At 35.4% G+C, this 121,896-nt stretch overlaps 2 protein-coding genes across 8 annotated transcripts; one reads left to right on the top strand and one right to left on the bottom strand.

Annotated features, from left to right (window-relative positions):
- Positions 1-24,035: 24,035 nt before the first annotated feature.
- Positions 24,036-121,413, bottom strand: LOC149775408 (cytospin-A-like). Of its 6 annotated transcripts, none has more exons than XR_016416573.1 (7): positions 121,303-121,413; positions 50,521-53,411; positions 41,746-41,875; positions 39,343-39,459; positions 37,167-37,226; positions 29,318-35,038; positions 24,036-29,191 (listed from the first exon to the last, which is right to left on the bottom strand). XR_016416573.1 is itself a non-coding variant. In XM_089944068.1 (6 exons), the coding sequence occupies exons 2-6, from the start codon at positions 53,379-53,381 to the stop codon at positions 34,940-34,942; spliced, it is 3,267 nt and encodes a 1,088-aa protein (XP_089800194.1). In that variant the 5' UTR covers positions 53,382-53,411; positions 121,303-121,413; the 3' UTR covers positions 24,036-34,939. The 6 variants fall into 6 exon arrangements, 4 of the variants coding, with proteins under 4 accessions (XP_089800194.1, XP_089800197.1, XP_089800198.1 ...); XR_016416574.1 differs by having other exon boundaries at positions 24,036-29,085; positions 29,156-35,038; XM_089944068.1 differs by having other exon boundaries at positions 24,036-35,038.
- Positions 86,481-94,867, top strand: LOC149775409 (uncharacterized). 2 transcript variants are annotated; one of them, XR_016416453.1, is made up of 2 exons: positions 86,481-94,339; positions 94,742-94,867. XR_016416453.1 is itself a non-coding variant. In XM_089943061.1 (2 exons), the coding sequence occupies exon 2, from the start codon at positions 87,664-87,666 to the stop codon at positions 94,012-94,014; it is 6,351 nt and encodes a 2,116-aa protein (XP_089799187.1). In that variant the 5' UTR covers positions 86,484-86,584; positions 86,987-87,663; the 3' UTR covers positions 94,015-94,720. The 2 variants fall into 2 exon arrangements, 1 of the variants encoding a protein (XP_089799187.1); XM_089943061.1 differs by lacking the exon at positions 94,742-94,867 and having other exon boundaries at positions 86,484-86,584; positions 86,987-94,720.
- Positions 121,414-121,896: the final 483 nt, after the last annotated feature.

The following is a 121,896-nucleotide window of genomic DNA, read 5'->3' on the forward strand; positions in this document are numbered from 1 at the left end:
ACTTTAACTTGTATTAAAAAAATATAATTTTTTGTGATTACTGATTTCCTTATAAATGAAATAATTTAATTCATTATGATGTTAGAAATCCAAATTTAAATTATTTTTTTAAATGTTGTAATAAATTGCATATATTTTTTTAAACACAAGTCCTATTACCACAAATCTCAAGCTTCACTACAGTGTCCATTGAAAATAATAGTGGAATGTAAAAATGTGTGTATTTACTAAAAGCAATTTATTGTTTAAAAGACTTTTTTAAAGATATTAGGAGGATATTAATGCCTGGCAGGAACAACTGGCATTATAACGATGGCAATTATTGTAGAAAATGCCAATTTTGCCCAAGTTTGAAAAGGTATCAAGCAAAGGGTTTAGTCTAAAAATGTTCTGTACATATTGCAAAAAAGCCCTTTTGGCTGACCATAACTCAGTAGCTGCAAGAAATACTGGTAATTGTGTAAAATGTATGCAGATACATTGCAGATAGATTTGTCTAGCCAATCTTGATTTTTCTTGACTGAAGGCCTTGGTCCTTTGTCAGAAATTAAACCTACTAATGGATTCTAATGTGGTCAAACAAGGCGGTCTTTAGGACACTCTCTAGAGCCTCACTGAATCATTATTTGTTAAGAACCACTTTCTAGTCACTCCAGCTTTAAATTAAAAGGTAGAATCAGTGAAATTCATGCCTTGTCTCATGAATTGAACTATCTGCAGTTCCACAGTGATGGGTTGGTTTCTCTTGTCGTTGTCATGGTTTCATTGCTAAGATCAGGCTCCAGTTTATTCGAAATCAGTCTTTTGTCTTGAAACTGCCATCTTTTTGAGACCTCTATCTTTTTGAAACTGCTGTCTCTTTGAAACCTGTATCTTTTTGAAACTGCTATCTTCTTGAGACCTCTATCTTTTTGAAACCACTATCTTTTTGAGACCTCTATCTTTTTTAAACCGCTATCTTTTTTAGATGCTTCATAATTATTCTTACTGCTCAAAGAAGCAAGGGACAATGTTTGTGCTCTTCGGTCCTGGATCCATTGGAATAAACACTCGGCTTGAAATTAAATCAGGACCAGAGTAATTTCTTGCACAAATTGGCTTAAAAGGTTAGGCAGTTTCCACCAGTATATTATTAAAGATATATTACCCCCGACCATCATTTATGAAGCTAATAGAGTCTGATACAGTATTATCCAGCTTCTTTCTGGGAGACCTCTCATTCCAGATTTGAACTAGTGGGACCCAGATCAGCATCACAAAAATGTACCTTCTCAGATCACTCAGCAGCTCAATAACAGGAGCAAACAACTCAAGACTGTGACCATTTATTGATCTATGGTATCTGTAACCTAATTCTCACATAACACTCTTAGTATCTGTACAATCCATCTGCCTCTTACCTATTCCCATAACATATTATAATCAGGTAACGTATTTGAAGAAGAAATCAGTTTTATATTTAGTTTAATATGTTCTGGATAATACATACCTGATCATAATATAGGCACTCTCTCCCATGCTATCACATGCTTGGAAGAGTATGCACTTCCTCTCTGGTAGTAACTGTCAAATGATGGGATTTGGTACCAGTCCATACGATCACATGCTTGGAAGAGTATGCACTTCCTCTCTGGTAGTAACTGTCAAATGATGGGATTTGGTACCAGTCCATGCTATCACATGCTTGGAAGAGTATGCACTTCCTCTCTGGTAGTAACTGTCAAATGATGGGATTTGGTACCAGTCCATGCTATCACATGCTTGGAAGAGTATGCACTTCCACTCTGGTAGTAACTGTCAAATGATGGGATTTGGTACCAGTCCATGTTATCACATGCTTGGAAGAGTATGCACTTCCTCTCTGGTAGTAACTGTCAAATGATGGGATTTGGTACCAGTCCATGCTATCACATGCTTGGAAGAGTATGTACTTTCACTCCGGTAGTAACTGTCAGATGATGGGATTTGGTACCAGTCCATGCTATCACATGCTTGGAAGAGTATGCACTTCCTCTCCAGTAGTAACTGTAAAATGATGGGATTTGGTACCAATCCATGTTATCACATGCTTGGAAGAGTATGCACTTCCTCTCTGGTAGTAACTGTCAGATGATGGGATTTGGTACCAGTCCATCTATTGAATTGGAAATCACTTGAGTCTGTTTTCCATATTGGTAAGTAGACTTTGTTTTAGCAGTTTTATTGTTAAAACTAGCCGAAAGACATGGCTACCATCTGTTTTTTAAAACTGGGAATGGCTGCATTTACACATTAGTGGATATTTTAACATATTATGACAGGGTAAGCATTATCAAAATATCTGGCTCTGAATATGTATGACTTCTCATAGTCTTTTCAAATCCTGGTTTTATGTGAAAAGAAAAGCCAAATCACTTGAATCCGTTTTGTTATTATAAAGCTTTATAAATGTTAATTAAATCTCCTTGTTATTGAAAGTTAATTTATGTATATTTTCAAAGACAGAACCATAGCTTTACAATTAATAATGTGAAAATCACAATTATAAAAATCATGTAGATGACCTGCCTTATGTATCAATGCTTGCAAATGGGCTGTGCCTTATGATTTTCATAACACTAAACTTTTACAAATTTGAACTGCATCCATTTGTAAGTGCTTTTTTAATTTTAATCATTATTTCTTTGAAAATTATGTATAAAAATAAGCAACAAGTCTGTTATTGATATTTACATAGATATTAGTACTGAGAAACAAAATATCAGAATATAAAGACTAAACATTTACGGCAGTTTTAATGGAAATTTATTTTTTTAATGCCTTGTGTTTTTGTTCATCATTTTATGATGACACCTTTACAAAATATCCTTCAGATTAAATGTACCATATATACACGTGTATAAGTTGGGTCCAGCTGCTAACAGTATAGACACTGATCTGTCATTTTGCAGTTGGACTCGATGTATAAGCAGGTATATATGGTACTTTTTTTGGATATATAAATTTCAATGAATCTACAAGGGTTACATGCTGTTAAGGATCATAATGTTTTAGCTTTTATTCTTCTATATTAAATCTATTCTTTGAATAAAATTTAAAATTGTAATGACAAAAAAAGAGCTAAAATAAGTCTTCTGTTAAAAAATGTATACTTGAAATATCATTACTGAGGTAGATTGCTAAGAAATTGGTAAACTTATTTAATCTTTTATCCAGTACCTCTATTTCCATTCAGATAACGTCATAGATTACTAGAACAGAGAGAGAGAGAGATTATTTTTGTGACTCATTTTCAGACTGTTCATAGTGTGGGTTGACTTTAGTTGAGACTTGTTATCAGATTGTTCATTATGTCGGTTGATTGTAATTTGCAGTTGTTTTCCAACTGTTCATAATGCGAGCTGACTGTAATTGAAAACATTTCTGTAGGAATAAATACAGACTTTGGAATGGAATTGTGAATAATTTCTGCTTAATGTTTCCTTTGTAAGAAAATTATTTCATTTTATGTATGTGTAGCAGGAGTTGATATGTCTGATTTTTGTATTTTAAGAGATTAAGACATATATTAGAAAGAAGTGCCAATTGAATTAGTTACAGGTACCTGTTTATATATGCTTTATACATAGATAGATTAAAACGGGATGTAGATATTGATAAAGCCGGTTGTAAGTTATACAATCTGTTTAATTTATTGTCATGTTATAGTACTGTAGGAGAAATGTCTGATAGTACTTGTTAGCTTTTGTTATTTAATTCTTTGTTTGAAATACTGTACTCATTGGAAGTGGGGTTTTTTAAAACACACTTACCTTGTTCTAATTCCCATAAAAAAAAAGTTTTCTCCACTTTGTGTCAGTTACTTTTGTCAGTCACTGGTTTATATGAAAAGAGTGAATATTGTTTTAAAATTTATCCCAACCATGAACTTCAATTCGTGGGTTTCCTTAAGCAGTCAGTTAAAATATATAGGGCAAAATTATAATAACTTGTGTAGTCTTAACTTATCTGTTATTTCCATCATTGATCAGTCGGTACAAAAAGTGTAGACTTCAATGAAAAGTTTGATTCTTTTGTCACTTTGTTAAACAAAATACATGAATAAAAACTAACTTCTTTTAATATCCAGACTGTAATTTTGTGTGGGAAACGGTGATCGTATCACTAACTGTTGAGTATCAGAATCTATGGACTATCAGTAGCCATGGAGTAATAGTATCCATGGAGTATCAGTATCTATGGAAGCAGTAACCGTGGAGTATCAGTATTTATACTCAGGATCTTGTATCTAGAAAATTACGTCTTTTAATCTTACATAGCAGCAATATTATTTGTTTCTTTTCATCCAGTCATAAAAGAGTAGATCTCTGTATTCCTTGCTTTTTGATTTGAAGACAAATTAACATATATATTTTTGCAAGCTGGTACACAAGTCAGCATTGCTATCATCTGTCCAGATTATATTTCTGCTCAGTGATGTTAAGCCTTCTTGACTTTAAATGGTCTATATTAATTTAGTTTGCTACAGGAGTTAATTTACTTTCGTTGTATTTATCTTTGGTTTTATATTAAATTAAATTATTGTAAAAATAAAATAAAATCACAGCTATTTAATTCCAGAATCAGCTCTTAAACCCAGTTCAAATAAATAGTCAACAAATAAAAAGTAATTTAAAGTTTGCTCTGAAAAGTATTTGCATGCATATTGTAGCAATTTTTAAAATGTTTTAGATCACCATTACAGTCTCTGAAAAGCTAAGTCAGTGAATGGAATAATTGAGAAGTTTTGGTAATTGATATTCATAATCAGTGTTAGAAAGTGCTGAATTTACAGTTTTTGGGGAAATCAATTTTTGTGGATCTTTTTTGTTACTACACACATCCAGTGTAAAGACCCAATGAATATTTTGTACTTCTGAAATCCACATTCATGAGCTCTGATGAAAATGGCTTTACTGATAAAAATACATGGATTCACTTCAGTTATTATGTTATAATATAGACCTATATTGAAGACATAGCCAAAGGCTTTAGTTTGTATGTTATTCTATTTTGTTATGCTTTTTATTTTTCTGTTGTTAAGTAATATGTATCCAGACAGGTAATTTGTACTTGAGAGTGCATACCTGAGATAAAAGCTTAATGGGTTTGGAAGAGTTTCATATTTGGTGTATCATGTATACTTGCTTATAAGTTGACTTCAATTGAAAACTGCACAGACCCAGATCTGCCATCGCATAATGTGCTGGCAGATCTGGGTATGTGCATTTTCATAGGAGTAATCATTAGAATAAACAAAATAGAACAGATTTGCAGCCACATTATGCTACATATGTCTGGATGTTTGTTGTTTGCAGTTTGAACTTTTAATATTTCACTTTTATCTTAGACATATCACTTGAGATTTTTTGTTGTTAAGGATGATCACTGGTAACATGTTCAATTACTTAACTGTTTGACAAATGTACATCTTTATACAATTATGGGTCAAACAATCTCTTTACAGTTTTATTTTAAACATACGAGATCAGGAGGCCAATCAAATAAAAAAAATTTAACATTTGAGGTGGTCTTATTAAGAAAGATAACCTCAGATAAACCTGGTCCACAAAACAAAGTTAGAGGCTTTTTGCAATAGACTCAATTATTTATGCCCAAAAATGGACATATGGGGAAAGGTATATGACCATACTTTGCTACAAAATATAACAGCCAAAGAAGTATTGAAAATTTGTCCTGAATTTGCTTTTGTAAAAGCTCATTGAGCCATCTTAGATACAGAAATAAAAGAAATATGTTACAGGGTGATATTTCCTCCATAACTGACTTGTTGAGGTCGCCTTGGAAAACTGAAACAAGAATCCATGAAGTCGATCTACTGACACTGAAATATACTCTAGAGAATTTTTCTCAAGTATTCTGTACTTAATATTGCATACCTAGTTTTCTCCTTTATGTACGTTCCATGATCACAATAACATTATAGATGTAAACTTACTACATTCCAAATCCAGCCCTCCAAAATATGAAAAATATCTTTTCCATCTATATGATATAGACAAAGGGCAATAAACCTTGTCCATTACCTCCCCTATCACTGCCATGTGTCACTAATTTTAAGATTTTGCTGTTGTTCAGTCAACATGGTGCAGACCTCTGAAAAGCCATACCATATACTCCTGCTTTTCAACCATCCATCTTCAAATTTGGATAATTTATGCATAATATATCTACCACAAGTTGTGTGCATTATTTTTCCATTTTTACCAGTTGTGATGTTAATTTGTCGCATTTGCAAACTTCACTATTTTGGACTGTATACTTTCACAGAGTAGCATTGTTGCATGTTGTACTTCATATTAGTCACATGCTCTATGTTTTCTCACTCACTCACTCAATTCTTGGTAACATATTAACAGGTTTTTATGCTTAGTTTATTAATACTTTCATTGCTCTTGTCAATGGTAGAATGACAACTGAATATTCCAAATTCAATAAATTTAAAGCTCACAAGTACAACCTGACTCCATCCAGTCTTGCTTATACTAAGTGTACCTCTTCAGGAACATGCAGCCTTTGTGCGACTTGGTCCGAAGATATGTCATCTATTATTTTTTTTAAATACAAAAAATGAGAGAAAGTTTTAAGTATCTTGAGCGCTCGTCCTACTGAATCATTGGTAAACTTAGTATTTAGGATGGGACATTGTTGGGTCCCCTCCACCGCTGCTGAAATTGTAACTGAAAATGCCATTAGCCTGATAACCTCAGCAGCAGTGGAGGAACCAGGCACCAAAGTTTCATCATCCTATCACTAAGATCATTGCTGGATTATCACTGGAGCTACAGGTTCATTGCATTATGCAAGAGGTGATGACACAGTTTCTCAGTTTGGGACAAAAATTGCCTTATGGTCTATTTTATTTAATCAATTTTCTTGGTAGTCCATTCACTGGGTATAGGCTTCACACCTACCTGAGCATGGCCTTTGGGCCTGTAAGTCAGGGTATGGATCTTTTTGATCCATCAGTCAAAGTAATGATATCGTATGATATTGTTCTGGCTGCCAACCAAGCTATCCAACTGTCCAAGCCATGCATTCTACCTTCTGAGAGTCGATCAATTATGTCTGAAAACTACAAAAGCTATGGGGCCGTATGATAGTGAACCATATGGAGATCATAGTGAGAAATTCGTTCCATCTTTCTACTCATGCCCAGACGTTAAGGATGAACCTTTTAGGTTGCCCCTGCTTATTGGAGGAAGTGAGGAGACAGGCAGCCCAAGAACTGCCCCTCCAACTTGCAGCTCAGCATCAGCAGTGGGTATTTCTAGCATCTTTACTGGATTCACCCACAGTTTTTTGCTGGGAGAAAGAGTTCAGTAACTATCATCTGAACCAGTTATGATTGTCACAGGCTAATGTTAGATGTGTTGTATCCAAATTAGGAGAGTGGGTTATCTTTCATATCAGAAATCAAGCTTTCTTCCTTTGAAGGATGCCCAGGATATAGGTAGGATGGTCCGCTTATTACCTATTCACCAAATGTTAATGTGATTGGGGAATATAATTAAAGGAGAAAGCAAATGATGTCTCTCTGAAAATACCTTCCTGATCACCTGGCAGCATCAGAGTGAGGTAATAGGCAAGGGTTATGATATAGATGGAAATGTCTTTTATCTTATGGATGTCGATTCGGGAGGTAGTAAGCTGATATGGTAATTATTTTTGGAGAAACTTAATTTACTTACTTAATTTGCTTTCTCTTTTAAAGTACAGTATACTTTTGATGTAGTTGAATTTATATCTGAAATTTCATTGCTGTCGTTTAATGACAGAACATGACACAATTGCATTATCATTTGTCGGGGTTTCTCACAGAGTTCACTACACCATGCTTCAGTTAGGTAACAAGTGATGTGAAAACTTATAAAATATAATGTAATCATTATTATATTTAGGCTACACAGTCACCAGTGAACATCCTAAAGCTTTTTGTTATATTTTTTCATGCAATAAAGATTCAAGTTACATGCCTGCAAACAATGGCCAACTGTGTAGGCAGTAGTATACCTGCCAACAGTGGACAGCTTTTGGGGGCAGTAGTATACCTGCCAACAGTGTACAACTGGGGGGGGGGTAATAGTATCCCTGCCAACAGTGGACAACTGTGGGGGCAGTAGTATACCTGCCAACAATGGGCAACTATGTCGGCTGTTGTAAGAGTTTTTTCTTTATTTGCATCATATGTTTTACAGCATTTTATAATGATCTCAAAAGAATCATATTGAGAAGGTCATCTTGAGTATGTTTGTTTAATCACTGCGCCATTTGAAATGAAAGGATGGAATTCTAATGTCCATTTGGTAAGTACCCACAAGATTAAGTTATACATTGTGTAGCTTCTTGCTCCATATTTGAGTATTTACAAGATTGGATAAAAAGAGTGGCAGACGACAATAAAAATAATTTTTGGAGTTGTCAGTTTGATTTACAGTCTTTCGAACTTCAAAACTGATTTAATTGCTTGTATCACTTTTGAATTTGGAAGCAGTATCATATTTTCATAACTTGTGTGATTTGGGCTTTTTCGAAGTTTATGATAGGTCAACAGATAAATCTGCAGTACATTTATATAAATAACATGGTAATCACAAAATGGTATGACCCATCTTTAGGGAGAGCAGGTTGTAATATTTTATTCTAATTATCATTTAAGAAATTAATAATTATTATAGATGTAGGACTTGAGATGCCTAATGTATCTAATAAAGTTCTCTGTAAAGATCTGAATTCTCTTTCAGTGGGTTTGTTTATAACCAACTTGCCCCTTGCTTACATATTACATGTAGATGCATTGGAATGTTCTGTTACTGCAGATTTATAACCTACAAGAAAAGTAAAACTTCATTGGTTCAAACTTGGATTTACAAGTTTTGAGAAATTAATTCTCTCTTTATAGATTGATTTTAAACTTTTTGATATTACTATTAATGTTCCTTTCATGCAGTGTGCAGTATCACACAGAGTTACATGCTTTTTTGACAGAGAAGCTAACTTCAGATGTAATATTGAAACAAATTAATCTTTTGTGCTGACTAAAAGTAGTGTGCTACTTTAATTTATTTGCTTTAATCCAGTTCTTATTTTCTCTGCATTATTGTTACCATTTATTGTTTACTGGTTTGAATATAGTAGATAAAGTCATATTGTAGCCAGACTTTTGCATGGATCATTAACAATCATACCAGGTAGGACTACATCTATTTATAGAAAATATGGTGTCTGATGGCAGGGTAATAAAAATAATGATATTGTTTAGATTTTAGAAGAAATTTTCAATGTGATGGCAATGTTGTAAATAAAGCAACAAGTGCAAGATAGTAGAGAGACACCTCATTAAGTTTTGCTGGCAAGAAAATAAAATCACAAAAATTGAATTAAAGGACAAATATATTTTGTACTATCTAGGATTGTTTCTTGTTTTGGTACTAAAAACCAGATATCTTACTTTTAAGGCAAAAGGATAACTATAAATAATGCAGTGCATCATTACTTACAGAAATGTCAAGATTGAGTACTGGTATTTTTGCCACCATAAACACTTTGTGGAAAAGCATATCCACTTACATCACCACTTTTTTGTGATGTCACAAATAACAGGGGCCCCGAGTGGCCGAGTGGTCTAAAGCGCTCTTCGTTACGGATCACTGCCATCTCACCTCTGTCTGCGGCAGTTCAAGTCTAAGATTCAGCCAATGTGGGCATGTGAGAAAGCTTGCCAGTAGCTTCTCGTGGGTCGGTGGTTCTTTCCGGGGTTTTCCGGGTTCTTCCTCCACCATTAATACTGGCTGCCATGTATAGCCTATTGTGTGCTGAAAAATGGCGTTAAACCCCACAACAACAACAACAAATAACGACGTTTGAATGGGATTCATTTATTAATTGGCAATTTATGATGGGCAGAGTCTTTCATTACATTTGCCAGAAGATGATGAATTGAATTTTTAGGTTATAACAGTATGTTAGGTTTATGTTTAAAAGACTGTTTACAATTACGTTTTTTAATGTTTTATTTGCTTTAAAATAAATGTTTAAAATAATTAGGGTTTTGAAAATGTACTGAAAAATACTTGTGTAGACTTCTTGTTTTGATAAGGATATTGTTGGTGAACAGTAGCATGCCATAATTAATATAGGCTGTTATGGGAATGATGAACTGTGTTACTGGTAAATGCTTGTAAAACATTCCATTATTTATTTTCAGATGCCTGTCCCCTGGTTTTATGATGGGGGAAATACTATATTTCACATTTTATATATAGTGTATATATAACCAGTTAAATTATTCTGGCTAACTTTTTTCTCTTGAAACAATTGAAACTAACAATTGACATTATTTGTTGAATTGATGATATAATCAGAAGAAATTCTTGGAAAGATACATGTAAAGATACATGTTGAAATAGATTCAGAAATCCATTTGAAAACAACTAAAGAAAATGGATAAAAGAATCTTAATCTATTTACCTGTGTATAAAATATGTTGTGTTATATGACTTTCTTTGCTGGAAAACCGTAAAATCCACAATCAACCAATATTATGTGCTTGGCAGTGAATTTTATAGAACCAGAACAAGAGGTCATACAACTTGGAGTTTGAGATTGAGCTATCATTTTCAGCCAGTCAAATGTGAAGATATGACTGTAAAGTTCTTCATGATTGGCTGGCACAAAATCTCAAGCTTAACTTAATCTCAGAAGTTTTATGACTTCCAGGACATTCACTGTCATATATTGTGCCTGCAAATAAGGTCTATGTTGTTTCTTTAAAATTGTAAGTGAAAGTGCTTAGCCTGGATCCAGATCTGCAGGCACAGTATATGACTGTTGGTACTTAGGTACTATACTTAGCCTTGACCCAGATCTGCCTGCACATTATAAGACCAATGACAGAGCCTGCATTGTTCTTGGCCTTGACCTTGATCTGCAGGCACATTATGCAACCAACAGAATGACTGGCTTTCTGCTTAGCCAGAACCCTGATCTGCAGGCAGATCATGTGACCACTGGCAGGACTTGCACAGTGCTCAGTCTCTACCATGATCTGTAGGCACATTATATGACCAATGGCAGATCTGGTTCTCAACCCTGATCTGCAGGCACATTATGCAGTAGGTGACCTCATTCCTGATCTAATGGTAGTTTTTGCTCAGTGTTTAACCTCAAAACCAGATGTACAAGCATATTATACTGATCATAGCAGATTTGGCTCTGTGCTTAGGCTCAACCCTGATCTGCAAACGCATGGTGCAGCTGATGGTAGGTCTGGCCCTGGAATTGGCTTCAACCCTGATCTGCTGGTCTGGTTCTGTGTTGTTTGCAGTTACAAGGACAAATGAGGGTATATTTCATGATCACAACTTACTCTTTTGGTACACTGCTTCAGTGGCCTAGTGGTTATAGCATTCACCTCGGATGCGGGAGATCGTGGGTTTGATCCCTGGTTGAGACACACACACACACACTCTCTCTTTTGGTAGAGTGTCATACTCAAAATCTAAGGGGCATAGTTTTGATACCTGCCCAAGCCAGCTGCCTTGGTGTGTCCTTGAGAACAGCACTTAGCTCCCATTTCTTTGGCATCAGTACGCCAATATATTGAAAATGGCATTAAAAACTTAACAACCAACCAGCATCTTATTTTTCAACATGAAACACCTCAGTTCTTCATAAACTTGCAGATGTGCCAGTTATTTTTAGTTTTACAATAATACACCTCTCCTTCGATAACTCGTGCACAACAGGGTCCACAAACATAGACCGCACTATAAGCGAGGACAAGTTATCAAGGGACCTCCAAAAAATCGAAAAAATCTGCTTATACATCGAGAAAACTGGGGAGGGTAGGGAACTGGGCTGTTTAATGACTGAATCCTCCTTTTACAATCACATCGATAGTAATTGTTAATAACGCTTTTTTCTAATAAAGTTGTTCGTTATTCTGTATAAATAATATTTATTTTCAAAATTTCCAACATGTAAAAGATTCCATCTGGTTTCAACAACCATCACGTGTACGCAGAAACGTGTATTACGTCACTGCTTTTTGTTTTGTTAATTAGTCTGGTTCTTGGAGTGGAATTAAATAATATGCTAGCATGTCAGGAGTCAAAGTAGCTGGAAACTAGACTATCTGTTGATATACCACCAAGCAAGATTCCTTTTTTTTCTTGGGTATGTGAGAAAGCTTGCCAGTAGCTTCTTGTGGATCGGTGGTTCTTCCCGGCGTTTTCCCGGGTTCTTCCTGCCCCATTAATAATGGCTGCCATGCATAGCCTATCGTGTGCTGAAAAATGGTGTTAAACCCTACAACAACAACAACAAAAACTACCGACATTTCTTTCATGAGAAATCACCTACATGGAAACTCAATTTTTGTATTGTTCAATTAGTACAATATTGACAGTAATAGTGAAACTTCTTATCATCCTTGATGATATCTGTAAGTGCTAGTTCAGAAATTCTAAGAAAATCGCTTGCCCACAGTGGTCCATATCTGTGAAACCAAGCTCTTTATTTTATGAAGCATTCGTTTCTCTTGGTTGCCTTGCTTTATTCACAGTTATTAAAGGGTCATTTATTTTAAGGTAGTTTATGTTACATACACAATAAAATTCGATTTATCAACTTAAGTGAGTTCACCCAACATACGACCAAGGCCGCTAGATTTTAAGTATGTAGGATTTACGTGCCTTTTAACTTTTTTATATATATATTCCACCTCCTTTATTTCAGTCAAAAGACATAATTAACATGATAATACAAAGGAGGCCAGCTGTTAATTCATTTCAGCAACAAATATTTCTACAAGTCAGTTATCAAAACACAGTCAGCACTTAATTAGGTTCTCAGAGAAATGCTTGCAGACAAAGCTGTTACTGTAGATTGACACATTTTATGTTTAAATACACATTGCATTTATGATGATTATGCTTAAGTAAAACTAAAAGATGGAATTGAAACACAAATTTCACTTAATAAAATTTATTTAATTGGCATTATATATTTATGTACTGCCTACGCTAGGCATAAATGACATTTTCATTTATCAAAATTTCCTTGAATATCTTTAATTATGGTATACTAAAAATGTAGTTTGGAAAGAAAATGTAACCAATTATGTGACTAATTATTAAAAGTTGATAATTTCAAAATGTTAATTAAAGATTCCAGGTCATATCCACCGTTTTCGACCACAACATGGGCGATATATCAACGTTTCTGTTACCAGTTTTGATCACGATTCAAGTTCAAGAAATAGGGATCAATTTTTGGGGGTATTTTCTGGTTTTAAAACAAATGGGATCCACACCAGACCCCACGTTATAAGTGGGTTTGCGAGTTATCAAGGGAGTGGTGTAGTGTGAATTGTTTCTTCAAAAGGGCATCATAGCAATATTTGTGCAATTTTAAATTTTTTGATAGAATGGAGACAAGTTTTTATTCTCAAATAATTAGGACATTAAAAAATTATGTTTAAAATATACCATGTGTGCTTGCTTATAAGATAAGTCCAACTGCAAATTGCACAGACCCAGATCAGATAGAGCATTATGCACTGGCAGATCTGGGTCTCTGCAGTTTGTTAGGAGTCAGTAGAACAAACAACATAGACCCTATGGCAGATCAGGATCTTTGTTGTTTGCAGTTTGACTCAAATTACAAGCAAGTATATTCAGTAATGAAAGGGTTTTATGTCATTTGGATATCAGTTACTAAAGCAAAGGATTAGTGTAGCTAAGTGCGAATTTTTCATTATTGTAATAGTCATGGATAACAATATTTAACCTGTTCTGATTTCTATTCAGTTTTCATTTTTTGTACCTACATCCAGAAAGGTATATCTGTTTCATTCATTTTAATTCTACAATTTTAACATTATAAACCGGCAACATACACAGTTGATAACTTTCTTACAAGATTTCACAGTGCTAATCCAAGCATCTTTTCACCTTGTAAATGTAATAAATGAAATAATACAGTCATGGGCAGAAGGGTGTGTTGTATCTTAGTTTGTTAGAACTGATTAACCAGCTTGAACAAAGTACAAATGTTAAACCACTGTTTAACCAGAAAATAACTGCAAGATTAAGGGTATGTGGAGAAGTCGGTGACGCAGTTAACCATCTGTAGTTTCAGTATTTGTATAAACTGTTTTCCGTGTAGTAGGCGTGCTTGTTAAATGCAAGTTTACTTGGTAACTGAAATGCTTATGTTATGTACATCTTAAGTAATGCATTAGATAGACTCCATTATTTAAGAGTTGAATCTTCATTCTTTTGCTGGACAGTAAAAGTGGATTTTGTGTGGTTTTTGTTGTTGTGTTTGCAAATTACAGCATTAGTTCTGGTGCCACAAAATGTAGTTATAAATTTAAATGCTATATGGGAGCAGCAGTGGCTCAGTGGTTAGAGTTCTGAACTCCAGATTGAAAGTGTGTGGGTTCAAATCCTACCAGCTTGGGTGAGCTATCATAGTGTATCCATTGGAAAGGCACTTCATTCCATTTGCCTCGGCACTAAAAACCTACTTATGCATTATGCATCTGTGGGTCAGCAAGTAACTATTGACTGACTGGGCTGTACAATTGCAAGATTCATGTTTCTGTGTTAAAAAAATCATCCTGAAACATTAATTATACATGAATCATGTATCTTATTTGTAAACACCACCACCACTCCTTTTTGAATTCCTGCTGTTGTTAGAAAGGGTGGTGGGGGTATAATTTCACTCTACATTCTTTTAGTTTTAGAATAGCCCCAGGACTCTTGTTGGCATAAACTACAAAAAGTGCCATTAAATCGCATAGTAAATTACAAAGATAGTTTTAGAATAGCCCCAGGACTCTTGTTGGCATAAACTACAAAAAGTGCCATTAAATCGCATAGTAAATTACAAAGATAGTTTTAGAATAGCCCCAGGACTCTTGTTGGCATAAACTACAAAAAGTGCCATTAAATCGCATAGTAAATTACAAAGATAGTTTTAGAATAGCCCCAGGACTCTTGTTGGCATAAACTACAAAAAGTGCCATTAAATCGCATAGTAAATTACAAAGATAGTTTTAGAATAGCCCCAGGACTCTTGTTGGCATAAACTACAAAAAGTGCCATTAAATCACATAGTAAATTACAAAGATAGTTTTAGAATAGCCCCAGGACTGTGGATGGCATAACCTACAGAAAAGTGCCATTAAATCACATAGTAAATTATATAGATAGTTATATGTTTACAATTTGCTGTACTCATGTTTTCAGGGAACTTGGATAATACCTCAAAATATGCATTAGATATTACCCAAATTTATGAATTTTTATTTGTTGTTCTGCTTAATTTCATTTGTATGCTGAAGTCATCTTTATTGACTGTAATTAATACCATCAATGCATAATGATTATTTTTATTTCATATTCTCAAATATTTGGTACAGAGAACTTTTTTCTTATAATCATTTGTACCCCTGAAAAAATAATTAACAAAAAGTGTGTGAAAAATTACAAAACATGTGATGCCATTATAATTTTGTTAAACCTGCTTTAGCAGATGGTGAAATATGGGTGTATATATATATATTTTTTCTCACCCTGGTGACAATGGCAGTCACAGAATTGATGTTAACTGTGTTAATGATTTTGAATGTATCATTAAGGGAGAGTAAATCATTGTGCAGTTTGCAGATGAGACGATGCATTATGCAGAACCCTTCTCGATTGTATTTTTAGAATGTTTAATACTTTTGCTAAGATCTCTGTTTTTGCCTCACCTGCCACAGCCTGTTGTGACATACATACCACTTTTTCAGTGCTTGCATCAGTTTTGTTGTAAGTATTACTGTATATACTCACTTATAATGCGCCAGCAGATCAGGCTATGCATTGTTTGTTTGACTGATTACTATTAACAAACTGCATAGACCCAAATCAGCCAGTGTATTATGCAACATCACATCGGGGTCTTTGCAGATCACAGTTTGAATTGATTTTTATAAGTTTCTATAGACAGTGATATTCTATGCTAAATTTTGGTGCTAAGGTTTTTGCAAGTAAGCTGGGGGAGGGGGAGGGGCAAATTACAGGATTAAATGATATGAAACAGCATTCCTGTTCTCACCTCAAGTACAATTAGGGCCACAGATTACATCTGGTCACTGTTTTGTCCCTCATCTGTTGCCTATACACCATCTTCGCTAGCCATGGTTCTGATATGTTAACCTATCTACACCCTGATGGATTGATCAGTTATTTCATTGTATGTAACTAACCAATAGTGTGTAACAGTGGTGCATTGTACATCAGCCAAAAATGGTAGAGGCAATTGACTTCAAACGGATATTTTGTAATTAAACATAAAAAATATGACTATGTACCAGAGAGACGCCATTGCAGGTGTATTTGAGAAAAAGGGTGTATTTGTGCAAACACAGACCAGCAATGGAAAATTGCTTATTTATGAATCCATTCCAATTTTGTGCTCCCCTTGTCTCGGTCATGTAGGAACAGTATTCAGATTTGAACAACTTGATTTTGATTGGATGTGGTGGCTTGCCAGCGCATCCAGTAAAATTCACAGACCCAAAGCACTGAAATATCTGATTGATCAACAAAGGTGTAGATAGGTTCACATATCGGAACCTTGGCTATCAAAGATGCCTATACACATCAATAATCCAATTTAGTTAATAACTGTACTACTAAATATGTGCAGATTTTGTTTCACATGTGCAGTAGAAATGACATACCATCTGTATTTGCTTAAAAGTCGGGTCCAACTGCAAACAACATAGACCCTAATCTGCTGTCACATAATGCACTGGCAAATGAGGGTCTGTGTTGTTGCTGATTACTTCTTACAAACTGCAACAGACCTAGATCTACTGGTGCATTATGCAGTGGCAGATCTGGGTCTTTGCAGTTTGCATTTGGACTCCAAGTACTTAGATACAGCCAAACCTGTGATAAAGTTCACCCATTTTAACAATCAGGAAATCCTAGGCTTTTCCATCAGGCCAGAAAAGAAACCCCCTGGATGTAATTTGTTGCTAATGCGAACTATATTCACTATTTTTGTTTACATAAACACAGTATGGCAACATAATGAGACAAAATCACAGATTATTGTGAACCTTCCTGTTGCATTATATTGGTGTACTCTGCATGAGACAAGTCAATTTTATTCCTACAACTGCACGTGTGGTTGTTTCTAGTCCTAATGGAAATGGCAGAGCAATGTTCTGATTTAAGACTTTTCAGCTGTGTTATGTTTTGAGTAATTAACATTTTTTTAAAAATTTCATACACAGGTAAGGATCCATCAAAACTGCTTGCAAATGTATGGTTTGGTGTGCATTGTCTTGGACTGCTGTCAGTTGAATACATTTATTCAAGTCTTAGTCATTACATACAGAAGAATGAAGAAAGTTCCATCCATAAAATAACAGCTGAAAGAGTATTTAAAAGTTTGTAAAATTTCAACAGGTTCAAGATCATAGACACTGCATGTCAGATATATGGAGGAAAGGGCGTGGTGGTGAGTGACATTTTCAGTAGAACAGTTTTGGAGACTTACATCAGTTTTCTGCAACAGAAAGTCTGCCTGGCTGACTTATGACAGGTTGTAAATCACTGATGATTTTCAAATGTCTCATAGATTTCATTGACTTTATGATTTTCAGTTGCTATGATTGTTAAAATTGTTTAATAAGAGACAGAATTCACAACATCATTGTGCATCCAATCTCTCCCAGAGTTCATAATGCTGTAATACATCTACATAGGTAAAACGTGATGTCATATTGATGACATCATAATGTAATGATCAGGTCGTTTCAAGTTTTGCAGTAAATGTTGATTTCACAAAAGTAAACTACTTCAAAAAGCCACTTTATTTAGATCCCTTATTCCAAAATATTGCAGAAATTGTCTTAAAAGTCCAAATGCAACTACTTGATGCAGGTTTGACTGTATTTCATTCATCTATTTTAGTTACTATTTACATACATTTGATCACCAAGAATGTTTAATATAAATACATCGTGATGACAATAGATATTCCACTGGCAAGAGATTCATCTAGTTATTGTCGCTAAATCTCAAATACATTATCAGGACATGGGTCATCCCATGTAATTTTGACAATGATTTTTTTGTTTTCATGCCCTGCTGAAAATTGGGGCATATTTCGTCATGTCTGTCCATCTTTCAGTTGAAAGTCTTAAATGACACCAAAAGTGTCACTAAATTATTGGGAGGAGGTTAAGGTGAATGAAGGGAGGAAATTAAAAGTTGTTTGCCAATGACAGTATAAATTTCTGCACACAAAAAATGAGGCAAAATCTTCTGATTTCATGGGTTTGTTTTAATTGTGCAATGTGCTTTGACATGAAAATACAGGTAGAATAGAGTATTTATGAATGTGCTGTAGTGTTTTTGTCTTAACCATTTGCTTGCCAGTCCAAGTAGATACATGAAACATGACAGGCTGACCACATATTCAGTTATTTTCCTGAGAAATGCAACTATTGCAGTTTATGACTGAAATCATTTGAATTTTTTTATTTAAAAAAAACATTGCTGAAAGCATGGACCAAATGTTTACTTTTCTGATGCAAAAATACACCCAAATTCATTTGTTCAGAAATTTCTTTGATGAACTTTTCATGATTTAAAAACATTTTGTGTAGCAATACAGTAACTTTAAATTTCTTGGTATGGTGATGCAATAACTAAATATACTTGGGTGATGCAGTAACTAAAAATAATTTAGTGATGCAATAAGTAAAAATAATTTAGTGATGCATTAACTAAAAAAATCATCAGTATGAAATTACTACTCATAATTTTTTCTTTGTGATCCTTTTTTTTGAAAGTTCGTCTACCATACGAACTCGCATGTTGCGTCTAGATGTAAACTACGCTGACCCAGAACTGCCATCACAGATCTGGGTTTATGCAGTTTGTTAAGAGTAAATTGTAGAACAATAACATAGACCCTGATCTGCTAGTGTTGTTCAATGACAGACTAGATCTGTGTTGTTTGCAGGTGAATGTGACATGTAAACAATCACACACAGTACATGAAATTTCAAAATTACAAATGATATTTCAAACTTATGCAGTCACCCTGTCATGAGCATGAGTAGAAGGCCAAGTTGAAAATGTTTTGCTAATAGGTGATCTCAGTAAAAAGACTAGCCAAGGAACATGTGTTCATATTCATGCATATTCTTTTTTATGTGTTCTACATGTTCATATTACTGGTAAGCTAAGTGTCCTAGTTTTAGTTAACTGTCGGGTAAACTATTTTTGACCATGATGTAAAACTGATCAATGTACAATGTATTGTAAAAGTCTGTGAATAATAAAATTTGCATCATGCTGTTTCTCTTAGTCCTTCTTACCTTTCAAGATCTTCTAAGATAAATCAGTCCCTCACTATAAAATCCCTCAGTATACTCCTATCCCAGTTCAATATAGGGTGGCTGAGTGGTCTAAGGCACTCATCTTTACGGATCACTGCCATCTCACCTCAGTCTGCATGGGTTTGAGTCTCAGTCTTGTCCAGCACAGGAAATTGAGAAAGCTTGCCAGTAGCTTCCCATGGGTCAGTGGTTTCTCCTGTGCTTTTCCAGGTTCTTCCTGTTCTGATGGCCTAGTGGTTAGAGCATCTGCTCAGATGCAGGAGGTCAGGGTTTGAACCCTGATTGAGTCATACCAGAGACTTATAAAAATGGTACTAACAGCTGTCTTGCTAGGTGCTCATCATTAAGAGGTTTGTATTAGGACTGGTCAGCCTGGAGTCAGGATAAAGGGACATCATGCTACATGTCTGCGGCATGATGCTCCAGTGATAGACATCACTATAAACTGTCACACTGCAGACATTGTAAGCGATATGACTGAAAAATTATTAAAGCTACATTAAAAATCCAAATCACGAAAACACACACACACATATTACTTGGTACCATTATAGACCCCTGACCAAAATCATACCAATGTATAACATCATGGGTTGAAAATGCTAAACAAGGTGATGCTAAGTCTTATACTTTCATTTCCTTTTTAAAATACCATTATTGAACTAACTTTGATGATCCCCATTATTCCATCAGCCTGGTAAATTATGCTGTTCTCAATATACCATGCTTCCATAGACATCATGATTCTCAATATGTTGCAGTTCTGATCATATCACGGTTATAATAAGATGCAATTCAGTACATAACACAGATGTGAACCTCAGCTACTGTATAGTAACGAGGGAGAGCTTAGTAGTGTAATGTGTATAATGTACATTAAAACCAGTCTATATAAGACAGTTTATTCCATGGCTCCAATAGATAATGTTATAATTAAGGAGTACTGAGTAATGTACATCATTACGATGCAGTCTCTATATAGCAGCATATTCAATAGCTTCTGTAGACGTTATAATGAAGGAGTACTGAGTAATGTACATCATTACAATGCGGTCGCTATCTGGCAGCATATTCAGTAGCTTTTGTGGATAATGTTATAATTAAGGAGTACTGAGTAATGTACATCATTACAATGCAGTCTCTATATGGCAGCATATTCAATAGCTTCTGTAGATGATGTTATAATTAAGGAGTACTGAGTAATGTACATCATTACAATGCAGTCTCTATATGGCAGTCTACTCCAAGGCTTTTATAGGCAATGTCATGAGTGAGCACTGTATAATGCAAATCATTATAAGGCAGTATACACTAAGGCTTCCATAGAAATGTCATAATGAGGGAGTACTGTATAATGCACATAATTATTAAGGTAATCTCTATAAGACTTCTATAGACAATGAGGAGTACTGTAAAATGCACATCTTTATAAGGCAGTATACTCCAAGGCTTCTATAAACAATGAGGAGTACTGTACAATGCACATCTTTATAAGGCAGTATACTCCAAGGTTCACCACTCCGGTGGCCTAGTGGTTAGAGCATCCGCCTAAAAAACGGAAGGTTGTGGGTTTGAACTCCGGCCGAGTCATACCAAAGACATACAAAAATGATACAGCTGCCTCGCTTGGCACTCAGCATTAAGAGGTTAGTGTTAGGACTGCTCAGTCCGGTGTCAGGATAATGTGACTGGGTGGGACATCATGCTACATGTCTGCGGCATGATTCCTCAGTGCTAGACATCACTATAAACTGCCACACTGCAGACATCGTAGCGATATGGCTGAAAAATTGTTAAAGCTATGCTAAAAAATCCTAATCACACACACACTCCAAAGTTCTTATAGACAATATTATAATGAGAAAATACTGTATAATACACATCATTATAAGGCAGTATACTCCAAGACTTCTGACTGTAAGGAGTACTGTTTATTGTGCAATATTTTAAGGCAATATATTCCATAACCTATAGACAATAAGAGTACTGTATAATGCACATCAATATAAGGCAGTCTATTCCAAGGCTTCTATAGAAATGTTATATTGAGGGTGTACTGAATAATGCACACCATTACAAGGCAGTAGACTCCAAGCTTCTATAGAAATGTTATGATGAGGGAGTACTGTATAATGCACGTTCTTATAAGGCAGTAGACTCCAAGCTTCTATAGAAATGTTATGATGGTGTACTGTATAATGCACATCCTTATAAGGTAGTAGACTCCAAGCTTCTTTAGAAATGTTATGATGAAGGAGTACTGTATAATGCACATCATTGCAAGGCAGTAGACTCCAAGCTTCTACAGAAATGTTATGATGAGGGAGTACTGTATAATGCACATCATTACAAGGCAGTAGACTCCAAGCTTCTACAGAAATGTTATGATGAGGGAGTACTGTATAATGCACATCATTGCAAGGCAGTAGACTCCAAGCTTCTATAGAAATGTCATGATGAAGGAGTACTGTATAATGCACATCATTACAAGGCAGTAGACTCCAAGCTTCTACAGAAATGTTATGATGAAGGATACTGTATAATACACATCATTACAAGGCAGTAGACTCCAAGCTTCTACAGAAATGTTATGATGAGGGAGTACTGTATAATGCACATCATTGCAAGGCAGTAGACTCCAAGCTTCTATAGAAATGTCATGATGAAGGAGTACTGTATAATACACATCATTACAAGGCAGTAGACTCAAGCTTCTACAGAAATGTTATGATGAGGGAGTACTGTATAATACACATCATTACAAGGCAGTAGACTCCAAGCTTCTACAGAAATGTTATGATGAGGGAGTACTGTATAATGCACATCATTATAAGGCATTTGACTCCAAGCTTCTACAGAAATGTTATGATGAGGGAGTACTATATAATGCACATCATTACAAGGCAGTAGATTCCAAGCTTCTATAGAAATGTTATAATTAGGGAGTACTGTATAATGTACATCATTATAAGGCATTTGACTCCATTATAGACATTTATATACAAAAACTGCCTTGTGAAAATCAATCCCTTACTGCATTATGTAAGCCATTTTAAGCAGCACTAAAAAGATTTTTCACCTGGCCATAATGTAGGTCAGATTGTTTTTACTGATGACTGATTGGCATCATAACTACTTTCAATGAAAACTCAAGATTGTTTTTATTGATGACGGATTGGCATCATAACTACTTTCAACGAAAATTCAGATTGGTTTTATTGATGATGGATTGGCATTGTAACTACTTTCAACAAAAACTCACACTGGTCTTATTGATGACAGATTGGCGTCATAACTACTTTCAACGAAAACTTCATTCTGATATTTATTCAGAAGAGGTGATAGTAAGATTTTCAAGTTGGTCGCTTTGGTGGTCCTGTTGCATGTGCGGCACCATTTTCATTTAGGACCAACTTGACATTCTAAAATGTCTTTCAGTCTTGGATTTTAACCCAATTTATTTAGTATGGGGCTATTTGTTGACTTTCAGCATTCCAGGTCATTGTTTAGAGTAGTTATGGCACCTGATTGCCCATTCTTTTGACTTCTGCTTCTTAAGCGTAATTTTATGAAAGATTGATTTCAACAGACTTGGCAAGAAGCTTTATCTTGACAAGATCCTTTATGAGATTTTCTGCCTTGCACATAATATATATATATATATATATATATATATATATATATATATATATATATATATATATATATATATATATATATATATATATATATAATGTATATGTATGTATGTATATATATACACACATACGTATAATTCACTTTCCAACTAGAAATCACAAGTAAAAGTTTCCAGCAGTCAAAAGACTTTTCAAAATCATTTGTCTTTCAAGTCTATCCTGGGCTGACCAGCAATGTTTCTCTTTAATGAAAGGACACGAAGAATACTACCAGCACTGTTTACATAAAATTTATACTTTCTACTGGATGTTCATTTTCTGATATTTTTAAACAAGGTCTTTCAAGTGTTTCACTCTCACTTGAACCTTCCATCTCAAATGTCACATCAAAAAAAAAAAAAAAAAAAAACGAGTCTGGATTCCCAATTTAGAGTCATGAGAGAGAGAGAGAGAGAAGAGAAGAGAAGAGAAGAGAGAGAGAGAGAGAGAGAGTGGGGGGGAGGCAATGGTCCGCACAAAAAAAGGGAATGTGCAAAAAAACTAAGAGAGCATTGATCCTACAGCACTACACCTGTTCAGTTTTATACAGTTGATTGTCATAGAATTGATTAAAATGTAAAAGACGAGATAAACCACCACCCATAAACAGATTACTTAACTGACACACAACAGCTTGGGTGATGTTGTGTTATGAATCCTTTGTGGGGGAACCTCTTCGGCTAATACACATAGATAAAATACACAGATGAAATGCAACATGAAAGGAAATCATTTTTTTTAAAAGGATATTCCAAGTTTGATTTAAATCGCATCAGAAATACATTCTACAAGGTGTATGTAACAAACAATTTTGTTCGGGATGGACAGACACTGGTAAAAAGATGCATGCATGCCATACCACAAGCTCATCTGGCCCCACAAAAACTTTAAAACTACTCTTCAAAACAAATGAATCTTTTATTTGAACATGTCAAACTGAAAACATACATTTATGTAAGACTTCTTGACACATGCAAGTGTTTGAAAGCATTCCAATTCATCAAAAGACTGCAAAAAAATGGTACATCATGGAAAAAGAAAGCAATTATATACAACACTGGATTATGCTAGGTATTCCCGAAAATGGGAAGACGTAACTTGGATTAAATATTGCACCATTCAATGAAAAATCAATATACTGTAATGCTAATTTCCAATGATACATTTGCATACCCTATATGAATTAAACAATCATCAATCATGTGAAATTAGATTTTCTTTAATATTCATTTTGTTATAAAAAAATTTTTTAAAAAAGAACCCAGAAGAATGCAATTTGCGACCAGATTTTAAGATTGGGAGCAAAGGTTTGAACTCTGCATGCCAATAACCAGGTTTGATGCAAAACGATAACTTGATTAGCTGGTTTAAATTCCTTGCACTAAACATCAAAAAGCTGTAAAGCATCCTCTTTAAAAGTGAGGGAAATGGTAGATCACATATTTTCTGGTATTTCTGAGCATAACAAGAGGGCTTAATAATTCAGAGTTTGAATAACCTGTTTATGTTTAATAGGCAGATCTACAGACATGGTTGGTTTCTAATCAAAACATCTTAATGCTGCCTCAAGACAATTTTATTACACTAAATGTTTTCTTTTGTATTTTTGGTAAATAATTTCTTTGCCCTTTCAATCAATATCAAACATCTTTTATTTCTCTAATACTGTATGAAGGGTATGAAAATTTTTCTGATGATCACTGGACTGGTTTTCATGTGTCTTTATCTTTCATTTGATCCTCTGATTGTACAAAGTTTATCTTGCCTTGTTTTCATTAATCAATAGCCAATTAAAAATAAAAATGTAAACTATACACAGTAAACTTGATCAATGAGATCTCCATACTGAAATTATTTAACTACAACTATTATACAATATTATAACATATTCGAATCATGTGTGTTAGGTATACTCTACCAAACTTGTCCATGCAAAACATGTATCCAATAACAAACAATATGAACTCAGTCTGTCATCACATAAAGTTCTGACAGACTTGGCCTCAAGTTGTTGTTTTGGTGCACAATATACAAGAGAAAATACTGTATATACTCAAACACACATTGGGTCCAACTGCAAACTGCATCAATTCAGATCTGCCATTCATAATGTGCCTGCAGATCTGGGTCTATGCAGTTTGTTTGGAGTAATCAGTAAAACAAACAACACAGACCCCGATCTACCAGTGCTTTATACAATGGCAGATCAGGGTCTATGCTTGATGCTGGAACACATTTATACACAAGCATATATTGTATATTATCTTTCATTATTACATAACTGGATTTTGTTCTAGACTTAACATAGCAGGCAAGCAAAAAATCTTTTCTGGTATATATTGTTAAGTGTTATCCATCGTCGTTAACTATGTGTCATATGACATTATCACATCATGGAATATTTTACACTATGAAATTATTCAACTCACCCAATACATTCATGTACATCAGGATTGAAATTATAAATAAAATTGAGCAAATAATAAAATGAGCATGCATATACATATATACACACACACACACACATACACCTTTACAGTCATGTTAAGAGTCTTGGCAACTGATGCTAATTCTAAATCAAGAGAATATAATAAACAGGTTATTGTATTAATACTAATATCTTGAATGGACAAGTCGTTTTAGTGTAGCTGATTTAGCCTCTGCTAAAACTTGTCCATCAAAAATTATCACACAGTATACACACAATAACCTGTAGGTACTAACTATAGATGAGTCAAGTCTCTAAATCTCCCTAAGGTAAGTTTCTGGCAAAAACTAAACACAACAAAGTATAAGAGTATTGGCAGCTGTCTAAAGTAAAATCAGAACTTATTTAACTAAGATTGGAAATTTGAACTTCGAAATTAACCAATTAAATATTGTATATATGACACTACCAGCCCATAATAATAATTCCATATTGACAGAAAACTGATTAAAAGAAAAATGTTATGATTTAAATTTTTTGCTAAATTTAAAACGGCAAATATTTTAAGTTAGTATAGAAAGAGTTTAAAAATTCAAGAGTTAAAACTTAAAATCTTGCTGCTTTTGTGAAATGAAAAGTAAAAGTTGTGCCCAAAAATATAGTTCATTGCTTTCAGTTTCAAATTACTGAATCCATCTCAATCTGTTCTGTTTCTTAATTAATGCTTGATAAAAGCTACTCATAATACAAAACTGAAATGGCTAAATTCTCCCTCTCAATTGGTCTTTTTGCAAAGTAGTGCTAGAGTTACTTCCCTTAAATTAACAATTAGCATAGCACTCGCTATTTGTGGGTTTTAACAGCCCTTTTAACATGGTAATGGCTTGTTCAAGCTGAGGAAACAGAACCTATGAGCCGTTCCTAAAGACAGAGTGATGCAGCCAACCCAGGATGGCCTGAGCAGGTATCAAACCTGCAACCACTGGATTAGTAGTCATATGCTCAACAGACTGAACTACAGTGACTGATTAAAGACAGAGATCTACACCTAATATTTTATGTAATAGGAATGCTAGAAAACTATATGAAAACACATTTGTAAAAATTCTGCAGAAAGAATTCAAGATGCAAAGCATTATTTTGCACAGCTGGTTGAAGCATTATTTTCTTCCCCAGCTGATGACACAACTGCCAGCATACCCATAGCTGCCAACCTTCCAGGCTCACAATTAGTGAAAATAGGGATAAAAAGTCGTGAATTTGGACACGAATTCGTGAATAATACCATTACAATAACTCCGTCCACTCTGACTACTCCGACCGTCAATACTACACTATATCAAGTTCGCAAAATAAAAATAAAACACTACATATATGCAGAATATTTATTTATCAAGACATGATACTGTGGCAGACTTGAACTTCCTCAACTGCTTGATCGTAAATTTGTTTTCTAAACAGTTCCGACTTCTTGCCTGCTGGTTGATCTTGGGAACTAAAATTGCTGACAAATTTTCTGCAGCTAAGGAGGCCTTAAAGTCTGTCTTATTTTTCCTCACTAAAGAAAATACTCTTTCATTGTCACTGTTGCTGTGAGGAATGCACAGGAGCTGCAGCATTTTTGGTTCTTCCACAGGAAAATTTGGAAGCAATTTTCGAGTCCGGGAACATATGTCAGAACAAATGTTTAGCATGGTCTCCAGCTGATAAAGGTAGATTGTGTTCGACACAAGAAAACTCACAAATAATGCTTAAGCGTTGGTAGCTTGCGGGTCTTCCACCAATGGTTTAAAATATTCCAGAGATGAAATCTGCGAATTCTTAATTTTCCCAACTTCTACGTGTTTTTTGCAACCGACATTCTTCCTCACATCGTCTCTGCGATGGCACACTGAGTGCAAAAAGCATGAATGAATATCAATGTTTAATGGCAGAATGCACGGCCAATTTTTGATATATTCCAAATTAAACTTCACTTTTTGAGTAATACATTTTTTTCCTTGGCGGGGAAGACATTTTCAAAATCTTACATGCGATGCTGAACGTTAACTCGAATCGGTGTTTTGACGCATGCGCGGAGCAAATTTCCGGTTAGGCCCCAGTTTCTCTCAAAAGCATTTGTAAAACTACTCTTATACATATAGATTAAAATAGGCTAAAATGCTTGCGACCGGGCCAACTGTACTAATCGGCTGTAGCTCTACTAATATCGTGACCAGTGGTACCAGACCGTTTCGGCAACTGCGAATATCACGACTAGTGCTTAACGGGAAATCGGTTATTTTATTAAAGATTTAAAATAATTGAGGATCGGAAAATTTGTGAATTTTTGTCTTACGGCGTGAATTCGTGAATCGCTGAAAAAGTCGTGAAATTCACACCAAATTCGTGAGGGTTGGCAGCTATGCATACCATATATGCTCACTTATAACTGCAAATAGCACAAGCCCAAATTTGCCATTGCACATTGCGCCATCTGATGTGGTTCTGTGCAGTTTGTATGGAGTGATCAGTAGAACAAACAATACAGACAATCATCTGCAGGCACATCAGGATATGGCAGATCAGGATCTTTGTTGTTTGCAATTTGACCCGACTTATAAGCGAGTATAGATGGTAAGTGCTGGTCCATATAAAAACATTTCATCAGTACAAGAATACTGCACATGGCATATGACATCCAGCTAACAAAAGGTTAGATGGTTACATTATGTTACTTGGAAAACACATGAAAAGACATAGAGACATTGTTCCAACATTTATCCTAATCAATCTTCACCCCTTTCAGGATTTGTTCCTGGCCTAAAATTTCCAAAGAAATGAGCTGTCAGGGCTTTGTCCAGTCAAGGGGAAACATACCTACTAAGTATCCCTGAAAACAATTCAGTCATTAATGTTCAGAAATGAAATATCATGCCTCAGCAAATGCCCTGCACAAAGATACACCACAGTATCTGATTAAATACTGTGATCTATCCATCTTTAACAACTGATTCTTAAAAGTCCAATTTATTTTTAGTAGCAATGTCCTTGACCTTGAAGGTAAACTCCCAAATCAATAGGATTTTTCATAGCAGATGGAAACACTTGTACAGATTTTTAAAAAGAGTGCAGTAGTGAAGTTATTGTCTGGAAATGAAATGTCATGACCAAATCTTGTTTTAGTGGCAGTATACATCAACTTTGGATCTACTAAATCCCAAAACAAAATGGTTCTTCCTAGGCTAAAGTTGAGTAGGAGCTATTTTTTAAAGTAAAAATGAACATATCATTATTCTCAACACTAATTCTTTTTAATGAATTTTTTTACACCATGAAAATTGATAGCCACTAAAATAAAAAATGGCTGCCAACCCAATAAACACTCAGGTGGATGACAACCAACTGCAATACCCCACACCTTTCATGGTTTGCGAGTGTGCATGAAGGTGTAAAAACAAAGAAAATTGTCAGAAATACTTGGTGGCATTAAAGATTTCTTTAAATTAAGAAATCCAGATTGAGCTGCATACAGGAGACACCTTATACACAGGACACCTTATACACAGGATATGCCTTATGCAGAGGAGATACCTTATACACAGGAGACACCTTATACACAGGATATGCCTTATGCAGAGGAGATACCTTATATACAGGATATGCCTTATGCAGAGGAGATACCTTATGCACAGGAGACACCTTATACACAGGATATGCCTTATGCAGAGGAGACACTTTATACACAGGATATGCCTTATGCAGAGGAGATACCTTATACACAGGAGACACCTTATACACAGGATACGCCTTATGCAGAGGAGACACTTTATACACAGGATACGCCTTATGCTGAGGAGATACCTTATACACAGGATATGCCTTATGCAGAGGAGACACCTTATACACAGAAGATACTTTATGCAGAAGACACCTTATAAAAAAACGTCACATTAACACTGATATAAGTTACCCTAATTTTTATTTGTAGTTGTGTTATTAAAGATGAATCTTCTGAGAATGAAAAAATGCTGCACTCGCTTATAAGTCATGTCCAAATGCAAACAACATTGACTGATATACTGAATGTAACTGTTTCTTTCTTATTTTGGGATCAATGTTGACCTGAAAATAATGGACTGACAATGATAAAGAAAACAATGTGACTGATAACAAAGGGAGAAATTAATTTTCTTCCAGCTATTGATTAGTACCAGTCAGTATGCATTTAGTGCAAGGTTGACCTCTAAAAGAGTGATATGCATGAGTACCAAGAAGCGTTATGTACATAAACGTTGGTAAATATGTGGTGTTTAAATAAATGGCATCTACAAGTCTGCACCATTGTTAACAGGATTTTAAACGCACGAAATAAGTCACCATTATTGTTATGCAATGATAATTACCCATAAGAGTTCATATGTACAAACCTCCACCACAGTCAGTGAGAAGGACATTAGATTATCAGTAATACTGATCGTTGGAGGGTTATGGTAATATACTACATTAAACGAGATCAAAAGGATCAACATAAATTGGGATACAATAATAATCCTACTCCTATCCCATGATCATAAGCAACCAATTTTCCCCTAAATATATATAATCTCAAATATTTAAAGTCTCAAGTTTTCTTTCTCTTTCAAGAGATAATTAATTTTCAACAAAAAAAGTTAAATATTCTGAAAGAAAATATTGGCATAATTACCTTTCATGAGCAAATGATATAGAAAGGATGTTCTGTTTCAAGTATTATTAAAGGGAGGTAACCACTCAATTTCCTCTTAGGATCAGAATTTGAGTTCTGTCTCTTTATATGACCAGCCTGACATTTTCCAAGCCAAAAGGCTAGTAAAGTTAAACATTAAAAATATGTATTATTAGAAAAACATCACAAACTATTCTTAATAGAGAAGAGTAGTCGGCATGACATAGGCTTGGAGGGATCTCTCCAAATCAAAAATGTGAAATACTGTGTACTGTGTTCATCAACATGTACACAGCATTGAACGTTATTTACATCATATACAAACCTATGAAGCTTTGCTTCATACTTCTGACGTGCATACATATTACATGTTACTCAAATACATGTTATTTCGAGACTAACTGTACCGAATAAACATTGTTTAAAATATGAACACAGGCATATGGATACTCTTGTAATCTTACAAATAGATTTACTCTATCAAGTAATCCTGTAGATAAGACATAAGATGTACTCTAACAAGTAATCTTATAAACAGAACGTAGTCTATCAAGTAATCTAATTGACAGATGTACTCTTGAGTGATCTTATTGATTAATGTACTCTAACAAGTAATCTTATGGACAGAACGTAGTCTATCAAGTAATCTAATGGACAGATGTACTCTTGAGTAATCTTCTTGATTAATGTACTCTAATAAGTAATCTTATGGGCAGAATGTAGTCTATCAAGTAATCTAATGGATGGATGTACTCTTGAGTAATCTTACTGATTAATGTACTCTAACAAGTAATCTTATGGATAGAATGTATTCGATCAAGTAATCGTATCAACAGATGTACATCTATCAAGTAATTGTATGGACAGATGTACCCTATGAAGTAATCTTCAGAACTGTTTCTATTCAATGTAAATCTGTCAGTAGTTAAAGATACTAGTATATCTTTAGGATTACTTCACATCAAGCTTTTTCAAAGTGATCAATGCATATGCTAAAACAATTTCCTAAGAATTGAAAATGAACTTTTGCTAAAAAGAATTCCTCTAAAGTCAAATAGCACCAGAATAAGATATGTCAATGATATAATTTGCAGACAAAATAAATAAAAGGGTTGGACATTAATAACACGACTTTGCATAAATTTGTGTTACAATAATCTTACTTCCTTAGCTTCTAATTTTGACAATCACAGAAGACTTTCAAATGTGTATTTAGGAAAACTTAGAGTAAGCTTCATTATGGAAATATATATAGATATCACACAACTTCCAACTTTTTAACAATCATAGGGATTTTAAAGTGCATTAGGTCTCAAAAATATAGGAACGAAAATATAGATTATTATATATACATACAGAAAACATCTGAATTACATGCATCATACTGACATTCTATGTCCTTTTTCTGAAAAACTGTAGTTCAGAAAACTGGCATGTGCTTCTTCCACAAATATATATAGCTGTTAAACTGATTTTGAAAAAAAATTATAGCAAAAAATATAGGGATTAAAAGAAGGTACGAATTTTGCAGAGATTTATATAAAATATTGGGGTGAATGCAAGGTCTCTGTAACAACTGATGAGCAGCATTTTTGATAGCAAGAACCTGATTTGACTTATTACTGAGAAAAAACCCTTTATTAAACCCCTAAAGAAACAGTCCCTCGAAGGGAATGTGTACTACTGGCCAAAAAGAATTTCCAGGAATTCACAAAAAAAAAAAACCACTTGTGACAAGATTTTCAATATGTTCCCTGTGGCAACCATATCTGACGTTAGATTGGCAACATTTTTATTCCATACCAACCATGTATCGTAACTAGTCTTCTGACTTTGCAGAGGAGCAAAATCCTGATTTTAAAGACAGTTGCCATGGTGGTCATAACGGATGGCAGATCTATACCATTTTCATTTAGTACCAACAGACACCAGAAGTCTTCTGGAGAACACCTAATGCTGACTGACACTCGGTCTTGGAGTAGTGAAGTAAGATTTTCAACCTAGTTGCTGGGATTGATTGAGACAAGTTTTACTGATGACCAACAAGACACCACAAGAGTGAAAAACTCATGCAAATATGACTTTCTGTTCAGGAGCAGCAACATCAACATCTTCAAGATGGCCACTGTGGTGGCTATATTTTATATCAAATTGGCACCAATTTCAAATAGGACCAACTAGGCATCATATGACATCCATTCAAGTGGAAGTAGTAATAGCAAGATTTTTGGATGGTTGACCATATTACATGTCCGGGCAGCATTATTTTGATTCAGAACCAACTCTGTTCAGGAGAAAAAGTGATAACCAGATTTTCGAGATGGCCTGTATGGAAGCCATATAGGAATTCTGAGCAGCACAATATTTTCATCTAGGACAACTAGATACCATAAGTTCTTATCTTTCATTGAACGTCTCACGTTGATATGACTATCCATCTAGCACGAATAGCATTAACAAGCTTTTCAAGATGACTGGTGTGGTGGCCATATTGGAATTCTGAGCAGCACAAGCTTTTCAAGATGGCTGCTGTGGCTGTAGTGGAAACCCCTTCGTATGACAATCCGATTCTGGATAATAATAAAAAGATTTTCAAGATGGCTCATGTGGTAGCCATATTGGAAGTTTGAGCAGCACCATTTTAATCTGGGACCAACACGACTTTGGAATGAATGTGTTTTTAAAGTTTCATTGCAATCCTGTAAATAATATAGCAGGAGCAGCAACAACAAAAAACTTGAGCTATTGAATCAATGCAAGTCATCATTATGGGAGGAATAAATATATATGGAACAGCCACTGTATTAAATGAAACAATCTGTAATCAAATCTAGTGCTCAAGCGGGAAGACACTTTCCACAAGAAATTCAGAGGCACAACTCTTGTGATATATTCATAGGAAGATCTCATCAATGGCTAGACGTGATAAAGAAAACAGGACTTAAAATCTTTTTATATCCAAGTTTCAAGTATTTTACAGAACATTAAGTAAAAAACCCAAATTATATCTGTTAAGATGCAAATATGATAAATATACAATCATGGCAAGACATAAATGCATCTACAAATTTTATTTAACAAAAGTCCCTAAAGGGACATGTACTCTACAAGCCAAAAAAGAAAATTCAGCAATCCAAGATACAAAAGTTTCTTCTTTTTTCACTTAAGAGTGTAGAAACCATCTGGTGCCTTACTGGATGCATGATTGGCACCATTTTCATTAGGGCCAATGAAAACATGACATATGTAAAAATATAACATGTCAATATGACTATCCAATCAGGAGTACTAGTAATTAAAAGAAATCCAAGCTGTCATCAAGTCTGGCAACTTTGGACCAACTAAACACCAAAATAAGTCTTTTGTAAACACCCATGTCGATAATGAACACCTCGGGATGAATGTGTTTTTAAAGTTTACTGACAATCCTCCAAGAAGTTTAGACGAGGCAATGATAATAAAAGTGTACTAAATGACAACAGATGAAATGTGAGCTAGAAGGTCTTGATCTGTAAAGGTTTAAATAGTGGTCTTGGACCTTAGATCCCTGACCTGACTAACATCTGCCCAATACCCACAAACTAGCACAGTTAGTAAAGAGTCGGGGCCATTAGGATACTTTCTGCAGAAATTCTTCCAATGTTGTTGATTCAAGATATAAAAACATCTCTCTCAAGGTTTCTGTCTTCATCCATATTTGACAGTATGTCAGCATCACATGTCCAATACTGAAAGGCCAAGATGATTTCTGCCAACGTTGATCAAATTCTGTTAGCAATTTTTTTCAAGATAAAGCTGTGCAAATGTTTCTCTATTTGTAGTAACAGCAGTCATATTTTCGAGACAGATCAGCATCAATGGCGTAATCTTAACAGCCTTCAATCTATGGCTTTTGTTAAGTCATTTAAAGGATTTTCTTTTTTCTGGAATAAATACATATTTGATGATGAATCGGCATCACTTGTATAACTTGAAAACCCTCCATGCCAAGATACTGTAAAGTTTTGTCAAAATCTGTTCAGCATTTTTTTAAGAAGCCATTATTTAAAGTTTTATTCCCACTTTCAGTAAAGGTGGCCATTTTTTGACAGTAAAGACATCTTGTTTGTATAAATCTGAAAGAACTTAATGCCAAGATGCTTTCTGTCAAATTTGGTCAAATTCTGTTGAGTCGGTAGTGTGCATGTTGAGAAGTGGTTTCAAGGATGTATCTCATATTGTAGTGGTGGCTATATCTGATGATGGATATCATTTGTACAAACTTTAGACTGACACCAGGATGCCACCTGTGAAATGTGGTTTCATTCTTTGGGGCAGTTTTGAAGAAGACGCAAATAAGTGTTGAAAGGCAATGAACCACGCACAGCCGATGAATAACCAAAATATAAACTACTCTTTTTTTCCAATAACTGACTATGACAGTAAAACATATACAAAGGTAAAAAGAATTATCTTGATTTAGAATAAAAAAGGATGCCCAGTAAAGTACTCTGATATATCAAATTGGTAACAAATGCAGAGTAGCTACAAGAGTGATTGTTTAAATTACAATTTTTGGAAAGTTTTAGGTCTCAATCATCATCAAATATTGTGTTTCTGTTGAGGGAAGTAACCTCGTAGCTGTATGTAAATAAGACTTGAAACATGGAGGGAGTATAAGTAATAAAGGCTAGGTAAATTTAGATCGGTCACTTGTTGTCTGCTTCAAAGTGCTTGTACACTGATGCAACATAGGCAAACACAGCTTGCCAGTCTGGCCTCTCCATAGCAACCATGTCATTAATACCCTGAAGAAGAAATAAGTACAAATCAAAAAAGTTGCAAATTTAAAAATTTATGGGTTAAATAAGTAATAAATTAAATATATCATTTACACCCTGAAACATCCTTTTTTGTATCATGCTTAAATATAAGTGAGACAAACATCAGAATTATACTGTATATCAGGAAATTTCTACACTGGTGAATACGCTTTTGAAATATTTTAGCCCTTGTAATAAATTATGACAATCTACCCTTACAAAAAGTAATAAAATAACTTTTAAAATTTAAAAACCACCCAAATGAACATAAATAAATTTCCCCATGGTATTGTAACTTTCAAAAGTACAAGGCTGAATCTATTTTGAGAGTAAATACCCTTGTTAATCTCCAATCATGATGATATTTATCTCAGTTGATACTTCGACAAACAATGTGTCAAAAATCACATATTTATCCAAGAAATCTACATGTGAATTTTATAACATGAATATATTCTTATGCATTACCAAAAAGCAGGATCTGCATGCTGAATCTATGATCCAAGCATTGCTGTAAAAAGAAATTAAACCTGGACCCCAAAAGTATAAAAGTCAGAAGCATGTTTCAAAATGATTTGTTTTATTTATAATTTCTTGTTTTTGTAATTTTAATGATGGTTCAGAATGTGCAATGTATCATAATAACAATACTGTCACCGCATCAACTGACATCTAATCAGATTAAATCTGTCATATGTTCACAAGTAATAACACACCTGCTGTAGACTGAGTATGGTCTCCTAATATGGAAAAGCTTGCATCAAAGAACATCCAATCAGATTATATTTATCACATGTTCACAGGCAATGACATGCCTCCTGCAGATTGAGTCTAATCTCCCAATATGGAATACTACTATTCACCTGTATACAGCAGTGTGTTCTGCTCGTTATTACAACATGAAAAATAGTGAATATCTTTAAATTTCCAACAAAACACTTACCAACAAAATCTCATATACTATGGTAATGCTTGAGACTGGATCAATAAATATTACATCTGTTCTGATCTATTAATGCTTCTCTTAATGGTAAACAATTCAGCTGACTTTTGTCTCCTGTATTTATTTTTTTACATACTGTTCGAAGAAGGGTTCAATGTACAATCATCGATGTATCTTTAAACAAGATACTGGACTGTTTAAACAAAGAAACTTGTATTCAGACTTGATAAAATTACTGTTTTAACTAAAACTGCACAAAGGTATTGGACCCAGTCTTATATATTTGGTGTGCAGGCCTTTGGGGCTTCTGTAAATGGTACAATACAATCTCTACCAGGAAACTATTCCTAATTAGTATAGTTCCATACCGTAACCAGGTTTGGAAGTGGATGACTAGATTTCATGGATAAAGAGGGATTCCAAATAAATGCCATTCACAAGAAGACAGAAAATATGAAATAACTGCTATGCCAATCAAGACATTTTCTGATAACTACACCTTTTTACTAACATACAGCAAAAACAGAAATTAAGTTTGACTGTAAAAACTAACTCCTCAACACATACAACATTCATGTTTATGATTTGTCCCTGAAATCATATCACAAAATGTTTGCAATATTTCATCATGAAATAAGCAGGAGTTAATAATTTTGTGTATCTAGTATGGTGTGTGTGATTTGGATTTTTAATGTAGCTTTAAAAAAAATTAATTTATACCGCTATGATGTCTGCATTGTGGCAGGTTATAGTGATGTCTAGCACTGGGGCATCATGCTGCAGACATGCGGCATCATGAACCACCCAGTCACATTATCCTGACACCAGGCCGACCAGTGCTAACACATTCTTCTTAATGCTGAGCATCAAGTGAGGCAGCCGCTAGTACCATATTTATAAGTCTCTGGTACGATTCAGACATGGTTTGAACCTGCGACCTCCCCCATCCAAGGTGGATGCTCTAACCACTTAGGCCACCAGAGTGGTTGTATATCAACTATGGAATATGACTTGAATCGTACTCACCTAAAACTACATGTTAATCATGCCCGAGTGACTGTAAGTTGTATGAACTAAAGAATTTGTTACAATTTAAGATAAACTATATTTATGCATTTAAGACTCCAAAATAGATTGAAATCTCCACAGTGCAGATCATTACAAACTTACGAGAAATGATGGAATTCCCACTGACTCAGCTGCACTGAATGCAACAGCGAAGTTTCTTCTCTGAAATGGCAAAATAAACACAGTTACTTCTATGACATGATAGTATGATTCACTATAAAAATAGACAACAAAACTGACATATGACTTTTTTAAATCCCAAACATTAATCTGCAAGTGGCAAAGTACCATTCCAAATTTTATTTATAGGTTACTGCATTTGTATGGGAAAATATGAACAAGTTTTTTAGATGTAAATACTGCACGACTTGGGAGTGCAGCATATTCATCAGACAAAACGAGTTCATATTTTCCCATACAAATGCAGTAACCTTTTTATTATATGCTATTTTCTTTCAATTCTACCTAACGCTTAATTATATTAACAAAATACTGAACAAGAAACAAAATAACTGAATGTATGCTGTATTCCAAACTAAATACACAAGCGCAGATTCATCATTACACATTAACAACATTATTACTGCGCACATAACTCCGCCCAGATAAATTTGAACTTAGTCGTGCGCTCGACATAACTTTAGAAAAAAAACAGAACGTCTCGTTAAAACTGAAATTTGGAGTCATATTGTGAATGAATGCGCATTGCAACAACATTTCTATTTGATCTGGAATGAATAGATTTTGGTGGTTTTTTTTATCCCACGAAATTCTTTGATTATGGACTGGATTATGTGACAATTCCACATGAAATACATTGAATTGAAGAAGCAAGGGAGAAGCATGTTGACATCTGCAAATGTGTTTCTGTTTCTGTCAATGAATATTTGAAATCATAATGTGGAAAAAATATGAAGTCTTTCAATTTGCAATTATCAAAAAGATGCTATGGAAATTAATGCTTATTTCATTTTGAGTGCAGTAACTTAAGTAAGGAGGATGTAACTGCACTTATATTTGAAATTACAGTACAATTTCGAAATGATTGAGAACCTATGACATGGCTAATGTAATTCGGATTTGCAGAACTAAGAAAGCACATTTTGAGGAAATTCAGGATGTAAAACTGGATGCGTATTTTTTTGCCATTCTTATCACCAGCTAAAGAGGACAGTTTATGTCTAGACACTTGTATGTTACTTGTAAGGACCCTTTCTTGCATCTATTGTATAGCTAGCCTAAATCCGAAACACTGGATCAAAACGTTAATGCTGAATGTGCCAAAGCAACTGGTCTGTGGCAGTCCACGAAACAATTGCTTTACTTCATTCAGAAACAAATTTAAACAACCACAATGTAAAACGCCTACTATGCGAGTGTACATGATTTGTTTAAAAATCAAAAGTGCTGGCATCTGCATCCATTGTTTGTTTACAATAGAAAGTAGTTCCTTTATGCACGTGAATGGAATATGAAGGTGTGCAATATCGTAAAATACTGAACGATTCTGACAATGTAAAGTTAACGGCGAAATAAATGAGCATATAATAATTAACACTAAGCTATAAAAATATAATTCATTAAATTTAATACCAATCTGATTACAATCAGATCTCCATAGTCCTACATGAAGACCTGACAGACACCGATTAAAATTCATGTTTTGGTGATCTTTGGAATTCCCAGTCCACTTACTTTGAAGAGCTCATCAGATGATGAATAACAAATTCAAGTAAGAGATATCATTATTTATGACATGTTTTGAATGATGTGTGTCACTTTCAAAACTTTGAAACTTGTAGTGGTGAACTACAACGTCAACATGACATGACTTCTCATTTGGTATCTGTCAGACCTCTGGAAACGATTGTTATGATCTGTTTTTTTTAAAATTATTTTGTCATCACATATGGTTGTAAATATCACATGTCAAACCATGGCATCACATCTACCTGCTCCATGTCACACTATAGCATGGCATCTATCAGCTTCATGTCACACTATAGCATGGTATCTATCAGCTTCATGTCACACTATAGCATGGTATCTATCAGCTTCATGTCACAATGACACAGCATCCACCAGCTTCATGTCATGCTGGTTAGCTTGTCATTAATAAAATATTATCTGCTGTTCAAAATATTTTTATAATTATGTTTTGAAAAACCAGTGAAAAACAAGTTACAATTCTTTATTTTTCATTATTTTATCACATAGTCACCCAAAACCAGCTTTCAAGAATACCCTGGGCTTTGTACACAAAGTGTGTCATACTTGCCTTGTCATCTGAGTTGAGTTCAGCAAATGAAATTTTATCAGGGAGGTAGGAGTGAAGTAAGGCACAGAAAGCAAGGCCATCATTCCAACTGCTGCTGAAGTTGGTGATATCCACACCCTGTATCAGAAAATAAAGGATACAAGTCAGATTCAAACTGATCAACCTGATAGTGCTGATCCTAATAGCCAAAAAAAACCCTCTTAATTCTAACTCCCATGTCTAGTTAAATGGCTATGTACCAGTAAGACACGATGACAATTCAGTCTTGCAAATTAATTATTGACTTAAATGTTCCTTGCATCACAATATTAAGAATGACAATTATTTTGCTGATTAAAATGTCTATACCAATCTGTCAAAAAAGTTTTGTGATATTTTTTTAGGGTAGACCTACATAAATAATCTTATAACAAACTAGTTTATTTCCTTTTTGTACCATGTTTATTTTCAGACAACACCAATTAAATGTCCTTTTTTTCTTGTCTTGTGATTTCTGGACAATGTTTTACAATAATTATTCCTGAACTTATGTCTTCAGGCATGATCTAAAGGAGACCAATGTTTTGCTTTTCAAGTAAAAGTTGCAATGTGTTTATTGGTAATTAAACAAAGTTCACTTCACTCAGATTTTAATAAAAGTTATTTCAAATGATCAAGAATTTACCAATAGCTAAACTAAGTCCTTTGTGTCACTTGTCATAATAGATTTGCTCGATTGTTTTTTAATATGGCCATCATGTAATTAGCAGCCATGATCCAATATATATATATATATATATATATATATATATATATATATATATATATATATATATATATATATATATATATATATATATATGCTATAACAACCCAGAAAAAAATCGTATTTGCATTATAAATCTTTATTTTAAAATCTACACAATGCTCACTTCATGTTAAAACAACCAAGAATCAATAAAGTACAAATCTTTGTCTTAAAATCTACACAATGCTCACTTCATGGTATAACAACCAAGAATCAATAGTAAGTACAAATCTTCTGGTTAAAATCTACACAATGCTCACTTCATGGTATAACAATCAAGAATCAATAGTAAGTACAAATCTTTATTTTAAAATCTACACAATGCTCACTTCATTGTATAATGACCAATAATCAATAGTACTGGCATTACAAATCTGTATCTTAAAATCTATACAATGCTCACATCGTACATAACAACCAAGAATTAATCGTATTTGCATTGTCAATCTTTATTGTAAAATCTATACAATACTCACTTCATGGTATAACACATAGCAATTTGTGAGTTAGACACTAATGGTCTAAGTGAGTGAATGATTATCCAGTGTTGCACCTCGGTCATGGGTTTGCAGGTTCCCCCGCAATGTTTTATCTTTTGTCACCCAAATTTTACTGCTGTGTGCCCCCTTGGTGTGCTTCATCAGGAAAAAAATGTGAAAAATACTACTTTTATTTAGTACTTTTCCATCTACATCTATGTTGGCTCTAGAATGGGCCAAAGTTGCCACAGCAATAAAAACTAACAGATGGCAATTCATATCCTTTTAAACAACATAATTGGTGATTAAAACATTCAAGGCTTGTGATTGTCTGCTGACTTGCAAAGAAAGGTCTTTAATGGCTGCTGGTGTTATGCATTTTAGAAGTCAAAGGCACACCTACAGCAACAAAAATTTTAATTTATTTTGAATTATGGACACTGGAACTTATTTATGCAAATGCACATTTTGTCATTTAATCAAGGATTTATCAATTTGAAAATAAAATTAACTTTACAAAGATTGCAGTTATTATAATAAATGATGGCAGTAACCATGTGAACTCTAATGTTAAATGACAGCAAGATCTGGAATGAAACATTCCACAATGCAAATATGTTAACATTCTGATGAATTACTTTTAAAAATGTTTATTACAATAATGTGAGTATCCAAGGAAAAGATGAACATACACAACAGATGACAAAGTTAAGGTGACAAAACTATCAAAACCGGCATGATTATCTTTTTCTTGAACACTATTACAGTAGAAACTGTCTTGAAAGATGACCCCTTCTGCCAAAAAATAATGGTCTCTCAAGACAGGGGGTCTCTCATGGCAGGTCATTACACTATATAACCAATACATCTATGCAAGGATAAGGTGGTCTCTCAAGACAGGCGGTCTTTCATAGCCTGGTCTCACAAGACAGGTTTTTGCATTAAATGCATTATATATATTATTTTCCTTTGTCCCTGTAAAAGATGTGCCCCCAAATTTGGAAGACAAGGGCTACAGTGTATTCTGCCCCTGGGAGCCAGAGCCAATGTGCAACACTGGTTACCTAATTGAATAAATTGAATGAATGCATCAAAAGAAAAAACTGTCCAGCAACTTTACCAGGAATGTCAACTTACATTGTAAGAAATAGTTTTCTGCTGACACCATTTGAGCAAGGCATTACGTTTGGAACCCTTCATCTTTTTAGCAAGCTCTGCAAGAGGATCCTTTACAACTGGTTCTTTCCTATCACCTGGAGTTTCAATGCTGAAAAAAAACTTCACATATCATCTAATGTGTCTCCTGATTGTGTCCTCTATAATATTCCTACGTAGTCACTGCATCAAATAGCAGTAAACACAGAACAGCAACATCTCCATACCTACCGGTACTAACAAGGAATAAACTGAGTTATCATTTTCTATTCACTGCACACCATCAGTGCAACATTTAGCACTATATAAAGTCTAAAAACTAATAATGTATAATGGAACTCAAATGCCTTGTCATTGACCAAAACATAAAAACAAAACTGAACATGACACATGGATGTTACAAGTTTTGGATGAGGCACACACACACACACACACACCGCAATGTAAGTCTTTCTCAAAGCACTAGATTAAAAAATATATTCTGGTCAGGAAAATAATAGATATGAAAGAAAAACTAACAAAAAACAGTGCAAAATGGGTGTGAAACCAGCTGTAGCACTTCCAGTATCAACTGATTTCTCTTTTTTAAAGGCACAATTGCAAAAAAAGAAAATTACACAAGTGAAATAAGAAAAGACAAAAACATACTTACTGAATCAATAAGTAATAATTAAAAAAATGTTCATGATGGCCAGAAACTGGCATAATAAATGTCTGAATGGTACCATTTTCACTCAGGACCAACTAAACATATTGGACATATTCATTTAGGACGGGGGGCCCCAAGTGGCCGAGCGGTCTAAAGCGCTCTTCGTTACGGATCACTGCCATCTCACCTCTGTCTGCGGCGGTTCGAGTCTAAGATTCAGCCAATGTGGGCATGTGAGAAAGCTTGCCAGTAGCTTCTTGTGGGTCGGTGGTTCTTTCCGGGGTTTTCTGGGTTCTTCCTCCACCATTAATACTGGCCCCCATGTATAGCCTATCGTGCTGAAAAATGGCGTTAAACCCCACAACAACAACAACATTTAGGACAAACCAGACATCATAAAAAAATTAGTCCAGTGACGAACTTAACAACATTATTTTTATTTAGGAGGAGTAGCAATAACAAGATTTTCAAGCCATACTAACCACCACATTGACACCATTTCCATGCAGGATGGGACAGCATATAAACTGTTTCACTGAAAACCCACTGTTGATTTGAGCATCCATTCAGGAGTGCCATAAACAATACCATCAAGATGGCTGCGATGGTGGCCATATTGGATCTCTGATTCAATGGCACCATTTACATTTAGGACCAAGTAGATCATTGGATGAATGTGTGTGTGTATGTGTGTTAAGATTAATGGCAATCCTCCAAGTTGTTTAGAAAAAGTGCACAACCGACTGATACAAACTCAGAAGCAAGCCAAACAATTGGACTTAAGTATGTTTAATTAATAAAATAAAATGTAAAGCAGACCATCTACTGGGAATGAAAACTGAAAATAGAACTCTGGTTTTCACTTTCCCATAATTTGCAAGATATCTAATGCTAAGTTTTGAATAACTGAATAATCACTGTTTTGACTGGAATTACAATTATGACTTTTAATCTGACAACCAGATGTCTTTACTGGATAACCAGACTTTTTCAGTTAGCCATACTTTTTGAAAACATTTCTAACTATATACACATCTGAAAGATGTGTGATCCGAATGTGTCGACTTGGGTTCATTTCATCAGAGGCAACTATAGTCCATCCAACATACCCACCCTTTAAACTGTATCTCCGAGTGTGAAGTCCAAAATACATCCACACTTCCTTTCTTTCATTGAAGTTCGAAGTCATTATATAGCTTCAGAATAACTATTATGCTTAAAGGTACTATTTATACACTTTTATTGAATTTGGGCATAAAAATCTACATAAACATTCTCTGTTTCAATATATCGTTAAAAAAAATTGAGCTTTGTGTTAATTGCACCACCATGAAGAGAACTGCATTAAAGTTCTTGCAGGGTTGCATCTAGAATTTTTTCAGTCTGGGCATGCTGCCCACCCACCCCTCTCCCCAGTTGGGGGCAATCTGGAAAAAAAAGAAGGATTAATCTGGTCATAGCTGGGGCCTCTCACCCCCCTCACCCCAGTTGGGGACAATCTGGAAATAAAGAGGATTAATCTGGTCATGTACGTTGTAACTAATTATTAGCTGGTGTTATGTGAAAATTAAATCAATATTCTTTTTCTTTACATTATGTTTCAAAAAAATTTTTCAACAATCCAATAAATAATTTTAAAACGGCAACCATTCAGCAGTTCTACAGTACCAAATGTTTGAAAGTTACTGTCACATAAAATTACATATGAAATGAAGAATCTCCACAACACATCCGGTACTGACTTCTTTGCAGGTATAATAAGGAACTACAGCACATCAATCATAATACACAGCCATTACTATCATCCATCTCTACAATTAAAATTAAAATTCATTACAAGAAACAGCAGAAATTAATATGACAGTAGTCTGACAATACAAGACGCTGACCCTGATTTATATGACAGGGATAGGGGGTTTAGAGGACTGGACATGCTGCCATAAAAATCAGTGCTGTGTAGCTTTGTTCTAACAGTGATTACAGGAAAGCTGAAGACCAATTTTCAAGTACATACAACTGTATCGCATAGTGGGCAATTTTCGATTTTAGCACGATTTTCACTATTCCTCGTTGTAAATGTAACTCCCAATAAAAGAAAACTGTAACCAATCACATGTTAACCAGTCCCTTTTATTCCAATTTAGGCCAAATGAAAATGCTGGCACATGCATGGTTGCTCCAGACACAAAAGGAAAGAAAAAAAAACAAGCGACCATGTGTATTCTTCAAAATAACTGATACTAGCAATAACAATTTTCAAGACGGCTGCTATGAAGGCTACAGTTTGTTACATACATACCATTTTCATTCAGGACTGACTACACATTATAATCAGTCTTATGGAGAAAATTCCCTATCAATAAGACCACCCATTCAGAAGAAAAAAAATAATAATAAGATTTTAAAGTTAGTTGCCATGTTGACCATGCTAGGAGTCAGATCTGCAACATTTTTACTAGGAGCAAAATGTCTTTTAGTGAAAACCCCATGTCAATATGACCATCCATTTCGGACGGAATGCAATTTACTGAAGCCCCAAAGCAATGTGCACTTGTATGGGAAAGCTCAGACTACATTACTGAAGCCCCAAGGCAATGTGTTCATGTTGCAGTGAATATCTTTGACACAAGATAAGGTGGACAGTTTGCCCAAATAATCAATCCTGTTTGATCATCGATGATTCCAAAGTCTGTCTGTCTCTCTCTCACACACAAAATCTAACCAATATATTTTTTCTATTAATGCAGCAGCCTGATATTGTGATATCTGCTATAAAAAAGAGGTACCAAAATTAAAAAAACAAGAACAGAAAAACCATGCAATTACTACAGTTTACAATTTGTTGTTGTTATTTCTGAAGGCAAATTATTTCAGTCAGTACTTTATGGCACTCTACTGTTTGTAAAAATTAATTATTGGCAACAAGAAAACCTAATAGGGTACTCTGAAAATACCCAACACTTCAAACATTTAAACAAAATGGCATTTTGGGTCATGCCTGAAAAAGTTTTATTTCCTCAGCCCCTCAAACAAGCAGTGAAGGATGATAATAAAAGCAAGATGTTGCAGCTTGCATCTTTTTTCTTCTGTTTAACTGGTATCTAAGTTACATATAACATCCTGGGCCCACCAATTGTTTAGTCCTAGATACCCATTCTTCAACTTGATGAATGGTATGTTTGTTTGTTAATTCTGCGGGTGGGGGGTTTGGTGGTTGTTATTTTTTTAACAGGAATTATGGAAAACCTTGCTTTGTAGGCAATTTCTGTTAATTTTTATTTAAACATGACTTAAGAAAAACCTTGATTTGTAGGCAAAGCTGTGAAAAGGTAAATTAAAGCAGATAACACAAGGCAAGTCGACCAATTTTAGCACCTGTCAATGCTTTAAACTGTCAGTATCTGATGGTTGTAACAAGTACTTATCTGGTATTTATCACTAATCATCATCACTCTGCTGAATAGTCTTTTCATCTTATAAGTTAAGCAAACAGCTGTAAACTGAATCAAAACAAACTCCATTAAAAGCAAATTGTTGGCTTTTCTTCGAGTTCAAAACATCTTGGTTATCCAATACAAAGCACAAAGGGGCAGCACAGTGAAGTATACCAACTAGATTAAACTGACAGATTGCAAGGCAGATTTGTGATTTACATTCAAATACACAATGAACATGACCATGGGGCAAACAAGCCTATTAAGTTTATAGAAAAGAGGAAAGCATATAGTGATGACAGTGATAGGGCCAATTAAAAACATAATATGTATTTCTGTTTGGTCGATTGTGTCTGTTTTTCACTGCCGACCCCAGCACTTTTTATCCCCCAGGAATTTTTATATTAAAAAAAAAGTTTTAAAAATATTCTTAACATTGATTTGTGCATAAAATTGAGCTGGTTCATCCCAGTACTTGAAGTGCTTAGCACATTATATATACTAATCACTATAATATATATATTGTTCAAATATTTAAAAAATCAAAAAATAGTTTTAAATTCCTGAAACTCATTTATGCATCAAATTAAGCCAGCTTAACCCAGTGCTTTTAGTGTTTAGTACATTATATATTCTAATCATATATAATATTAAAAAAAATTTAAATACCTACCAATACTTATTTTAAAACCAGTGCAATAGGAAATGTGCATACTTTTTTGGGAGTCTATGGCCAAGTGGTTAAGAACTGATCCCTCAGTAATAAAAGTGAGGCTGAAAAGGAATACAAGTCCCAAACCTAACAGACATGCCCGTGAAAGTAAGTTTTGACAATGGGACAATAACTGGTCAGAAACTTTTAATTGGCTTTATCAAGTCCAGAGTAATGGACAAATTTTAGCCAAGTGCATTATCTACTTTAAAGAATGAATTTTGATGACATTGCCAGATTTTAGTATTCCTTGCATATCTGATCATTTGTGCATCAATACTGCACATAAATTACAAAATCAACCATTTCTTGATAATTTGCAAGAAATTTTCAAAACCCCTGTTAAAGCAAGGGAAAAAATCTTTCAGAACAACCAGTTTCAGGAATCTTTAGTTCTCTGTGTTTTTATGCCATGAAACAAGAAGAGATCACATGATAATTGTTGTGGGACAAAACAATGTTGGAGAAATGGACTATTCCTTTGGTAGTGGAAAACAACACCAGGATACCAGAAGGCTGGATATGTGTAAAAATGGCCCTGTTATCCACAGTGAATTACACTGCTAAGCATGGACAGCCGATGAACCAATCTGATAAACTAAACCATCGACCAGTAAAAAAAATTGTCAACACTATAGATTATTGATTGTTCACCATTTTATTTCTTTCTGATTCATATTTTCAGCATGTTCGAGGGTCCTGAACTCATCACTTCATAATCTTTCTATTCAGTGCCCTGCTCGTTTTTTTTTCTTCTCACAAAGATCTTTTATGTCCTTTGTATATGACCTGCTGGCACATGTGCCAGCAGATCTGGGTCTATGAAGTTTATTATGAGTAATCAATAGAATAAACAACACAGAAACTTATCTGCCTGCATAGTATGCAATGGCAGATCAGGGTATCTTAAAACAACTTATGACTGAGTATATACGGTAGTTGCAATGCATGTGGTGAGAGGAACTGGTGTAATGACTATAGTACAGACACCTGTGGCAATTGTTTAATTATAATATGGTTTGTTTTATTTAATTCTGGTGTAATGACTATAGTACAGACACCTGTGGCAATTGTTTAATTATAATATGGTTTGTTTTATTTAATTCTGGTGTAATGACTATAGTACAGACACCTGTGGCAATTGTTTAATTATAATATGGTTTGTTTTATTTAATTCTGGTGTAATGACTATAGTACAGACACCTGTGGCAATTGTTTAATTATAATATGGTTTGTTTTATTTAATTCTGGTGTAATGACTATAGTACAGACACCTGTGGCAATTGTTTAATTATAATATGGTTTGTTTTATTTAATTCTGGTGTAATGACTATAGTACAGACACCTGTGGCAATTGTTTAATTATAATATGGTTTGTTTTATTTAATTCTGGTGATCAGCTTTCACATTTTTTTGTCACATGCTTTGTGCTATGGAGTTTTTAAACAATCAGGTAAACACAAGCACCAAAACAATTACAATGGTTAATTACTAGGGATAATTATGGGCATTTTATGAATAATGTCTTGGGTGAAGTTAACAGTCATTGGAGCTCATTTTCCAATGTCTGATATAACACACTCACACGAACGTATGTGTGTGTGTGTGTGTGTGTGTGTGTGTGTGAAGTATCTGCACTTCATCAAAACCAAATGGAAATGTGTTTGTGGCACTGATAAAACCAGAATTTCAATTAAATCAGAATGAACTGTCAATTTTCAATCCTCAAATTTAAAATTAAGGAATTCTTTATTTTAAAAAAATTAAACAATGAGGAAACCTGTCATTTGTGTTCTTCAAAGCTATGACTGTTTAAAAATCACACTGTACCATGAAACATGTGGCAATTCAGTGGATAAGCACATTATTTGTTACATACCAATTTTAATAAAACCTCATCAGCATTTAGCTTACTTTCAAATATAATTCTTAAACAAGACTGATTCTCATTACAATATTTATTATGAATTGTTTTCATTCCTCTAAAACATGATCTATTAGTAATAAAATGCACGCAATACACGTGTCTTCATTATCAAAAGAGCAAGGTTAAAAATAAAGGTTAACAATTGCAAAGTTTTCATTTATTTACATATACATTAGAACCTGAATAATTAAGCTACTAGATAATTTTGCAGTGTTACATCTAGTGGATTTGGCCTTTGATCTATCTATTGCAGATTCATTAGGGAGCTGCCCTTTCTCAAGTGAACTGCAAATATGAAGATAAATATTCTGTGGGGAAACTAGAAGAAAGTAAACTTATTATTTGGAGCCCAAATTTTTTTTTGTCTCCTATGACCTTGAAATTTGACCACTAAGCTTGAGAATCAACTGGGACATGACTCAGCCTAAGTGTAGACCACCAATGATTTAGGAAACTTAGCATTACAAGCAGAAACCCAAACTATTACAATGTTCAGTCCTACTGACCTTGAGCTTTTGCTCCTCAGCCTAAGAATCATGAGTGAACTGCTTCTGCCCATGTGTAGTCTACCCATGAAATCTGATGGAAAATTATGGCCAAGAAACTTAATATGTCATGCTGAAAGAAAAATCACATTTTCAGCTCCAGTGATTTCAACTTTGGACATAAGTTCCAGTGATTTTGACCTTGGACCCAGTAGTGCAAAAATCAATATGCTTCCCAGCCGACTCATGTTTATGCCACATATGAGGTTTGGAAAAATAAGACCACAGCAAAGTAAAGTTATGTTGTGGAAACCACTTGTCTATAGATCATAAAAGATGGATAGATGGATGGACAAAAAGATAGATAAACATCAATTTCGATATAACCACCCACCTTCTGTCAGGGGGATAAAAACCAATGTACAGTAAAACCCACTTTTCAAAAATAGCTGAAATAAGACAACTCCTATTAACAATAATATTAAGTCCTTACTAACAATCATAATATCAAGTCCTCATTAACAATCATAATATCAAGTTCTCACTAACAATCATAATATCAAGTCTGCACTACCAACCATATTAAGTCCTCACTAACAATCATATAAAGTCCTTACTAACAATCATATCAAGTCCTTACTAACAATCATATCAAGTCCTCACTAACAATCCTAACAAGTCCTCACTAACAATCCTATCAAGTCCTCACTAACAATCCTATCAAGTCCTCACTAACAATCATATCAAGTCCTTACTAACAATCATATCAAGTCCTTACTAAATATCATATCAAGTCCTTACTAACAATCATATCAAATCCTTACTATCATATCAAGTCCTTACTAACAATCATATCAAGTCCTTACTAACTATCATATCAAGTCCTTACTAACAATCATATCAAGTCCTTACTAACAATCAAGTCTGCACTAACAACCATATTAAGTTCTCACAAGCAATCATATTAAGTCCTTATAATTTATAACAACTTGTCACTGTAATGATCAGGTTTATGCTGTATTGTAAGAATATAACCCCTGTTACCAGGAACAGTCATCTTTATTTGAGTGTGATCCAACACAAGAAATGTTTATTTGCCAGTCAGGGTTCTTTTGTACCACAAGTGTTAGGCATCTACGAAGTCTGGTAATTGTAGATGGTGAAGAACTGAAGTTACTGTGTGGAGCCATTTGATTTCTGTCAGTAACAGTGATTTTGAAATTAGACCTTATGACCATGAAATCAATCGGGTTCTTCCTTACCTCAAGTGCAAGCTATCCACAGTTTGGTAACTATAGATAGAGAGCTCAAGTTATCATTCGGAAATTTTTTCTGTCAGTCAGTCACTGTGATCTTGACAATTTAGAATTTTTAGGATAAAATCAAACAGGTTCTTCCTTACACACAGTGCAAACTATTCACAAAGTTTGGTAACAGTTGAATGTGAAAAAAGATAACATGCAGAAATAAATTAGTAACACACTGATGGACAAACAGACATCATAACATAATATGCTCGACCTTACGGCTGGCATATACAAAAATGTTACCTGATTCCACTGCTGCGTCTGGAAGGTGTTCTGCTGGACAGAATGGATGAGAGTGATGGTGAGGATTCGTTCCTCAGAGGTGGTGCTGATTTTGGGGTCTCCAAGCCTGGAGATGTGGGACCTTCATATGAAATCGATGATAATGAGAGTCGCTGGAGAGGTGATGGTTTTTCTGCAGGCTTTTTCAGCACTGACTTGAGTGGCGCATCTGGAGAGCTAAGGCTCTGACTTTCTGAGACAGGAGATGACGGAGATTTCATCATCTCATGGAATTCCCTCAGGCCACCTTCAGCAGAATCGGAATTTCTCCGTGAACCAGAACATGAACTAGAATGGATGGAAGAACAACCACTTTTAACTTGTTCCTCTATTGAGCGAATTAAACTTTTAACGGAAAGAGGCTGGTTTTTGTTGTGTTTACCTTCACGTAATTGCACCAACTCTTTGTCCACAGTATTGAGCACTTTTCCTTTCAACTCTGCTGAGGATAAGATAGATGACTTGGGGGCATTGAAAGTGGAAGCCCTTTCTTGAATCTTCAAACTATCTAGTTCAATTTTCAATTTTTCAATTTCTGATTCATATTTCTTACATTTTTCTTCCAACAATGCATTCTCAGCTTTCATCTTTTCCATTTCCTCTTGAGTTTCAATACGCAAATTATTGGCAATCACAACAGCCACCTGAAGGTCCTTCTGGAACTGGGTCCATTCCTCCGAATCTTCCTCATACCTTCCTCGCAATTCTACAAGCTCCTTTTCTAATGCTTGTTTAAACTGCGCAGAAGCTTTCACCTCCTCCTGAAGTTCTGAAATTCTGCCTGCAAGCTCCCGTTTCTCCTCCAAGTATCGGTCACAGTCCTGCTCAAGTTGCTCAATGTGTTCACGATGGTGGTCCACCTCCTTCTGAGCATCATACCGTTCTTTTTCAGCAAGCTCAATCCTGTACTCCATGTCACTCATCTGGGACTTTGCATTGTTTTTAGACACTCTGATTTCCTCCTCTCTAGACAGAAGAGACTCTCTCAGCCTTGAAATTTCATTCTGACTATGTGCTAGAACTTCCTGGGTGTTAGCTAGTTTTTCCTCCAGCTTGTCTTTCTCTTGCCTTGTGTTGTGCAAAAGCTCCTCAACATCTGATTTTTCAGCAGCTTTGCAATAATGCTCAAGTTCTTGCACCTTTGATTTCTCATTTTCCAGTAAGGTCTTGAAATGGTTCACCTCCACTTGTTCCTTATCGAGCTGCTCTCGCAATTCACTGACCTGTTTCTCTAATGATTCTCTTTCTGACTTCATTGCACTTAGTTTATCCTCAAGCAACTGAATTTTATCACGAAGATTATCAATAGTTTTATTATTTTCCCTACTTTCCACCTCAGCTGTATGCAAAGCATTTGCATATTCCAATTCCTTCCTGAAGAATTCCTCTCTCTCATCTTGAGCACCCTTGAGGAGCTCTAGAAGATGCTGATCCCTTTCAGACTTGTTGGGTAAATCACCACTGATCAAGAGATGCTTCAATTGCTCAATTTGTGTTCTACAGTGCTCCAGTTTCTCAGTTTGGGCACAGAGGGACTCTAAAAGAACTGATCTTTCATCTGCAAGTCTCTCATTCTCTTCTTGTAGCTGGTTGACGGCATCTTGCAGGTCTCCAAGTTCCTGAAGTGTGGCCTGCAGTTCTTCATTTGTGCTGTAATGTGTCTCCTCCATCTGGAGAATCCTTTCTGTAAGGCAAGCTACTGAGATCTCACTCAGCGCATCAAGGCTCTTATTACTCCCTTTGTCCCAGTTACCTCCATACTCGGATAACATGGATGGGTGTTCTGGCGTACCACAAACGTCTCCTAAACACATACCAGGCTCAGATACAGTCACAGATGAAGCACGCTTCATCCCTTGCAAGGACGAAGCCATACACATGGCTTGTCCTCTAGCACCATCAGTAGATAAACTGTCACAACTGGCACTAGTCCTCATTTGCGCTTCACATTGCGTATCAATGTTATTACTGCCAGAATTGGAAAGAACATATGACTTCATGAGCAGGGAGAGTTTTTCTGAGTCGGTGATATGCTGATCCACAGGATATCCTAGTTCAGCAAGTTTCTCCTTCAAATCTTTGTTCTCAGTTCTTAAAAAGCTGATCTCATCTTTCAGGTTATCACTTGGTAATTGTTCCTTCAGTCTCTTAATCTCATATTTATATTTTTCTATATCTGCTTTCCTCCCTTCTGCTATCTGAATCTGCTCTGAGATCCTCGCCTCAAGAATCTTTTTTTCTTCCTCAAATTTTGCCAAAAGTTCGGCATTGTAAGCCATAACATCTGCTGGAGCAGAAGTTCTCTTTCGTGTCTGGTTGTCCTTGCTCACATTGTGCATACTGCTCACCCTCTTCATTGTAGAATTCTGTGAGGAAGGAACCTTGAATACCACAGGAACACCTCCTGTTTTATCAATGTCCTGTGTACTAGTTGCTTTACGAATCGGTGTAGATGCCTTCATTGGCTTTGGTTTTAGAAAACCTTGCTTGGTAGGATGTTGCATATTTTCTTTGTTACTGCTGGATTTCTTGGGAAAAAGTTCATGAGCAAGGCCTAGACTAGACTTTGGTCTCTCAGCATACGTACTTAGTTTCCTCCTCTGATGACTGCTTAGATTTTCATGACTTTTACTTAGGTACGTTTTGCTCAATGGTGACTTTGGCAGTTTGCTATGCAGTGCAGTCTTGTGACTGGCACTCCGATTAGAATTGTCAGCCTTTGATTCCTTCATGGCTGCAGATGGCAATAGTTTACTAACAGTCTCGGTTGTCATCTGTTTGGCCATTCCAGTTGGGTTGCTCAACTTTTGTTGTCTCCTCATGATAGAACAGATCCCTTACCCATCCTGGGCCTAGAAAAGAGATAAAATATAATAAAATGATAGAACAGATCCCTTACCCATCCTGGGCCTAGAAAAGAGAGAAAATCTAATAAAATGATAGAACAGATCCCTTACCCATCCTGGGCCTAGAAGAGAGAGAAAATCTAATAAAATGATAGAAGAGATCCGTTTCCCATCTTGGGCCTAGAAAAGAGAGAAAATCTAATAAAATACAGAACAGATCCCTTACCCATCCTGGACCTAGAAGAGAGAGAAAATCTAATAAAATGATTGAAACAAGTACATGGTTGATTATCATCAAGGTATGAGAGCGAACCATTGAGACTGTAAATTATCCAAACTGGACCCCAAAAAACACAAGGTTTTCTGACTGAGCACAACTTGCAATGTGTGTGTGTGTGAGATTTGGATTTTTAACGCAGCTTTACAAAATTTTCAGTCATATTGCTACAATGTCTGCAGTGTGGCTGTTTATAGTCATGTCTAACACTGGGGCATTATGTCGCAGACATGTACAATCATGTCCCACCGAGTCACATTATCCTGACACCAGGCCAACCAGTCCTAACACTAACCTATTAATGCTGAGCACCTTGCAAGGCAGCTGTTAGTACCATTTTTTAAGTCTTTGGTATGTTTTGGCCAGGGTTCAAACCCACAACCTACATCAAAGGCAGACACTCTAACCACTAGGCCACGGGAGCGATTATAAACTTCAACACTTGCAATAAACCTAATTTTGGCCAGAAAATACTGATTCTTGTCTCAATTGAAATCTCTGATTAGAGAATAGGATGTAAAGATTGCAGAAAGCTAAAGCTGAAGATCAAAAAAGATCTGAAATTATTTGAGATTAACAGTAAAGTTATATGTACATGCAGAGAATTTGAAAATTCTAACACTAACTTGTTGAAACTTTACATTTGAAAAACAGTCTACTTTACCTGTTGAGCACTTAATGCTCTGATATAAGTGAAGAGCACTTTAAAAAACAAACTTTGGTTTCATCATATTCTGTTTGCTGAAGTTGGTATTCTTGTAAATATACAGACAAGACCACATACATGATTCCATATAAGGGGGTTTACTCTACTGTCCCGAAAGAATTTCCAGGAATACAAGACAAGACTACATCTTCACTTCACCTGTTTAGCAGTTGAGTGTTCAAACTTTCTGGTCACCATAATGCATGTAACATCAACTTTTCGTTCATTGTAAAAAAAGGCAGACTTTGAATGCTGTGTAGAATAACCCTCTTTCATCCAAAACCCATGCACGAGTGTAAAAAAAAAAATCCACCACAATCTAGAAGGTTTGCTGGGATTCATTTGTGCATACGGTTTACATACATATTCTTAATATCTGACAGACAGCATGTGATCAGTAATTAAAGACCACTATGAAATAAGTGAATGCTTACTTTCTGTGTTATCCTTAGTATCTTTTTGAAGACATGTCATTGCAATTTTAATTTGTGCTATGTTATTTTATAATATACACTGAATAAACTTGATTTCATGGAAACTATACAAGTATCTCAGGTAAGTATGGTGATTTCTGTGACTTTCATGATACCTGAGAAAGGGTGCCACACTTGCACATCTCACATAAATATACAGCACATGCGTAATATGATGTACAACAATAACATATCTCTGCTTTAAATTTAAATGACTGATCATTTGATCCTTAATTTTCACGTCCTTTTTATACAAATTCTATGAGTTATATTGTGGATGAGATTTTCAAGTGATCTGACATTAGAGTACTTTTCTCTATTTTTGTCATGTACAATAAATTCAACAACTCACTGACTATAAATCATTTGAAACTTGATCCTGCCTTAACATTAATAAAATAATTTTATTAACCCAATACTTTCATTATCAATTATACCTATTATGGAGGTAACTAATAGCATGTGTGCATGTTGATAAAGCACAAGTTTCCAATTGATCTGAATAAAAGTGTAAATGCTATGTTTTATATCAGTGTTTATACAGAAAGCAAGACAAATGTTTGTTTTTCTGTGGGTATACTTGTAAAGTTTGTTTACTCTCAGATATCAATGCAACCAGTCAGTTTTTCGCCATTCATATATAAATCAACATAAAGCCAGGGTGCATTACAATTTCTATTGATACATGTACTTGACTATCCCTGCTGTGCAATACAAAGTTATCCCACTTCCTTTTACATAGTATATGCAAATATATAATAATACAGCTAACCTTCTGAAGAACACAATTCCAACAAAGTGCCATCAAAGGGACTGACGCTCATCTGACTAAAAGGATTTTTCAGAAATCCATGTCTTCTATTTTATTCATATTAGCCACGGACGAAACCATGTCCGATATTTTCTTGAGAATTTTCAACAAAACCAAATTTGGTAACTAAAATACACTCCTGCATGTTTCAGTTAACACATTTACAAGATACCTGTAAGTGTAGGACAAAATTCTTTGTCATGGCCTTCAACTATGAACCTGATACCATCTGCAGAAGATCAATGAACTTGTCTCAAACAATCATGAGATGTCAAGTTTAACTATGCCCCACATCGGAACAAAACTGGTGTTTCTGTTCTGTAGTTACAAATTGGTTTTCCATATGGTTGGCTATGGAGAGATACACTAATGCCAAGTAAGCCCACAATTACCTAATTTTGACAGCATATGTCCTAAAATCACTCCTACCTCATTTGATCAGAATTGTCTTTTCCAGTCTAAAGAAATCTAAACTAGTTGCCTAGTTGCTAAGGAAGTCATACCACTGCCAAGAGAGATATCCCCCAAAAATTTACTAAGAAGCATGTCATAAGAAACATTCCTACCAACTTTTGTCTAGAAACATTCCTAACTTTTATGAAATCTAACTCTGACATTCTGAAAAAAATGAAAACAGGTTTTCCATACTGCTGATAGAGAAGACACACCATTGCTAAGGGGGGGCCCTGAGTGGCCGAGTGGTCTAAAGCGCTCTCCGTTACAGATCACTGCCATCTCACCTCTGTCTGCGTGGGTTCGAGTCTAGGATTCGGTCAATGTGGGTATGTGAGAAAGCTTGCCAGTAGCTTCTCGTGGGTCGGTGGTTCTTCCCGGGGATTTCCGGGTTCTTCCTCCACCATTAATACTGGCCGCCATGCATAGCCTATCGTGTGCTGAAAAATGGCGTTAAACCCCACAACAACAAAAACAAATTGCTAAGGGGGCCACTGCAAAAGCAGTTTTTGAGAAGTAGTAAAAAGCAAATGTGTACTGATGGACAGATGATGGCTGTATGACCAATGTATGTTCATGACATAAACTTATATGGCCTTTGACCTAACCCTGTTCAATTGAAGCGCTTTCTCCAGACTGCACCTTTGTGTCTTTAAGCATAGTACAATTCAAAAGGGACACATCTAAACAGTGCCCAAATATAGTCAACTACATAATTTTCAAGACTGTGCTCTGTGTTCCAACTAAGAAGCAAATCCTCAAAGTCCTCAAGAGGCTTGACTATAACACTGAGGCAAAGCAAAATCGTTCTCAATGATCAAGATTAGCTCATGTTTCAACATGCCTCTGAGTGAGCAAATCAAATGGTATCCAAGAATAATGGATTTTATCACAATGAATGCTTAAATTAATGAAACTGATAAATTATTGTCTGATATAAATGCATAAATTAATAAATGTGACAATGGAAGCACTACCTTGGCATCTGATGCTGGGAGTGATTCATTCTCCATTCAAGGACAAGCCACACCCAAGAAAGAAACATGCTCCTAATTATTCAGAATTTGGTTGGCTCAAAAATGAATAAAATTAAGAAAACAAATTTTTCAACTATGCAGCAATTTGAAAGAAACAAGTCAAAGACACTAGGTTATTTCAATTATGATACGTAAACATATCATTAAAAATAATTCAAAGTAATTTAGCATGAAAGAGAAACATTTGTATGAAATAACTGCAGTACAGTCAAATCTGTCCTAAGCAGCAACTCATAGGAAAATGGCAAACTGGCCTCTAACTACTAGTTCACCTTTAAAATTTGGTTCCTGAACAAATAACACGCCGCAAATACCATTGTTATTATTGTGATTATTATTATTTCATGTAATTGGAATAATTTCCTATTGAAAGATTTCGCTGTACATTTATCTTTCATAAATTATGGTAAAAAAAGGGTTTTAATTCATTGATATTTTTAAGCTTTCCTTGTGTCTATTTTTTCTGTAGTATGTACTAGTATATTTTCACTTCAATATATGGCATGGGGTAGCCAGCTCAGCAGTGTGTACATTGAATTGAAGCTAGAGTCAGCTGTCTAAAAGTGACCATAGCCAAATACTGAAAGTACCAACCCTCAAAAGACCATGACTTATGATGCCTTTAAGGTTGAAACACTGTTCCCATCATGTACCATCTCTGGGCTGATGTAGAATATGGTATGGCATTCTTTTAAAATTCTGAACCAACATAGTTCTTATATTAAAAATGACTGTTGTTTGGTCCATCATCTATTCTTGGATAAAACACAACCACCTAATAATTAATATTTTCATTTCAGATATAGCTGATATTTAATAAAGATCTGATACAAACATTCTGAATATTGATCGCATTGTGTGCATATGGATTTATGCAGACTTTTATTTCCATACTATAATAATATTTTAGCATTGTTTATTTTTAATTAAAATAATTACAACCCACTTATCCAGCATGAAGCAGCAGTGCTTAAAAGGTGAGCTTACTTTTTCACATTATAAATATATCGGAAGAACTTTCCATGATCTTGATCTCTGAACTATTATTCTGTAGTAAACACAATGAGAAATGAATGAGAGGTCAAATTTGATAACTGAAGGCAAATTCAGGATAAAGTTGTTCCTCTATCAATCCTATCTGATGAATACAGAAAACAGTCATTAAGAGCATCTCCCCCCCCCCCACAAAAATGTTGAGGATGCAGTGAGCCATAGGAATTGTAATTTACCTTTAGTATTTCGACAAAGTATTTGCTACAACAACGAATTTCTATGCAATATTCTGGCTTAATTCAAATTCTAAAAATACCAATGGAGATATTTGCCAGTTTAAAATTACACTGACAGGCTAACTTGAGTATGGTATATATATAAGCAAGATAAGGCATGTTTACAGGTATACATCAATTGATATAATGCATCTTTACCTGCTTTTCTTGGGAAAACAAATGCTTCATTTGCAGTCAATATGCTAGAGTGACTGCTTTACTTGGTAAGAAACCAATGTTTGTTTGTTTAGGAAACACCTGGCTGACAAAGTGACTATCTGACTTGAAAAAGCTGGAAATTATTCAACCCATTTCATAAATTCAATATTAAATAATTACTTATTTGAGACTGTTTATTAAATACTTTATTTTAATGGAAATAGTTTAAACAATAAGAAGAAATAAATTTGTCTATTCTAGCTCAGATGCTGCATCATTCTATTGTTGCAACAAAAAAAAGTAGTCCCGGATGCTAGTTAAAAAAATATATGCAGTTCTATAACCAGTAATATTAAAAAGTAGATTTTTTTCAAAAACAAATTATGATTCAAAGAGCAAATGTCCTTCCAAATCAAAAGAATATTTATTTTCAACACTGGATCTCCAATGGAAATTGTGTGATGTCAAACAGCTGACTTGGGTGAGATTAGAGGAGACATACGTATCAATTCTAATGAGAATATTTACAATGTTTCCACCTAAAGAGTGACAATTCCATTAGTGTACTAAGCATTCTGCTTGTTGGATATTAATGTGGCAGGATGATTACTAGATGCAGAAATTCTATCTTTAATGTAGTTGTGACCAGGTACTTGCATTATTTAATTTGGAACAGTACAGTAGACATAGACATGCAGACTGCGACACATAACAAGAAACAATAAATCATTGTAACTACTTTACTGCTTAAAAATTGCTGTGGCTGGATAACTTTTTGTCTGTCTAGAGACTGGCATTTGTCCACAGTATTTCCTAAACAGAGGTGAGTTTTTTACTCCTACAAGTTAACATTTAAACCACACCTGTTTTAGGGTGGGGTCCCTGTTACAGGTATGGATCCCCACCCCCTGCCAACTATCACCTGAATGATACCAATAATGTTATTTGTAATGAGCCCCTGTGCTGTAAACTTGGTCATATTCCAACAGTCAATACCATTTTTCCTAATGCCCCTTTGGGCAAACAACTCCTGAAATGCCCACCAAATTGTTGATAGTAACAGTCAAAAAAACCCACAAAGAAACACAACAAAACAGTTCTAAAGGCATGGTAAAGAAAAATTCCCCCAAGCACAGCCAATCTGTAAGAGAATACTGTCCAAGAATTTTATGGGATTATTTGGATCAATCTGATTCACATAAAGTGCAGAGATGCTCTCAGGATTTTATCATAAGGGGGTATTCCACCCCACCCCCTTCACAAACATAAGGAGGAAGCAGAATAAAAATATGGGGGGATAGGGCATTTGTTGAATAATTACATAACACTGCAATATTCATCTCTTTTTTATTGCTCCACTCTGTAAGACCCCAACTGAAATCAAAATATTTTAAAGATGTTGTCTCTAAGTTGAATAAGGAGTACTCTGTTGATTTTTTTCTGAGCTTAATATGTGCCTTATCTGTGTGTGAATATTGTTCTGTACCCAGACCCCCCCTTTCACACCATGCTGATGTCTGAAGTGCCATTGACATAGATAGCAAGCTTAGCCAGCTGGAATAAGTTTGAAAACTGTTCTTTATGGCTGTCATGTACAACTGTCCATAGCTCACTGGTATTTTCTTTTGGATATTTCTGTTCCAAAAGAATAGATTTCACTAACATCAGCTCCAAAAGTTGAATGTTCCTGAATTAGCATGCTATGCCAGATTTACTGTTCCATCATATTGTACTTGGATTTTAAGTCAATTATTACCAAGGATTACTTGTTCAAATTTATCATAACCTTTATACAAGGGCTATATGGTTTTGTAGCACATGATCCCACAGGGTTAAATTGCGACTAGAAAAGAAACCAAAATTGCACTCTACTTTTAAATTGTCTGTATTTGTAATTCAGCTTGTTTGACTGCCTTTTCTACTTTTTGATATACCGCTGAAATGAGAGGATGACCGGCTTGCTGTTTGTTTTTGTCCAACCAGCATGTACATTGGACAGTTAACACCATTTTCAAAATCACTTACTGATATCTCATTAATACTTTCCCAGCTCCATTAATCTAAAATACTTCCTAACGTTAACAATAAATTGCTGTCATCACTATGACAGTCAGTATTTTCTGAAAGAAATTGTCGTCTAAAGACGAACCACACTGGAAATAATCTATTTTGGGCCTTCCAGATAATCATATTATAAATGTGAATTTGTAAACTTCTTGGATGCACAGTTCAAACTACAACGGACTGCTTGTTATGGAGCCCAATGTGCCAATCAAATTTAGTTTAACCACTCATGTCAAGTTGAAGAAACCAGATCTGTAAACAGTTACAAAAAATACACGTTGTGACAAGTGCTACACTATTTCTACCAGCTAGACTTATGTTGCAACAAGCACTTCAACACATTAACCCCTGGCGACGAGTTAATGTGGCAGGAGGTAGTAGCCTACTGCCAAGCTCTGTAGCGTCAAGGTCATGCATGATACACTAAAGTGGGTGGTATTATAGAAAGGTAGACAGATATAGCTCTACAATGATACCAAATAATCTGGAAGTTCCAGTTGCACTACAAAATACAAAGGGACAAACCTCATTTTTTGGACCCAATTTTTTCCACCCAAAATTCGCCTGAGGTGGGAATCTGATTTTGTTTCCGGATTTTAGACTTTTTGGTCTCAGCTCTAAGGCAGACTGGTATGAACTTCAAACAGACAGATGAACCTATGCAAAAAGTAGGATAAGATGGGCATTTGGAATAAAGAGTGGTCTCGATACGAAAATAATGGGTCCATAAAGCCAAAAAAAAAAAAAAAAAAAATAAAAAAAAAAAACAACAACTCCATCTTTTACCCCTCTACTCATGTGTGAGCCAAATAGCCAATGAAAAACGATGTTTCTAATATAATTAGGCATTAGTTTATTTGAAAATCACCTGGAAGTTGATGTCTTAGGATGTATTCAGAAATAGCTTTCAAAATGTGTTTCCTACTCAAATTTCAGGTGAAAACAACAAAAACCTCCAGGGGTTAATGTGTTACGGGTGAACATCTGAATAAAATTGAATACAGAGTACATTTTCATGCATATGACTTTCAACTAATTTGCAGGAGTTCTTGCTCATTACTGCTTTCAAGTGCATGAATTCGTACAAAATTTTCTGTGAATTACACAACAGCACACTGAAAAATTGATTATTCTTTAAATCTCCCCTATATTTAAAGCATTTGCTTTTCTTCCTAAAATCTAATATGGAACTTTCCGAAATTTTCTGGTTTAGGAAAGACCCAGTGTAAGAGTATTACCTGTTAAAATCATTTCAAGATACTACAATATAAATGATTCTATTGCAATATGTACTGATATCAAGCTTATCATTTAGAAAACCCATTTGTTACCGACCATCAACTTGTTTACTGAGCTTGCATGTTATTTTTTTAAATAATAAATAGAATGTTCTACCAGATGCATTCTCTTTATATGAAAAAAAGAGAGAAGGACTATGTATTTTCATGCAAGAAACGAGTCTGCAGTTAAAGTATAAGCAGTGATAAACCTTCATGCATGGACAGGTAAAAAATGCATGTGTATGGCAAAATGAGTAGTCGTTCCTTGCTAGGTAAAGTGAGTCTGAACACCATCTTCCTTGCTTTGAATGACAGAATTAGTCTGAACACCATCTTTCTTGCTCTGAATGACAGAATTAGTCCAAACACCATCTTCTTTGCTTGTAATGCCAAACACAATCTTCCTTGCTTTTAATGCAAAAGTCCAAACACCATCTTCCTTGCTTTAAATGCCAGAGCAAGTCAAAATTTAACTTGTTGGTCATTTATTAGGTACCAATGTGGGCATGTGAGAAAGCTTGCCAGTAGCTACTCGTGGGTCGGTGGTTCTTTCTGGGGTTTTCCCGGGGTTCTTCCTCCACCATTAATACTGGCCGCCATGTAAATCCTATCGTGTGCTGAAAAATGGCATTAAACTCTACAGCGGCAACAATTTATTAGGTACAACGTCTGGTTCAAGCTTATTTGACAGTGACTGTCAACCATGGCAAAACCGGTTATATTACTGGTTAGAGTTACTCCATATTGCTGTGTAATCTTTGGGATAAACAAAGATTAATGTAATAACCAGTTCTTGGGTTACAATAATGATACAGATGAATTTGTACCAATACAAATCATGATAATGTAGTGTACTGATGTGTATCGATACAATGATATATCCTTATACCAATCACCCAATGAACAGAATCAAGACATCCACACTTTTATCAGTGTCACCCCTGGCATCAATCATTCATCAGTTGACAACTGTTACATTAAAGACAATACAACTGCCAATTATACTATAGGTAATTTAAGCTTGGATGATAGATAACAAGCCAGAAATATCTGCCTTTTTTCCACTGAGAGATAACAGTGCCATCATTGATATAATTAATCTATTTCCTAATATTTTCTGAACTTACTTCAATCTGTGTCTAACATGGTAATATTTAAATTTCACACATAAATGCAAATAGTGTCCACATGCAAAACATAATCATTTCACCAACTGTAAAACATGTTCTACCTTTTAGGTTGCTTATGCAATTACTGACATACACATACATATAAACACCGATTGCAAGTAGTAGGAATAGTCAAGTTGTCAACATATCACATGTCCTGTCCAACATTATTAATAGCCAGAGGCATTAAGGCTTGAGAGTATGTTGATAGTTATACCCTTTCCAGTGTGTACATTAGGCAGGTCTCCTTGTGGCCTGGTCAGGCAAGTGTTCACAATATGGCCCCAGTACATGGTATTGGTGATTATATCTAACCAACATGTCTGACAATCAACTGATTAGCATCATCCACCCTGATTCATCACTGAATGATGTCTCCTACAATCAACTGGTTAGCATCTTCCACCTTGATTCATCTCTGAATGCAGACTGGTTATATAGCAGTAATTATGTGGTGCAGTTGTCTGTTCTTATCACTGGGTTAGGACAACAAATGGAACCAACACCTCTATAGCTCTGTCAAAAAAGCATGCGGATTAATATCCCAAATAAAACTTTACTACAATCCTGAGCCCTGCATTTACAGTTACATCTTCATTAAGAAGTTCAATTAGGTTTTCAACTATTCATGGACAGAGTTAGTTATATTATATGGTCCTTCACACATGAGCTGTTGAGACGGGTAATTTATTTTAGAGGTCAATAAACATCTAGTATGAAATTTAAGCCGTCACTTTGTGACCTAAGTGAAATATAAACGTGCCTGTAGATTTACAATTAACTCAGACAGCATGCAAAAAAATGGAAAAAGAAAAATCAATCATAATTTAGTGTTCTGTTTTACATAGTCAAACCTTTCTGGTCCTATAATAATGAAAGAGGTTAACTTTAAACGATATAGCCCTATACAGTAACTGGCATTTTCAAAACTTGGGAGAAAGCAGTTTTGGGATGGGGGGTGGGTTTCAATCTGGCAACTTCTGTTTCAAGATAACTAGGCAGTAAGTTTTAAAAAATATCAGATCACTTTTATGTTCCTCTTTTTTATAAGTAATAACCTGTAAAAGAAATGAACAAATTCTCTATCATGTGAACCTCCTGGTGAAGAGGGTTTTCCTCCTAAGCAGATGGGTGTCTCCCATCCCTCCATAAAATCTCCCACATACTGAAAGTTATCATTAAAACAATTCAGTAATAGAAATGTTTCCGTTACTGAGCACACACTTTCTTCCAATGAAGTATATTTACAGAATAGAAAACTTTCTATGATCATGTGTCTGTGAACTGGCTTAAGCAAAGCAAGAATGACACAACAACTGTTAATTCAACTGACAATAAGCTGAAAGTAATCATTTCATTATAGTATGTGTGATCAGTAGTAATTCAAAAAGGATTAAGGATGTTAATGGATTGTGGCTGAATTACAAAAGAGCTAAAGCACCATAAAACAAATAACATTACTTCATTACTTTCAGCAAGACTGCCTTGGTTTTGATGTTTAAATATTACTGAGATATATAACACATAATATCAATAAAAGTATCCCTACTTCATTTGTCAACTTGCTGAGGCTATGACATCATTGTTAGATTATACAATGTGTGATCAGAAAGAACTTGGAAAAGAATAAAAACATAAATGGATTATGGTATGATGACTAAGAGCTCTACTGGAATAAAACTGTAAAGTTTGTTGAGATACCTAAGCATGTGTTATTTACCAATGCTAGTTTGCCAAAATCTGATCAACCGAAATATGACACAAAATTCAATAATGGATGAAAACAGGAATTTCAGTTGTTGTACTCTAGTTCAATGGGACAGGAATACACATTTTGCCATTCCTGTAAAGTCAATTTTACGAAGAATTCCCAAATTCTACACAGACAGAACCAATCTTGAGCAATTCTGGCAGGCACTTGGCATCCTAAACCATCTCACAGGTCACTGTCACAAGCCAGAGGCAATAATCTATTTCACTCCTTATCACCCATGGCTGCCTGTGACCATATTTAATCTATTTCACTCCTTATCACCCATGGCCGCCTGTGACCAGATTTAATCTATTTCACTCCTTATCACCCATGGCTGCCTGTGACCAGATTTCCTTGTGGTCCTTGTGGCCTAAGTGGTTAAATTGTCTGCTTCGGACACAGGTTGCGTGTCCAAACTCTGTCCAACTCATACAAAATACTTATAAAAATGGTACAGGAAGCTGCCTCGCTTTTGGCACTCAGCATTAAGAGGTTAGTGGTCGGCCTGGTGTCAGAATAATATGACTGGGTGGGATGTGATGCTACATGTTAGCAGCATGATGCCCCAGTGCTCGACATTACTATAAACTGCCACACTGCAGATATTGTGGCAATGACTCAAATTGTTAAAGCTACATTAAAAATCCAAAACACACATACACACACACAGATTTCCTTATATTTTAGGATTACACATAAACAGAAACGTCATCAACAACACAATGTAACAATCTCCTACACATCCATCAAAGTGACTATTCTGTTTATCAATAATTAGTGACTATCAAGGAAGAGAAACTGACTGGCTCATTCAAACAGCATGAAAATCCACGGTGGGTTACAACAAAAATTACTTGTGCTAGCAAGAAGAGCATCAAAGGCAAGTTACTGTGAAAGAACCATGAGATGCTGTGCATATTACAACACAGAAAATGGAAATTTGTTCAATGGTTGTCATTTTGTCCATTTCCTTGCTGTAACTTGGGTTGTTGACCATACTCCTGATATGAAATCAAAACTGGACAAATTGTGCAAATGTGACCTCTCTGTTCTGACACATGCAAGAATAATACATTTAATTAATCCTGACTGGTCTTGTTCATTAATAATGAGAGTCACCCGGTTACTGGACACAATTCAATCATTCAATATGTGACAAGCATGACCTAAGAATCCACCTCCTGCATTCATTATTTACTGTTGATAATGTACTCATTATCAGGGTTTCAATTCCACCTCCTGCCTTGGTTAAATTACTTATATCTACATACTGTACTCATTTGCAGGTTTTAAATTCTACCTCCTGCCTTGTAATTACTGTATCTACACATATACTCATTTGCAGGTTTTAAATTCTACCTCCATCCTTGTAATTACTGTATCTACACATGTACTCATTTGCAGGTTTTAAATTCTACCTCCATTCTTGTAGTTACTGTATCTACACATATATTCATTTGCAGGTTTTAAATTCTACCTCCATCCTTGTAATTATTGTATCTACACATGTACTCATTTGCAGGTTTTAAATTCTACCTCCATTCTTGTAATTACTGTATCTACACATATACTCATTTGCAGGTTTTAAATTCTACCTCCATCCTTGTAATTACTGTATCTACACATGTACTCATTTGCAGGTTTTAAATTCTACCTCCATCCTTGTAATTACTGTATCTACACATGTACTCGTTTGCAGGATTTCAATTGCACCTCCTGCCTTAGTTACTTTACTGTATCTAGTATTTCAATTCCACCTCCTGCCTTGGGTTTATTACTGCACCACTGTACCAACATACTGTACTAGTTTGCAGGGTCTACATACATGTACTAATGGCTGTAAATCTACCCCTGCCTTGGTTAAATATATTGCATTTACATATTGTACTCATTTGAAAAGTTAAAAAAGACATAAGTAGGAGGGAGCTACTGGGCAATAAAAATCAACATAGACACCTATGGGCAATTATAAATAGTTTGCAGGGCAAGTGAAAATTGAACAATAATATCTGATGTTGATTAAGTGTACAAAACACACGGTACTGTACAGAAGAGGTGTGAACAAAACTAAGATTGAGGTTTGTTAATTCTAACATGGTTGTGTGATTACCCCCCCCCCCCCCATTTATCAATGTAATATCTAGCTTGATAGAGTGTGTTAGAAAATACAGTACACCTGTAATTTGATCCTTGACATGACAACCACATGAACATGCTCTCCTGTCATCAAATATTGTAAACACACATACACCAAATATAAAATACATATTCAATATACATGGGTGAACCAAACAGTAAAAACCTGCATAGGAATATCTACTCCAGATGTAACTCTTCGAATTTGTCCCCACCTTATTTTAGATATGATACAAGTCACACCTTATGTTACAAGCTTGATCCCACCACATGTTAGATATGACTGATAAAATTTATTGTACTTATATCAATATGCTTTTATCAAAACAAGCTACCACTGCCAATGATAGTAAATTACAGTACCACTGTATTACATTTACTGAATATTGCCAAACAAATGATATATTTCACGCACCTGACGTAATCTCCATGCTGAACGTGTTAGAATCCAAGTCTGTCAAAATATGTCCTTCCAAAATCACCAAAGTAAAATTGTGGATAATGGTAAGAATAAATGCACAATGAAGGTCAATCAGGCAAAATGTCCCACACAAAACCATGAGCTCTGAACAGGTGCTGAGTTTTTCTCATCTGCACACCACACCTAGCTATCATAAACAGGTTCATATAGATATAAGTAAGCCTTTATCACTGGGGTGTAGAGACACTTAATCTTCCTGCATATTGTAGACAGGCCTGCTGTCATAGGGCCCAGCCAGTTGAGCACCTTGTTCAAAATCTATACCTCTCTATTGTTGGCAGTACATAATCAGTACAGGGTGTCACAAATACCATACATATCATAATGTGGGTGCTGAATACCTAGACCTTTCAACACACTTCAACCAATTTGCATGATGTGATGCAGATTAAAGTCCCTTCGATGTTTCATGGGATGTTGACTTTCTTCAAGATATTCCATAGTAATAACCACTTAACCGAGTAGTATGTGAGAAAGCTTGCCAGTAGCTTCTCGTGGGTCGGTGGTTCTTTCTGGGGTTTTCCTGGGTTCTTCCTCCACCATTAATACTGGCCGCCACGTATAGCCTATCGTGTGCTGAAAAATGGCATTAAACCCCACAACAACAACAACTTAACTGAGTAAATACATAATATGTCTAACAAGGACTGAAAATATCTACCTCAGTCAAGGAAAGGAAACTACAGTTTTGTCTCAAAGCAATAACAAGATACAGACAGCCACAGGGAGTTGTTTTTGACTGTTCAATGACTAGTTCTTCTTATGGAAACAAGCTTTTTATCATTTATCACAGTTTCAAAGGGGACAAGTGGAGCAATATTTCACTTTTCATTTGGTTGCTACCATATATATATACCTGCTTGTAAGTTCAGTCCAAGCTACAAACAACACAGACCTCATCTGCTGTGACATAATGCTCTTGCAGATTGGGGTTTATCTTTTTTGTTCTACTAATCACTCCAAAACAAAATGCTGGTGCATCACACCAAAAATTAAAAAATATGTTTCCTATTGCACTGATTTTATAACTACATTGGGTATTTTTTTTAAATATTAGAATGATTAGTATTATATAATGTACTACGTGCTTCAAAGTACTGGGCAAAACAGGTGCACAAACCAATTTTGGAAATTTTTTCTTTCACCCATTTGATTCCATTTTATTTATCTGTTCATTATTTGTTAAAAATATGTAAATAACAAAATATCTGAATTTAATAAACAATATACTGTTTTTGATTCAGTGTTAAGATTTTGTACTTATTCAGGTATGCTCATGGAGTTTTTCTGCAAATTCATTATCATGATCATCAGCCAGTATTTGCCTAATAGACATCAGAAGATGAATTGTGTTGGGAGTCAGCCATTTTGAGTTTTCCAGTTGTACACAGAACAGTATCAGAAAAATTGAGCTAAATGCCAAACTTTAGTTCAATCTCCGCCGATGGAAATGCAAGTCATTGTGACCTATTTCACCTGTGGTAAATAGTACCCGTCAAGATGATTACATGCAAATTTCAAACCACATACAACAGTGTCAGAGAAACTAAGCTAAATGCAACAATAAAACCCACCGTCACTAGAGCATGAAAAGTTGGTCACCTACTTCTGTCCAAAGTAAGTGGTACCCTCTTACATGAATACACCCATATAGTTTGTAACTGTACATACTACAGTGTCAGAGAAAGTGAGCTAACTACAAAAATGTCTATGCCAAAGTCAAGAATGAAGTGAGTAACAATGCCATCAGGGAAGTGATATGTACTTCTCACAAAAGCATACTATTTCAATGTGCACAAAAAACAAAATGAGCTGAAGTAAAATGTGTGTCTGTGTGTGTGTGTGTGTGATTTTGGATTTTTAACATAGCTTTAAAAAAAATTCAGTCATATCGCTATGATGTCTGCTGTGTGGCAGTTTATAGTGATGCCTAGCATTGGCACATCATGTCCCACCCAATCACATTATCCTGACACCAGGCCAACCAGTCCTAACACTAACCTCTTAATGCTGAGTGCTAAGCGAGGCATCTGTTAGTACCATTTTTGTAAGTCTTTGGTATGACTCGGTCTGGGTTCGAACCCACAACCTCCTGCATCCAAGGCAGATGCTCTAACTACTAGGCCACCGGAGCAGTCGAAGTAAAACATGAACAGTGTGGTAACCACAGGGTCATATATGTATCAATGTCAGACTGACATTGTTTACAGGAAAACAAGCAGCCGAAAGAATGGAAAAGACATGGATGAATAGAGAATAATATGGCACACAAGTAGAAAGCACGTACACACACTGAAATGTGCCACTTAAATTGACTTGCTAACAATCAGGAATCAATTCTGCCTGGCAATTAGATATGTACATAGTAAGGACTCTAATTTGTAAAGACCATAAGCCAAAGGCAATAAATTTTAGTTTCCACTTATTTACAACTATTAACTGACCCAATTTCCTGTATGAAACAGGACAGGTGTCCTTTCACAAGCACAGATCTCCACTTACGTATTGGTAAAATTAACCTTGGTGATATCAATGTCACTTTACAAATGAATTAATAATACACACCTATAATTCTGTCTCACTATTTTGTGTACAACTATTTTAAAGTTTTTATTTTCCTGTACACTTGTGAATGTCATATAAACTTGTTCTCAGTGCAACCACCTCCATATTTCTGTCTTGTCACGAATGTCTACTGTGAAGTAGTTTCTGAGAGATAGAGAGAGAGAATAACATCTAAGGCAATGTATAATTAAAACATTTTTTTCCACTGGATATGCTAGAGATGGTGGTGGTGGTGCTAGTGGGGGAGTGTTCAGCCATGTACATATTTCTAGAAAATAAAAGAGGAGATGCTTATCATGGTAAAAGCTTTCTATGGTTGAAATTTGCCCAAATATTTGGAAAGCTTGGGGTGAGAAAAAGTATGTGTACCAAAATCAATCTCTCTCTCTCTCTGAATGTTGTGATGCCATACACATATCTGTCAACCTGTTCATAATCTCATGTCTAAACTTCAGGTAAAAATTTAACATGTAGATATATAATATGCATAAGCGAGGTGGGGGGAGGTGAGGCGGGGAGAGAGCATTATTCTTGACCTCTATCCAATGCCTCCATTGTAACCCGGGGATGAGGTAAAATGTTCAGTGCACAAAGATTTAAAAAAGTGTCCTTTTCTAATTATTTTTTGACCAAATATTTAATATAAAGTTGTAGCAAGAAGACTAGGAAACCCATGATTCTGCATGCAAGGTGCAATAGTGCACAAATCAAAGTTTTTTGCAATGTTATGACTCTGTGGTCTTAAACTAAGTAACAGAAAATAGCAACAACCAACAAGTTTTGTAAAATTCAACAAGTAATATATTTCGCTTGAATGCAAAGTGAAAACTGTAAAGTGAACTTACAGTATTGTGAATTAAATCCCAAATAGTCCTAAACGTTCTATCACAAATCCAAATGTATGCAGTTCCAATTCAATTTCAGAGGTATTCCAAATAAATTCTGATTACGAATTTGTTGATGTGCTTAGTCTTGAATAAGCTAATGTGCCAGTGGCCTGGATTGTGGTGATGCGCTAATAGATTTTTTTGATGTATCACAGTAACATATCCAAAATGTTCTTGTCTGAATTCACGATAATTCCAAATTAATGTTACAGAACAAGAATATTATTGAAGAACACCGTATTTCCTGTGAATAACGATCTGAATAAATAATTCCACCCAATGAAAAAGTGAACACAACAATATGATTGATTCTGCTTCAAGATATTAAGGCAAGAACGAGTAAATTTTTCAAGTTAACAACATTATATAAAAAGCTAAGACACAATAATAGAGTGGATATGTAGGCCAGCCTCCTCTCTAAAACATTAAAAGTTGTCAAAAAGTTCAGGAATTCTCAAGTGGAAATCTGTCCTAGATTCAGATTCAAATAAACATGATCACCTCTAAACATAATGATCTGAATATTTAAGCTATACTCTTAGCGAAATATTTCCTAGGTATTAGGTTGTGTACAAAATAAATGTCGCTGGTCTGGAACACCATGAACTTGAGTTTGGACAAGGATAAGTATAAAATAAAAATGTATATAACATCCAATCATTAAGAAATGCCAACAAATACAACAAATTAAATACACATTAATAGCAATTCAGTCAAACAATGAAGTGGAATCCATGACAACTTGTGATGAATTCCAATGGAACAGTGAAAATTCTGATTCAACACATTGTAGAAAAATCATGAACTAAATATTTTTATATAACTTTGTTTAATGTTTATCTTATATCTTCATATTCAGGTGCCACTGTACTTGTACTCTATTACATAATGATCACACAAGATCCATGAAACTTACATTTCACTTGTCAATTAATTTGCTTTCCATGATCCCATCAGGTAGAGGTTATTATGATATAAAGAAAATGTAAAAAAAAAAAAAAAAATCAGTGTCCACAGTGTATGCAACAGGGCCATCCAACAAGTAAAACAAACTACCAGCTGATCATAGATGGAATACCTCTAAATAAAACACACAAGAACGTATATTAATTCTCATACATTTCAATTTCTGGAATAAACAAGAGATTTTCTCTATGTAAGCTCTTAACTAACCCACTAAATATGACCTACCAGTAAATAATAATGTAAAATCAATGGGATTTTACAAGTATTTTCTGATAAAAGCCACTTGAGGAAATGAAGCTGACGCCATTCTGAAGGAAAAACACTTAATAATTCATATGTCCTGCTTTATAAGTGGAAAATAGTAAACAGAGACACATGTTAAAGTCCAAGTCAAACAACAAAAACATGTTTGCAAGATAAAGATAACAGAAATAGATTAATAATAAAGCAGAATAAATATAAATGTATCATGAAAAAACCCAACAGCAAAAGCACTTGTGGCAAAAAAGCTATCATACAGGTCAATGTTTCCATGGAACACAATGGCCCATCTCAATGCCTGACAGGGCTTGATAAATGTTCAGCTGTCTACTTGTCTTACAAGGCAAGCGACTTGAAACATCGACATGTCCTGCATCAATTTTACACATTTTACACTGCACATAATATGGAATCTGCTCAAAATGCCAGTTGATCGTTCAGACTAGTATCTTGAAAAAGTGACTTCCCCTACCACTGCTCATAAATATGGGTGGACATGCAGAAGAGGGGAGGTTACCAATTAGGTGGATATGTCACAACACACATGATGATCTTGTGCCTTAAAGTAGCCCACATGGACAGTGTCTCAAGGCCTACAGACAAACTTTGTAACATGTAGGCTATGGACAGTGTCTCAAGGCCTACAGACAAACTTTGTAATATGGAGAATAAGTTTTACTATTAGAGTTGACCAAAAACGATATTTCCTGGGCGAGTTACCTCACAGGCTAATAGAAATCCAAGAAAACTTAAAGTCTTTATTGCAGTGATTTAGGCTACCGTCATATAATACATATGAAAAAGTCAAAATATTAGAGTACAATGTACACCTTACTGTATAACTGTCCAACATTAAGTACAGCTTTTTGTCTAGCTAATAAGTGGTATATAAGCTGTGGACTCTGAGATGAAATCAAGTGATAAAATTTTACTAAAGATGGACAGGAACAACAATGTTTAACTTAATATTTTTTCTCTAATATCTTTGTACATTTTTTTTTAAAAAATGCATTGTTCTTCATCAACTCTAGTAATCAATTATTTCTGAAACAAACAAAAAACTCTACGAAGTAATGCCACCTTTCTATCCACCTGCCTCTATATTGTTTATGGCTTGAACATCAAAATATAGAAACATCCAGAAGAATGAGAAACTGTTATCCTTTGCATAGATATTTATCAATACTAGTAACGACTTGTATTCTTTATGATACAGAGATTTTATTGACTGATTTTACCTTTTCATGCCCACTTTGAAGTATACAATCTTTTCAATGCCTGAAACATTAATACATGAAAAGTTTTCAATCATGCATATTTTTTCAATCGATAAAAATTTAAATGATCTGGAATTCCTCCACCATGACTTTATCAATTTAATTATAAATATGTGCATTAAGATTTTTCTGATGATTTGTTTTCTTCTAAATAATTATTGTTGAGATTGCCATTAAATAATCTATTTAGTTCTTGATTTCACCTGTCAGCTCTATAATTAAAAGGAATGTACATGTACAACGAAATGGCTGCATAAACAAGTAAATGAATGCAAGTTGGTTAAGTCAAATAGCAGACGTAATAATAAAAGGAATAAAAATATGAACAAATGAAAGAACAAACTACAACAAATGTTTTATCTACTAAATCCGGTCTACATTTTATTTTCAACATTTTTTTTATACACAGTGATAAGAACAAAGCAACAAAGTTCACAGGATATAAAACACAGTACAGCATAAAAGCATCACAATGTGTACAATCCAATATCATATTAGTCCAAAAGCGTTATGGCATCACAGAAAAGGTCTTGTGAGTAAATTATATCAAATTCTATTCAGAGCAACAAGGAAAAATTGTAACCTGTTTTCTAATCCTGCATTAGATGTTGACTGAAATGCAAAATTTACCTGAATGGAAGGATAAAAAGATGGCCGAATAAAGATTAACTCAGGTCAAGAAGCCATTTTGTCTCATTTTAATAAATTGAAGTTTTCAAATACCCGCAATAAAAAACATTTGGACAGCTGGTCAACTAACTCTTTGGTGCAAAACATAAGTGTATATTCAAAGGACTTGATAAGTCTACTATCATCCAATATTGCCAAATCAGGCAGATATAGATGTCCCTGTGGCACAGGAAGTTATAAATAGACTTGGCCAGCTTTACAAGACCCTTAGCACTTACAATAAATACCTAAGACCATAATGATTCCTTTTCGGTATAATATGGTACATATTGTGTGTGTGTGTGTGTTTAATTTGGATTTTTAATTTAGCTTTAACAATTTTTCAGTCATACTGTGACAATGTCTGCATTGTGGCAGTTTAGAGTGATGTCTAGCACTGGGGCATCATGCCGCAGACATATAGCATGATGTCCCACCCAGTCACATTATCCTGACACCAGGCTGATCAATCCTGACACTAACCTCTTAATGATGAGCGCCAAGAGAGGCAGCTGTTAGTACCATTTTTTAAAGTCTTTGGTATGACTCAGCCGGAGTTCGAACTCGTGACCTCCTGCATCCAAGGCAGATGCTCTAACCCCTAGACTACAGGAGCGGTGGTACATGTTGTTTATTGTTCAAAACTACTGGGTTACAAAAATGTTTGTGGTACATAGCTCTAATAATTCTCCTGTAATCAGTTTAAATCACACAATTAGTAACCACAATGGTACTAATCACAGTCAACGCAGTCTCATTTTCTTGTCAGGTTCTAAGCTTTAAAAAATATGTAGTACAGTCTGCACTTGTTTAAACTCCAGGTATTAGTTAATTCAAAACACTCTCGGCTACCATTATGATGATAAAATGACAGCTGCTATGTGAAAATACTGAAATCAGGAATCTCTGGTGAAACGTAAAATTGATTAGATATCATAAGATCTATGAATGAAATGTGCCTTGTATCAATACAGTTTATGATACACAGCCTTCAATACAGTACATTATTGATACACATATCAACTTGATGGTCTGCTCATCTTTAGAAGTTTCCCAGTGGTAGAGTGGTGATATTTCATATGTATTGACATACTGTTTGTATACCTAGCATGTGGATTACAGACAGACATAGACTTGGCATCTCAATCTGATTAAAATCTGACTAAAACTGGATCTCCACTGCCCTACGTGAAGATCTGACAGTGACCTCTAAGGGTTATGTTCTGGTGACCTATATTACTACCATAATTGTTCATTTTATCAGCCGATCAGATAAAGCCTTATATCTTTGCATTTGGAAGACAAAGCAGTATAGATGAAGAGCATAAATGTGTGCCTATCAATTTGATTCACTTTCAAATTTCTGAAAGATTGGCTAACTCGAAGATCACCAGAACATGACCCCTAAGCAGTCACTGTCAGATTTCACCAAGGAAAGTGGAGATCTGATTTTAATGAGATTGACATGTCATCTGTTCATATGCCATTCTCATCACTGACAAGATAAAATCAAAAGACTTCCAGCTGACAACCTGTTAGATGACAGTGATTGTTTATTCAACCATTTAGGCCATTTCAGGCTGCTCCATTGAATTAAATGCAGTTTCCTATTGGTCACCACTCCCTTTATTTCACACTGCATGAATGCTTTTAAAACATTTTATTACCAATTTCATGTCTTCTCTTAAATTTACTTTAAAAAATTCACCTAAAAAACCCTGCCCATCTATCTTTTTATCTATCTATGCCTGCTCTTAATGACTGGTAGGTCAGAACATCTTATACCACCAATATAGTTGCGATACAATTTCTGTCTGTGAACAAAAGTCTAATAAATGGAGACTGTATATTGTTGAATTGCCACGACAAAAATTAAAATCTTTCTTTTTGGACAATTCTCTACTCTTATTCTTGAGGTTATGCAAACGTTACTGTAAGTCAGTCAGGTCAGCATGATAGAGAAAGACATTGTTCCAAAAATTATAAAACATTCTCATCTTTCAAAATTTTTTAAAACTGCGTAAAAACTGAATTATGTCATCACAGATATGCCTCGAAAAAATGCATGATAAATTTTATCTGTCTACCTCAAATGACTGCAAACAAGATAAGTCCAAAAGGTTCCAAAATATGTTTTAAAAAAGGAACAATTACTTTAAAATCTAATCTATATAATACAAATAAGCTAACAAAATTTCTCTGGTCTATCTAAGCTGATGTTTGTCTAACTTACAAGGTTTGCAAAAGAATCTTTTATGTCTGTGATCAGTTTCTGCATGGTTTACTGTAGAACATAAAATTCTAACAAATTAAAAAAAAAAAAAAATAACAAGTAAAAAATTGATTGAATGTGTGAAAATTGCACATTATAATTTCAAGACCTACCTTTATTTCTTCCATAAACTCTGCAATATTCAGCAAATTCACCTGTTTTCACGCCAAAATTTTCAGTTCTAAACAAGATCATGCTTTTTACATATGAAGTTGGAATTTTAATGCTGATTGACTTCAATATACTGGCAGTTAAATTTAATGGTAACAAATTATTATGCATTAATTATCAATAAGCACAGATTTTATGTGCAATCTTCACTGAAAAATGTGTCACTGCTCAAGTATTTTTTGTCCTAATATTTCCAATGTTCACATGTTCTGAACCAAAATAATTTAATCTGAGTACATACACGTACCACACATCTCCCTTTTCAACTAGATTTTAGGGGTAATATTTCAGGACATACTAGCCAGCTAGACTTCCAAAATGTGAGAGGCACATCAGCTTTGTAAGGTATGCAACAAGATCTTTTATTCATCCTTGAGTGAAATTCTTTTATATTTAGTGAATCTTTGAAACTATTTAATTATTTTGGAGTTTTTTTTAGGTGTGAATCACGTTATCATTTCAATACCTGGCTCCATTGTTTTATCCGCTCACTCATTTTTGTTGCGACAACAGTTTCAATGCTCATAAGGGGTGTGTAAACGGGTTCCAAAAATCCCTGTCAACACATCCCATGCATCCAATCCTGGGTTCTTGCTGGAATTTAATAACTCCTGCCAAAAAGGACTGGATGAATAACTGTTGACAAGCAATTAATGCCTACCTTGTGCTCAGCTATTTGCGAACGATACTGCTCTGATTTGTTTCTCAGTTTTCCAATGATTTTTTTTCTTTTGCTGGTTTTAATGGCATTTTTGACACATTATTTGCTTTATCATGCCAAGGAATTGGGAGCTAATTGCCTTTCCCCAAGGACACACTGATGCAGTCGAAAATAGCTGGCACGAGTGGGTATTAAAGAATGTCTCATGGAGTACAAGTCCAATGCTTTACCAACTGAGCTACCATGGCTCCACACTTTTTGACTGAAGAGCATGACACAAAATCGGCATAAAACATTCGTAGGGGCAACTTCCTTTTGGACTTTAGTAAGGAAGGATTTTCAGTTCTGAAAACTGGGAGGGAGGCAGTTATTTTATAAGAACATTATCTTTAAGGAACATCCCATAGGCATACAGTATATTTAAACAAATGTGTGTGGTAAATGACTTTTGTTAGATCTGCATACTTTTGCAGAGACAGTACCACCAAATACCCAAAACTACGTCTGCCATTATACAACCTCGTGTGTGTGTGTCTGTACAGTAAAAATACTATGATAATCCCAATTTTATAAGCGTGGTGCATGGGCCAATCATTGCAAAAATTTCCATTTTCAGTAAAATATCCCAATTTTTTACAATAAAAGCTGGGAAGGGTTTATCTTCAAGCATGAGCCTATCATGGGAGAATTACAGCTGATAAGTCAAAAAGGAAGCAAACATGGGATATTTGATAACTTTCTCTGAAGTGAAAAGATATGTTGTACATAAATTTATTTTAATGCAGAATTTTAGATTATGAAACAAAAGTACCGTATATACTTGCTTACAAGCTGATTCCAACTCCAGTCAACAGATCCTCATCTGCTGTCATATAATGCACAGGAAGATCGGACTCCACATTATTTTACTAATTACTCTAATTTTAAAATCATTTTTAGTATATATTATAAAAAAACTACAACTTGTATTGCTTGCTATTCCAGAGTCTGGCTTACCACCATTGGCACTGGGACAATAGGTTGTTGACACCAGATCTATTTACATCACTGTCCATATGCACTCCTGACCTGGCCCAAAGTAAGGTTGTAAATATTAAGTGAAAGATATATGCATAATGTACTGCTTTGATTTACACTGCAGACTTCCACAAGAAGTTTTTTTCTAGCTAAGGTGCAGAAAGTTTCACAAAGTATAACACTAGTTCTAGTGACCAGTTTTTCATACGATACAAGTAGGGTCCAGTTTAGAGTTATAACCAATTAATATGCAAGAATTTTGATAAATAGAGAGTATGAGCTCACATTTATTCATTTATGGTTGTCAGGTGTTCTCTAGTGGCTATGAGAAAATTCCTATCAACTGCAGTCTTATATAATGCTAAAGTAGTACTAGAAATAAATTTAGGCAAACCATAACAAAATGCTCCAAGTAATGTTCATCATAACTATTATTTATACTGGATACACTTTAATTGAATTTTCATTGGAAAGAAAAATACTTTCTTTTTAAACTTTCTTGCAGACTTCCAGATCATCAAGATAAACAAATGTTCCAGACAACAGTAAACTTGTCATTTTGCGACTAATACTTCATTGGACTGTTTCAGGGTAGTTCATGTACAACCTGACAAATATAGATGCAGAAGCAAAATATTTGTGTATTTAACTGACTTGGTCATAGGTTCCCTGCAGTTTTGTCTGGATTTCAAAGCAAATCTGGCTTTTGGATATGTGATGTCTGTCCATTTACCCATCCATCTGTCCACATGGCATCAGCAATCAGTGTAGGGTTTGCATTTTCTCCAACACTGTTGCTTGTTGTTTGTGTTTAGGTGCATTGTGTGGGATACTATGTCTTGCACTGATAATTTGTTACTGACATGTACTTTAACAGATATAAAGTTTGATGTTTAATTCATTTCCTTAGGCACTATTACCAATTGATTCATGGGAATACTAAGGCTATGAGTAAACAGTAGGTCAATGTGACCTGTATTTCATGGTTAGTAATTTGTCATCAACATCGGGTTGAGCACTGTTTCTTTGAGTTATGTTTGCATATAGGGTGTTTTTTTCTTCTTCAAATTCATATTTAGATGTATCAATCCATGGTGGAAAAGCAAACAAAAAATGTGGAAAAACTGATATCAATTGATTGTACATTATTCATGTTTACAATCTGGTCATGAAGTTCTTGCTATTTGTAATATCACATATCTTTAATTGTTCCAAAATCCACAGCATTTCGGTAGCATCCTCCCACCATGAAATCTTAGAGCACAGGGTAATAGCACACGGAGTTCATTAACTTAATTTCATATTGAGTTAATTTTTATTTATATAATTGCAATATGTGATACTGATATAACCTTCCCACACATATATGCTCACATATAAGTCGATTAAAATGCAAACTGCATAGATCCGGATCTAAAAAAAAATAAAAATTATGAAGCTTTAGTGTCTGATTGGATTCAACCATGCCAGCAGATAATGTACCACCAAAATGGACAGCACCCTGCATAGAGAAAGGAAGCAAAGACTTTAAGTAGGTACATATAAATGATAGGTACACTGTTAATGGTATCTATAGGTGATTTTATTATGACATGCTCTAACCTCATGGAATATACCCAAATTAGAATTTGTCAGCACACTGCACATCCCAATACGGTTCATGCATACATGTAACTCCTCTGTAAGGTAGATCCTTGTTCCCTACATGTTAATGCACGTTGACAGATAACGTCAAGTGCAGTGGGTAAATCATGTATAAAGTGTCATTAAGTGACATAAAACTCTGAATAATGCACTGATACTATACCTACAAACACACCATACTGAACCCAAGTACTCCATTAATACAAGGTTATGAACAAGCCTTTCACAAGACCCATGTGGTCAGTTGTCACAATATCGGGTTTGACAATGTCTGACATTATCCATGGATGGCAACCATCTACAATCATAGGAGAAAATATACAATGTAAATGCAGAATATTGTTCATCTACTGCAAGGATAAACTTCACATTAACATTGTGTCAAATTGTGTTGGAAGAGATGCATACTTTTAGGAACTCAGGCATTTTTGAAGAAAAGCTTCTGTTACAACAATGATAACATGAAACTGTATCTAGCGTCTTTCATCTAGGTACCTAGTCCCAAATTACCTTATCTGGACAGTTTTATGTAACAAAAATAGCAACTTACAGCACATATACATCTGTGAAATAAATGAAATGCCACCTTTAAAGTGATTTTTACTGTTACTCTTCTAGGAAACTTCATGCTAGTCACTTTCTTGAATAACGGAACTGAAATGAATTTATGCATCCACTGATGGACACAACTAAAATGTGCCCCCGTTTTGTTTTAAATAACCGGATAAAACCAAAAATAATCAGTGTCTCAAACTTTAGACTGAGAAAATGTGAGAGAGTGTGTGTGTGATTTGGATTTTTAACATAGCTTTAAAAAAAAAATCAGTCATATTGCAACAATGTCTGCAGTGTGGCAGTTTATAGTGATGTCTAGCGCTGGGACATCATGCTGTAGGCATGTAGCATAATGTCCCACCCAGTCACATTATCCTGACACCAGGCTGACCAGTCCTAACACTAACCTCTAAATGCTAAGTGCATAGCGTGGCAGCTGTTAGTACCATTTTATAAGTCTTTGGTATGACTCAGCTGGGGTTCAAACCCGTAACCTCTTGCATCCGAGGCGGATGCTCTAACCACTAGGCTACCGGAACAGTCACAAATGTTTGAGAGAAGTGCATTGATTCAAATATGTCAATAATAAAGTGCCACAAATTAGATTAGTTGCACAAAACTAATGGTGTTACCCTCTATAAAGCTGTTGTTATTATTATTATTATTATTATTAAATTTTAACATCTTTTCAAAAACATTACAAGGTTATGTTTAAGGTATCACCATACATGCACATGATCCCATATTCCATAAAGATTCAACACAAATCTAGCTTACCGATCCAATGAACTTGTCACTTTGACAGAAATAAAATAAGGTTTATGTAGAAATTATAAATAAAAAATCTCCAGCAAAGCAGCATTATCTGGCCTAGAATTTAATATAAATCTTTTAAGAACCAGAAGGACTATCAGACTGAAAAAGTTACTAGTCTTGCTGAATCTTCAGTAGTCCTTCATTAGCTGACTGGCAACAAATGAAACTTTACTAGATATCAGTCTACAGAAATTATTAAAACTACTATTCCAACAGAAAATTTACAAGCCTTGGGCTAGCAGACTACTGCTAATTTTCAACCCTTTTTTCACTACCCCTCCCCCAAATAAAACTGTTGTTTTAAAAGGTAGAAAGCCCAATGAGGGATATGATGTATATACTCACTTCTAAGTCAAACTGCAAAAAAACCAATATCATCATCTGCCGTAGCATAATGCATAATGAAAACTAACAAACTGCACAGACCCAGATCTGCCAGAGCATTATGCAACAGCAGATCTGAATCTGGATAGTTTGTATTTGGACTCAACTTATGAGCATATATGGTACTAACAAAGCTAAATCATCATAATGTGTAAGAACATAAAATAATTCATCTAGAAATTATTTTGAAAGTTTCAAACAATTTAATGGGATCAAAGACTAAAGCTGTGTTAAATATGGGGCAGCATCATACCACCACTTCATATAGCCATCTACCTGCTATACCATATCTCTTTTGTTGGGCTAAAATTCTTGCTGCTTGCTTTATTCAAGATTTTTAAGCAAATCTGGGCAGAAGGTTTCAACACTCTTTTTGGTGTGCACACAATGCAATCAAAGCTTGGGCTATTTCTAAAAATAATGCAAGCAGCAATGTGACTGGTCAGTACAATCTAAACTGAACTAATCAAATTATGTTTCCAAAATTATGTTTGAACTTTCTGCATGGTCATCTGCAAGATGCTAGTTTAAATGTGATGTCAGATCTGTCAGACATTGATTTGATTAATACTGAATAAAGGACAAGGTACACTTTGATGAGAAAATGTTCTTGATAGAACCCTTTGCCTGAATGCTTGCATAACCTCAAAGGCCTCTGCCACTGTATAATTCACCAGCCAATATGAATCTATGCAGTTTGTTAGTAAAATATAAAATGCAGACTTTAATCTGTCAGTACATTATGTGATAGCAGGTCAAAGTCTACGTTGTTTGCAGTTGGACCTGGCTTTGATGAGAAAATGTTCTTGATAGAACCCTTTACCTGAATGCTTGCGTAACATCAAGGGCTTCTGCCACTGTATAATTCACCAGCCAATATGAATCTATGCAGTTTGTTAGTAAAATATAAAATGCAGACTCTAATCTGTCAGTACATTATGTGATGGCAGATCATGGTCTACGTTGTTTGCAGTTGGACCTGGCTTATAAGCAAGAATATATGATAACTGACACGTTCATGTATAGCCACCATACAAATTTCAGGGTGACCATGCATGAGGAATTTTTTAAATTAAAATTGTGTATTCTGAAACTGCTTGCAAATTTTATGTTGCAGATTTGGCAATTTTAGAGATTATCTCATCATTTGTGAAATTTCTTTTACCTTTATATATTTTTCTCTGCCTCTGCAATGTCTAGCAATAAATGCAAAAATCAATTAAATGTCAATTCCATCAGACATGCATATCCCTGTACTTCAGGCATAGGCCTATTCCTTCAAACATGTTTTTCTTACATGGCAAACACGGTTCCCTTCTATCTCATGACCTTTGTAGCAACGAATGATCAAAATATTTCATACGTACACAAATCTTACAGAAGAATGCATAAATACAAAATAAACAAGTTAAATTATCAAAATTCCCCCTTTTCTAACATTTTTCAAGAAATTTCCCCTAAAACAGGTTCAAGGAATTAAGCAAATCATTACTGAACAGCTGTAAGTTTACACCCATTATCGATTTTAAAAATGAAAAGCATCAAGGATGTAAAATGTGCAATAAACTTACATGGACTCATTTTGATTTGGTCTGTAAGTGATTTATGGTACATCAACATGTTGGTTATTTAGTGCCAAGGCAACTGTAGTAAAGGGCCTTGTCCAAGAACACACTACGGTAGCTGACCCAGGATGGGTCGATAGTAGGATTCGAAACCACACCCTTTCAGTCTTGAATATGGCATGCTAATCACTGAGCTCCTGTAGTCATTTGATCCATTTTATAATTTCTACCCTGATTTTTGAAACATGAACAGACGGCAGTCACCAGCAAAGATTTGGTAGAAATTATAAACTGATGAATTAAAGGACTAAGTTTGTGTACTTTTTAAGCTTTAGAAATCAGTAGTGGGAACACAAACTATTGTGTGGGGATACACAAATATTACGAGCAAATAGCAGGCTTACAATATTCCAATAAAGTCCTCCTAATGGGGTTGAAGGAGATGTGATAAGCTGAATTCTCAAAATATGCTTTTTTTTATCCATTTTTCAATAAATGTCCCAAAAACATGGGCCAAAAGAAAAAAAATGTAAACCTTACTGCACATATACATCGACCACCTAATCAGCCTACACGCTTCATTAAACCCTCCAAGCTGTGTGGAAGGAGACACAATGAGAATTTTTTTAAAAAAATACCCTCCCCTCACTTAGAAATTTTTTTATCTCAAAAATTATCACCAAATTCAGGACACAAAATCACTGCATTTATATACATAATTCTTGCCCACGATTGTGCTCCATCCATACATGATATTACTGATTTAGGCATAAAAGTACAGACCAAGTCACATTAAAACTATCTGAATCTCTAGTAGCAAGTTCAACCAACCTCATGCAAGATCACCTCAATAACTACCTCAATAACAATCCTGCATGAGATCTTGAACACACAAGCCTTATTTGAAGCTTGATCAAAATCAGATTACAAATATAACTATGAATGGTAACAGGCTCAGCCAATTACATGCAAGATTACCACATTATTGTGTGTGAATTTCACTCATTATCAAACCCGTCGAATATATGCTTGATGATAACAAGTCCATATTTCAAGTGTAATTCAGAAGCCAGAGCTGCCAAAATTCAACTAAATGCAGACGTGTGAAGCTTTAAATTGTACCATTAATAAGGATATGCAAATTTGAACTGCAGCAATTTAAAATTCATTACATACCTTACTCTGTGTTTATTACTGATAAAAAAGTGTACCTTACTCTGTCAGTTACTGATATCCAGCGCACCTTACTCTGTGTCAGTTACTGATATATCTAGTGTATCAATCTTACACAAACTCAAGAATAGAACATGCAAGCTTTCTAGAGCATGTTTTCTTGGACATACGCACAAAGAGGTTGTTATGATTTCTAGGGGCCCAATATATTTGTTTTTCTTTTTGTTATGTGCTCCTTTATATTTTGTAGAGGCTGAATCAATGTCACAGAAATGCACTCGCAAATCTCAACTCTGTCCATATGAATTTGAATTTTGACTCAATCTCATTAAATTCAGATCACTGTTGCCATTCGTGAGGATCTGACAATGACCGCTTCGGGGTCATGTTCTAGTGACCATTGAATCAGCAATGGAAATGCAGCTTTAAAAAATCTGAAAGTGAATCAAATCATTTGGTACCCATTTATGCTCTTTATCCACATTGCTGAGTCTCATAAGGGTTGGCAGGTCTGTTATTTTAATATTGACATTCTTTCCTTTCTAATGAGATGAGCGTAAATAATTTTAAAGCAAAGTTCTCGTTTTCGATTCTTCTGCAACATTTCCACAGACAACTTCAGTGGTCTGCATATCAGTTTGAGAACTGACACAACAAAAGTTTTGAATTACTGACCCAAATTTTTCACTGCCTTCACACTTTGCTTATTGTTTGCTATTAAATGCATCAGTGATGTTATGTCACTTTGGTCAATCATGAAACCCTAGTATACACCCTTTAACAGAATATGGCTGAGGCACAGAAAATAGTTACTGTCCAGATAACAGGTTAACTTGCTAAATATATATACGTAATTATACAAGCATGAAGTTTAATTTCCATTCTTTTCAAGACTTTAGCTGATCATGACCCTGTCAACTTTTTATGTAAAGACGTCAATGAGTATTTTTCTTATTACATCATGGTGACAATGCAAGAAAGTCCTCAAGGATATCCCATTATCAGTACTGTAAAATACTCATGATCAGTTCATGTTATACTATCACCCAACCCCTATATCAAAGGCACAGCTTACATCATTTCAACAAAATATAACATTCACTGAATTCCAATATTATGTAGATCAATTTTGAATGAAGTTTACATCAATACAGTATACTGAATAGCATTCCCTCGCTATATCGTCCCTTATTATAATACAGTGAGGATAGTCATGGGGCTACTTAGTCAACATCTACAGAAACAATTATTTGTATGATTCTGTTTAATTCAGTAAAACTACTTTTCACAAAATGTTATCAAGTACTCACCTGCAATGTTTAACACATATTCACTACTACTTTTTGTATGAATCCTATATGTACTCGTCCATAAAGTCTTGTGCATATTTTATTGTAGCATCAGATCCGTTGTCTAGTTTTTAATAGAATTCATCGTCTGAAGTCACCTCATAATGCACAATTTTTACATTGTAGAAGGCCTCATGGAAGATTGGTCAGTCATTATTATTATCATTATACAATTTCAGCAGATGAGGAAGTACCTGTTTCCTTAATTTAACCAATTTGGAATAGTGAATAAAGATAGGAGTCAGTGATAGGGGAGGATGTTCATTTAACATGGAATGAACCTAAACATCATTGTCACTGCCATTATCTGTTATCATCAAAATACACACACACACACACACACACACCAAAATCAAACAGAATGCAAGGGAAAAGTCTTTGTTTCAATTGGTAATTATTTCTTAAAAATATTAAAATAAGGTAAAAAGGATAAATATTGTTACAGCTAACTTAAACCTGTTATCAAAGCAAGAACAGCACAATTTTTAGCCTGTGTGATAGTCAACTCCAGCTGTGCCTTTGATCAGACAGCTCAAAAAAAAAACGAGTACTGTGAACCTCATCTGCATATCAATAGAGAACATGTCACATGTGGCAGCTCCCAGAGTTTCCAATCCCTGTCTTACACACTGTCCCTGTGGTGACTTCATAAAGATACCCTTGAAATAATGCATTAACATAATTAAAAGCAATAAAGCCTGAGCAATTGATAGTTGTGCTGTTACCGTTGGAACAGCCACAGTAGTTCTTTAGATTTGTCTCCCTTTTTAATTCTTCTTCATAAATATCAGTTTTCCTATTTTTCGTTTGTAATACGTCCAGGCAGGAATGTGAACGTGCCTTCACAGCTCTTTTCGTTGAATCTGAAGCCCACCACAGTGTGAGTAAATTTATGAATTATTGTTAATGCCTCGTATATTTAATTTCGGATATGGATGTTAATTGAAAATGACAATAAGTTACGACATAGGGATAGTTAACTATACGCAATGCCACGTGGTTTGCGAGTGCATACGATACTCTTTATTTGTGTGAGATTCATCTCATAAACATTCCTTTTGTGTCATCATTTAAACTCCCTTAGTAACAATCTTTGTTAAGCTACGGTAGAAATATTAACGGAAATGTACCTTATTGAATTTCAAAGTATGGAAGCACATGCTGGACATTATTTCGTTAGTAAATTTAAAAGGATGGAAAGACATAAGAAAGCTTTTACTTTCAATATATGTTGATGTAGTAATTTCATGTTTTGTAATGGTTGTGTTTCCATTTATTACAGCTTTTTACCTCACCTAATTTCAAGAGAGTTCTCGCCTACGAATAAAAACAGTATTTAAACACATTGTGTTGTCTTGTGTCTTGGATGCTGGAGAACTCGGGGTTATGCTAACTGTAATTCCTCCAGGGGAAAGGCAGTATAGTAAAAAGACTGTGATCAGCAACTTCATGGAAAATTCTTCGTAGGGATAGAGATACAGCTGCCTGGTTCATCAAGACCGCTTTATAGCTACGCCTTCTATTTACACACATGTGGAGAATTACTACAGGCACAGGACAATCGTCAACAGTCACGTGACACTGACATTTGGTCGCCGCCTATACAGTATATTCTTATGTGTTGAGAAAGCTAAATGAGCACACCTTCCTTTTAATTCAAGGATTAAAATTCACTTACACTACTGAACTAGGATCTGATCAGTACAACCGTTTACCTATGGTCACCAAGAATTTGAATTATGAGAAGAACTAATTCAAATTTGCTAGTCTATTAGTCTGTTTAATGTGAAAGAAACAGTGATTCAATCAAAGCTACATAACACGTTTACAACATATTCTACAGAACTCAACCCGTTTGGAAACAATTGTCATTTGTTTCATCAACTTCTTGTCACATAGCCTTCTGACATCTAACAGATTCCATTTTTTCCATTTAGTGAAGTTCTGTCATCTGTGCAAATGGATCCAATTGATTCAAAATCTGTGGACCTTGAAGCAATTTCATCGCAGCCTACTGAACGGCGAATCAGAACATTAACTGTCAAAGGCATGGAAATGTACGAGACGGCCCGAGGAGAGTATAATGTCAAACTAGAGAAAGCTTGGAAAAACGTTGAAGATGTTTTGTCAATATTCGCTGATCGTCCCAGTGATATAAATTCTTTACGCAAATTAGAAAATGATCTAGTCAAGTGCTATGACAAATATTGTACTCTGTCCGCAGAATACCTCGATTTTCTGTCAAAAACAAGCATACAGGAGAGCCTCAAAGAGTTGGAAACACATGTTACGTCAGTGCAAGCATATAAATTAACAGTCGAAAATACCTTAAGACGACTTCACACCTTCAAACAACATGCTTTGGAATCTGGGCCACCTCATTCTAACTCCTCTATACACACAGCAAAATCTAAATCTAATGGTTCGACTGTATCCAACATCAGTTCCGTGCTTGCTAGAAAACGTGCAAAAGCTGACGCCGCACGTGCACGAGTGGAATTCGCCGAGAAAGAAGCAGGGATACGTAAACAACAAGCACTTCTTGACGAACAAGAAAAGTTGTCTAAAGCGATAGCTGTACGTAAGAAAGCAGAACTGGAGGCTGACCTGGAGCTTCTAGCACATCAGAAGGAAGCTGCAGCAGCTGAAGCTGAAGTAGAGGCTTTACAGTCGGTTGGTGAGGACCGTGGTGACTCCAATCTAAGTGAATTTGATATATCTCGTTCTCTGGACCCCATGGAACGTGTTAAACACTATGTTAATCAACAAACAGAACTGCCAGAAAATAATAATGTCGCGCCTGACTTCGATAAGGACAATACGAACATCAAGTGTGATGTTAAACAAGGCGTACACCACAGTGTCGGTTTCATACCTGCACCACTTGTGTACCCGAATTTCGTACCGACACCGCAGCCTGTGATTCAGACCTGTCGCCGTGTCAACCGTTATGATCAAGGATGTGTATCTAGTGTAAGCTTAGACTTGGACCAACTACACGAATCAGGGATGCATAAGAACGCTTCTTTGCCTACATTTCGACCCACTATGTTGAATGCTGATGCACCTACCTACCACCCCAATATTGGACAAGTCGATTATGCTCCAGCAGCATTTCAACCACAGGAATGTAATAGTCACTCTATCAGTATGGAACTGACTCGTTTTCTTCTGAAAAAAGATTTGCTCCTTTCACGTCTTTCAAACTACAATGATCGACCAGAATTTTATGCCGTTTGGAAAGCTTGTTTTCTCAGTGTTATGAGAGAATTACAGGTTACCACTAATGAAGAAATAGACTTATTAGTAAAATGGTTAGGTCCTGAATCCTCAAAACATGCACTTAGCATTAGAGCATCAAACGTGAACAACCCTTCTAGAGGACTACAAAGAATCTGGGAGCGTCTGGATGAGAGGTATGGTTGTCCAGAAATGGTTGAGGCGGCCTTAAAAACTAAATTAGCTAACTTTCCGAAGCTGACTAATAAGGACAATAAGAAACTCTATGAGCTATCAGATATTCTTTCTGAAATAGAGTCTGCCAAGGAAGATAAAAAATACCAGTCGCTTTTGAGCTATTATGACTCGTCTTCTGGTGTACTTCCCATAGTGAACAAACTTCCTTATGGTATACAAGAAAAGTGGACTACACAAGCAGTGAATTACAAGAAACACCATGACGTTTCTTTCCCACCGTTTTCCTTCTTTGCTGAATTTATCCGTGAGATTAGCAAAGTGAAGAATGACCCCGGATTCACATATGAGGCCAACACCAACACACCTACTAAGAAGGAGACTACCCCTCTTAAGAACACCGGTAATAGACCTGTTATCTTGACAAAGAAAACACAGGTATCGCGACATTCGGATGTGAATGATGTTGAACCAGACAAACGATGTCCATTACACAAAACAAACCACTCTCTGAACAAGTGCAGAGGTTTCAAAGTCAAACCTTTAGAAGAACGTAAGAAACTTCTAAAAGAGTACGGCATATGTTTTAGATGTTGTGAATCAACAAGGCATATGATACGTGCATGCAAAGAAGTAATACAGTGCACGGATTGTGGCAGTGATCGTCATCCCACAGCTTTGCATGTCACCGCTGCTGTAGCAGAGAAGCTTATATCTCAACCACCCGCAATAGGTCATGGCGGGGAGAAGAAGGATATTTCAGATTCCTCACCCTTACGAGTAACATCTAAGTGTACACAAATTTGTGGCGAAAGGTTTATTGGTAAATCTTGTGCTAAAACTGTCCTTGTGAGAGTATATCCAGATGGCCATCCATCAAAAGCCACAAAGATGTATGCTATCCTAGATGATCAAAGCAACAGGTCATTAGCCAAGTCAGACTTTTTTAATCTTTTTGACATACAAGATGAACAGGTGGAATACACGCTTTCTTCGTGCACCGGTTGTGTAGTGACTTATGGTAGAAGAGCAAGTGGATACATTGTAGAGGCACTAGATGGAAGTGCAAGGTTGGAACTTCCGACGTTAATTGAATGTAACCAGATACCAGACATTAGAGAAGAAATTCCCACTCCAGAAGTAGCGGAACACCACCCTCATCTCAATGATATTGCGAGACACATCCAACCATTAGATGGTGACTCGTCTATACTACTACTGATTGGTAGAGACTTGACTGAAGCACATCACGTTCATGAACAGCGCATCGGTCCACGGAACTCTCCATATGCCCAGAGACTTAGCCTCGGATGGGTAATAATAGGAGAAGCTTGTCTTGGTAAAGTACATAAACCCGATTTCGTTAATGTCAATAAAACTTACCTGTTAGGAAAAGGACGTACGTCTATCTTCAGACCATGCCCTAATGGTTTCAAGGTAAAGGAAAACCACACCAGGAATGTATGCACAGACGACAATATAAAATCGTATTTTTCATCATTCGCGGATGCAGAAGGTGACCTTGGTGCCTCTGTTTTCGAGAGAACAAGAAATGATGATAAAGATGGGATGTCAATAGAGGACAAAGAATTTCTTAGGATAATGGACGACGGGTTCTACAAAGACCCACAGGGAAACTGGGTTGCGCCCCTTCCTTTCCGTACACCAAGACAAAGACTACCGAACAATAGACCGCAAGCCATTAAACGGGCTAAGACATTAGACATTAGTCTTCGTAAAGATCCGGTCAAAAAACAACATTTTGTGACCTTCATGCAAAGAATCTTTGATAGTGGACATGCGGAGTTAGCCCCACCTTTAAAAGACAACGAGGAGTGCTGGTACTTACCTATCTTCGGTGTCTATCATCCGAAGAAACCGGATCAGATAAGAGGCGTATTTGACTCCTCTGCCAAATACGACGGTGTTTCATTGAACAATGTTTTACTGTCAGGGCCGGATATGACTAACAACCTTTTGGGTATTCTTCTTCGTTTTCGGAAGGAACCAATTGCTATCACAGCTGATATTCAACAGATGTTTCATTGTTTCTTAGTCAGAGAGGATCATAGAAATTTTCTAAGATTCTTTTGGTATCATAACAATAATCTGGACGAAGATCTGGTTGAGTATAGAATGTGTGTACACGTCTTTGGTAATAGTCCATCTCCTGCAGTTGCGACTTATGGACTGAGGAGAACGGCGCAAAACAGTGAAAAGGTCTTTGGAGTTGACGTTAAAGAGTTTGTTCAACGGAATTTCTATGTGGATGATGGACTTACATCACTCCCTACAGGTACACAAGCTATTGACCTAATGAAAAGAACACAGCGAGCTCTTAACGTTGAAGGCAACCTACGTTTGCACAAGATTGCTTCAAACAGTGATGAGGTGATGAATGCCTTTCCTTCCAATGATCTGGCTAAGGACCTGAAGGATCTCGACTTAAGTGTAGAAACACTACCCTTACAGCGAAGTCTAGGCCTGACCTGGGATCTTAAATCAGATTCATTCACATTTCAAGTGTCATCTGAAGAGAAACCTTATACACGGCGAGGAATTCTGTCGACTGTTAACAGCCTGTTTGATCCTATAGGCTTTGTTGCCCCTGTTACTATTCAAGGGAAGATTTTTCTCAGAAATCTTGTGTCAGGAACTACGGATTGGGATGAAGCTCTACCTGTTGAACATCAATCAGAATGGAAGGATTGGAGAGATTCGTTACAACTCCTTGAACATGTGAGAATTCCACGCACATATTTATCTATGTCTCTCGGTACTGCTGTAAAAAACGAGTTACACATATTTTCAGATGCCTCTGAAAAAGCTATCGCCGCAGTAGCTTACCTCAAGACTACAGCCGCCAATGGTAGTCAACAAATTGGTTTCGTTCTAGGCAAAGCTAAAGTCGCTCCTATGCATGGACACACTATTCCTCGTCTTGAGCTCTGTGCAGCAGTACTGGCTGTGGAAATTTCTGAGACTATATTGGATCACTTAGACATTATAATGGATCCAGTCCGGTTTTACACCGATAGCAAGGTCGTTCTAGGATACATACACAGCCAAACGAGAAGATTCTACGTATATGTCAGCAATAGAGTGGAGCGCATCAGAAAATCCACTAGACCAGAACAATGGACCTACATTTCGACGGACTTGAACCCGGCTGACTGTGCTACCAGGTCAATTCCAGCTGCACGTATACAGGATAGTCCTTGGATGTTAGGCCCATCACATCTACTCCGTAAAGACGAAGAATCTTTTGATGACACATTCCCTCTCTTGAATGCTGACGAGGATAAAGAGCTGAGACCGAAGGTTGACGTACTAAAAACGATTGTGTCAAAGAAAAGCTCACTGGGTTCACATCGTTTTGAAAGATTTTCATCTTGGAAGAACTTAGTGGAAACTTTCGCCCGTCTTAGACACATTGTTCTATCCTATTACAGCAAAGGCCGTTGCAAGGGATGGCATATGTGCTCGGAATTTAGGACTGTGAAAACCTATCACACGACTGAGCATTTCATAATCAGAGTGGTGCAACATGAGACATATAGCAGCGAATTAGCCTGCCTCGAGGAGAAAAAGCCATTACCAAGAGACAGTCCAATACTATCTCTCAGCCCAGTCATTGATAAAGATGGCGTACTTAGAGTGGGAGGTCGCCTTAATAGAGCGGATCTTAGCATTAACGAAAAGAATCCACTTATCATCCCCGGACGACATCATATCGCGACGTTACTTGTACGTCATCACCATGATACTGTAAAACACCAAGGACGGCACTTCACAGAAGGAGCAGTTAGAGCTGCCGGACTTTGGATTATAGGAGGCAAGCGGTTGATATCCTCGCTGATCCACAAGTGTGTGAAATGTCGCAAATTGCGTGGAAAACAAGAGTACCAGAAGATGTCCGACCTACCTCCAGATCGCATTGAACCGGTACCTCCTTTCACCTATGTAGGAGTGGATACATTTGGTCCATGGTCAGTTATAGCACGACGGACTAGAGGAGGTTTAGCTAACAGTAAGCGTTGGGCCATACTCTTTACATGTCTTACGATTAGAGCCATCCACATTGAGGTGATCGAAGATCTCAGTACGTCTTCATTCATTAATGCCCTTCGGAGGTTCATTTCCATCAGAGGTAATGTGAGGGAGTTACGATCAGACCGAGGAACCAATTTTATGGGTTCAACTGATGACCTGAAAATTGATGCCATCAATGTGGAGGATCGTCCTCTTAAGGACTTTTTGTACAAAAAAGGAGTTACCTGGATATTTAATCCACCCCACTCTTCACACATGGGAGGAGTGTGGGAGCGCATGATCGGAATCACCCGTCAAATTCTAGACTCTATGATGACTGAAGTGGAATCCAAAAACCTTACAAATGAAGTACTAATCACCTTTATGGCTGAAGTTTGTGCTATTGTTAACGCCCGTCCTATCGTGCCTGTTTCATCCGACCCAGAGTCTCCAGTGTTACTAAGTCCTTCAGCGCTTCTTACTCAGAAAATAGACACCATTACAGAACCCTTTGGACCGTTCGAAATGAAGGATTTATACAAGGCGCAATGGAAACGTGTACAAACTCTGGCTGATATATTCTGGAACCGTTGGAGGCGTGAATATCTCCAAACATTGCAAAAAAGACGGAAGTGGCAGATCGACCGGATTAACATTAAACAAGGAGACATTGTACTCTTAAAGGACAAGACCGTTTGTAGGAATGAATGGCCTATAGGCGTGATTGTGAATACGATTCCAGGTGGAGATGACAGAGTTCGTAAAGCTGAGGTTCGTGTTATAAGAGAAGGCAAGCCGACAACCTACACGAGACCAATTACCGAGATGATTCTGTTGTTAACGGAGGAGTCTACCGTGAAATGATTTACGCCTTCCTGTTATATGTGATTTGAAATGACCTTAAGCCATCACATAGATTTGTTTCCTCTAACACTGATGTTGAGACTAAAGAGGAACTTTACACTTACAGTGCACATTTGTATATTTCTTTATAGTGATATCTGGTAGATATCAGGCGGGGAGTGTGCTGTTACCGTTGGAACAGCCACAGTAGTTCTTTAGATTTGTCTCCCTTTTTAATTCTTCTTCATAAATATCAGTTTTCCTATTTTTCGTTTGTAATACGTCCAGGCAGGAATGTGAACGTGCCTTCACAGCTCTTTTCGTTGAATCTGAAGCCCACCACAGTGTGAGTAAATTTATGAATTATTGTTAATGCCTCGTATATTTAATTTCGGATATGGATGTTAATTGAAAATGACAATAAGTTACGACATAGGGATAGTTAACTATACGCAATGCCACGTGGTTTGCGAGTGCATACGATACTCTTTATTTGTGTGAGATTCATCTCATAAACATTCCTTTTGTGTCATCATTTAAACTCCCTTAGTAACAATCTTTGTTAAGCTACGGTAGAAATATTAACGGAAATGTACCTTATTGAATTTCAAAGTATGGAAGCACATGCTGGACATTATTTCGTTAGTAAATTTAAAAGGATGGAAAGACATAAGAAAGCTTTTACTTTCAATATATGTTGATGTAGTAATTTCATATTTTGTAATGGTTGTGTTTCCATTTATTACAGCTTTTTACCTCACCTAATTTCAAGAGAGTTCTCGCCTACGAATAAAAACAGTATTTAAACACATTGTGTTGTCTTGTGTCTTGGATGCTGGAGAACTCGGGGTTATGCTAACTGTAATTCCTCCAGGGGAAAGGCAGTATAATAGTTGACATTAAAATAACACAACCTAATCATGCACACAAAGCTTTTACAAATAACCCATATCCAGCTATACTTTCCATTTGCAAAGACTGTCAATTGGCAAAGGGCAAACCCAGTTCACTCTTGAACATTTTATGCAAAATACACTTTGTTTATCAGCTGTTAATCAACAATACTGTAATTTATGTTACAGTTACAATAAATATGTAGCATGACATAAACTACAGTTAAATGTAGCTAGGAATTAACTTTTTGCCCAGGGCAATACTAATGTTATGATCTACGGAGTTCTCACGGAGATTTTAACAGTTGTAGTCAATTACTCTTTCCTTGAAAAAAGTCTCAGCAATACAAACAGATATCCCAATAACAAGACCATTCTCTTCCTTGGCAATTGTTTGGGCATTAAGTGTGTATTACTATGACAACAATATACATGTAAATGTCATCAGATTGCTAATGCGCATTCACTGTGAAATGTAAGTATTGTAGTAGAAGAATGACAATTAAATGCAGCTGAGAACTGTAATAATTGTGATTACTTGTTTTGTTGCAACTATGAATTTCAATGGCTTTATTTTGCTCTTTTTTCTGCATGCAGCAAGACATCAAAGGAGAGATCAAAGTTTATTTTCTACATTTAATGAATAAGCTTAATATTGTTTAATCTCAATGAAATGTGATTTTTTTTTGTTTGTTTTACAGCAGAATCCACTAACATATTAAAAGAAAAAGAAAACTAACATAATACTGTACAATGTTTAATCCCCTTTTCATTCAGTCCTATAGCAATATTATGAATTTTGCATCGTTTGGGAATGTCAGATTCCATAATTCATTCCATCATATTTTGTAGTGTCTTAGGTGTTCAGTGTTTTATTTATCTAAATAGTACTGATCACATATCAGGAGAATGTGGCACCATGCAAAACTACCACATCCTTAAACATATCACACATAAACAGTGTTTGACCCTTATCGACAAAACTCTAAAATAAGACAATGTTCTAGAGGATGAAGCTGCCATACCACCAAATGGAAAGTTTTTTTTTTGTACAAAAAACAAAATGTGTTTTCATTGCATGATCTCCCTTCAAATAGAAATCGGAATAAACTGAATAACACATCTGTGCACCTGAACACAAAACCTATAGTAAGTCATTTAGCTTTAATTCCTATTGTTACAAGTAAATGTACTTTATATGCAAGAAAATAATAAATGAATAAATACTAAACATCTGCAACAAAATTACTAAACAATTTTTACTTCTGCAGAAGCTGACTAAAGCCAGGATTATTGATGTTTATCCTTCTCTTTTTTACAGTTAATGTCAATATTAATTAATATCAATTGTAGTCTTCATTCTATAAAGTAATCAAGCGAAAGATTTACCATTCCATTAGGCATTACATCTAATTGAGAACCATACAAAAACTTGAAAGTCACAGGTGCAGAATTTTTACCAATTATTGATATCCAGTCCAAAAACACAAGTAAGTTTACATCCCATAAAGTCTCTAATAAATATTCACGAAGCTTTGCTGCTTTGTTGTTATTTATTTTAGTACATGTTTGTCATCTAATGTCCATTTGACCTTACTAAGACAGTCACCTGTCAAGTTCATTACCAGTTCAGGTGCTATTTACTTACAATATCAAGAAAGATATCCCTTTTTGGTGGCTGAAATCAGATTTATGCAACAAACCCAGGGCCATAATCAATGCAATAAAGAAAAGTTACAATTCATGAGGTGCAACAGGCTTCGATTTTCTCACGCAGCTGTTGTCAATCAAAGACTGTCCCATTTATTCTCTGCCAAGCCTTAACCAATCTATGATCAGATACAAGAAATCCCAATCAAAACAAAGCCTTAAATAGTCCATAAGCTTCATGTTCTCCATTTATATATTTAATTCTGAAATACCACTGACCAACATGTTAACACTTCTTGTCTATCCAGCATGAGCATTAGACTCGCATTCAACATCATTTTTGGATTCAAAATCACTCGCTGGCACTTCCAGTAACACTTTCTCTTCCCTAATAATGTCATGTGCTTCAAAACTTTCAAGATAACTGTCATCATCACTACCATCAGCCAGTATTTGCCAAACCAAATCATCATCTCAAGATGAACCATTTTCAAAATTGGCCATATGGAGTTTTCTAGGTTGTGCCTACCATCAACGTGCATTTGTAAAACTTCTTTGATGAATACAAGGATACAGCTCTAACAAAATTCTTGTTCCAATGCCAATGTACCAAACAAATTTAGTTTTCAACAAGCATTCTTGTCAAGATGATGAACTGGGATGCGCAAACAGTTGCTCAGCTTAAAAATTACTTGAGTCGTGGCAAGCAATAATAGATCTCTACCAGTGGTGTAAATTACATTGCAAAGCACACTTTAAGGGCTAAAACTCCACTCACTATGTGAGTCACCCCTGACTTAATGACCTTACAATCACAATAGTCCAACATGAGGATAGGTAGAAATGTCATACGCAGAGCTGTCACATAAATCAACGGTGGTACCCCATTACTGTGGAATAGTGACCCCCCCCACAAAAAAAGTTTGTACAATACCCCCAACAGTGGTGCCCCTTGACACCCCCATAAAAGTTTGCACAATACCCCCAACAGTGGTGCCCCATGACCCACCCCAAAAAAGTTTGCACTATACCCCCAAAATCATGTGATATACATGCTCCATGGGTAGACTTTTTCAACTTTCAATGAAAATAATTAGATACATGTCCCTTTGAAAGTTTTTGCAACCCTAAATTTGGGGGACAGATGGACAAATTGCAACTCCCTTCATCCTATGTGCAACACTGAAACAATTTATAGATATGCATGACAGAAATAGCACTGATGGCAACAACTTCTGTAGTTTGCAGCAACCCCAAAACCCTTGAATAGAAGTGAATCATTGTAGTCAGCTATACCAGACCTAAAAACAGCTCAATAGCTCACAAATTTGCTAGTGAGAAAGCTTGCCAGTAGCTTCTCGTGGGTCGGTGGTTCTTTCCAGGGGTTTTCCCAGGTTCTTCCTCCATCATTAATACAGCCGCCATGTATAGCCTATTATGTGCTGAAAAATGGCGTTAAACCCCACAACAACAAATTTGCCAGGATATTTTCTGCAATATTTGATCTTCCTGCTGAAATTACAGACATTCCAAGACAGTGTATCAATCTTCTTTATAGAATAAATGCATTAAAACAAAAAAGCATCTGTACTAAACATGAATGAGGAGAATTTTTTTAAAATGTAATTTTTCAAAAATGTATTATAACACAATAATGCAAATCTATACAGTATGAAGATACTTGCTTTTTCAGAGGCTTCCATTTCAGTCCTGTAATGACTGTTCACAGCTCCTCAATATTCCCCAGATAAAAATAATTACCATGTTAAACATTCTCTGCATGCTGACACTGGCATGCAAACATCTCCAAACAATGAATGAATGGATAATGTTAAATGCATCACAAGTTCTTTACTTTAAATACCAACCTAAATACAATAAAATGCAACCTGATAAGAACACTACACAACAGTCATTGCCTCTTTGTTTGTGATTCAATTTGTACCCAGTAAATAAAAGCTCTGTAAAAGTCTTGTCATTGATTATGAGCTTTTTTTTTATAAACTTCCCTATTAACCCAAGTAGAAAACACAATAGCATCTGCCTAATTGACAGCCTTCTCCGAACTATTCATTCAGTTATCTGCATACACAAAAGGTCCAGTGCATGTGACCAACCCAATTTATGTGCCCAGCTGCATATGTACTAAGGCAGAATAATGTCAGAATGATTGTTTACCTAGCCGACATGTAATCCTGCATGAGTCTTGCAGACATGAAAAAATCAATACTGCCTACTGGATTGTCAATAAAATGTATCCATTGACTAAATAATGGATCTCCCACTGATAATCACAACAATTATCTAGAATTCCATGAACAAAAATTGATGGATATTAACAGACTCTTGGAACACAATCTGTATCCACACATTTAAATCCAACGAGAACCTAAACTTTTGATGTACTGTACGTCCTCGCTTATAAGTCACCCAATTATAAACAATTTAGATCCAGATCTGCCATTGCACAATGTGCCAGCATATCTGGGTGTATGCAATTTGTTAGTAGTAATCAGTAGAACAAAGACCACAATTTGTCGCACGTTATGTGGCAGAAGATTAGGGTTTATGTTGCTGATTCAACTTGTCTCAGTTTATAAGGTACATGTAGTTCCAGGATGAAAATAAAAGAACACACAAATTAGTACCTCCATGCTGTCCTCAGCTATTTCTGACCTCATCCTAATGCCACTATGTGTTACAACCAAGTGACCCTGGGGTGCAGATCAAAATGCTAAGACCATTTTGCACATATATATAAAACTAAAACATATTCCAACATGTAGAACCTTTGTCAACACTGTTCAATGCTGATGCCTCTTACAATTCTTTTCTTTAAAAAAAAGTGATCTACATGTACTTATTATGTTGCTGCAAATCATAGTGAGACCAAACTTATCAAACGATCATTAACATTTATAGGCCAAAAAGTCAGAAAGTCAAAAGGCCAAAAAGTCACAATTTGAATTTTCACTGTTAAGAATTACACATAGACCAGAATATCACAGGATTTAAAATCACACTTTGAATTATGTAATGCTGCAGGTTTTTATATGAAAAACACAATTAAATGCACCTACATCATTGAGATATTAACATAAAGTATCGGTAGTATGATTTTATAATATTTTCAAGATATCTTAAAGCAATTTGTAACTAAATAAGATTGTATATAGCAATAAAAAAATAATCACATTGTTGTAACTGTCACTGCTAATGCAAAATTCCATTAACGATTTAATTTGATTTGAAATATTTGATAGTCTTAGTCTGATAACTCTATACCTCTATTTTGCTCTTAAAACTTCAGTTGCTAAACAAGAGTATCCCCTACGGTTGCAAGACTGAGAGAAACCTGTGGAATGTTTTTGGAAATCTTGGACCATTTAAAACAGGTGTCATAAAATGATATTTTCCAGAATAGTTATAATAAAGGTGGACTACGGAGGATTATTCTGACTTTAATGGGAACATTAAATTTTTTGGCGGTTGAGCAGGTAATTCTGATTGGCTCTGCTAAATGAGGGTGTGTGTGTTCCCAGATAGGATTCAAGGTTTTAAGTAAATCTCCCTCACAAAATCAGCCAGTCTAAGTTTCTAAGGCAAGCCAGAATTTAGCTCCTGGAAATACAAGTATTTCTCATTGGGCTGTCCAAGGAACATATGTCAGAAAGTTGAAGACACAAAAGCGAGAGATTCAGCTGCATAATAATTGTGAGTCTCAATAATGCACAAGGAAAAAAGCTCTATACTTGTACTGCACAGTGGAAAACATCACAGTCTACAACTAAGACAGTTGATGACATGAAAAGGCTAGAGGCAAGAGAGAAGGAAAAGAAATACAGTAATGCCGACCTATCACCAACAGTAAGTTGGGAAGACGAAGCAACCAGGTGATGCTGACATTTTGGCAATTTGAGTTCGATCAGACATTCGATGCTATGATGAAATTTGCTTTATCTGTGTAACTAAACAGCTAGCTGAATTTCGCATAAATACTGTAACTCCATTTCTAAGTGAAAGTGAATCATTCAAATGTCATTTTCAATTTCACTTTCCATTTATGTAATTGATTATATTGTCATATTTTACATACAAGGTCTTGTGCTGTTCTATTCTGTATCTCTGCTCTGATTTCTGTTATTCCATATATTAATTTCAAATTTTATTTTATTGTTTACTCAATCCGGACAATAACACAATGGTCGACCATCTCCTAGATAAAGATAATCAAAGTACCATAACATGTGGGAGATTTCACACATCATCCCACCTCACGACAAATAGTAAGAATTAAGAACTGAATATAATGATCTTAATTTATTTCGTTCAGATATTATTTTGAGAATTTTAAGTGTGACTTCATGTTCTGTGACTTTTTGTGATGTATGCCCACCATTACTATGATAATTCAAATTGTGCCTTTTTGCCCTGTGACTTTCTTTATCAGTGTTGTGACTTTTTAACCTGCGACATTCTGTCCCTTTACCCCTAAAATGAACTGGATTTAGGAATGCAGATTTCCTGCAGCAGGGACAATCCTACACCTGCTTATCTGCCAGAACACAAAGTGTCCTGAGAAGAAAATAATATTTGACCCTCCCCCTCCCAACATGGTCCTGTTTAAAAAAATATCATTCAAGGATAATCTTAAGGGGAAACAAACAGAAAGAAAGAAACCTTAATTGAGACTATGACATACACCTGTAACCTTTATAAACAGTGAAGAGTCATGGTTAATGCCCAGGGAAAACAATCACCTGAAGGCAGTTTACACAACTGATTGTCATAGATGTGATTAAAGGTCAAGATAAACAACCATTTCAGAGATTTCCTTAATGACTGACAATAGTTTGTGTGATGTTGTGATTGAGCACTCCTGTCGGAAAGCCCTTGTGGTAAATTTGTGTATGTGTGTGTGTGGTTTAGATTTTTAACATAGTTTTAACAATTTTTCAGTCTTATCGCTACTATGTCTGCAGTGTGACAGTTTATAGAGGTGTCTAGCACTGGGGCATCATGCTGCAGACATGTAGCATGATGTCCCGCCCAGTCACATTATCCTGATACCAGGCAGAGCAGGCCGCCTACCAAGGCAGCTTTAAGTACCATTTTTATAAGTCTCTGGTATGACTCGGCCAGGGTTTGACCTCACAACCTCCCACATTCGAGGCAGATGCTCTAGCATCTAGGCCACTGGAGCGGTCTAGGTAAATATGTAGAGGTTGTTGTTGTTGTTGTGGGGTTTAATGCCATTTTTCAGCACACGATACGCTATACATGGCGGCCAGTATTAATGGTGGAGGAAGAATGCAGGAAATCCCTGGGAAAGAACCACCGACCATCGAGAAGCTACTGGCAAGCTTTCTCACATACCCACATTGGCAGAATCCGAGACTCGAACCTACGCAGACAGAGATGAGATGGCAGTGATCCGTAATGGAGAGTGCTTTAGACCACTCGTCCACTCAGGGCCCCAAATAAATATGTAGAGGTAAAGAACATGAAGTGGAACACCTTTTTCATTTGGACATCACATTCAAGTCAATCAAAAAGATATATGCTGAAGAACAAAAGTTATTATTTCTCAGTACCTTAAACGATAATATTTAAGCCATCTTTGTTAAAATTACTGGCTTGTTTGTGATCAGCAGCAATGTTTCCTAGCAGATGAGATTTTACTCCATATATAACATGCAAAACATAATTATTTTTAAGGCAAAATGTTGACATGTAGCAGTGATTTAAGGAATGATGAGCACCCAGCAGCAATTCCCAGTAAAACTAAATTGTAGAGCTCTTAGTTGATACAGTCTGACTTTGTAAAGTACAGTAGCAAGGGGACTCACAGTGCAAATGCCATATCAACAATTAGTCATTCTGGGGATGTATACAATCTATTGGCACTGTAATACAACCCAGGCACAACACACAAATGCAGAGCTCAATCCTAAGAGTAACTAACATGGTTAATAGGGGTGCAATGATACACCTAAATATTATATTGTGATGTATTTCATATAAAAAAAACTCATATTTCATATAACACTTAATGAAAACAATAAAATAATCACTATAACATTTACTGCTTAAAAAAACACATATCTAAGTGATATTACCTAGAAAGACTTCAAATGGCAGTCAAACATACAAAATTTATACAAAAATGAAACAAGTCTACAAACACCTGAAAACTGTCAGATTATCAGTAAGTAAATACCCCACTGCCATTTTTAGTCTGTTTTAATCTATGCTTTACAGGAGCATTGTTTTAACAGTCTCAACACATCTGAACCATATTTTAAAATTATTTTAGCTGGATGCTAAATAAGTCAATGCATATTTTTCTTGAAGAAACTAAACATATCGACAACATCTGAACTCAAAGCAGCACTCTGTGTGTGGTAGCAATGTCTCCTGCTGTTCAAAAGACTCTCTCCGACGGAACGAAAGTTGCAGAAATGCATAACCTTTCCTGGCTACTTGTGCACAGAGTGGAAATTTGTTCTGCTGAACTTTCCACTGTTACAAAGGATCCTCATCCAACATTATTAGGGACTCATTCCTGAACAAGTCAACCTCATGCTTGGCTCTGTCAAGTCTGGATTGAGTACAGTTCATTTAGTGTCATTAGGAACAGGACACAAACGTCTGAGGCAAAGTGAAGTTTATAAATTATTATTTTTAACTAGAAAAATATCCCCAGGTCTCGACTTGCACCCCCCCAATTAAACTTGACCCGAATACTGAATAAGGTTTTGTGCATCGCGTTTTACATTCTCTTGCAATCTTGTGGTAAGCATGTATCTAGGACAAAAAGAAAAAATGATTCCTGAATTAAACTGGAAAAATTGTGAGGAACACACCGATTTGTAAGATGCATGCAAGACTGTGAAAAAATTGCAATACAGAAAACTGTATTGTGATATTTATTGCCAGAACAGAAAAACCACAATACATGTATATCAATACACTGCTGAACCACTAATGGTTAACCCTTCAATCTAATGTGGCTATTGTATGTCTCATAATACCTCAAATGTTTCAGCACCTCAGCACTCTCATTCAACATCAGAAATCAGATAACCACATTCCAAAATCTCTCAAAATTCAGGGAAATATCGTAGCCAATCATAGATTAGCATACAGAAAAGGAAAAGCCTGCAAGTGACATACTGATTGATACAGTAGATATCTGCGTTCATGAGGAATTCTCCATATCAAATTTCTGAAAATCATTTAACACATGGTATTTACTAGATTTCCTAGTGTGCTGGTTTTAAAATTAGCATAGGCAGGTAATTTTTAAAAACGTATATATAATGTGATTTTTGTGATTTTTATTTTACCATGGGGGAAAAAAGTTAAATTAGATAACCACATTCCAAAATCTCTCAAAATTCAGGGAAATATCGTAGCCAATCATAGATTAGCGTATAGAAAAGGAAAAGCCTGCAAGTGACATTCTGATTGATACAGTAGATATCTGCGTTCATGAGGAATTCTCTATATCAAATTTCTGAAAATCATTTAACACATGGTATTTACTAGATTTCCTAGTGTGCTGATTTTAAAATTAGGGTAGGCAGGTCATTTTTAAAAACATATATATAATGTGATTTTTGTGATTTTTATTTTACCATGGGGGAAAAAAGTGCTACGGTTGGCAATGAGAAACATGAGAGGGTTGGCTGACCGGAAGCATAATTTGTTTGGCTTTATATAAAATGAACATAAAATAGATCTTTAAAAAAAAAAGAAACAATCAATAGGAATACTAATTACAGTATTTGTAATATGCACAGGGGCTCATGTCACTGCTTACAGTTTACCAGCATATCATACATCAACTGAATGCTGCCCCCTTATTGGTGAACAGAATATTAGGTTATCAGTAGGTGCAGTATATCATTTTCAGTCAACCAATGAGTGGTAATTATTCCATTCAGCTTATTGCACTTACATATTAAGCAGGCATGATCGTGGTAGTAGTGTGGGAAAATGGTCTAGCATTCTTCTAAATGTATGACAGTAAGTCAAACTTCACGTAGGCATACATAGTCAAATGCCTGAGCTGAACATTTTTAACAAATTTATGCTTCTAAGTGTAACCTGAAATATCAGCATTAATTCTTAAATAGGTTGTATTAAATTAGAGATAAGTGTGCTCCCTTGTAGGATTATATAATACATGCAGTGCCCTAAGTTCTGAAAATATTATGGTGCTCAAACCCTTACAAAAAGTGAAACTCTAAAAAAGAATATTAAAAGCTAAAAATGGTGGGAAAATACCAGTATTGCCATCATTCTAAATCAAAATACTCGTACATGCAGATCAAAATGGTTGAATATAATTCATTCAATCATCAACAATTAGTCTGAATTTTTTCTGGTGCCCTTGTTGGGCTGGTACCTTAGCACGTGGCAACACTTAATGGGTAATCCCGTACTGAATACATGTATGGCCTGTATGTAAACAACAATATCAGACCCTGGCAATATGAGTTTTAAAGTTCATATTCAGACATTTGCAAATACTGTTGATTACCAATTTTAAAATTATCCTAAAAAATGACAATAAAACAAGTTCTTTATCAGAAATCATGCTGACTATTCTGATTACACCTGTTTCCAGGGAACAGCCAACAAAATTAAAAGAATAACCTAAGAAACATGTTGGTGGTTGAAAGGCCATGTAACATAATGACTATACAAGCAGCAAGGGCAATGAAATGAGAAAAAACCACCAAAGCAGCTGGTTATGATAATGAAGACAGAAAAAGACAGAAACTGAATCGCATCTAGCATATGCCACATACATATTATTCAATTATTCAATTCAATTTCATTCTTTCATTATTTTGTATAAATATCTTTCCTGGCATCGCACACATTTACACCTGTGACATATTGTTATACACTTTGTCTCTACTCTGAAAGGGTATTAAAAACCCTGAGTATTCCACATGTATAAAATCCTGATATACAGAAAGATAATTTTGTATGCTGAGAAAATTTAACAGGATTTTCAGTAACATCTGAACACTATTACCACTGTGTGAAACTCATCAAAAGGTCATGCAAGCCCGCAGGACCAGTAACCTAAAATGCTATTGGTCCTGTCAATAACGAACTGGTCCTACATTTTCATCATGACAAAAACAGTCAATGACTCAATGAAAAATGCATCAGTCCTTAGTAAGGTTATTTATGAAATAAAATGTGGAAAATAAAGAACAAAAACGAAGATATTTATATCAGATTTATTATAATTAGCATAACATGGACACTTAATGACCAGAACAATGATGCTTACTGTCCAGATCCATACATGATTCATCTGGAGGATTGGTATCATAATAAGCTATTACCATTGTCACAGTCAAAATTAAGAGATGGGTTCCTCATCCATTGAAATGTCATCAATGACAATATCAGAACAAGACCCAGCCTCCAAAACTAAGGCTCTGGTATCCAAAGTACAGTCGCTCATACAAGGACTGCAGAATGATGTGTTCCAGTAATGAATTGCTGGAACTTGACCAAATGCATTCACTTCAGCAGAATGCAGCTGAACAATTTACAGTATTGTTGTGATTTTAGAATGCATCCTGTTTCTATATTCCAAGCACATTCTGTGACAACTATTTTTTAAACTTTTTTTGTCTGTTAGTGTCATATTCCTTTTGAATAGTTCTTTTTATCCTTTGCTATGTTCGGTCTTTTAGCCTATGGTAACTTTAAGGAATCCAAATACTCCATGTTGACATTGTTTTTGTTGTTGTTGTTGTGGGGTTTAACGCCATTTTGCAGCACATGATAGGCTATACATGGCGGCCAGTATTAATGGTGGAGGAAGAACCAGAGAAAACCCCGGAAAGAACCACTGACCCACGAGAAGCTACTGGCAAGCTTTCTCACATACCCACATTGGCTGAATCTTAGACTCGAACCGCCGCAGACAGAGGTGAGATGGCAGTGATCCGTAACAAAGAGCGCTTTAGACCACTCGGCCACTCGGGGCCCCCCATGTTGACATTGGAAATCACAAGTAAGTTTATAACGTGTCATCCGACATCACATAGACACAGAAGAGCTTTAGTTGGACTTACAAGCGTCAAATGAATGCAAACTACATCAGTCATTTATCTTTTCATCTGACCCATTAGAAACAATTCACCATTATTTATTTTTTCATTTGATTTCTATTATTTCTTTAAGTATCATAAAGCATCCAGTTAGAAATTTACTTGATATACCTAAAAATTCAAGTGGCCCTGCAGACTGACTGCTCATTTTTTGACCAATTCCACTGTGAAATTGGCTGGCATTGGACTAGCAGGCTGGTGGCAATTACACACACTGCAGTACCATCCCAACTCTGATGAATGCAAAGGTGTATTCCAAAGACATTTGCATCACCATAAAAGAAACTGAACTATTGACAGTAGCAAGGACCATATCTACTTATGACTGTATTCCAATGACCAATAGATTTTAAAGACAGAAACTTTGTGTTATTTTATGTCTGCGTGATTGTGATAATGAGATTTTGCACATGTGTGTATATGTGTGGCAACAATATTTCTGATAATGCTAAGTCAACCAATGATTTTTTTAAAAAGTGTTTTATATGTTTCAAGGAAAATAAGATATTTTCTTTTATTAAAATTTGTTGTTGTAGTTGTTGTAGGGTTTAACGCTATTTTTCAGCACACAATAGGCTATGCATGGCGGCCAGCATTAATGGTGGAGGAAGAACTTAGGAAAACCCCGGAAAGAACCACCAACCCACGAGAAGCTACTGGCAAGCTTTCTCACATACCCACATTAGCCGAATACGAGACTCAAACCCACGCAGACAGAGGTAAGATGTCAGTGATCCGTAACAAATGGCGCTTGAGGCCCCCTATTAAAATTTAAATTTCCAGTCATTTTCAACTGACATGCATGTACAGCAGTAAATAACTTGTTCTTAAATTGTATGATGTTGCTGTTTGGTTGCATGCGGGTGTCTATATGCCGGGTTTTTCCCTCCATTTTGAAGAAGAAGATAAAATTTTCTTATGTACAAAAAATCAAAGAACTAAAGGTAGGGACTGTCAAAATACGATGCAAAAGTAAAATTATCTGTGAATTTCTAAGTGGTAGAATGCATCCCACAGTCGCGCATCCGGTAATACATACTCTGTGTCTCTGTGTGTGTCTGTGTGGTTTACCTCAATATTCCCTGCCATCAGGCATCTTTTACCTTTTGTGTTCACAACACAGTCACATCCTATCTGAACAGTGTACATGTATGGACTGGTTTGAGATTGCTAATGATGTAACAGAGCCTCTGAATTGAGCTTTTATCTGCTCATGATGTTAAAGCTTCCAAACATATCAATATACAAGTGAGACTGAAGATAACAGGTTACTTGAAAAGGCTGTAATCTGACAGAAGTCCAGAAATAGGATGTTAGATGATACAGAGAGGGTCTATGAGAGATAGTCACTGATTAAGTCCAATAATAATGTGTATAATAATAATAATAATAATAATACTTTATTTAGAGAAGGTAACTCAGTTACAGAACTTATCTACCTTGAGACCTTCTATCTGTTATGTACAATATATACAGTATATACAAAATGATGTGAAGAATCTGGCTTGACACTAGATACTTACGTGATTTAAAAATCAAAGTATTAAGTCTGGAACAATATGCACATGCATCTGTGACTACATAAACATACATAAAATATAAAATATCATCCTGCATTGAAAAATTCAACTGAAAATGATGCAAAATTACAGAAAAACATACAGTATTTATTGTATTAGAACTGTTCAATTGTCTGAAGATTTCCTCCATTAGAGATAATGATTATGAAAAGAAATACTAGGAGCCTGCCTTCTGCATGTGTGTATACATATGTGTGCCTGTCTGCAATAAAAATCAGACATTATATAAATGATTCATTTTGTCTCATGTGTAATGCAAATTATTATCAGTACATCAAAAATATATCCAAATTTTCAGAAGTATGAAAGAAAGACAGGAAATGCAATGCAAGAAATGTTTTCTACACTGTTGACCAATGAGATTTTACTGTAGTACTAATATTAATAACCCTACTTCGTGGTTGGGGTACTAACATGAGCTTATGTGTATCGATGAAGTATCCAGGCATGATTCAAACCCGGCACCTTTTCAATCTACTATATATAAAAAATTGAACTTGTTCCCCACACATACTAAAAGAAATATATATATTCCTTGCTTTCAATACAAGAAGTTGTTGTTGTTGTTGTTGTTGTAGGGTTTAACGCCATTTTTCAGCACATGATAGGCTATACATGGCAGCCAGTATTAATGGTGGAGGAAGAACCCGTGAAATCCCCAGAAAGAACCACCGACCCTCAAGAAGCTACTGGCAAGCTCTCTCACATACCCACACAATACATGAAGTGCTGCATGACATTGTAGAAATACATATAAAATATCGTTTACCTTTTCTGATATTTTTTTCTTCTTCTTTTCAATCATCAACTACATTAGTTCAATTGATAACTACTTCTGCTTTCTGCCTTGTTTTCTTGATGCCATATAAGAACATTACTGCCTTATTTGGAAACATAAACAGATCATAGTAATATGGTATTCATTGAATAACGTATCAGAGAATATCCAAATATGGCATAACAAGCTTTATTTTTAACACAAATTACCACTAGAATCTTGTGTTATCTGTCATGGTTGACTAGGTACAGTTAGCATAAACATTCCAGTATTTACCTGATACAGGTTTAATAAATTTATCACTACCTAAATTTCATTTTTTTTGTCTTTGGCAATGGTTTTATTTCTTCCATTGTACAGTATAGGATCAGATTGTTGCCTAAACATCATTGAGGTTACGACATCATACCTAATTTTACTGGTGAAGTCATTCAGGGAGATCTCAAGCCTACTCAAAGTTTCCCTTCTCAAGCAAATTACAAGCACAGCATGGTATTATTGATGTTTATTGCCAACTAGTCCACTATGCAAAAATTATGTATCGTTCTGCTAAACACATAAAAAATGGGACATCTGTTGCTTGTTCTAATGAATATTCATAACAAACTTTATCACATAGTAACGACAGTTTTCATGTAGAATGTGCAGTGTCATATTCTTTATATTACCACACAATAAAATGTCACTTTATGTGGTCCTGATTGGTCCAAATAAGCCCATGAAATTATTGTGCAGTATTCTCTTTACTGATTGGGTGTGATCATGAAAAACCTTTTTAACTCTGCATTCTGGAATTTTTTGGTTTCAGTGAACATTTTTTGGCTCTTTTTTTCGAATCAACTCGCAAAAGGGAATTGGGGAAAAATGGTCTCTTCTTTTTCAATATGGCTAATTTATCCCCACAGAGGTTTGTTATGTCATGTATAACATATCATAACATTAAAAATGGCTAAAACCACAAGACAAAAACAACAAGTAAAACTACGGGAATTGCTTGTGTGGGGTGGGAATTGAGGGAGGCGGTACATGTATATCTGTAACATGGAATCCACTCTATATGTGATTTAAATGTTAACTTACAGCAGTAAATAAACCCACCTCTGTTCACAGAAGAATGTGGGCATGAACCAGTCTCCAAACTTACACAAGTTTATCCAACTACTGCATATTTATGCAGTAAATATGTGATGGAATTCCGAGTCAAAACGAAATTTGTTTCCATATTCTGTAGTCTCCTGTTCCAAATCAAACACCGCAAATATCTGGTCACAAATACATTACAGTAAATACCCGATTATCTGCACCCAGTAAACCTTCTTTCACATGAATATCGCAATATCAATGTACTGTTTAGTAGTGAAAATGACACTTTAAGGTTATGTAAACATGGATTGTCAACTGTACGGGTAGTACATCAATCAATGCAACATAACACACATTGGACATTCTGTGTTGAAAATTATTTTTTCTGTGTAAAATGTTCTGTTTATTCGGAAGGATGCTTGTTATTTTATTTACAGTTTGTAAGAAAAGTTTCCTTTTAATTGTCAATAGTAGTTCAACTTTGGTTGGGACTATTTTTTACGTGCAACAAATGAAAGGTGCAATGTCTGTCTGAATAACGAAATCATTCATTCTTCTTTCCATCTAAATAATTTCCAGTGAAATAAAAGCTATGTGATAAAAAGAATCTGAAACGGGTAATGATTTAATATTGAATTTATGAAACAAGTTGAAAAATATCCAGCTTTTACGAGCCTTCAATATTAAATCATTATCATTTGAGATCCTCTGTTCACAGACCCGGATGTGCTGGTGCATTATGTGATGATAGGTCTTGGTCTGTACAATTTGCAGTCGGACTTGTCTTATAAGCAAGTATATAGGGTAGACTTTTTTTTTAAATTATTATATTTTTTCCAGCAGGTGTTAGTTCACACGTTCCAATGTAAAGTTAATGGTTTGTGGGTACTGGGCACAGTTGATGCAGATTTTTATTTTTGTACATCATAAAGAGTTCTACATGGTCAGGTCCATTAAAATATGGTAGGTAAGGTTTCTGGAAAAATGCCAATTTTTGTATGGGAAGGGGGACCTACTACAATAGAGTTTCCCATTCTGGATTAGTTTTTATCTGTATCTCATCCTGGCTTGTGGATGCTCTTCAGTGTAAGTTACAAATATCAAACATTAGCTTGAACTGTTTCCACCCTCCACCCTCACCACAAAAGAAACAATAAACTCAAATATTTTTCGTTGCATATTATACTTAATAACCAAGACTGTAGCAACCTAGCACTTTTCTGATTTCAACATATCAAAAATGAATGTATGTCGAATGCAATCTGATCTTCTATATGAAATATAGTTACAGTGACCTACTTTTAGAAGAAAGATATTGAACCCAAGACACATATAGATATAATTTCAATAACTCCTCACCAACATTACACAAGAAACTGACAAAACTGTAAACTTGATGTCACTGATAGTGGCAGATTTGGGAATACCAAGTGGTGGGGTGCGGGTGAATTTTTTTTAAAAAATGGCAAGAGATCAACAGGTTGATGAGGGAAACAATTTTTTTTTGTGGGGGGGGGGGGCCTTATAAAATCTACAACCCATGGGGTGACCCGTGAAACATGCACGAGGATGAAAAATCCTCTCCCCATGGAAAGCCCCATGTACCATGAAGATACAATATAAAGGTAAGTGTATATTAGTTATAATACAAATGGAAAGTAGGTAAGATAAAATGGTATTAAAATAAAAGGAAAGTAAAACACTTGAACACTGTGATTAATCTAGGGCGTTGACATATACTTAAGGACTCCAAAGGGATCACAATTTAAGATTAGATATAAATCTCCTGTAATTAGTAAATCTGCAAAACAGATTTTGCAGGCCTACATAGTATCTGAGCCTTCAACTGTGATTTAAGAATTCAATATCCTTGATTAAGGCAACATAATACTAACACTGCAAGTAAAAAACAAGTTGCTTTTATGTAGAATAGTTCAAGCAAATTTATCAAGTTCCTCGCTGATAAACGAGACTCCCACTTTCCATATCTATTATCTAGCAAAACCACAGCCAAGGGAATGGGCTTGGCACAAAAGCTGTTGAGCTTGTTCAAGGTTAAACTTTTATGGCACGTAAGAATAACATCTCAGTTACTGGCCCTCAATACAATGTTAAGGGGAGAGAATTGTTGCACCTCGGTTAAAGGGATTTATTATGTACCTTTGCCAGCATCTTCTACATCAAAATATTATGTGAATTTGTTTCATTTAAGGGGATACTGGCAGTTTTCAGTGGGAAAATGTCCCTTGGGATCGTTGTATGTGTAGCACTATAAAGGTGTACTACATTTGAAAGTGGATTGGTCTTATCAGAACTTGAAATTTCAACCAAAAGTTCTAGGCTAGGAAATTTTGCAGAACAGTTGCCAGCTGGGAAAGAAAAAACAACAACATAAAAACCCATGAAAAAACAAGGCTCAAACTCAATGATTTCGATCACAAGGGCTTGTATTGTTGCTTACAATTTACCTATCAGTCATAAGTATACTAAAAATAACTATAAGGGAGGACACTTCTCAAGAAACCTAATGAAGAATCAGTGCTGATATTTCAAGCCACATGTTGCATAGTGTAATAAATTTTAAACTGATCTCAGGCTTTGTATGCCTATCCAAACTCTGGTTTACCATCACAACTTTAAGAAATGTCTGACAATTTTTCCATGCTACTGCTCGACATAGGCATGATTGCGCACATGTAACCCATTAACCTCTGGCACCCTGTATAAGCGTCAGGAGGTAGTACCCTACTTCTGAGCGCTGTAGTGTCACGGTCATTTAAGATACACTAAAGTGGGTGGTATTACAGAAAAGTAGATAGATGTAGCTCTACAATGGTACCAAATAATCTGGACTTTCTAGTCGCATTACAAAAGCCTATTTTACAAGACCCAATTTTTTACACCCATAATTCAGTCATGGTAGGAATCCTATTTTGTGTCTGAATTTTAGTCTTTTGGTCTCAGATCTAAGGCAGACCGGTCTGAACTGCACACAGACAGAAGAACCTTTGCAAAAAGTGGGATAAAATGGAGATTTGGAGTCAAAAAAGGACAGGACACGAAAATGATGGGTCCAATACGCACAAAAACACACAAAAAACTTTTACCCTTCTGCACACATTCATGAGCGAAATAGTCATTGAAAAGCAATGTTTCTAACACAAGTAGGCTGCAGGCTAAACTAAAATCTCTTGCAAAACGATTTATTTGGCTGTATTCAGATGTAGTGCCCAAAATATATTTCTTACTGACAAGAAGGACAAAATTCACCAAGGGTTAATGAGATAAATACAACACACTGAATGGAATACTGCCCTCTCACTGGTCGACCAAAACGACATGCTGTGTCAACTGATAACTTCATTTTCAGTCAACCAATAAAAGTGCAGTATTCCATTCATTGGTCCCCAAAATGTTTCACATGATTTTTGTCAGGTAAAGAAAAGCATTTACTGCTGCATTACATTTTAAAACACAACTTTTTAAATATGGCACTCAAGCGACAAGCTTCTTTAATATCATTTAGTTCTGAAGGAGGTAATAAGGAAAAGGTGACAAAAACATTTTCCAGCACATGATAGGCTACACAAAGTGACCAGTATATTTGGTGGAAACTGTACCTATAAACACACTGGGAAATAAATTCCAACCCAAGGGAAGATAATGTGTTGCAAAATGTTTAAGTCTTTTTTTTTGGGGGGGGGGGGGGGGGTTAACACCATTTTTCAACATATGTCAAGCTATACATGGTGGCCAGTACATCTAGTGGAGGAAGAACCTGGAAAAATCCCAGAAAACTACAAACCCATGCAAAGGTACTGGCAAGCTTTCTCACATACACCCATTGGTCAAGTCAAATAAACGCATGAGTGATAAGGAAGGGCGAGAAACTGATACGACTCCTGGCAGCTCTCATTAGGGAGTCAGAATATCATGTAAACTCTCTGTAAGCAATTAGGTGTCATATAACTTGAACATAGTCCATTACAGTTATGCAGCAAATCCACTGCTAAAGAGGGCCCCCGAGTGGCTGAGTGGTCTAAAACACTCTCCATTATGGATCACTGACATCTCACCTGTCTATGCCTAATCGAGTCTTGAATTCAGCCAGTGTGGGTATGTGAGAAAGCTTGCCGGTAGCTTCTCGTGGGTCAGTGGTTCTTTCCCGGGGTTTTCTGGGTTCTTCCTCCATCATTAATACTGGCTGCCATGTACAGCCAATCGTGTGCTGAAAAATGGCATTAAACCCCACAACAACAACAACAACACTGCTAAAAACAAGCACTAGATAAAACAAAAATGTCCATCTCTGACCTTTCAAGCAACAGTTCAACCTAGCATCATAGCTTCTTTCTGATTGTCACGTGCATGCCTTCAAGAAGCAGTTGATGGAATGGAAGAAAAAAAAACACAATGAAACAAATAAAATGTGAATAAATGTATTATAGCAGAGATCAAACTGGAATTAGAAAAATGTGAAATGACTTCCTTCCTTCAGATAAATGAGAGGATAATGTATCTGAGGAAAAAGAGGTGAATACAGATGTACTTTTCCCTACATATATATAGTAACAGACTGGGGGGTATGTGCTAACCTATATAAATTATGTGTAACATGCAATACAGAAATGCTATTATATGCTGGCCCTTCATAACCTCAATGTAATTAATCTGCAAGAAATGGATGACCCACACAGTAAGTATTTTGAAAGTCAGCCTTAAATTCTTTGTGTGGTGGGAGATAGCTGTTTATTTAGTATGGCTCAATATTACTTTTGTATTCAGCCTGAATCAATAGCATTTAATTAAATTTGATTGAATTGATTCCTATTGCTGTACTACATAAATGTAAATTCAAGTCTATTTTTTTATAACAAATAAATTAAAATTTGTTGACTTGTCTAATTTTTACAAGTACCTATAAGCTTTTTAATGTTTTACAGCAGGTCTTTAATTATATCTACCTCAATACAGTGTTTCTTTTTATATGGTGGAGATATATAGATATGTAGATAGAGGCACTAATGCTGACAGCTATTTGCCGATCTTTGAATTTCGCTCCTATTTATACTCTTCGGAAAATAGTTATGTGAAATAATTTTAACCAATCATTGCTTGTCCAGATGCCAAATAGGTCAGATGGTGCCAAACAGATACTCTACAACCAGTGACACAATATGAGGGTTACTATACAATTTAAATAGCATCACTTGTCATTAGCAAATATATTAACATCATGTATTATGTCCTATCCATCAAACATCAAAGTATTTTAAGTCATAGCCAAGACTGCTATGCTTGGGTGAAGAGGAAACACAGCAGCAACGAACGCTGAAAACAATGAAATACACTGACCAGAATAAAAATGAAGACTACAGTATTAAACATCCAAAACATACTCATACATGTATAAAAGAAGGCCAGCATTTAAAATCAACAAGTGAAATTTAAACAAAATATAAACTTGACAAATTTACTGTGTGGACCCAGTCATGTGATCTGGTGTCGGCCATGTTGCCTGCAGACATAATTTCATCTCAGCTGTTGGAGTCATCAAGTTTAGTGCTATTCAAAGAATGATTTGGATGGGAATGTAAGTGTGATAAACATATTTCTGAGTGTGACCAATACATATAAAGTAAGATTCTCGAAGATTTTGTTAGTATTTGACGATGTGCGAGACTGAACTCGATGACACTGCAGTTGTCATCACATGACCGGTGATCACACTTGACATACAACATGAACGATTTAATACAGATTTCAAGGTAAGTTGCAATGTATAAATTTCTAATAACATTGCAATGTTCCAATTCACTCTTTTAGCCGTTTATATATATATATATATATATATATATATATATATATATATATATATATATATATATATATATATATATATATGTATGTATATTCATTCACATGAACAATATATTTAATTTATGACATAAGAAAAAACATCCATCATATTAAAGCTTTAGATCCCCAAGGTCTATTACATTATAATATATCAGGGTACACACAAATGCTGAATTGTATCAATCAATACTCAAACCAGCTACAACCAATATAGGTGACAGTACTGGTTTATGCAATATCTTTTCATATGTTGTGAAATTTGAAAAAATGCATTAAGGTCAAGGATGTTTTCTGACAGTCATTTTCATGAAAATACAAAAATGATCGTGAACCAAATGCTATTTAACCAATGCATATTGTTACAGTAATACCTGTTATGAGAGACCACCCCTTCAGCCAACCAAAAGCGGTCTATCAAGATAGGTGGTCTCTCATAAGAGGTGTGTGAAAATGGACTGGTTTCCTGGGTCAATAGTTAGCATTGTTGATGAAGAAGAAATATCCATACACCCTGCACATGTACCATATCCTTTATTCATAAATTTTGTTAAATATTGCATGCATTCCTCTCAAAATAACTTTATATAATAAAGATATACATTTTAAAACAACATGAATCAAATTTATATCTGAACATCACATGAACATGTTCTTTCTTCCAGTGTTAGAATTTTTTTTTTTTTATCGGAGGTTCTGCCACTGTTATTAGTGCTGACATAATAACGACTATATGTATTTCAGTTTTGGGGAAATGTTGAATAAATTTATATTATGTACCAATGAATTAAACCAAAAGACAATTAACTCATCAAGAAACAATACATATATTTTGAGACGAAGTTTAAATCACCAGCATTATATAGCTCTATAAGTAAAGGTTGCGACCTTCTGCATCCAGGTAAACAGATGGTTGCTTGGTGAAACACTGTAACAAAATTTTTTAACAAAATCCGGAAATGATTCTCACTTACTACAGTAGTATTAAAGGCAAAGAGCTCATTCACCCCCCAGGCATAACGGATTAACTGGAAAGACAAACAATGTACTCAACCCTACACTCAAGCCCTTTCAAAAGATTTCTCACTATGACATTATAGGACTACCAGCGTTGTATGGGTTTTCAGAAAGAGAAAGACAAAATACAAACCTCTAAATTGACTGTGCATGTCCATCATTGTCCCTTTTCATGAAAAAATGGTTAATCTTACTGGCTCTTCACATGACTTCAGCACTACAATGGCAGTTAGTGACATGTACTTTAGTCTGGTTTACTGCAGTTTACAAATGACACCATACGCTGGACTTCACAAATTTCACAAACCTAGTAGCTAGCTAATTTTGTTTTTTAAATACCTTATTAGAACAATCTTTACTATTTATGCGGTCATTGTTACAAAGGTTTAAATGATGGTTAGTGGTGTTTATCTCGCCATATGGTTGTTAAATTGTAGTGTTATTTAATGTGCACTTTGTTTGCATACTACATATATCCTGGGCACTCATGTTTACAAAGGATTAAGTCAAGGTCAGTGGTGTCAATACGTTTTTTGTTGCAATGCGGTTGTTCATAGATTATCAAAATACATATTTTGCCAAGACATCGTGGTCGCTGGTCGCATTTAGCAGGTGGTCTCTCATAACAGCGTTTATATAAGTCAATCCATGCATTACAATTGTGGTTGACAAGGACAGGTGGTCACTCATAGCAGAGGTTGCTCATAAGAGTTTTTACTGTACTACCAGCATGTAGGCAAAAAATGAAACAATTAAGCTGCAGTCCTATCAATGGATTGTTGAAAGGAAGCTAGAAAGTGATCGGTTAAGAAATCCCTCTTTCTAAAAACAGATGCACTCACATGGTGCAATACATGTTCTTGGTTGTGGCGATTCATTTTGAAAAGATGTTCTACTTGAGTCACATATCGACTTCAATGCGTCATGTGTTGTCAATGAATAGTTACAGTAAAGTAATGTTATATCGGAAACAATGAAATCAGAACAAACGGTATGGTTCAAAGTCACTTGTGCATTTGTTCCTAAGTAAATGTTATAGGAGTTGCTTCAAAGAATTTTAGAAATCTTTTTGACTGCAATTTTATATAAAACTTTTAGAAAATAAAATTTAAAAATTAAGCAGTAGTTTATTAAGCATTATTGCCAACCTGCAATTACAAACTCTACTATCATCACTCCTATCAGTTAAAATTAATTACAAAGTATAGTTTGAACTGTTTCTGTGGTGCATTTTTAAGTCATATGGCCAAAACACACTGCATGTATCTCAATCCAAGCATACAATATGACTACAGGCATGAATACAATGGGTATGAATTTAATTTTTTTAGACACATTTTTCAACTTTAAAATAAAATACTGCTTAAAACTAATGTTAAATGCATACTGAAAAATAGAGGACATACTTAATATTATATATATATATATATATATATATATATATATATATATATATATATATATATATATATATATATATATATATATATATATGGGGGGGTGGGGGGGGGTGATTTGGATTTTTAATGTAGCTTTAACAATTTTCAGTCATATATATCACATCACATTTCTTGCTTTGCTCCAACTTCTACCTGTTTAGGTCCCACTTATCTTGCTTCTGTCCAGAAGGAGAAGTCAGGTCTCCCAACATTCAAGTCTAGCTTGAACCCTGACAACTAATCAATACCCCCCAACAGCAGACAAAACCAGTGGATTCTTTGGAGGACATGTTATCACAAGAAAAGACAAACTGTTAGCACACCAAAAATTCTTATCCATCCTTTCAGATGCTAGTACTGATTCAGCAGTTATAGACCAAGAATGCATTCTTGTTAGACCTTGAACGTAAAAGTCCAAAAATATGACAAGCTGAAATATCCAGTGTATTTTATGTGTCAAGTATCCAAACTGCATGCATTTAAATAATACAGATTAATAAAAGCAAACATTGTAATAGTCCTGTCTTCCCCTTTCCTTTTAAGTATAAAATTACTGACAGGTGGGTCTGTTATACAGATAAGTAAACTTTTTTTATTTACTTGTCCATGTACAACTTAATTTTGACAAAATCTCTGTATCCTGATATACAGTACTGATGTATAATTTCATACAGATTCAAAAATCTTGTCTTCTGGATTAAAGCAATTAATGCCAGCGATAATCTAATTTGTCTCTTAGGTCACTTTGCCACATATACTAACCCATACAAAGCAATGCATGTTTAATGTAATGGGCTAGGCCAGTTGAGTTTGTCCAGGGGTACAGCTTATAGGTGGGAGCAATTATGGTGACTGTTAAAAATGTATCACAAAATTTCCAGTTCTGAATGTTCTGTAAGCTAAGAAACTTTGATCCAAATCAATGTTGACTCAGAAATCAATATGTATATAAGGCAGTCAAGGGCATTTGATTAAACAGAAACATGTTAAGGTGTGAATCTTAAAAGGATGCAACTCAAGAGCTGTTTTCAAACTGGGATCAATGAGGCAGACATCGATACAACAAGCATTGTTCTGGTCATTAATTATAATTGATCATCAGTTGGTTGAGAGAAGCAATAAGATAATCGATTGTGAAGCTCCATAAATGATTGTGTGTAAAGGGAGACTACTTCATTTTAGTTACATGCAAAACACTAAGGTTAATAAACCTTCTGTGTAAATGTTAAGCTAAATCAAGCTTTCAATTGACTAAAGTTGATATGAATTATTTATTCCCTTCACAACTTACCAATATAAAACCATATTATATTCTGTAGGTGCAAACTTTCATAATTAGGAACATCCAGACATGATTATATTATTAAGCAGTCAAATTCTTGAGTTAATAAATGTAAACACATTTAGTGGATTTAATGTAATATGTAAAATCCTTTTAAGTGTTTGTAAATAATGACAAACAAGAAAGCCACGTCCTTCTATACTTTAAATTATTGACACATCACATATGAATGAAAGGATTTTGGGGGACTGCAACAGTAATTCAGCTGCATAAGACTGGTCAGTCATAAAAAGTTGCTTCCTTTTAACAAAGTTGTATAACAAAGTTAACAAAATTTAAAAAATGTAATATTTTTATCTGGTTAAAGTATACATGTCATTAAAGAAATTACTCCTGTACATTCATTAACATTCTGAACTCATGCTCTCAGTAACTGATTATAATCGATTATCAGTTGGTTAAGTGAAACCAATTATCTATTAGCAAATTCTGATCACTAGATACAACAGTCTTAAATGTAAAATCTTAATACTGATGCCTACGCAGGCAAATAGTTTGACCATTTTTCTGTCATATACAAGTATAGAATGATGAAAGTATTACCTACGTCATGTAGTGAACAACAAAGTAAGCAGTTGCATATATATTCACTGTAAACACTGGTCATTAAATCATTGAGTGATTTTTCTTTCTTTATTGCAATACTAATAAATTATTAAAATAACTGGTTTGAAACACATCCTTTTTTCTTGTCATTATTTTCATATGAAGCTGTATATCTGCAATACATGTCTCGCCTATGCTTGCAGGCAAAAATAAAACAAAACAAGGCAGCCTATTAATTAATCTCAAACGGTACTGCAGTATCAAAAAATGCATGTGAAGCTGGAAATGCATCACTGCAATCCATGGACAAAAGTACAATACATGCCTTTTTCATTCCTAACTACCTGGGATAATATTTCTTCATTTATAATAAACTTGTTAAACCAACTGTTGGGAGCCAGAGTAAAAAATTGTTCCGAAAACTGACCCAACGTTACCTTTGTTGATGAATCATGAATGAGCCAATTCAAGTTTCTATTCCAAACACTGTCACTTACTGATTCATAAATGGGCGCTTGTGATGTGTCTGTTTCAATCTCTTGTGGACTATATATATTTGCTTTTGCATATTCATGAGAAATGAGGAAATACTGTTGCTGGCAGCCACGGTTGCAATAAATGGAGAGGCGGATATTTGCCCGTGGCTTGTGAGGTTAGAAATGAAACTGCCCTTGCATAATAAAGAAATTGATGCAATCGCTTGTTTTTATAAAGATAAAAAAAAAGATACAAAAAAGATAATCCACTGTAATTGAACCTCATGCATGTTTCAGTGTTTTGGTTTTGTTTAAAGTTATTTATAAACATCCAACTTAATGCTGATACTCGTCAATTCAAACTTTGTTGCCTCCGAGGCGGTATACACCTCTATCACCCGCATCTCCTTCTATCTTGACCATCTTTTATCCAGGCCCAACACTTCCTTCAGTGACACCATACAACAGATATTCTGATTATAAAACCTCTTTCATACCTACCTGTCGTCTTCACTTGTAACGAATTTAAATAAATATCACCTTTATCTGCATCTTTGTATAGATCTACTCACATCCAGCCTCCTAAATTGAACTCTCGCGCGCATCCTGTTTGCGCAATGAATAAATGTGAAAAACGGATGAATATTTTAACGAATCATTCCATTTATTTTCTTAACGTAAAGGGAAGCAACTGAACAGCAAGAAACCGGTTGTAATGGGATTACATCCCTTTAACAAAACCTCTACGTTCTCCGTGTGTTAAGTGTCGTCTTAAACTGATCTATAATCGTTACTAAGTAAAGAACGAGGACAAAGAAAAATTCTTAAGAGCGTGGATGAAAGCAACCAGAGATTAACATCAAATGCATAAAACAAAAACTAATTTACACAAATAAAGCAACAAAAAGAAAACTAAATAATAATAATAATAATAATGAGGACTTTGCATGGCACCTAATCTTTAGAAGCTCTAAGCGCTTTACAACATTAGACAACGCCTATAAGATAAAAAACATATAACAATATTATTACAAAAAAATGTACAATATGTAACAACAAATGAAAAGTTCTATGAAATTATAATTGAGGAGTGGT

Source organism: Sinohyriopsis cumingii, chromosome 19 (assembly GCF_028554795.1).
Source record: "Sinohyriopsis cumingii isolate HCF-2022 chromosome 19, ASM2855479v2, whole genome shotgun sequence".
Lineage (NCBI taxonomy): Eukaryota > Metazoa > Mollusca > Bivalvia > Unionida > Unionidae > Sinohyriopsis > Sinohyriopsis cumingii.

Coding starts and splice junctions, on each gene's coding strand:
- LOC149775408 (XM_089944068.1), bottom strand. CDS start 53,381: ATGAGGAGACAACAAAAGTTGAGCAACCCAACTGGAATGGCCAAACAG. Junction 39,460..41,745: donor AGAAAACTATTTCTTACAAT/GTAAGTTGACAT, acceptor TTTCTGATACAG/GGTGTGGATATCACCAACTT. Junction 35,039..37,166: donor TGGGAATTCCATCATTTCTC/GTAAGTTTGTAA, acceptor TTTCTTCTTCAG/GGTATTAATGACATGGTTGC.
- LOC149775409 (XM_089943061.1), top strand. CDS start 87,664: ATGGATCCAATTGATTCAAAATCTGTGGACCTTGAAGCAATTTCATCG.